Source organism: Podarcis filfolensis, assembly GCF_964270895.1.
Source record: "Podarcis filfolensis genome assembly, chromosome: 11".
NCBI lineage: Eukaryota > Metazoa > Chordata > Lepidosauria > Squamata > Lacertidae > Podarcis > Podarcis filfolensis.
In genome coordinates this window covers 17,072,654-17,201,727 of record NC_139613.1, presented here as the reverse complement: position 1 = coordinate 17,201,727, position 129,074 = coordinate 17,072,654, and the positions used below count along the sequence as shown (strand labels likewise).

General features: G+C 43.6%; 2 protein-coding genes and 1 long non-coding RNA gene across 4 annotated transcripts; 2 read left to right on the top strand and 1 right to left on the bottom strand.

Annotated features, from left to right (window-relative positions):
• Positions 1-21,899: 21,899 nt before the first annotated feature.
• On the top strand, positions 21,900-22,564 carry LOC310744490 (ragulator complex protein LAMTOR5-like). Its single transcript, XM_083575954.1, is given in 2 exon segments — positions 21,900-22,121; positions 22,123-22,564. Coding segments are annotated over 2 exon segments (273 nt in total). The 5' UTR covers positions 21,900-22,028; the 3' UTR covers positions 22,303-22,564.
• A 138-nt stretch (positions 22,565-22,702) lies between these two features.
• Positions 22,703-63,466, bottom strand: SLC1A3 (solute carrier family 1 member 3). Its single transcript, XM_083575715.1, has 10 exons — positions 63,244-63,466; positions 61,318-61,608; positions 45,235-45,372; positions 35,020-35,224; positions 33,292-33,334; positions 32,841-33,136; positions 32,254-32,487; positions 30,909-31,103; positions 28,832-28,966; positions 22,703-28,253 (listed from the first exon to the last, which is right to left on the bottom strand). The coding sequence occupies exons 2-10, from the start codon at positions 61,496-61,498 to the stop codon at positions 28,049-28,051; spliced, it is 1,632 nt and encodes a 543-aa protein (XP_083431841.1). The 5' UTR covers positions 61,499-61,608; positions 63,244-63,466; the 3' UTR covers positions 22,703-28,048.
• Positions 63,467-67,849: 4,383 nt separating this feature from the next.
• Positions 67,850-71,520, top strand: LOC310744519. 2 transcript variants are annotated; one of them, XR_014539596.1, is made up of 3 exons: positions 67,850-68,043; positions 69,156-69,529; positions 71,294-71,520. It is a non-coding gene; the product is annotated as an uncharacterized lncRNA (long non-coding RNA). The 2 variants fall into 2 exon arrangements; XR_014539597.1 differs by lacking the exon at positions 71,294-71,520 and having other exon boundaries at positions 69,156-69,565.
• Positions 71,521-129,074: the final 57,554 nt, after the last annotated feature.

The following is a 129,074-nucleotide window of genomic DNA, read 5'->3' as shown; positions in this document are numbered from 1 at the left end:
AAGTCCCTCACCAGGAAAAGAGTGGCTGCTTCAGATGACAGGTGTGTTCTAGCTATCTAACTTTTAGAACAGGTTAAAGGAGTGCCTAGGTTGATATTATAAAACTGAAGGGGAGAAGTAAATGTCTCTCTATTGTCTTAGGCTACATTCCTAACTCTTTATCTGGGAGTAAGCCCCATGGAATTCAATAGAATTTATATTGCTGTGGTCTAAACCACAGATCCTAGGGCTTGCTGATCAGAAGGTCAGTGGTTCGAATCCCTGCGGTGGGGTGAGCTCTGTTTGTTCGGTCCCAGCTCCTGCCCACCTAGCAGTTCGAAAGCACGTCAAGTGCAAGTAGATAAATAGGTACTGCTCTGGTGGGAAGGAAAACGGCGTTTCCATGTGCTGCTCTGATTCTCTAGAAGTGGCTTAGTCATGCTGGCCACATGACCCGGAAGCTGTCTGCGGACAAATGCTGGCTCCCTCGGCCTATAGAGCGAGATGAGCGCTGCAACCCCAGAGTTGTCCGCGACTGGACCTAGTGGTCAGGGGGGTACCTTTACCTTTACATGGTTAGGATTACACAATGCTTATCTTTGCCTTATGCAGAAGTAGCTTGCACTGGATAGCCCAGCACAGGAACAAAGAAATACCTTGCTTGCTATATCTGAGGTTCCCATGTCTGCACACCCAACAACTATTAGACAATAGGGCAAGAGTTGGTTGAGAAGTTGACAAACCCCCTGTTTCTTAACAGGGGTCACCCTAGCAATATTAGCTAACTATAAATATAATAATGCAGAAGATATAAGGAAAGCTATATGCTGACATCTTTAATTAATGTGTGTGCATTGAGGAAGGGTCATAGCTCCCTAGCAGAATGCATACTTTGCATGAAATTCCCATGCACTCTCTGGCATCTCCAACCAAGGGATAGCACAGGAGACCCAGGAGCAGATGATGGGAAAGACCTTGTGAAACCACCATTTGTCAAAGTAGACAATACTGGACTAGAAAGATAATTGGATCTAGAGTAAGGGAGCTTCCTGAATGTGCTTTTGCTGAGATGCATCTGCTCTGAGATTCTGGTCACTTCCAGATAACCTAGCATTCAGTCTGATTTGTCTGCGGGGAGGTTAGACAATATTGTATCAAGCACGTGTAACCCCACACTTTCCAATGCCTTTTTTCCCTGTCGCTTTTCTTATAGCAAAAAGTATGTTTTGTTTGGGTGGGAGAGTATACACTGTAGCACATGTATATGTATACACATTAACAAATAAAAATGTAAATGTATCCTGCAACATTTCTCTGATGGGGCAAAACATGAGCAGTGTCTCACCAAGGACAAACCCCAGCAAATGGGGACTGACTCTGATAAATAGGGAGGTGGAATATATGAAAATTAGTTGATAAGTCCAATTTTGTTGAGGTAAAAAAGTACCAAAGAAAAATTCCCAAAATTCTAAATGGTGAATAACAAAATCAAACATGTAGCCATCCAAATCCAAAATTAAAATGCAACCAAGGTTGGATGAGGGAAGAATTGCCAAATTTCTTACTGCCTCTGTTCCTGTGCCTTGAACAGCAAAAGGGCACTCAGATTTGGCAGGAAATTTTCTCCCATCACTTATCTCAATGCCAGAGGGGGCATTTCAACTGCTTCATTTCTGTATATTGAGCTGAAAGCGGGGGGGGGGGGGGAGGGAAGGTCTTTAAATAAGTTAACAACTTAGGTACAGGTGGGAGTGGGGAAGGAGTCTACAGGGCAGATCCAAAGTGGGGTGGGGTGGGGGGTAGAAGCTCATTTCTAAATGAGCTTCTACAAAAGTGGAAATGACCCAATCAGGCTGAAAGAAATATATCTGAATCAATTTAAAGAAAAGAACACATTTTTGGGTGCATATAATCAGATCTTACTTTCCTAGGAGCACAGGTATAGAAGCTTTCTTTGCAGAGGCTTCAGATAGCCCCACAACTCTCAGTAAACATATACTGCAAGTACCTGGTTGTCTCCTCAGGATGCAAAACTGGTGATTAGTCATCAGAAGGAATTGTTAAAGCCTTGCAGTTTTGTCACAACCTGGGGCACCTTGATTGCCATCCTTTTAAATTGTTCCTGTTATTCTGCTGCTTTTTAACTCTATATGGAAAAGTCTCTAGCAAGGTGATATCAGGGTCTTTTCAGTCCTAGGTGAAGCTGGACAGTGAGCCCATTAGCTGAATAGGGAAAAGCTGATATTTAAATGATTTTGAAAGAGAAGTTAAACCCAGATTGATTCGGGATGAGGTGGGGAGTGAAATGCTAAGCATCCTTTATCATTGCCCTCTGGTGGTGCATCTTGGTATTTCAAAACTAATTTTAACAGAAGTGGAGAGCATTTGCTTGCAAAGCAGTCAGAAGGCAACATTGGACACCAGTTCAGTCCCGTCCTCCCCACTCAGTTGCCTTCCAGTATGGTATTAACAAGCAGCTTTCTTGATGGAGAAACTAAGCCTTTGTTCCCATCAGAATTCTGCTCAACTGTATTTCTCGGCAATACCGTGCAATCAGTACCCAAAATGTCTGTTTCTGTGTGTGATCTTATCGCCTTTTGACAATTGTATTAAATACCTCATTCTGCCAGTTGCTACAGTATATGGAAAAATAAGTGTCTGAGTGCATTGATAGGTTTGCTGTCATTTGAAATGTAAAAGAAACACTGAGCCTGGACAGTAGGAAGAGAATTCTTTGGTGTGCAAAAATGTGTGGTCAAGTCCCCCTGCGACTAGGATTTACTCCCACTGTGTATGCCTAATGCTGTGCCTAATGCTCTAAGAGGCATTAACGTGTTGATTCCAAGAAAGGCTTTTGTCCTGTTCTAATGGCTGGGACGCGGGTGGCGCTGTGGGTAAAATCTCAGTGCCTAGGACTTGCCGATCGCATGGTTGGTGGTTCGAATCCCCGCGGCAGGGTGAGCTCCCGTCTCTCAGTCCCAGCTTCTGCCCACCTAGCAGTCCTAAGTGCAAGTAGATAAATAGGTACCGCTTTATAGCGGGAAGATAAACAGCATTTCCGTGTGCTGCGCTGGTGCTGGCTCGCCAGAGCAGCTTCGTCACGCTGGCCACGTGACCTGGAAGTATCTCCGGACAGCGCTGGCCCCCGGCCTTTTAAGTGAGATGGGCGCACAACCCTAGAGTCAGACATGACTGGCCCATACGGGCAGGGGTACCTTTACCTTTACCTTAATGGCCTATTTAGGGACACGGGTGGCGCTGTGGGTTAAACCCCAGAGCCTAGGACTTGCCGATCAGAAGGTCAGCGGTTCGAATCCCGCGACGGGGTGAGTTCCCGTTGCTCGGTCCCTGCTCCTGCCAACCTAGCAGGTCGAAAGCACATCAAAGTGCAAGTAGATAAATAGGTACCACTCCGGCAGGAAGGTAAACGGCTTTTCTGTGTGCTGCTCTGGTTTGCCAGAAGCGGCTTAGTCATGCTGGTCACATGACCTGGAAGCTGTACACCGGCTCCCTCAGCCAATAAAGCGAGATGAGTGCCACAACCCCAGAGTCAGCCACAACTGGACCTAATGGTCAGGGGTCCATATACCTTAATGGCCTATTTAAATGTTAGGGTTCTTTGGCTTTTTTAAAGTTATTGTGGTTATCTGAATCTAGTTGGAAGCCCATATTGTATGCAGCATGGGCAGCTGCCGGGCTGGACTACTTGTCCATCTAGCCCAGAATCGTTTACTCCGACTGGTTATGGTTCTCCAGGGTGCTTGGCAGAAGTATTTCCCACCACCTACCTGTTTATTTGATCCATTAGCTGGAGATGCCAGAGACATTTTTTGCATGCAAGGCACATGCTCTGCCACTGAGCTATGATACCTCTCCTAGTTATCTCTGTGATCTCAGCCAAGCATCTTGCACTGCAGCCTGCTGGTGATCACAGTGGACTCTGCCCTCCCCAAAAATCAGAATTCACTGGGATGGTAATATGGCAAGTTGGCAAAAGTCTCTTGCACTTTTTGTGAGTTTTGCACTTTTTGAGTGAATAAATGAATGACTGGAAGACACCCCCCCGGTATATAACAAAGGGGTAATGGTATCTCCCCCTTCGCCCCCAAACCATGTAGTTCACTTGCATGTATAACACTTATTCTGCTGCTGCTGCTTTTTGCTCATTTGTTGTTTTTAAACTTATTTATGCTATGAGAATTACTTTTGTTCAAGCTTTTGTACAGTACTGTGGAGTCATTTGGAGAAGGCTAGTTATTTTGTGCAAACTGCTTAAAGAAATCTCTTTTTTGAGAAGGCAGTCTATAAACTTTGGTAGTTAGATAGCTAGATAAATAATAAATAAGTAATATTAAATAAGCAACCCAGCCATCACTTGATGAAGTAGTTACCCAGTGGTAAAATGCATGTGTGAAGTAGCTCTGAGTTTGAGATGGTTGTTTGTTTATTATACCACCCTATACCTGTAGATCTTAGAGTGGTTCACAACATAAAATCACAATATAAAAAATACATAATAAAAACAAAGACAACCCAATAACCCCCCCTCCCACAACACATTTTAAAGGGCATAAGATGTTAATCAGCCTGGTTAAAGAGGAATGTTTTCGCTTGGTGCCTAATGGTGTATAATGAAGACGCCAACCATATCTCCCTGGGGAGGGCATTCCAGAAGTGGAGAACCACTGTAGAAAAGGTCTGTTCTCATGTTCCCATCCTCCAGACCTCTCATGGGGGAGGCACATGAAAAGGGGCCTTAGAAGATGATCTCAGGGTCTGGGCAGGTTCATAAGGAGATAAGCAGTCCTTGAGGTATTGCAGTCCTGAGACTGAAGTAGGAATTCACCAGTTCATTTATAGGAATTATCAATATTTTAAAAAATGGCTCTTTTCCTGATTACATACTACATGGAGCCAAATGCATCCACATACACCCACCCACACACCTCAACCCCACATTAGAGACAAAATAATGTACTTACTTAATGTAAACTGTGACAGCAGGCCATGCCCTCAATATGACCTCCTTTTACATCTCCCAATTTTAGGCCTCTGTTTTAATGAACATGATGCTGTTTCCAATCGACTGGTGGCTATATTTGTTTAATGAGTCCATTCTAGTGTGCTGCTTAATACTGTACTCCACTGTTTCTTTTGTCAGTAAGACAAAGTTGTGTTGGGATTTGACTAATTTGTCATGCTTGGTTTAAAGTGGATTGGTGACTATGATTTCCACTATCAGGAGAGTGACTAGACAAGAAGGGGAGAAAGTACGGGGCAGAGATGGTGGACTTGGAAGACTGTTGGTTGGTGCATGTGCACACATTTCCTTAACAGTATTTCCTGAAAGTAAATTGAATTTCTGTTAACCATTCAATCAAATTGAATTTTAACACTTTTGTCTCCCAGTATAAAACTTCATCGCTTAAGGCGTCTGAATAAAGTCCAAACAAAATGTGTGCGTTTGCTTTTTATAAAACAACACCAGCATCACACTCCTCAAGGCCTAGGTGCATTTCAGGTCTTTAAAATAAATGTAAAATGACCAAGTCCCTTGCAAGCAATGTTTTCTTCAGGAATTGAAATGGAGGAGGTTGTTGGCTGAAGCACGAAAACCTTTGCCTTTGATAAATATGGAGCCAGGTTTTTTTGCATGCTACTGCAGCAAAAAGAAAAAGAAAAAATGAAGAAAGAAAAAAACCTTACCATCATTAGGTTTTCATTAGATTTAGCTGAAGTTTTGATTAAAGTTAGCTCCATTTTAGAACATCCTTGCAAATTTGCAGACCTTTGTTCAGGAACTTAACTTCTTGAATACACTGCATTCCTTTTCAGTTGCTGCTTGGGCATCTGATAGTTCTAATCCTTGAACTAAGAGGTATTCATTCATTCACATTTCAGAACATATTCTACTCGGTGCTGAGAGCGTACACTGAATTATACACTTTTTATGTTGGGAAGTGGCCATATATTGATTCCCACTATTGTTCTTTAGGGGAAGGACTGTAGCTCATTGGTAGAGCATCTGCAGAAGGTTCCATGATCAGTCCCAGATAGGGCTGGGGATGATCCTTTTTTGGAACCCTGGAAAACCTCTGCCAGTCAGTGCAGGCAATAATGAGCCAGATGGAACCACAGTCTGACTTGAATAATAATAATAATAATAATAATAATAATAATAATAATAATAATAATAATAATTTATTTATACCCTGCCCATCTGGCTGGGTTTCCCCAGCCACTCTGGGCGGCTTCCAACAAAATATTAAAATACCGTAATGAATCAAACATTAAAAGCTTCCCTAAACAGGGCTGCCTTCAGATGTCTTCTAAAAGTCTGGTAGTTGTTGTTATCTTTGGCATTTGGTGGGAGGGCGTTCCACAGGGCGGGCGCCACTACCGAGAAGGCCCTCTGCCCGGTTCCTTGTAACTTGGCTTCTCGCAGTGAGGGAACTGCCAGAAGGGGCTTTGTTTGGGTCAAGATTATTATTTTTAAAGTCAAGATAAAAACAATTATGCATCTAACAAGTTGATATTTGAAGGGGAGGGTAGTCAGAGAATTTGGAGGAGTGTGCAGAAACCCCTGGAAGGGTGTAAGCTATATTCTGCCTGCAGAAGGTGTTCAGCATTAACTACTCACTCTTGTCCCTCCCCTCTTTAACCAAAGACCAACCTTCTTTCATGACAGAGGTAGGGTAGACACTGCAAGTAGATCAGGAAACCTATAACTCTTTAGCTAATGATGGACAGATAATGTCTTCCCATCATCTGTGAGCATTGGCCATAGAAGTTCCCTGTCCCTGAAGTAGAAGAAGGTTGCCAAAAATCTAAGCACTGGGAGGTTTGTGCTAATTTAATATTTAATTGCAATGATCCTCAGTTTGTTTCTCCAGGCTTTTTTCTACAGTATCCAAACTGCTTTTGAGGAGCCTAACCTGTATGTCTCTATGCTTAGCTTTTTATTAATTACTTCTCACACAATCATACCTTTCTCCTGAACAGGCCCTTCTAGGAACTGTTTGTGTATTCTGACTGGGCTGCCTGTCTCCTGGGCAATCTCAATTTAAATGCTAATGTTGTTTGTTATTTAACAGAGGTGTAGTTGCTCTGCTCTGGTGCCTTATGTCATTCAGGGCTTGCTGAAGTCTAATTGGCCCAGGAACCAGGAATGATGGTATTAGCTTGATACCAAGGTGAGAACAAGACCAATCTGGGGATTAGTAAATTTATCCTTCCCCACTTTGCACAGGATTTTTCCTGATGGAAGGTGAGACAGCCAAAGATTTATTTACAGGAAGACGAAAGGGTCAGTTGCCCAGGATGGCAATGTGAGGAGGCGCAGTGTCCCTCAAAAGCCCAACCCCAGCTGTGAAATAAGTAAAAATGAATAAAGATGGAACAGTAGAGGCTTTGCTGACTGAACCTGTTGCAAACATTTGGCATTTCATAGGTATGGATCCTGCCATTCTGGAACCACATTCACAGCATCTTTTCTGCTGTAGAGAGACTGTTGTTGCTAAGGGGAACTGGCACTCTGCTGTCAGGGGAAAAAGTACAGTTTTTCCTGGCCGGGAGATAAATGGTAGGAAAAGCTTCATCTCTCTGTGTGTCTGCCTGCTGTTAAAGGCACACAGAAGGGCCAGTAACAAGGCAGCAAGCTTGTTAATGAGAAGTGAAAGGTCCCTGGGAGTGCCTTTTCTGTGCCATTAACTTGTACCAAACCAGGCTCAGCTGCAACCATTGAAACAGCGGACTGACTCCGTTGGCCACCAAGGGCCTAAGGCCTTGCATCAGAAGCACCAGCAATTTCATCACATTCTGTCAATACGAGTACAGACTTAGGTTGCTGAACTGATGCAAGAGCAGTTACAAAGCTGTTAGCAAGGGAGCTTGGTGCCCCTCTGGGAAAGAATGGATGGAGAGGGGAAGTTTATAAACAAAATATCCTTTAGTGAATATGCCATAGTGAAGTGGAGAAACCAATTTCCAAAGGTAAAATTGCCACAACAGAAAAGACATGAAAACATCCGCGTGGCAAGATAAGAGAGCAGTAAAGTAATATTTTTATTTTTGCATAATAGCCTATGTACTCCATGGGCTAAGTTTGGTAAAATAATATAATGACAGTAAGGAGGAAGGCCCACAGCTGTGTCTTGGGGGGACAGGGACTGGGAAAAGCTGAATTCCTATGAGATGTAACCATGAGCAAGAGTATTAGAAATAGCTACAACAGAATAGTAGACTTAAAAAATAGCTCTTGAACAGAAATGTGTAGGTGATTTCAAGAGTTTGCTTAGTTTCATAGCAGTGGTGTGCGGTCAGTGGACTAGGGCGACTAGGCTTGTCCCCTAAATGTTCCTGGTAAATTAGAGTATTAAAATATTAAAGCTTAGCGCCTCCTTCCTGGGAAGCTTCTGCCTGGCTTAGGGAGGGAGGTGCGGTGCCCACATGTGCCACCCCCCTCCATCGCCCTCACAAGCTGGCACCTCTGGCCCTAACTGTTCCCCTATGAAAAATGTCACCGTATGCCACTGTTTCATAGATACTGTACTTAGAGTTATCTTGCAGTTATTAATATGCTCCAGGCCTACAAAAATGGTGATCTACCTACCAAGCTAAATGAATCCCAGCAGTTGTATATCGTGGCCCACAAGGGTTGCAATAAAACACTATAATTGCTGGTTGCCTGGTTCTGTAGAAATTAGGTGGAATGGCAGCCAAAATGGTTTATTTTTTATTTTTTATGATGTAGATGTTGGGATGCTGCAATAATAATAATAATAATAATTTATTATTTATACCCCACCCATCTGGATGGCCCCAATATTTTAAAATACAATAGTCTATTAAACATTAAAAGCTTCCCTAAACAGGGCTGCCTTCAGATGTCTTTTAAAAGTCTGGTAGTTGTTGTTCTCTTTGACATCTGGTGGGAGGGCATTCCACAGGGAAGGTGCCACTACCGAGAAGGCCCTCTGCCTGGTTCCCTGTAACTTAGCTTCTCGCAGTGAGGGAACCGCCAGAAGGCCCTCGGTGCTGGACCTCAGTGTCCGGGTAGAACAACGGGGGTGGAGACGCTCCTTCAGATATATTGGACCGAGGCCGTTTAGGGCTTTAAAGGTCAGCACCAACACTTTGAATTGTGCTCGGAAACGTACTGGGAGCCAATGTAGGTCTTTCAAAACCGGTGTTATGTGGTCTCTGCGGCCGCTCCCAGTCACCAGTATAGCTGCCGCATTCTGGATTAGTTGTAGCTTCCGGATCACCTTCAAAGGTAGCCCCACGTGGAATATCCTAACAGTAGAGGTGTGTTGTTTTTTCTTAAATCTTTTAATATAAAAATTCACTGATGTACAAAAATGCTAAAACGTGACAAACTGTCGAAAATACTGAGATCAACTCTGCTGTTACACTGCTGTAGAAAAAAAACAAAAGCCAAACCGAGCTTGGTTAAGAAGCAGTGAAATGTGCATACATCTCACCCCACTGTCTACTCAGAGTAAACGACATCTCCAGTTGGCCTCCCTGGGTTGCAGGCTACTCTCAGTGCACTAGCACAAACAAGCCCAGTAGAAAGAGGACAGTGGTCACTGTTGCAATGTATGCCACAAATCCTCTTACTCACCCTACTACGTCTTTCTTCTCCACCCAGTGCTGGCCTTGCTTGTACAAGCCTCTGTCGTCAACAGCGTTATTATCACTCTTTGTCAATAAGTTGATGTCTCTGTTTTGTTTTTCATGAATTTTCAAAACCCAATGCTCTATTGGAATTGCCCTTCCTTCCAGTAGTGTAGCTAGCCAGGGGCAGGGGCAGTCCGTGCTGGGAGGGGGGAGAGAGTGCTGGTATGCCCCAGGCACTGGCAGGGGTTGCTAAGCTGCTGCTCCCTTCTATCCTAAAGACCATGGATAGGCAAACTAAGGCCTGGCGGCCAGATCAGGCCCAATTGCCTTCTAAATCTGGCCTGCAGACGGTCCAGGAATCAGCATGTTTTTACATGAGTAAAATGTGACCTTTTATTTAAAATGCATCTTTGGGTTATTTGTGGGGCCTACCTGGTGTTTTTCCATCCTGGCAAATAGAAGGGGAAGAAATGGAGGCAGTGAGAGGTTTTACTTTCTTGGGCTCCGTGATCACTGCAGATGGTGACAGCAGCCACAAAACTAAAAGACGCCTGCTTCTTGGGAGAAAAGCAATGACAAACCTACGACATCTTAAAAAGCAGAGACGTCACCTTGCCAACAAAGGTCCGTATAGTTAAAGCTATGGTTTTCCCAGTAGTGATGTATGGAAGTGAGAGCTGGACCATAAAGAAGGCTGCTGGCCGAAGAATTGATGCTTTTGAATTATGGTGCTGGAGGAGACTTTTGAGAGTCCCCTGCTGCAAGAAGATCAGAATGTCCCCTGCTGCAAGGAAATCAGCCCCGAGTGCTCACTGGAAGGACAGATCCTGAAGCTGAGACTCCAATAATTTGGCCACCTCATGAGAAGAGAAGACTCCCTGGAAAAGACCCTGATGTTGGGAAAGATGGAGGGCACAAGGAGAAGGGGACGACAGAGGACGAGATGGTTGGACAGTGTTCTCGAAGCTACCAGCATGAGTTTGACCCAACTGCGGGAGGCAGTGGAAGACAGGAGTGCCTGGCGTGCTCTGGTCCATGGGGTCACAAAGAGTCGGACATGACTAAATGACTAAACAACTACAAACATAAAAAAGTAATAAAGAATAAATAAAACACATCAAAAAGTACACAACCAAATTGAAGCAATTTCCACATAAATAATAAGATCTAAAAATAATGATACGGACATCAATATCATTAACTTACAAAAAAAACCTACCCTCAAAAAATGCCAACTAACCACCTTAAACAATACCACAGCCTAAGAGTGTGTTCAGCAGCTTTTGTAGCTGGAGTCAGTCAGGGCCAGGCCAGGGAAAAGGCCTGTAAGGCAGGGAACAGGTCTTCCACGACTCACAGCCAAGAAAGGGTAAAATTATGCATGATGTTGCATGGATTTAATGTACAGCATCAAAAAGACATGATACAAAAAGAAAAAGAAATGATAGAAGAGAAAAATAAGCAAATTCAGGTACTAACTCCTTTATATGGGGAGGTTCAGATGAAAGAATGTTTGTGGTGGTGGTGAGGTTGCACGTGGGGTTGAGTAAATAGCCTGTGCTTCCTTAGTGCAGTGCCTTTTGGGCCTGGGTTGCCTCCCCCTACAGCTCTAGGGATGCTTGAGGAATTTGATTTCTGTAAATTCCAAGGTGAACTGATCTGGTATGTATCTCCTGGGCTAATGTGTACATCAGAATCAAATTATCTTCAGTTCTATTAATTTTGTGATGCAGTTGGTTCAAAAAAAGTCTCTCTGTATATAATAAAAAGTCAGAATGCAGCCCGCACTGGAGGATTTGTAGTGTCTCATCACAATTCTGGATTTGCATGACGGCAGAGTGGGGTAGGAGAGCAAAAGTGAAGGCAAGGTTGCACAACAGCAGTAGCCATGGCATGGGAGTGAGCGACGGAAAGTGGTGGTTTAAAACAATGGCAGAAGTTTGAGTAAAGCTGGGAGTGAGGGAACCGAGAGGAAAATTGTGGTTTTTGTTGTTGTTGTTTAGTCATTTAGTTGTGTCCGACTCTTCGTGACCCCATGGACCAGAGCACGCCAGGCACCTCTGTCTTTCACTGCCTCCTGCAGTTTAGTCAAACTCATGCTGGTAGCTTCGAGAACACTGTCCAACCATCTCGTTCTCTGTCATCCCCTTCTCCTTGTGCCCCCCACCTTTCCCAACATCAGGGTCTTTTCCAGGGAGTCTTCTCTTCTCATGAGGTGGCCAAAGTATTGGAGCCTCAGCTTCAGGATCTGTCCTTCCAGTGAGCACTCAGGGCTGATTTCCTTAAGAATGGAGAGGTTTGATCTTCTTGCAGTCCATGGGACTCTCAAGAGTCTACTCCAGCACCATAATTCAAAAGCATCAATTCTTCGGCGATCAGCCTTCTTTATGGTCCAGCTCTCACTTCCATACATCACTACTATACGGACCTTTGTTGGCAAGGTAATGTGTGGCTTTTAACAGAGACCAAAGGTTGGAATAATGTACTCTAATTATATTTCTTCTTTAAATTTAAATTGCACATACATGCAGGAATGCAATGGAGCACACTTATGAATAAACTTAAGAACATTAGAAAAGCCATAAGAATTTCACCAACACTTCTGAAATTGGCAAGGACCAGAAATAGATTGATCTGTCCATCTGTAGAGGACACCATCTATCCCTCCCAAAGCTCTTTGGTGGAAGCATGGAATAAAAATACAATAATTACTTTGCAACTTCTCTCAGGTGAATGCAGAACTTTTACTCCTTATATGTCACAAATTATTGCACAAACTCCAGAACTCTTTCTGGTTTCTGCTGCTTTTAAGTACAGTGGTACCTCGGTTTACAGACGCTTCAGGTTACATATGCTTCAGGTTACAGACTCCGCTAACCCAGAAATAGTACCTTGGGTTAAGAACTTTGCTTCAGGATGAGAACAGAAATCGCGTGGCGGCAGCTGGAGGCCCCATTAGCTAAAGTGGTACCTCAGGTTAAGAACAGTTTCAGTTTAAGAACGGACCTCCAGAACGAATTAAGTTCTTAACCTGAGGTATAGAGTGTCTGTCTGCCTTGATTTTCAGTTTGCTTTGAGATAAAAGCAGTTTGCCACAGGGTGGCAGTATATATCAACTTGTTGGGAAATGTGGCAGGGATATGGAGGGGGGAGGGAGCGGGTAATTGCAGCTGATGGTTTTGAAGCTGAAGGATATTGTGGGATATGTGGGGGTGGAGCAGGGGGAATGAAACCCTGGCAGAGATTGAATAGTTTCTCCCCACTCCCACCCCCTGACCTCTTTACAGGAGCTACAGTGGTTCAGTGTCATAGCCCTTTTTCTACCCAAGTCCTGGTTTTACATCCTGGATTTCGTCCATAAATTAATGCATAATGGGTGGTCTCTTTCTACTAGGCTCCTTCATTCATGCAAGTCATGAAATAACTATGCAGTTTGGCAGAGACAGGATTAGAAGAGACTAAGAGGCCACGAAGTTGAAGATAAATGAGAACTGGCACAGAAAGGTGAAGGAAACATGCACCTGTTCTGACCAAGCTGGAGAGACTGACTCTTATCATCACTAACTCATTTCAAGGAACTTGGGAAACATTCTAACATCTTGTCTCATTGTTCTTCCGGGCCAAGTTCAGCCCTTTTCAAAAATGTATAAATTATACAAGGCAGCTCAAGTTATTTGTCAAGGAAGAAAGTGCTGTAAAATTAGGACGTTGTTCCAGAACTCATTGTTATGTATCTTCAAATGCAACTTTAGGTTGCTTCCCTTTTAAAAGTCATTTAGAAAATGTCTATTTTGATTCCTTCTGTGCATCAGCAGCCCCAGATTATTCGGGCAGCAACCAGAAATTTCTGTACAAGTGAGCAATGGCTTGATCATACAGTATCATCCTGTATATACAGCAATAAATAAGTAATAATTTTACTTGCAGTTATTTACAATAAATCACTAATGGTTTTAGTGGTGATTTTATATCTACATGTTACATTACTATAGTTAACTTCCTCCAGTAGGGTATAACTTTTTCTCATTTCTGCAAAAAGCTCAAAGTGGTGTACATTGTTCTCCTTTCTCCCGGTTATACTCATATCATCCCCGTGTAGGTTAGGTTGTATTATTTGGCTGTTGTTTGGGTGGTTTGCTTGGCCTTGGCTTAATGCAAAGATAGTCTATTAACCATTTTAAAATTATTTATTTAAAATATTTTTAAAAATACAAAATAGTTAGTTGCCTATTGGACTGTTTTCAGTGATTTGCTAAATAATATGAACAATATTTTCATAGCACAGAATTCCATATGCTAAGATTTCATATGGACGAGTGACTCCTTAACTTTACATTAACGCAAAGCCCCTGCTAAACCAGCACACTCTCAAGTATGCTTTGGGACCCCTTTTCAAGTTTCAGGATACTGTTTTATTGGAATTACACAGAAACACACACAAATCCCAGAAGATATTATAGGTTTTGTCAGATACTGAGTTTTTAGTAACTTACAGGTGAAGTCGCTCACGGTGGCATACATGTTTTGTTCCATTGGTTGCAGCTAGGATCTGTGAATAGGTGCTTTCAGAGATTTGGTGATCATTTTATTTGATGATAATTTGATGATGATTCTATTAGGTTTTTTAAAAAAATATTTCTTGTATTGCTTTAAAAAAATCCCTTGGTTCTGGCTTATATTTACTATATTTTATATACGTAGTGTTTTCAGTACAGTATTTGCAATTGCAAATGTGATTCTTTGTCTGTTTTTGAGCCTGTTTGAACGTTTGCAAAGGCCTTTGGCCACAAGCAATAAAAGTTTGACCTGACCTGAGTAATATGCAAAAATAGGTTGCCGGGAGGCTAAATACGTTGCAGCCATTCTGCAAACAGCACAAGATAATACATAGTTCCAAAACGGCAGGTAATTAAGACACACACCATTGTTTGCGCTCCTAAACTGAGGATGTGCCAGGACTGAAGGCTACCTGGAAGTGATAACTCCCATTCTTCTTGATTAGAGAGAAATGACAGTCTTCTGGAGGGTGTGCTTGCAGTTACTCAGTGGCAGTGGCGTAGCGTGGGGGGTGCAGGGGGGGCCGGCCGCACCGGGCGCAACATCTGGGGGTTAGGGTTAGGGGGCGCAAATCCACGGGTTAGGGGGCACAAATTACTTGCCTTGCCCCGGGTGCTGACAACCCACGCTACGCCACTGCTCAGTGGTGACGGAAAGTAACTCTGTCCAGGCTCAGCTTACACCTTGTGACCTCTGCCTTTCTCCTCCTCCTTACTCTGTTCTGACACTCTAAACATTTCCCCACCCCTCTACACTGAAGGGAAATGCAAAGGGTAAGCAGGGGCTCTATACTGAACAACACAGATCACACAGCAAGTAAGAAAGCAGATGCTAATCAATGTTTGGCAGGTGCATGTTGAATTTCCCTGTTGCGGTGGGATGTTCTATGGCAGAAGAGGAGTAAAATGGAATCTCTCAGCATTTGCAGCTACACTAGAGCACAAGCCTCATTCTTGATTTCCCTCTCTCTCAAGTACAGTCCTTCACACCGGGGAACAGAAGCACTTTGCTGGGCCCATAATTGATTTTTCCACATGAATGAACTCTCTCCTTTATCCTTCCCGCATGCTGTTACACAGACACAAACTCTTGTTCTGAATAGGGTGCTCATTATGTACCCCTGCTCCCACATAAAAGCCCTATTGAAACACAGCAGAATTGCTTGAGCCCTTTATTCCAGGAAGGAGGCACTGTTTAGGAGTTTAACTGTTTAACAGGTACAGTGATTGTATCTAAAAAGCTTCTGCCACTCACCCTCATACTGACAACCACCCACTTTTTAAAGTTGGGCCAAACGCTAACAGCAACCCAGTTTTCAGAACACTATGTAGTTGGTTTGTAGGTAGAATTTGCTACTTCTCAACCTGGCCACTGCAAACAAAATTCAGCATAATAACTTGAGTCCAACAAGGAAGGACTAGACATGTATCAGGCTTTCTGTGTACATAGAAGAGATGTGATGCAAAGGCACAAGGAGCAATGGATGCAATCCAAATGCTCATTATTGGGTGCACTGCACCTTGCTTCTTGACTATTGGTTATATGCAATCGTTATATTGCAAGTCCTGCGGGGGGAAGTTATAGCTCAAGGGGTAGAACAGAATGTCACAGATTCAATCTCCAGCATCTCACCTGCTTGGAATTATGGAGAGTTACTGCCAGCCAGTGCAGACAAGACTAAACTAAATGGAGCAATTGATCCAACTCAGTCTAAGGTAGCTTCTTTTGTTACTATGTCCATATTTTTTTGTTGCTCCTTTGTATCAGCACATTATGTTTCCCTGCGGCTGTGTGTTAAGATCCTCCACACTTCTCTTTGTTGTTGTTGTTTAGTCGTTTCCAACTCTTCGTGACCCCATGGACCAGAGCACGCCAGGCACTCCTGTCTTCCACTGCCTCCTGCAATTTGGTCAAACTCACGTTGGTAGCTCAAACTCATGTTGACCTGTTGTCTTTGCCCATGGAGTTTTCTTAGCAGGGATACTGGAGTGGCTTGCTGGTTCCTGCTCCAGGTGGATCACATTTAGTCAAAACTCTCTACTATGACCTGTCCGTCTTGGGTGACCCTGCACGGCATAGCTCATAGCTTCTCTGAGTTATTCAAGCCCCTTTGCCACGACAGTGATCCATGAAGGAGCCTCACTTCTCTAATATACCACAAATGCCAGGTATGCAACAATATGTATGTATTACAAAAACATTTCTCTACAACCAGGCCTTTGGCTGATTAACATTCTATGGCCTTTTCAGTGTGCTTTTTGGAGGAGGTTGTTGTTGTTGTAGGTGGTTGTTGTTGTGTATTTTGTGTTCTCACTTTATACTTTTATGTTGTGAACTGCCTGTGATCTTCAGATGAAGGACGGTATACAAATTTAATTAACAGCATTAATAACAACACACTTGACTGACAGTACACATAGAATCAGTGACAGATTCAGTGTGCTGTGTTTCATCTTCCAGTTTTCTCCTCTGTTCCTTTAAGTGAACTGCAATGGCACAGCAGGATATGGTTGTTTCAGTGCACTAGTGAGAGCTAGCATTTCTGTTTAGAGAAGAGGTGGGGCCTGTTAATAGCCTTCTTAATTGAGATGGAATAAATGCTTTCTGGAGGGGAAAATGGCTGTTTCATCACCTGTCTTTCATATATATACATAGGAGGAAAGATGCTCCTAAACCAGAGAACAGCCTAGCAGGGTGGGAGTGTCTCATAACATGCTCAGTGGTTATTCATGTTAACTGTTTTTGTGAATTAGCCCACAGCATTAACTATGTCTTCCACACCTCAGGAATCAGCCAAAGCATGACCCAGCCTGCATACTTTACGCCAGACCCCTACAAATTTCCTGTTAATGACAATAGGCATGCTACCACATCCACAGGTAATAGATTGGAGGTATACCTGCACTGCTGGGGCTCTGCTTAGTTGCATGTATGCACTCTGGGAAATGAGGGACACTTTTTTTAAAGTTCATGCTGCATCCAGCAAAAGGGAAGGACTGAAGATTAGTGGAAGAGCATATGCATTGAATGCAAAATCTCCCAGCTTTGGAATCCCTGGCACTTAAGGAGGAAAAAGGAAACAGGTAGAAGGTATTGAGAAAAAGCTCCTTCCTGAGACTCCACAGAGTCACTGCTGGCAAAATCCTAAGCTAAATGGACAGATAGTGTGCCCTGGTAAATGGCACACAATGGATTTTTAAAGTTACTTAAAGCTCAGTAGGCGAGGTAAGCTCATGCTCACGTATTTATTTATTTATTTGCTTTCTTATTAATATCCCACATTTTGACACATAGTTCTTGTAAGCCAAACCCCATCCATTACGTTCTAGCAAATGTATATTTTCAGAAGTGGAACTGTGCCACCCATTTCCTCCATTAAATCCTCTGAAGTCACATGATGATGTTTGACTGTTAACTTAAGCAGGTCTAGGCATCTACCTAACTTAGAGGTGGAGAATCTGTGGCCCTTCTGATGTTATTGGACTACAGTTCCATTCATCCCTGATCACTGGTCATGCTGACTGGGATTGATGTTGGAGTCTAGCAACATCTGATGGGCTACAGCTTTCTTATCCCTGATAGGGGGTACTCCAGATAGCCCACTTTGGAACTATACCATAAGCTGCTTGGAAAGCTCTTCAGGGGAAGATCAGGGTAATAAATAATACAAGAAAATAAATAACTAAATGATGGGGAGCTCTATGTTCAGGTGTGTGTCTGTCACCAGTAAACTTGCTTCCAGTTTAATTCAAACCATCCATATGAATTCTGCTTTCTGACAAGGAAGTGCTCGTCAGTTACATAGCAAATGTAATTTTCATTGCTTTGGGAACCTGTCTTAGTTGAAAAGGGGAATATAAATCCTATCAATCAGTCAATATAACTGAAAATAGTGTTCTTAGAGAAAAATTAAACATATATTGTATGGTAGCTTTATCAACCTGATTCCATGCTGGCTGGTGCTGAGGGGAGTCTGTAATTCAAAACATCTGGAAGGCATCAGGTAGGTAAAGTCTGTGGTATAAGTATAAGGTCACTTATAGACTATCAGTATTATGCAGGAGAGTTTCCAGTACCTTTCCGGACATTTAAAGGTAAAGGGGCCCCTGACCATTAGGTCCAGTCGTGGCCGACTCTGGAGTTGCGGTGCTCATCTCTCTTTATTAGTCGAGGGAGCTGGTGTACAGCTTCCAGGTCATGTGGCCAGCATGACTAAGCTGCTTCTGGCGAACCAAAGCAGCACACAGAAATGCTGTTTACCTTCCCACTGGAGCGGTACCTATTTATCTACTTGCACTTTGATGTGCTTTCGAACTGCTAGGTTGGCAGGAGCAGGGACTGAGCAATGGGAGCTCACCCCGTCACGGGGATTCGAACCGCCCAATTAAATTGGATTAATATGCCCTTTTGCTCACGTGCAACAGGGTGCCCTCCAGGTATTGTTGAACTACTTCTCTGACCACTGACCATGCTAGCTGGGGCTGGTAGGCATTGGAGTCCAACAGCATCTGGAGAGCATCACGTTTGTTACCTTTGCTCTAGTGCAACAAATCCCCTTCTTTAAAATGGACTTTTTGCAGTTAGGAAAGTGATGGGGAAATGCACTGGAAATCTTGGGCTGAATGAATAGTGGGAAGATATATAAACATTGCACAAAGAGCTAAGGATGAATGCTCATTGTTGTACAACTTTTCTGCAAGCAAATGCAAATGAACGTTCACTAAAGACCACACACAGTCTAACCCCTGTGCCAGCTTTGTGTGAGCAAGTCAGGCTGAATGCTCAAAACATAGGTCATCTGGAAGAGAGCAGAGATTGACGGCCACCGAAAGCACTGTTGGCTTTGAACGAAGACTTTCCTCCTTTTTGTTGTTCTTTAGTTGGCCGAACACACATCTGTAGAATTGTAGCTGCTCTTTTAAACAAAGGGTTTTTCTGGGGTACAATTTATTGTGAAGACATTGTTGCTTGTCTGCATCTGCAGTTAGCATTCAGGAATCTGAATTTGATATCTTTTTTTGAACCTTATCCAAAAAACAAAACAAAACAAAGCCATGACAAGGCAGCCAGGGGGTTTCCGCCTGCCACAAGTGATTTATGCATTCGACAATTTAATAGGCAAAACCCTTCCATGTAGTGGGAATGAACCAATTAAAAAAGTGCACATCAGAGCTAACCCAATTTTATACAACACATTTAAACGATAATTTAGGCAAGCCCTTGAATACTGTCTTTTGTCCAAAATACCTTGCTGAGATTTATCTGAAGGAGTAAGAATAGCTTGAACTCTAACACAAGAAAATGGAATTGGATGGAAACATGTTGAGCAACTGATGCTAGCAAGGTTAATCATCATCAAGTTTGCTGTACAAAATTCGGCTGCTGGCAATGCTCCTGTAGCACCATGTCCTCCCCAATACTTCAGTATATTGGAATGGAAAAACAAGATTTTGCACATGTGGTTCTGCCTGAGCTCTGTTAGGTCCTCCTTGCAAGCTTCCCACAGGTGGCCCACCATGAGAGCAAGATGCTGAACCAGAAGACCTGTTGGTCTGATCTAGCAGGCTCTTCTTGTGTTCTGAGCTGTGATTAGTGTCCATGACTTGGGCAAAAAATAGATTACAGAAATGATAAGTTACAACCAATACTATGTGTCAGTTCAGCACTCTTGGGAGGGAGGTAACTTTTCTTGTAGGCTCTCGCATGATGCACACAACTGATGATCCAATTGTGAAGTGAACTGGGGGGCGGGGCAGGGATTCACCCATCACTACATGCATCCCAGTCCTGTGCATGTTTACTAACTTGAGAACAAGTCCCATTGGACTAGTGAGACTTACGTCTGAGTAAGCGTCCCATTGGCATCTGGTTGGCCACTGGGGGAAACAGAATGTTGACCTAGATATGCGTTTGATTCAATTCAGCAGGGCTTCTCTTATGTTAACAAGCACAGAACATGTGCTCTCTTATTATATGGAAACAGACCTGGTTAAAAGGCTGCTCCTAAAATTTACTGTCACTATATGACGGGTTATATAGACGGTGAAGAAAATTTCTTTTACAGAGTTGTCAAAATATGATATACAACAGTACAACAGAATGTTGGTAAGCAATTCAAGGTCTCCACATATATTGGGGAGGGAGAGCTGGCATATCCCACCTTCTCTCTCTTGTTGGTTGTCATCATGAACCATCATTTAATTAGTCCAAGTGAGAGAGTGCACTTTTCTTGTTTCAGGTTACAAACACAAAAACAGATAATTATATATAACTATTAACAAATTATATATAACTATTAACGATGGCTGATGTCTACAGCCCAGTGTCAGCAAAGCTGTCATATGATTCTCCAAGGTTTAGTTCAAGGGTGATGAACCTCTGGTCCACAGGCTGAATGCAACCCTCCCAGCCTCTGTATCCAGCCCTCAAGCTTCTTCTCAAGCCATGTCATCTTCCTGGGCCCCCCGCCCCGCAGGCCACCCCCACCCCCCACCCCATGGTTCTGCTCCACACACTATTCAACTGTTTTTTTGCCTGAATAGAATATGGCATTAATTTATAATAATGCCTCTTTCTTGCCTGGATGGAGGTGTATGTATGTGTGTAGAGACTGCTGGCTTCTGCATGGGTGGAATGTAGCCTAGTATACAAGGTAAAAGTCAAATCAGTTCTGCTCATTTTTGCCTCTGGCGTGCAGTCCAGAAGGTTGACCCCAAAGAGTTGCAGCCCTTGGACTGAAAATGCTTCCCCAATGCCCCCAAACATTTTAATAGCATGGAGAGCAGTATATCTTCAACATCAATAAAATTAAGGTTTTAACATACAGAATCCATGCCTTGTACCAACCAACTTAATGTCTTTTGCATTTAAAATATGGCCCCAGTCCAGCTGTAGTTCCATGCAACGAGCTTTGTATAACAACCAGGGTTCCCAGGTGTGAGATATACATCTCCAGTTGTAGGTGAAATCCAGTGAGTCAACCCATGATCTCAAAATGCGAGTACTTGGAAATTATGCTGAGCTGAAACTTTACACTCACCTCATGTTATCTGCCATTCTCATGTGATGCATTCACAACATATGTCAAGTTTGAGTGGTATCTGGAGTCTCCCACGTTCCATCTCAGGAATCCAGCTCATCAATTCTATGATAGTTTGGTGTGCTATTCTACTTGCATAAGTGTAGTTTTACATTAAGTTTATGTTAGGCGAGGCTTGGTTTGCCAGATCAGTTTGTGTGGTGGCAAGAGCAGCCAGTTCTGCAGAGACAACATTGCTCTCTGTTCCTCTCTGGTTGCCTGCTAAAGCACTCGCATGAAAGGTGAGAATCATTAATGTGGCTAAATAAGAGTGGCCATATTAGTTAAGGACAGACACTATGGAAAGAGACTTCAATTGAAAACTTTTATTTCAATACCACCTGTGTCTGATGGGATATATTTCTGCACTATAGTTAAAAGCCCCACCCTCAACAAAAATGGCCATGTTTTACAGGGCTGTGGGGGCAATGCCATAAACAGGGGATGTTCTCTCAGAGCGGATGTCTGCAAAAAGCGGGCTTTTTATTCCTGCCCCTGTCCTAGGTGCTTGGGAACCATGACATCAATTTTATGATGTCATAATGACACCATCTGATTGACAGTTGGGTTCTCCCAGCCACCTGTCAAAGTTGGCCTGTAGGGGTGGAGCCAGATAAAGATCTGGCCTGTGGAGCCAAAAGGGCCCTTTTTCCTGCTACATGGTATACAAGACTTGTTTAGAGAAAATAAGATATGTGGCAACATTACACCTCATTTTCCATCTTGGCGCCTAACATCCTGATAAGTCTAAGATTAACTTCAATAGAAGAACTGAGAGGTGGTGCTCAGCAAAATGGAGGGGGTGTTGGAGCATCATTTAGAAATGAATAACCCCTCCATTGCAGGAGCCCTGTGCACTGATTCACGGGGCCTAAACCTGAACCACCTGTCGTGGTACCCTCTCAGATGAACATGCAGGTGTGATATCTGTTCTATCCCAGCAAACAGCCAAGTTGACATCTGATCCAACAGATATTCCTGTAGTGTGCCTTGAGTCAGATACTGGCAATATCATGATCCAGAAGCATGATGGCATCACAGTGGCAGTTCACAAAATGGCATCTTAACCTTATACATCCACAATACTCCTTGCTCTTCAACAATGCACCTTTGTAGAATACTCTTCTGCAGATTAATATAGGTTGAATATCCAGTATCACTAGGCAGAATCTAGTTGGGATTGGACTGTAAACATTCTCCCAAGTTGGTATGGAATATTAATTGTTCTGAACTTGTGCCATTTCATATTATCAGATGTGGACTGTTTTCCTGTTACGTGGCTGGGGAGAGCACCTTCTCAGGTGGTCCCAATACTAAATAAATCAATAAATAAACCAGAACACACTGTTTGTTCACTACTTTTTTACTTAAAAAGAAGAAGAAGAAGAACTGGAATTAATTTATGCACAACAATGCGAAGAGTCCCGTTATTCTCTGGAAGGCAAAACACCACACAGTTCAAAAATAAAAATGTAAAACTATTTTTTTTATTGAAAATACATCTACAAAGTAATATTTCTCAAGCCACACTGGGTGCACCCAGCTGCCAACCCAGAGTGGGCAGGGAATAGAGATTGTTCTATGGTACCTGATTTCTGTAAGAAACAAAGTTAGTGTAAAAAATATTTTAAAAGCTGTCATGCTTTGTAACACATTTCCCCCCCTACAGTGATGTTACGGAAGGACAACCTTTAACACGAAATCTTCTTTGCAGTGTATTTCCAAAAAAAATAGTATCCAATCAAAAGCAAAAATGTAATTAAAAAGTTACTCCATATAATCTAATATTAACTTTTGTACACACATACTGAATATAGTATTTCTATAAAAAATATCTCTAGTTACATGTCAGAAGATGCCTGTCTGTAATCTAGTTTTCCTTTCTGTTAGCACAAGTAAGAAATATAATAAAAGGAGCATCCATTACTGCATTCAGTTAGAGATGACCCAAGAGCTTTGCATTGTTTAAAACACCTCCAATTCCTGAATGCACTGGGTTAACTCCTATCCACTTTCTATAAGGAAAGTGCTCAAGGACAAGCTAAGTGAGTAGGATCTGCAACTTGTGGAATAAGGAGCCTGCCTCATCAGTCCAAAGAAAGACCGCCTGTGTCCAGCATTCTGAGAATTTGTCCACTTCACATTTTGTAGTATGTGTGTCTGCAAGTGTTATTCACAGGTCACATTTTTGAACCAAAGATCCCCTCTACATTCCAGAAAACCCTTGGTGGTCAGTGGTTTTGTCAGGGCAGGATTTTGGAGAAGTCCATGGTCCCATTCAGCAGAGTAAGTAGTAGTAGAAGAAGAGTTTGGAGTTGATATCCCACTTTATCACTACCCTAAGGAGTCTCAAAGCGGCTAACAATCTCCTTTCCCTTCCTCCCCCACAACAAACACTCTGTGAGGTGAGTGAGGCTGAGAGACTTCAGAGAAGTGTGACTAGCCCAAGGTCACCCAGCAGCTGCATGTGGAGGAGCGGGGAATCGAACCCAGTTCACCAGATTACGAGTCCACCGCTCTTAACCACTACACCAGGAGGCCTTTCAGATGCAGCTGAGCTGGTTTACCACATTCTGAAGTGAAGCAGTATACATTGAGCAGCATCCAATGCACTTGTTCTGTTAGTGTAACGATTGACACTTGTGCAACAGAACTTTCCCCCTCCTCCAACTGCTGGGAATTGAAGGTGGGCAGAGTGCTGTCCAACTTGCAGGCTTCCCACAGGTATCTGGTTGGCCCCTGTGAGAACAGCATGCAGAACCAGATGGTCCACTGGCTTGATCCAGTGGGTTTGTCTAATGTTCTCCTCCTGTGCATGCCCCTTGCCATCCCCAAATCTGCTCCAGAGGGTTGGGGAAACCTCCAGGACAGATTTAGTGGGTGCATGGTGGGAGGGGGGAGGAAGTTCTATTGCACTAGTGTCAATCCTTGTGCTGATGGAACAATTCACTTCATGCTATACTGGATACAACCTGTTATCTTCTAAAGAACTACATCCCATAAGATCAGTGATTGCCTAACTGCACCACTGGTGTCAGTGGGCCATTCATCAGATGGGCTTCTTTTCAGCTTGGCAAGGCAATTTCGTACAGTGAAAAGAGGATATGAGATGGGTTTGGGCCAAGTGGAAAGAGCTCCTCCTCACTTCTGGAAACAGTGGCACTGTTGCCATAGGGAGGAGCCTCATATTGAATTGCTCTCTGATGGTCCAGCTTTCTGATGCTACCTTCTGCACTCCCATGGAAGTGCATGCAGGAAGCATGCACTATCTGCCAGCCAGTCATCCTGAACATACTTTTGGTTTCTACAGATGCACAGATCCAACATGGGACAGGGAGGAAAGGATGGTTTATGGGTCAAAACTACAAGGAATTTTGTGGTGAGGAAGGACCTCTGCCTTCACAACGCTCTTGTGATACTGATGCCATGATTACACATACATTTGAACTCATCTGTTTTGCACACAAACACATGTGTGCATGGCAGTAGAATGTGTATAACAACGGAGGTCTCCAGCATCCAGCCTCAGCTGCACACCCAGTTTGCATCTAATTCACAAATCTGTATCTATACAGACCACCTTCACGACTGCTTCAAACCCCCCTTCCCCCATACAAATTAAGGAAGACTGTAGTGTTAGGTTAATTCTGGCCACTTTGTGAAGGGAAGCGAGGTAACAAAAAAATCAAAGTTTAACTTCATAGCCTATTGAGATTTAGCTGAGATGGTCTTGCAATTCTCAGGGTTCTTTGCCTTCAAAATCTGTGACCATATGAATGAACTCTCAGGGACAAAAATTACATTGAAATGGTTGTGTGGCAGCTGTAACACAAGAAATATATTGTACCTACCTCACAGAACTACTATTAATTCCCCAACCCCCATAGACTATGCAACCAGTTTGTGTGTGTATATATATCTACAGTACAGCACACCATCCCTGTTTCACATCCATAAACCTTTCCCGTTTGACTGCTATGGCAATGCATGTAAATATATATATATATATAAATCATTCTTTTCTTTTTCATAAATGGGCTTCATCAGGGAGTAAAGATTGGAGCAGGAAAAATAATCAGTGATAATATATGGATCTCACCTCAGTGTGTAAAATCTGCCCTGCCTCTTACTCCCAGAAGAAGACTTATAATATTGCTCTTTAAAAATCCTCTCTTATATTTTCAATATTTATTCAACGTATTTGCTATCCTGCTGTGTTTTTGTTTTTTTTAATATTCTTCCTACTAAAAGTAATTGAGCACCACATTAGCTTCACTATTCTATTACTCCCCCTACATCAGGGGTGTTGCTAGTATGGAGAACTTGGCAGTGGAATGGAAAAAAAAAACCCTTTTCCCTTGTAACCCCAATGTTGGGAAAAAATGCATTTGGCAACATTTTCTTTTGTTTAGCAAGACAACGAAACAGACCAAATTAATTGGAAAATCACCCTGTTTGAAAGCATTCTCCTGTCCCCTGCAGTTCCAATATGACAGTGGAAATGTTACTGAAGCCTGTCAGATGCTCTGTGCGTTCTGCTTTCTACCTCTTAGTCTATAAGTGCTTCTTTCCATCGGAAAATCTCTGACACAAAGTAGATAGGCAAGGGTGAAGACGGGCAAACATTTTAACTGTGCAGAAGTGGCTCGAACTCACAATGCCTGCCCTGAAAACAAATGGTTCGGAATACAACAAAGATGTGTTCAAAAACCACTATCTTTTCACCTTTATGTGGCCAGCTTTAATGAGTCCTGTACAGCAGTTAGAAGTGAGATGATAAGCAGGTTGTATCTGTGTCACACAGATTTAAACTATCCTAATAAGTACCTCTTTTTGAGGGGGCGGGGGCTAGGGATCTTTAATAGAATTATCAGCACCAGCTAAAGTACACACTTGAGTGGGTATAAAACTGATATGCCTTTATAAAGTGTCTCTTAGGATCCCAACTCCCATCGAAAGTTAAAATGCATGTCAAACTCAACTCACTGAGCAGCTAGAGATCTAGGACAGGCCTTCACAATTTATGGCCCACAACAAAGCCAAATGTAGCTCACTATCAGTCCGATGCTTGATAATCCCCCTGTTTCTGTGATCTGTCGTGTGCAGCAACAGCAGGAAGTTTCTTGAACTATGATTACTGGTGGGCTACATTCAGTTGGGTGGATCACAACTTGGGCAGGCCTGATCTAGTTAAATCAATGGAATGTTCAGAGTTAAGTAAGTGGTTGGAAAATTATGTCCGGTGGGAGGCGGACGCCTAGGTTATTTCAAAAATGCCCACACTGATGTGGTATCAACAGTTTAATATCCCGCCCCCTGCAATGAAGGGATGAAGACAGTTTATGTTCCAAAGTGCATGTGTATATTAGATCTCTGATCCTGAAAAGACAGTGCGCATAGGTAACAGTACTTGTGTTAAGTAGTAATGCCATAATCCAAAAGAGGAACGGTAATGTTACACATACACAAATGCATTTTTCTAGGTTCATGATCTAGGAATTAAATGGGACTTGAAGGTGCACAGTACCAGGAAGCCTTTCCTGATCCTAAAATATCCCATTAGGTAGAAATGAAACTATGATACATCCTTTTTTGCTTAGATGGTAACTAAGTTGTGGGACATATTGTCCATGTATTTAAAACAAAAATCAGTATCCCTATTTTTAGTGCTCCAATAGCAATAAAATAGGGAAATAATATATTTAAAAAGAGAAACCAAAATTTGCTACTCACTTTTCTGGAGAATAGCATCAAGTGTAAAAAGTAAATTTACAATGCAATCTTATATGTGTCTACTCAGGAGTAAGGTCCATTAAATTCAGTAGGACTTACTCCCAGGTAAATGTTTATAGGATTACAGCCTTCCTGGTGTGAAGAATGTGTAACAGTCAAACAAACAAACAAACAAACAACCCCCCTTTTCAAGATTTCTTGTCTGCTTTGCTGCTTCACCTTACATAAAGTGAGATCACATTTACAGGACTATGCAACATGTGCACTTGAATATTCTTGGTAATTTGATTACACAATATATCCCATCCCCATAGCACATCACATCATATCATATCATAATGTTGTATGCTTGGTATTTCATCTTATTATTATTATTTTAATGGGATACAATCATATAACACATTCATTACTAAGTAGTAGGGTATAGATTTCAGCAAGGACTTAACTAGACATTGAGTGGCTGGAGCCACTCAATCTTCTTTCCCCTCTTCTTCCACATGCCACCTGAAACCTTTATCCAGGGAAACATACCACGTGGAATGATGTCATTGTGCTGTGCATTGCCCTCCTCCGGCCACACAGGACTGGATGCAGGGCGATGCACACAGTGATGACATCACAATACATGTTGTGCTTACCTAGATGCAAGCACAAGGAGAAGGGGGCGAAGAGACCTTGCATGTAGCCACCATGGGTTTTATCCAGTAACGTCACTGAACTGACAGTGAAGCTTCCATCAGCGAAATGAGGAGGGAAGCACTGTAGCCCCCACTTCCCGAAGCTGCACTGGAGGGTTCCACAACTCTCAGGAGCAGATATAGGGTGTGAGAGGAGCTCTAGGCCTATGAGGAAATGGCAGAAAATAGCTTCCCTTCCTGCTGATGGAAGCCTTAATAACAGCTGAGTGACACCACTGGATATAACGTCACGTCTCTCATCATGTCTAGTTAAGCCCTAAACTTCTTCAGTGCTCTGCTTGTATATATATAGAGAGATGAGGAACAAACGGACAAGTTACAGAAAGGATTGGAGGAAGTGTACGCTTTCTGCGTATCTAGTGCTTTGTATCGTTCCTCTACCTTACATCTTGGTTTCACTGTCTAAGGGCTTTTCATTCTCGTTCTCTTGGGAGATCAGCTGGTAAGGCTTCTTCATTTCATTCTCCTCTATCACAGAGTTACCCATCTCAGCATCCTTGCTCCTCAACTCATGCCGCGATAAGTGTTCTACAATCCCTGCGCCGATAGAGTCTCCCAAAACGTTGGTGGTGGTACGCAGACGATCCCTAAAGAACAATTTGCATTTTAAACAAGCTAGGCAGTCCCAGCCCTCCAAAGCCCCAATAGATTACACAGTACATTATTACACTGATTCACTGAAATTAGGAAAGGAAGATGTAATCTGCAGTGTATTTAACATTGCAATTTTATATTCAAGTAACAAAACAAAACAAAACAAAACATGCAATTGTATATAAAGAAATTTATTTGTAACACTTCCATCTGATCTTTTCCTCTAAGGCGGAGGTTCTTAACCTGTGGCCCATGGAGTGGTGGGAAAGGGCTATCCTTTTCCCCCAGCACAACAACCCTATGAAGTAGGACAGATGAAACAAAGTATGTTTCTGGCACAACGTCATCCAGAAAGCTTCTTGAGTGAGCAGAGATTTGAGAAACACAATACTTTCAGGGCATGGGGAACATCCTAATCGGTGCTGGCTTGCTTTGCAGTTAAAATGATCAACTGAATATTGGTAAAACATTCATGGGGAAATGAACTAAAATGACTTGCAAGTTCAGTTTTCATGAATGCCCACTAGCCTGCTTCATTTTATAATACACTTTACACTGCAGAAATACTCACAAAAACCAATCCACTGCAATGATAAGGGTGATATCGTCTGTAGGCAAACCAACAGATGTCAATACGATCACCATAGTGACGAGGCCAGCCTGAGGAATTCCTGCTGCACCAATGCTGGCTGCTGTAGCCGTAATGCTGTTCAGTAAAAGGAGACACCAAAACAATCAGACAGAGCTTTTAATTTTTAAACACACACATAGGTTGTGTTTTTGTTCTGTCTGTCTGTCTGTCTGTCTATCTATCTATCTATCATCTATCTATCTATCTATCTATCTATCTATCTATCTATCTATCATTTTACAAAAATGTTTTCCCCGCCTTCCTTTATGTCTTATGAGAAAAATTTGCACATACTCAGATCAGCCTTTCCTAACCTGGTGCTGTCTGGATGTTTTGGACTAAAATTCCCATCTAGAAGAAGAGGAGATTGGATTTGATATCCCGCTTTATCACTACCCGAAGGAGTCTCAAAGTGGCTAACATTCTCCTTTTCCTTCCTCCCCAACAACAAACACTCTGTGAGGTGAGTGGGGCTGAGAGACTTCAGAGAAGTGTGACTAGCCCAAGGTCACCCAGCAGCTGCATGTGGAGGAGCGGGGAAGCAAACCCGGTTCACCAGATTACAAGACTACCGCTCTTAACCACTACACCACACTGGCTCTCTAGCCAGCGCAGCCAGCTGGAAGGCAACAAGTTCAAAAAGCCTGAGCCAGATCAGTCATCAGGGACACCTCTCTGCTCCACGATGTGGTGCCATCCAGTTGTTGCACTGAGCAGAAGGCTGGCAAAGTACTTTCTTGCGGCCTTGAACTCAGCTGCTGGGTGGTTAATTCAAGCCTGCTTTGTGCAGGGATTAGTAGCACAAAGTGGTTTACATTGAAACTGCTAATAAAACGGAGGGAAAAAACTCGGCTGATGACTGATTGGGGCACACCTAGCTGCTGCAAAGGAACAACCAGGAGCTGACTTCAAGCTCCCAAATGTTCCTTTGTAGCCACATGCAGAGCTACCCCACACCTGATGGAATACTGCATATGACATCAGATGGGTGTGGTTTGTTAGGAATGGCCAGATTTGTCCCACAGACTGGAGGTTCTCCACCACCCTGCTGTAGCTGATTAAGACTGTGCAGTAATCCTATATATACTTATCTGGCAGCAAGTCTCACTGAACTCACTGGGGCTTACTTCTGAGCAAACATGCATACACTTGTGGTGCAAAGTGCAGATTAAACTGATATGTGTATTATAATGCTTTGAACGGATGTGCTATAATATGTTTTTGAGACGTGTATTTGCTTTTGCCTATAACCTGTATTTGGTTGACCCATAAAATCTGATAACGATGATATTCAAGGAATGATCATTTACTCTTTACCCCTGATTATGAAAATTACTAAAGTTACAGGAATTACTGAAGATTTTCTCAAATGAGTACAGAACAGGCTCAAGGAAGTATGCTGAACTGTGTTGATAAAAAGGGATCTATTTCAATGGGAGAGAATTATAGCCCAATCCTATGCATGCCTACTCAGAAGCAAGTTCAATGGGACTTGCTCCCAGGTAAATGTGCATAAAATTTCAGCCTGAATCATTAAGTTATTCAAGGACCCCCATTTTATTCAACATTATGGCAATCCTTTTCTTTCTTCTTCCTTGCACAGTCTAGCTTGCTAGGGCCAGTGGCGTAGCGTGGGTTGTCAGCACCCGGGGCGAGGCAAGTAATTTGCGCCCCCTAACCCGTGGATTTGCGCCCCCTAACCCTAACCCCCAGATGTTGCGCCCAGTGCGGCCGGCCCCCCTGCACCCCCCACGGTATGCCACTGGCTAGGGCTATATTGTGATACCCATCCCCCTAGAAGTGAGCTACTTCACTATGTTAAGTGATGATTTAAGTCCTATTGCTTTCAGTGGATTTACAGAACCTGGAGCTAACTCATAATGACAATGTTTTCAATCATGGGCATAATGAGGTACAGCTGAAATATACTGTGGCTCCTATCACACGTCTTTCCCACTACCATATGATGCAAAAAGCAGCCAATGCAGACATCTAAGGTTTTGCAACATTTACAAACCTGATTGTGATAATCTGTCCAAAGTTGAGGTCCATGTTATTAACCTGTGCAATGAAAATTGCAGCCAGTGCCTCATACAAAGCTGTACCATCCATGTTAATAGTTGCACCCACAGGAAGCACAAATCTTGTAATGCGTTTATCTACTCCATTATTCTCTTCCAAACACCTAAATGTGATCGGCAAGGTGGCAGAACTAAAGCCAAAAGGGGGGAAATAGAGAAAAATTAACTCATCGGAAAAGGCAGGTAACATTGATATGGATGATGGCTATACACATTATTGTTGACGTTATGGAGCCACCCAGAATAAGGATGGCAGACAGAGATTTCCTGTCTCCTCAAATTACCTAAAAAATATTATTTAAATGAAATTAGTTCACATGTTCAACTGTGTGCCAGTGCCCCAAGCTAGCTAAGAGCATCTCCATACATAGTTGGATGCCTGTGTGTTATTGGTAGAGCCCATACCTCAGTGGTGGATCTCATGAGCTGCCTGCAGATGTGTCCTGGTTCACACCCTGTCATTTCAGTTGAAAGCCTTAGATTTGGAAAGCTAGTGCCAAAGTAGATAGCACTGGATATAAAGTAGCTCCAGATGCTCACTTACTGGATCAGGAACCATGGGCTGTATCCAATGCTAGTCTATCTCAGAGTAGACCCATGAGTGTAAATTGGATGTCCATTGGTATGTGCACCCAAATGTGAAATCTCTGGCCCTCCAGAAGTTGCTGGGCTTCAGCTTCCATTAGCCCAAGCCAGCATAGTCAGTGGTCAGGTTTGATGGGTGCTACAGTCCACCAACACCTGGAAGGCATCAGGTTCTCCACTCCTGGCCTAAACTCAATGCACTGCTGTAAACGTTATGTGAATTGAAATGCAGTTCCCTGTCCATACACTGGTACAGCTTGTCATGTTTAATTCCCTTTGTAAAACATGACTAGAGCTGGGTTGATGCAAAAGTGGAGTTATTAAAATGGTGTGCGGTTCGAATCCCCACGATGGGGTGAGCTCCCGTTGCTCGGTCCCAGCTCCTGCCCACCTAGCAGTTCAAAAGCACATCAAAGTGCAAGTAGATCAATAGGTACCGCTCTGGCGGGAAGGTAAACGGCGTTTCCGTGCGCTGCTCTGGTTCGCCAGAAGCGGCTTAGTCATGCTGGCCACATGACCCGGAAGCTGTACGCCGGCTCCCTCGGCCAATAAAGCGAGATGAGCGCCGCAACCCCAGAGTCGGCCACGACTGGACCTAATGGCCAGGGGTCCCTTTACCTTTTAAATGCATATGCAAACTCAGTAACTCAAAATTCTACTCAAAATCAAACTCGATCTGGCTATGAATATTCCTACCTTGAAGATGTTCCCAGGGCTGTGATGAGAGCTTGCAGCAATCCTCCAATGAAGACCCAAGGGTTCTTTCGAGTGATGAGGAAGTAGAGTAAAGGCAGCACTACAATAGCATGGATGAGCAAGCCAATGATGACAGTAACAGTATACATGGCAAGCTGCCCTCCAATCACACCCATATCTTCCATCTCAACAATTTTTCCAGCAATCAGAAACAGGATACCAAGTGGTGCATACCTACAAACAAATCACACAGTTAATATAATATACGACTATCCAATGAGAAGCCTAGGAGTGTATATTTTGGTGGTGCTATTTGCACGCACTCAGAAATTTCCTGACACATTCCAAGGGGGCTAAGGCTGAAATCCTAAACACATTTACATGAGAGTAAGCTTCACCGAATAGAGAGGAACTTACTTCCAAGCAAACATGCATGAGATTGTTCTGTTATTTAGATGCACTGGAAATTAATGGCAAATAAATGGAGAACGTTAGGCAGGGAAGGGATATTTCCTCTTGTATTCTGTAAAATGCCATGCACACGGATGGTGCTAGATAGATCAACAAACGTAGCATTCAACACCTACCACATGATTAGTGATACGAGGCGCATGATAGCCTCATTAAGGCTATCAAAGAATTCTCTCAATGCTCGTCCTTGCTCCTTCATGTTCCCTATCACCAGTCCAAAGCTGATTGAGAACACAACCAGTCCAAGTGCATTTACTCCATTTACAGCCCCTGGAACAGGGATCATCTCCTTTTTCAACTGAGTTAGGTTTTCCATTGCTTCGGACACATTGTTTATAATGCCAGCAAGGACAGATGTTTCGTTTGAGTCAACTGCTATACTAGGTGTCCGTTCCTCATAGTTTGTTTTGAACTGTGAGAGATGGGGAAAAGGAGAGACGTTATAGCCGTGTCTTTTCTAGGCATTACAAAAACATAATGGCTAAGACTACTCAGTTGCATCTGATCAGAAGATTTACTTGAAGCTCCCGGATGAAGATAGGTGTAATTAAAACCACACATTGTTACCTGTTTAAAGCAGGCTTCCACCAGATTCGGAGGGAACATGTTTCTGTGAAGAAAGAACAACAACTATTTGAGGAATAGTACACACCTTTTATCATTTCAACATGAAGCCCTATTGAAGCTGGTGGGGTTTACATCAAAGGTAATATGTATAGGGTCATCCATGGTCATCTATTTGGCCTGACTCAATAGGATTCTTCTTATGTTCTTATGCTCATAAGAAGCTTCCATACCATACTAGGTCAGATTGTTTGTCCACCTAGTGATGATTACCTATAGTGACTTGCAGTGGTTCTGTGGGCAAAGGTGTTTCCCATCATTTGCTACTTGATCCTCTTAATGGGAGATGTCAGGGACTGAATATGAGACATGTATTCTACCACAGACATATGGTCTCAGCAGTATATTGAACTAGCATCAATTTACTCTCTTTTTCTTTTCTTTTTTCTTTTTTAAAAAGATTGCTGCTTCTTTGCAATTCACCAAATTAATCTCAGCGAATTTTCTCCTCAACCTTTTGAGCAGGAGCATGCTGCAAATCTACCCTGCCTCAAGTTTACCTTGGTTAGACAGTGGAAACAATTAATACATGTCTTCCTTGATTCAGAATATAAACAACACTTTTGCAGTGAGAAAGTAAAGCCGCTGAAGGAAGAGTGTATAGAATGGGGCCCTCCAAAACTTAGAGCCAAAGCATTGTTTGAAATCACAGTTCCAACAGGTTCACAGTCAACCTACAGAAGAAATTCTCAAATTCCTCACATGCTTTTAGAAGGCACAGCTGTGGGGAGAATTGGGGCAGGTCTGCCTAAGGCGTTTTGCTAACACAAAGGATAAGATGGTGTCCCCCAAATTCACATATCACAACCCACAACATTTTTGTACACTGGCCTTAACGATTTCTAGAATGAAATGTCCACAACAGGAAGTTAGAACAAAGTCCTACTGCAATCTTTCCATTTTAAAAATCCTATGTAAAATTTTATTTTAGTCAGTACTATAAAATTACAAACTTAAAAAAAGCCACAGACATCCTGTTATTATGTCAAGGAGTCCTGCGCTAACTACCTTCTTCTTTTACTTTTCCATTCTACATACAGAATCAGAATGGAGCACTGGAACATAGGAAGCTGCTATTTAAACTAGTCAGGCCATAGGTTCACCTAGCATCAACATGCAGCACCTCTCCATGGTTCCAGATGGGACATTCCCAGCCTTGCTTGGAAATGCCAGGGATTGAGCCTGGTACTGTCTGCATGGAAAGCCATTGCTCTACTATTGAGATCAAAGGTGGCTGCCCCCTGAATCTTACTTCAATACTGGTGATGGGACAATTTCTTCCACCATACTGACCACAGCAGGAGAGTTTCGATAGTGCAGAGTAGACCAGCTTAGGGAACTTAGGGGAAATGGTGGGTGAATATCACCTCCTCAGTTAGGTTTCCTGAGGCAGCCATATTACTCTGCCTAATAGTAGGGCTGGCCCCGAATTGGGGAATTATGAATTGCTTCAAATCTCGTTAGTAAACCCCACAGTACATTGTTAAGAAGCTTAAAAAGCCGGATCAATAAGCCTTGGGGGTCTATGTTTACAGGTTATTTCTGAGCCGGGGGTGCCATTTTGAAGGGAAAAGAGAGAGAAAAGAGACTGATAGCTCTGGGTGTTAATAAATTCAGTCATATGCTGTAACTTTCATTACCTTGCTTATACGACAGAAAATGCATTTTTACCTGATCAAGTCCAGAAAGGCATCTGCGGCTGTCACTCGGACAATCTTGCCTTCTCGATGCATTTTTTCCTTCGACCCTTTCCCTGGATGGATGATGACCACCATGATAATTCCAATCAGGACAGCAATGATCGTGGTGCTCATGTAGTAGACGACGGCTCGGAGCCCCATCTTTCCTGATGCTTTGCTGTCCAGGGCAGCAACTCCTAGCAAATAGAAGCATGAGAGTGAAACTTGAGTCTATACATCACAAAAAACTGTGAATACACATACAGTGGTACCTCGGGTTACATAGGCTTCAGGTTACAGACTCCGCTAACCCAGAAATAGTGCTTCAGGTTAAGAACTTTGCTTCAGGATGAGAACAGAAATTGTGCTCCGGCGGCGCGGCAGCAGCAGGAGGCCCCATTAGCTAAAGTGGTGCTTCAGGTTAAGAACTGTTTCAGGTTAAGAACGGACCTCCGGAACGAATTAAGTTCTTAACCCGAGGTACCACTGTACTAGAATAAGCATTCTTGTAATACTAGAACCCTGATGAATGGTGTGGCTTTCAGAAAAAGAAGTATTTCTTCTCAGAGCGTGTTGTTAAATTATGGAATTTACTCCCACAAGTTACAGCCACCAGCTCTGATGGCTTTAAAAGAGGATGAGACAAATGGAAGAATAAAGCTATCCATGACTACTAGTCACGATGGCTATATTATCAACAGTATCAAAGATAGAATGCTTCTGAATATGAAAGCAGATGCTCTCTCAAGGAGCTACAGTCCAAAGAGGGAAGGATCATAGTTCAGTGATAGAGCAACTGCCTCCCCACCCACAGATTCAATCCCCAGCAACTTCAGGTATCATAGAATCATGGATTTGGAAGAGACCACATGGATCATCTAGTCCAACCCCCTGCAATGCAGGAGTGTTTTGCCCAACGCTGGGCTCAAACCCACAAGCCTGAGATTAAGAGTCTTGTGCTCTACCGACTGAGCTATCCCACTTCAGTGCTGACAGTGCTGATGTAGATGGCCCAATGGTCTGGCTTGATATAAAGTGACTTCCTTTGCTCTTGTGTTACATTTCTCCCTTGAAATTTGAGACATGGTGTGCTTTATAACAGCACAACTGCAGGGGAGATAAAAGCTTCTCCTCTCTCTCTTGATACACATGAACTTCCCTTGGATTGGGAGAGATGGTATGTCTGTTTTTGGAATGCATTGCAAATGCTATATAACACAATTATTTTGTGCTCGAACTTCTTATGTTGTAATTTCTTATTTACAAAAGAAGCTGGTTCCCAAAAATTGTACAAACTGTTATAATTCACAAATTGTAATTTAAAAATTGTACAAAGAAATGCATGAATATATATTAAAAACATATAGTAAAAACATCACATTATACACAGGCTGTAGATGCTATTACCCAAAAACATTGAGCTGGTATAATCTTTTACTATTTCCATATACTTTCTAATATATGTATTGATAATTTAATTTCTATAGTGCTCAATATATTAAAAAATATCTCCAAGCAGTGTACAGAAAGCTGAAACAACAGGCAACTTAAACAGATATTACAAAAACACACAGCTACATATGAAAATGTTACATTAATATAAAGTTTGTAATATATAAAAATATCAATTCATTTTCCTTCTGACACCCCTTCCTCTCTGCCTCCAGGTGAGAACCCAGGGTGCAAACAAACTCTCAACTCACCCACCAATGAAAAGAGTTCCTGAAAACAGCTGACATCACCCTAGTCTCTTACTCTGGACTTGCTTTTTATGGACATGCCCAAGGAGGAAGGTACTTTCTTAGGCTGCCCACAGCTGCACTCTCCACACCCAGTTCCAGGTGCAGCAGGTTTGATGAGTTTCCCAGGGGGTCCAAAGGATGGGAAAGTGCTCCCTTCCACTCACAGCTCTTTCTTCACCCTCTGTCCTCTCCTCCTTTGGCATCATACCCCTCCTTCAAGCATCTTAACTTGTGGGAGTGAAACCTTCATCAGTGCTCCAGCAGATACTTGATTACAGGTGCAGAGGAAATTCCACACTTAAATAGAGATGAAAGAGACACAGGACAAGAGTTCTATTTGAACTAATCAGCTCCTTGAGTTATTAGTGGGGTCTTCTGCTCCCTGATTCCTGCTTATTGCTGCAGGCAGGGCACCAGGTGGGAGTTAAGTGAGAAGCAGAGTAATGTTAAGAACTGCCACATTTCAGGAAGTGGGTAAAGCATTGGAGAGGTAATCAGCTCCAGGAGCAGTAAAGGCTTTGCTGATTTTTTGGGAAGTATATGAGATCCTGCGACTCTGACCTGGTCTGCTAAACCAGCCTTGTCCAAGCTGGTGCCCTCCAGATGTTTTGGATGCCACCTCCTTTCAGCTCCCAGTAGAAGGGACAATGGTCATGGATGATGGGAACTGCAGTCCACAACATCTAGAGGACTTCAGTTGGGGAAAGGCTGTGGTACACTATCCCTCCTTGTGGACTTCTGCTCATGATCAGAGCAGGATGTGAAGAACACAGCTAGTACAAGTCTGAAGGAACACCTATCACAGCTAGCTAATCCTAGCATAGACTCTGTCAACCAGGAGGTCTGTTGTCATTCCAGACAAAGGACAACAGTCCTCTGATAGCATTTTAAAAAACAAAACAAAAGCATTTTAAGATACACAGGGAGCCTCTGCAGATATAAAAAGGTCCATGCTTTAGACAACCACATTCCAGCAGTTGGAAGGTGATGAAGAGGATGAGAGATGGGATGCAGCTAGTGTGCTCAACCAAACTGGCCCCCATCACATGTTCACTGTCCCTTATTCATAGCACCTGAATTGCTTTACTGTTTTCAGTGTATGCCATATGTTTTTAATGTAAGTCCCTTGTTTCCCTGGGATGCTCCTAATTACTCTAGATTTTTTTTTAATAGGGTTGTTTGAAACTCTTCAGAAGACTGGTAGATCATTGTATGTTTCCTATTTCCTCAGTAAACATTCCTGAAAGGTGTACAGTGGTACCTCAGGTTACATACGCTTCAGGTTACATACGCTTCAGGTTACAGACTCACCTAACCCAGAAATAGTGCTTCAGGTTAAGTACTTTGCTTCAGGATGAGAACAGAAATCGTGCTCTAGTGGCGTGGCGGCAGTGGGAGGCCCCATTAGCTAAAGTGGTGCTTCAGGTTAAGAACAGTTTCAGGTTAAGTACGGACCTCTGGAATGAATTAAGTACTTAACCCGAGGTACCACTGTATAAGAACATTAAAAGTGCCTTGGTAGAAATTAGTTGGCGGCCCACCAGTGGAGTCTGATGGTCCACCTGTAATATTCTTCACTGAGCTCTCATGATAAACCTATGGATATTGTATCGCTGGCATATTATACCTATAGCGTCCAACAAAATTTAAAAAACCAACACTTTTAGCTGCTGAAAATGCCAGGTTGACATGCTGAAGTGTTCCCTATACTTATGGGATCCAGGTGTAGAGGAAATTATCAAATAGTGAGCAGTCAGTGTAAAATTTGATCTGCAAACTGTACTTCCAAATTATTTGGAGGATTAATGACAAAGCAGCTACTAATTTGCTAATAGAAACCCAATTCTGGAATGCCCTCCCTTAAAAGGCTCACTAGGTGCCTAAGTTGCTATATTTTGGTGCCAGACAAAAACGTTATTTAGCCAGGTATTTTAATTTTAATTGCTGTCATTGTTAACCCTGTTTAATATAAACAACGCAAAACGAACTTGGCATTAGCCATGTACGCTATGTAGTACAAAGAGACCCCCAATGAAGATGATGTAGAGATATTTTCATTTGGACCACGGTTCATGAATCTTTCACCGGGGTCAAGGCCTCTTGCCCTCAGACAGGTTCCCCAATGCCATGTTTTGTGGAGAGACTGTGATTACTTCGAGATAATTTTGTACATGCTCAGATTCACTCTTGTCTTTTTATCATCACTTTCCATAACTCCACCCTTGGCACTGAAGCCAGGTTCTACAGTATAGCTGAAGAGCAATAGGCAGGCTCCAAATAAACTCCAGACATGCTGTGCTTTGAGCTGCAACTGATTTATCCTCTGAAACTTGTCAAGTGCAAAGCAACAAGGAACTTTTTGGATGCCCAGCCCAGCAGTACATTTCCTGTTCCTCACATCTGCCAGGGCAAAGCCCTGCTGCGGGGGCTGTTTAGATACTAATTTAACTCTTTGCATGATTCCGTCTTTTGCTCACTGTATTGGAATGTGCCACACAATATGCTTTTTGAAGGGAAACTAAAGGAGTAATTTATCTTCTTTATGTGTGCTAAGCAGAGCAAGAGGTAAGGACTCGCAGAGATTCACAGCAAGCCATAGAACAGTGATTAGTAACAGCTGACAGCCTCGGACCAAGGCTCTTTCTCTTTGGTAGCCTCATTGTAATACCAGAGCACAAAGAACTTACTGTCCCAGTGCCAAGAATCAGAAGTGCAGGAGCACAGAGAATAGCAGCACAATTTTATTTTTTTTACAGGAACAAAACACAGCTGATACCTGCTTAGTGGAGACCTGAAAAGGCCATCCTTTTATGGACGTGACATCTTGATTAGCATTTCCCCCCATCTCACAAGAAGGTTTAAAGTTGCTCATTCACAAAAAGAAGAAGAAATGAGTGTTGGCAGGGAGGGGGGAAGGGGCGCATGCACACTCACACCAGTCACCCACTATTAAAGGCGATTTGCTTCTGAAAAAAGAACTTCCAGTTGATGATTTTGTTGGCCCTCCTAATGCTAAATAAGCATGATGTAATGCGGTGAATTGCTTTAGTTTAATTAGAGGAGAGTTCATCATAGTAACTTATTAAGCCAGTCAAACGGCATGGTCACTTGGGATGCAGAGCAATTAAAGCAGAAAATTAATACACTAGTAAAAATAATACATCAGAAGCAGATTCTTGATGCATGGAAATAGCAGACACTTGTACATGTTGTTAGACTACAATTCCCATCATTCCTGACCATTGATCATTCTAGCTAGGGCTGATGGGAGTCAATGTTCAACAATATCTGCAGGGGTAGCCATCTTTGGCTTGAAAGATCATTATGTTCATTTGGCTGGGGTTACCCTCTCTCCCACATCAAATTCTCCAGTCAGGAACAACAGGATTTCGGGGCGCTGACTTGGGCCCCAGATCATGGGTGCCCAGCGGTGCTGTTATAACATGAAGTTATGACTTTACGTCACCCCCGGAAGTGATGTTGGAGGCCCTGCGAGGCCTAGGACACCCTTTCAAGGCCCCCCCAAGGCCTCAGATGCGACCCTCAGATAATAAAGTTTCTGGAACCACCAAACCCAAAGCAAGGGGTTTCATTGGAAAGTGGAGCATATTGCAATATGCAGCTGATGGGCTTTCTTATGCTCAGGGGACCATAAATTGCAAGGATTAGTATATTTTATACTAATAATTATTACAAGAACTCTGAAAGATAGATTAGCATTATTATCCTCATGCTTAAGATGAGTGGTTGAGGCTGAAAGATAAAAGCTTGGCTAAGACTACTTAGTAAGTTTGAGACTGGGTGTCAGGTGTGCGTGCAGGAGCCAGGCCCTGTGACCAATAGGACTTTGCAGGACTGGGGCCTTCCTAAGTTTGTTCTGAAGAGGCAAGGCGTGGCCACACAGGTGAGGCCGATTGGTAACTCACAGCACCTGGTGGCAAGAGCTGGGAAAGGATATAAGGTCAGCATTTCCCTTTGGCTCTTTGCCACAGCAACACGCTTCCTGCCTTGCTGAATTTGGCTTCTTGCTTCCTGATCCTTGAACCTTGGCTTCTTGACTCCCTGCTTCTTGATCCTTCGACCATTGACTTCTTGCTTCTTGATCCTCGGACCCTTGACTTCATGACTCCTTGCTTCCTGACCCTCGGACCCCTGACTTTGTGACTTCTTGCTTCCTGACCCTCGGACCCCTGACTTTGTGACTTCTTGCTTCCTGACCCTCGGACCCCTGACTTCGTGACTCCTTGCTTCTTGATCCTCAGACTCTTGGCTTCCTGACTCCTGGCTTCTGGACCCTCGTTCCTGCTCCCACCCCGCCATCTTGCCCCCAGTCCTGACGTCCTCTGCCAGGACTTCGATCACCCATGAACTGGACCGTTACACTGGGACAGGGTATAAATGTGGGACTTCCACATTAACAAGGGCCAAGTCAAACATTCTCTTTAAAGAACTTTTGGCTCAGGATTTGGGACCTCTGAGTGAGGGTTGAGATTTCCCAAGACCACCATCCTTCTTGGTTTACCCACCACCTGGTTTTACTCTCCTGGTGATGGTGACAATGGTGTTCCTTGGAATTCCAGTGGCTGGTTGCTGGCATTGCCATCCCCCAACTTCCAAGAGTGACAGCTGGATGTATTGCCCTCACTCTCACTGACTCAATGGTGACACTATGTGGTGACCTACTGCCCTCAATCTAGGAAGTCCTGGAGGCAAAATGGTGATTGCCCCACACTAGGAAACAGTCTGGTCACCAATAGCAATTACTGCCTATGTCAGCCCCCTCTCTTCTGTGCCACAGAATATCATCAAAATGACCTTTCCGAATGCAAAGCTTCTGAATGGGGTGGCAAAACTGGGGAGGCCATTTCAGCTCAGTCCTGGACCAGCTCTTCCAAATGCTGCTAGTTCTTCCAGGTCTATGGAATTAGATTTTCTCTGACGATAAGATTGATGCTTGGAGATGGACTCAGAACTAAAACCAGCAAGATGACATTCCCCTGAAACATGAGCCATGGAGTTTTTCTCCTATAGCTGCAGGCAGGGGTCATGGTGTCACAGAAAAACCAGATTTCCTGCTCCAGAATCAGGCGCAACTTTCTGACCCCTGGAAATGAGGGTCAGAGTTCATGGCCTTGTTGGAAATGCTGTCAGTTGTGGCAACGGTGCTCTCTGAATGCAGCCACACATCAAGTTCAGCAAGGAACGCCTGCTGTTCCTGGGAGAGGAATTTAGGTCCGGTAGAGTCACGTGGCATAAGGGAAGGGAGTTTTGTGGCCACAGTGACACTCATCACTTACTCTCAGAAAAAGAGTAATCATTGCTGGAGCATCTGAGAGTGCATGGAATGGGAAAGCACGAAGCTGCAGTGAGAAGGCAGAACAATCGCAGGGTGCAGGAGAAGGGAAAGAAATACCCTAGTCTTCATGCCTCAGTGCAGTGACTTGAAATTTCATGGTCTCAGAATTGGTAAAATGGCACACAAACTGCTCCTGAGAACAACCACTGGGAGAGCTCCATCTCAAGCTGCTATTTGGTATGGGAGGAAAAACGTGGAGCACCATATAAAAATGTTTTAATAATTAAATGTCCCTCTGCTTAAGGAAAAAAAGCAGCTTTCCAGGGGCAGGACTTTCAACAGTACAGGACCTCTTCCCTGCATTGTGGTTAAACTTGCTCTCTCCACCAGTGGAATTCAAAAGGCTGAAATGCAATGCATGACATTCATTGTCATGACTAGCTCGACTCTCAGTCCTGAAGTGCTGGTTCTGGAGTTTCTCGCTGAATGGGAACGCGGGGAACAGGTTGCATATCTATAGCTATATCTCAGAAACACCTTGTATCAAGATTAGTATATAACACCACAAAACAGAGATGAGCAAAGTTCTGCCATTTCATGCAAGTAACTTGCATTTTAAAAAAACAAACAAATAATAAATAAAAATTCAAGTTCGGGGGGGGGGGGAATCTAACATATGCCCAAGGTTAGCAACTAGATTTCTCAGAGGTGGGGGTGCTTGAGGAATGCTCTATTTAAAAACAGAGTTGATTTTCACTCCCCTACCCCCAGCCTCTGCAAAATGAGAACAGGACAGTTATCTTTCAGATTTCACACTGCTCTGAATATTGCAACACAGTTCTCAGCTATTTTTGTAAAGCATTTATACAAGTATAAATGTGTACTTTGCGAGAAAATGCATCCAAAGATTCATATTCCAATATGTATTTAAACATGACTTCTGATGCAGATTAAAAAAAAACACAGATTAGTGCAGAAATGGAATAAGTTTATGAAGGAACAGATGCAAAAATGACATGGAGCAAAAATAGACTGATCCATCCATCTTTTCATAGAGAATCAGTTTTGAGAAGGTAGTTTGTGGGGAGAGATGGGCCACAATCCAATGGCCCTCAAAAGACTTACTGCTATGTTGTATTGCCTCAATGAGACTTTGTATCCAGACAAAAGAAGTGGATTCTTTGCACCACGCGAAGCGGCCAAACAACTTGTGTTGAAACATCAGAACGAAGAATCCTTACCTATTCACACTGGACAACTGACCTCATTCCCTTTACAAACTAGCTGCCTTCTGCAGACAACAGCATATGGACATCAATACTGTCTACAAAGATACTTCTAGCCATTGATAAAGCCACTCTGTCCTCGCTGCTCAAGGAAAGTGGAAACCATCCTGTTTTCTTGCCAACCACCCCACTGCCCCTCTTCCCTCGCACCCTTCTTGGTTCAACGATGGGTATTCTCCCTCCCTCTGATATTTGTTGTATTTATAAAAAGGGTGGAGGAAGGAGGGAAGGGTATTTTCTGTTTTAAAAATAATACTGCAGTCACACAAAGCAGATGAGAAGATTCTTATGCAGTATCATAAAATAGTCTTATATTTTGTCACAAGTCAAAATACTCAAAGCACTATCTATGCAGCAAACCTATTTATTAATTTATTTTTAGGAGGGGTGTGTAAATCCTAATTTCCCTGCTTTGTTATTTGTGGTAGCAGAGAGGGTTTGTTGTGGCTAAAATGTCTTCCACATTCTTCCATTCTTCTACTTATGCTCAACCTGTATAAATACAGTGGTACCTCTGGTTACGAACTTAATTCGTTCCGGAGGTCCATTCTTAACCTGAAACCATTCTTAACCTGAGGTACCACTTTAGCTAATGGGGCCTCCCACTGCTGCCTTGCCGCCACCGCACAATTTCTGTTCTCATTCTGAGGTAAAGTTCTTAACCCGAGGTACTACTTCTGGGTTAGTGGAGTCTGTAACTCAAAGTGTTTGTAACCCGAGGTGTTTGTAACCCGAGGTACCACTGTATGTATAAACGAATCCTTGCTATCACAGAAATGCCATCATTCTCCTGCGGCCTTCATTCCAAGATAACTAACCCCAGGGCTCACACTAGAACCCCCGAAACCTCTCACTACTCAGAGACTGGGGTATGTGTAACAATATGAAAAATAGCAGATGAGTAAAACATGAGCATATTTGGTATGACCAAAGACAACTTCAGCTCTGAAAAAATATTTCCTTCTATTGTAAGGGTTGCCATGGCCTTGCAAAGGCCTTCATTGGCAGCCCCAGGGAGGAGGCCCTGACTCTGATATTTACTTTTTTCAGCAAGTAGGTCTGTAGCTCTCCTAGAAAGAAAGTTATGAAGCAAAATGTGCAGGTATGTTTCCGAGCAATTTCTGTGAAATCAGCCAGCCTTGCTGCTGACTGTCAGTAGACAAAGAAGCTTAGACCAGGTCAGACAATTTGCTCACCTATCTCAATATTGTTCCTTTGAATGGTAGCCACTTTCTAAGATCTCAGGCAGAGAGAGATCTTTCTCATCAAGTGCAAATTTGCCCTTTTAAATGATGTCAGAAACTCAACATGGGACCTTCTGCATGTAAAGCATCTATATATAAAGGAATTTTAATTTCAATTTTTTTCCTAATAATTCAGGGTGTATTACTGCAGAGGTCACCAATACTTTTAAGCCAGTGGGCACATTTGGTTTTTTAAGCAACTCAATTCTTTTCCCCTTCCTTGAATCAGCCCACACCTCACCTTTCCAAGGGAGCTGGGTAAAAGTCAGACCCAGTGGAGTTAATGAGCTGAAAGAGGAAGTGGGAAAGAGCATCACTCTTACAACTTCCTCCTTCAGCTCTATGTATTTTTCAAGGGAGAAAACGTAACCACCACTTTGTGATCAAGGGGTGCTCAATGAGAGGGGGTACTCAAAGGCTTTCTTGTGCCAAGGGAAGACCCCAAGGGGGACCACTGCACCCAGAGGTACCATGTTGATGGCCCCTGAATTATTTTACCAAGTATCTGAATCCTGGAGTTTGTGATTTTTCATGCACTCGGCTGTAGGCTTTCCTTTCTCTTTATCAACACAATGGCAAAAGGGAAAGAGAAAGCAGCAGCTGCTGCAAAACAGAAAAAGGGAAAAGATAAGAGTGTACCTGTTACTAAGCTGGATACAATGAGAGGCAAAACCAGCATCTGCAACATTCTCATTAAGAGTTCGCCTGGGAAGGAAAAGTACTTCACTTCTCGGTAGCTGAAGTGGTATGACCGAAGACCAAATCCAAGGATGATACCTGGGGAGAAAGTAAGGGAAAAAAATGAGACTACCATCTTCATCACAAATTGCATGTATTCAGGGTCAACTGAAAGGAGGCTCACGGAAGCTCTGAGCATACACTCAACAAACTTTCAAACTATCGAATACTTTGCTGAAATCAAGATAAATTATATCCACAGCATTCCTACAATCCACTAAGCTAGTTACCCAATAAAAAGGAAGGTAACATTAATCTGTTGGGATACAAATCCATGCTGACTCCTACTAATCACTGCATTATTACCAATATGTTTATAAATTGTCTCCATTATACTCTCCACCAGTATCAAAATATTTTCCGTTAACTCTTCCCTTCTCCCCTTTTTGGAGACTGGGGCAACATTTACCTGTCTCCAGTCCTGTGCTACCTCACCTGTTCTCCAAGATTTCTCAAAGAAGGTGGACAAATATTCTGGGCGTACACCAGCAAATTCCTTCCTTACACTAGACCTGAACACATTTAAGGTAGCTTTGTATTTCCTCACCTACACCTTAGCAATCATGAACCACAATCCTGACCTTCCTCTAGTTATGCTATTTATGCAAGGTTCCTTGGAGCAAGGCATTGGCAATTAATGCTCCGAGTTCACTTGCATGGGGCTTGCCCCTGAAGAGAAAAACCTCACAAACTTTTATTTCATTACAGTAACTTGACTTGCACTGAAGGTCACCACACATGAGTGCCCTGCTTACAGAAGCTTGGAAATAATCTTTTCAGACCTCTCTGTAGTGATTCTCCCTTCTCATCCTAAATAGGTCATGAGGCATGTTCACCTCAAGGAACCCTTGATGTTTTGCTCAGCACTATGGCCAGCACACACAAGGTGGTCCTGTGCACCAGCCTGGATTGTCCCCAAGGACATATATCTGTGCCAAGTGTAATGGGCAACTTGCTCCTGTTTGACCTCAGTGGCAATGGAAGGACAACTTTAAATTACAAACTCTGCAATGTGCAACAGCTGTGTGCTAAGTTCCTAACTATGCTAAATGTGCAACTTTGGGCAGAAGAGCAAAAAGATGCTGCGTGCATTTCCACTCCCACAGATCAGTGTGTGTTTCAGACAGAATCTAGAAATAGCCCAGATATAAAGAAAGCTCTTAGCAAATTCAGGGTCCGTAAGCTTTTTTTTTGCATCTTGCTGATGTGAACACAGTTTGTGCATAAGAAGGGCTTCACCCATCTGAAGACGTTGGATGCTGATGGATGCTTTGTTACCAATTCCCTTTTGCTACAGTCTCTCTCACAGCCCCCTTCATGGATCACTGCCTTGCCGTGGCGAAGGGGCTTGAATAACTCAGAGAAGCTGTGAGCTTTGCCGTGCAGGGCCACACAAGATGGACAGGTCATAGTGGAGAGTTTTGACCAAACGTGATCCACCTGGAGCAGGAACCGGCAAGCCACCCCAGTATCCCTGCCAAGAAAACTCCATGGACAAAGACAACAGGCATATAAAAGTTTTGACCAAACTGCGGGAGGCAGTGGAAGACAGGAGTGCCTGGAGTGCTCTGGTCCATGGGATCACGAAGAGTCGCACATGACTAAACGACTAAACAACAACTCTCACAGCACACCTTTCTGCACAACATAGAGAACACACTTCAGATTTCCTAGCTGAGCTCATCCTGTTTCTTGGGTACATGCTTGTAGAAACTAGCCTACTGCGCATAGGTAAATTTTGAATGCATTGCTCCACCTGTTTCCTCTGTCCTTGGCCCGCCATGGGCATGTGGACCTCAGAAGAGTGCCTGGGAGAGAATACGGCCCTCAGGATGAAAAAAGTCCCTAAATCCAGCTCAGGAACACAGCAGGAGGTAAAGGACTAAAGCACCCTGACTTCTACTCTGGGATCCCAACCCAGACTAGACTCCTTATGCTGGCTATTTCTGCAAAAAGAAATCCTGCACTCAGGGGCAAACAACATGATAATTGTCATGAGCTGTTTGACCCTCAACAGTACAACTGTACTCTACAGAGAAATGGAGGTGCTGAGTATCACTTAAGAGGACCTTAGCACACTGAAGGATCAGACGTAAATTGACTAGACCTGGAGCAAGCCCTTTTCAGTAAGAGTTTCAGGTTTCCAAATAATTTGTGAGCCTTTCAAAGGAACAAAGGCTTGTAAGAAATACCCCAAAGCTGTTCTACAGGCTTTGCCTTGACCTTTCACATCAGTGGGGTAGAAAAAGCAAATATTCAGAGAGAGCACGGGAGAAGCACATATTTTCATATAATTAAAAAAAAAACCCAATCCATGCCCTGATTGTTTTCTGGAGAACAATTTATTCCAGTTTTAATATAATGCAGAATTAGAAATGTACTTAAAAGATTCAGCTGTGTATAACCACCAAAAAGAACAGAATAAAATATAAAGCCTTTTTATTCTATTTTATACTTTTTCATGTTAATGGACAGACATTAGGTTTAAGTGAGTTTTTAAAAGGCAGCTCTGCCATGTTATTAGTTACAGCTTGGTAATACTTCTATTTGTTTGACCACAGGCCATGCAAGATGATGACAAACAATAAGCACATCAGATGAATAATTACAGAATGATAAAACTACAGAACTATGAAACCAGTTTCGAGGCAAGCATTCAATAGATTGCTGCATGTAAACTTGCTTATCCAAAATCAAATCTTTTACCAAACTCTGATCACACCTAAAAGCCTATCCCAGGCATCCCCAATCTTCGGCCCTCCAGATGTTTTGGACTACAATTCCCATCATCCCTGACCACTGGTCCTGTTAGCTAGGGATCATGGGAGTTGTAGGCCAAAACATCTGGAGGGCCGCAGGTTGGGGATGCCTGGCCTATCCTATGAAATGTCTATGGGTCAAACAACTGGGTTCTGTGAAGCTCCTGAACAGCAATGAAACCATGTAGCTACACTGCATCCTCTTTTATTCTATTAAAGTTGTATCACATTTTTCATTTAAAACAAATCCAAGAGCAAATAATAAAAAAGCAGTAGACAAGCAATGAAAATAACCATCTACATACAGCAGTAACAAAATTATCACATCTGTGAAAATAACCCAGCCAATTCTACCTTCAATTAACCCAGTCTATGTCAATTAAAACGTTTATATAGGTGGTGGATAACCATCAAGGTTGTTGTTTTTAACATTTATTTATTTGAATTGACTTGCTAGTCTCTTAGTCCAAAAAAGTCTCTAAGAGACTCACACAAAGGGGAGGAGGCATAATGTACAAAACAATAAATGTCAATAAAACCATTTCAATAACCCACATGGAAACCCAGCAGAGAAATAAAGAAAACTAAAGCACCTAGAACCTTTTCTCCAATAGTCCTTCAACTAACTTGTCCATCATCCATCTTTTGATTACAATGAGAGATGGTGGACATTTTAGCCTGGTAGCCTAAAGGATGTTAATGAAGGCACCAGGCAGACCAAACTGAGGAGAGCATTCCACAAATTGAGGTGCCACAGATGACAAAGCCCTCTCACTTGTTGCCGCACAACAATGTGGCACTATTAGGAGGGCATCCCAGCCAGATTTACAGCAATGGCAGGTGCATAAGGGAGTAGGGACTCCATCAGGTATCCTGGTCTGAAGCAGTGTAGGGCTTTATGTCAACACAAGCACTTGAACTTGGCTTGGTAGTACACTGGTAGCCATTGTACCTATTTCAGAACTGGTGTGACATGTACTCACCAGTCTGCTCCAGTCAGCAGCCCCACACAGAGTGCACTGCAATAATCAATTTGTGAAGTTACCACTGCATGGATCACTGTGGCCAAGTTATCCCTGGCTAGGAATGGCCCTAGATGGCACACCAACTAAAGCTGGCCAAGAGCACTTCAAACCCTATGGAGGCTACCAGCATGTCCATTGGCAATTCTAGATTGAAGAGTATCAACAGACTACGTAGCTGTTCCTTATAGGGGGCTGCAACCCCATTCAGAACCTGCCCAATTCCCAGTCATGGGAACCTTCAATTCACAGGGCCACCATCTTATCAGGATTCAGTCTCAGCTCATTGGCCCTCATACAGTCCATTGCCAGAACCACAAACTGACCAAGAAGTTGTCTTGCCTCTCCTAACTCAGGTGAAAAAACGTAACAGCTGTGCATCATTAGCAAGACTGTGTCCCCGCGACAGGGTGAGCTCCCGTTGCTTGGTCCCTGCTCCTGCCAACCTAACAGTTCGAAAGCACATCAAAGTGCAAGTAGATAAATAGGTACTGCTCCGGCGGGAAAGTAAACAGCGTTTCTGTGCGCTGCTCTGGTTCGCCAGAAGTGGCTTAGTCATGCTGGCCACATGACCTGGAAGCTGTACGCCAGCTCCCTCGGCCAATAAAGCGAGATGAGCGCCGCAACCCCAGAGTCGGTCATGACTGGACCTAATGGTCAGGAGCCCCTTTACCTTTATGACAAAAAACCCTTACCTGTCCACATTCACACAAACATCACCAGCCCACTTATTTGCACCTTACCCTCTGCCACAAATATTGATATCTACCGTTCCACTCCGATAGCCTTTTTCCACACATTCACTATGCAGGCCTTACTAAAACCCTACCCACTTGTGAAAAGTGGGGCAAGGGGGGAGGACATGCTCCTCGGTTCTCCACCCTCCATCTTGTTATCAATGTCAGCCCAACATGGCTTCCGGCTGAATGTCTGCAGTGCGGAGTCTGGTGGACTTCCCTGCACAATTTAGAAGCTTGATCACAAAGGGAATTTCATGACGGAGAAGGGGGGAACAAGACTGAGGTCACACAAAAGACTTGGTCCAGCAGGCACAACGTTTTATTAATGGACTCTTTCTAGAAATACCAAACATGATCCTTACAAGGCATTTGGAGGTACTTGGCTTTCTCCAAATCATACACAGCATTTAAAAAATAATTATTAATGTTAAATATCTATATAGTGTTTCTGTGGTATATCTGATTGATACCTGCCTCACCTGTGAAGGTGATGGCACTGAGAACTGGTCCTCAGGGGTGGACTTTAAAGAACAGGGAGGTTTGGAACGGGCAGTCCTTCAGATAACATGAGCCCAAGATAGGGAAGATCCCCCCCTTTAAACAATGTGATAAATGTTATGTCAACTTTGTCTCTTTATATTTCAAAGTTGCAGGCAATGTCTAGCATTTGAGCCCTATTTTGGTGTAGGTGCCATTTATTTATTTCCCAATACAACACTGTCTGAAACACAACTGTGGCCATAAAAATACACAGAACCCAACCTGAGCCAATGGATTCAAGTTATAAGACATATAGGACTTTATATGTTAACATGAGCTCCTTGAACTGAATCAGGAAACCGGAAACCGGTGAGCATTGTTTTAACAACAGAAAGCTACCCATGCCGATCAATTATGTGGTGGCCATGTTCTGAACACGGGGATGTTTCCAAGGAGAGCCCCAATACATCGTAGCAGCCAAATCTTCACCTAGGGCATGGGTAAGTGTGACAAGAGGGTCTGGAGCTGGAGAAAGCAAAATCATTCCCCTGATAGCACCTGGGCATCTAAAGTAAGGGCCAGAGCTAACAGTCCTCCTAAGCTGCAAAACTGGTCTTTCAGGGGAAGTGCAACCCCATCCAGGAAAAGGCTGAACATCACTTATCAGATCCATTAAAACACCCAACTAGCAGGATTTCCAACATTGGTATTTTGCTTCAATTTCTTACCCCATCATTCAAACCATTACTGATTCCAGGCACCCGCTCAGCACTTCCATCACCTCATCTGACTCAGATGAAAAGGTGATAATGGAGTCCTGCATTTTAGTGATCTATTGGTGACACTTCAGCCCAAACCTCTGAACAGCCTCATATACATTTAGATCAAGGTAGCCAATAGGGTGCCCTCCATATGTTGTTGGACTACAACCCATATCATCTTTGGCCACTGGCCATGCTGCCTGGGAGTTGTAGTTCAACATTACATAGAAGGAACCACATTGTCTGACCCCTCTTTTAGGTGTCTACCACCTATCCAATGAACTAAAACCAGCTTTTCTTTCTGACCCAAGAAAAGGGGAATATAATTTAAAGTCAAAGAAACCAAAACTACAGCTCAGAAGGCTATTTTTAATGTTTTCTTTTTCCTTTCATATTTCAACAACACATCTGAGCCCAAAGACTACATGGCTGCTTGCAGGGTAATAAGCACAAAATTGGGCAACTGCAGAACTTTTAACAGTGTCTTCTTGGTACAGTGAGCTGTGGCAAAAAGCCCTGGCAGAAAAATAATAATCATGTACCAACTTAAATTAGCTGGAGGCAAAGATAAAATATTATATTTTCATATAGTGTAGTTTGATTTTATCTCACATGCAAATCAGGGACACATGCAGCAGCATTTATTACAGCCTCTCTCCAAATGATGGAAAAGAGACTAAGTATACACTGTAATATTATGATGAAGAATACAGAAAAGGTCCAAGTTGCCAGTGGAGGTTACATAAATGTTTACCTACACAGAGATGAAAAATATGTTACATGCATTGCCTTCTGTTAGTAATTGCAAGATGTAACCCTGCTGATTTTGTTTATTGTTGTTTGTTTTTGCAGTCTGGATTTTTATTTTTAAAAAATACATGCCTCTTTGAGTTGTCCTGCATCTGTTTAAATTTGCGGCACTAATTCACATCAGTTAAACCTGTGCAGGACAATCTTAGATTTGTAAGTCTCACCAACTTCAATAGGGCTTACTTCCCGGAAAGCATTGTGTAGGATTGCTTAGTTTGTTAATCTACTGATTAAGATGAGTAAAGCTAGCAGACCTACATAATTTAAAATAGTTATTTTACCACAATAAAATGTATTTAGCAGCTGACTGGTCTAGATTTTTGGAACTCTCATAAGACCCAAAGGATCCAGGTAGGATACATTGGGTGATGGGAAGAAAAAGGAGGAGTGGTTTTTAAAAGCAATGCAAACTTGGGATGGAATTCGTTTTGATATGTCATCCAAAATGATGTCCTCTTGTGCAGGGAAGTGTCAGAGATGTGTTATCTTAGTAGAAATAATGATGCTTCCTATCCAAAATAAACCAGCTGGAAGAACATGGGCAAAAACTAACGAGAAAGATGAATTTATGGCTAGAAGGATAATCTATTTAAAAGAGGTGCACTATGCAGAGAGAATGAAAGGGCAATATAATATAATTCCTCCTCGCGCCATTTATTTATTACACATATAACCCACTTAGGTCCTCTAAGGAAGTCCAATAACAGTAAGATTTAGCTTGGTTTTATTTCAGTTTTGCCCAATTCTTTTCACTCCCTTTGATAAACATACACATCCAATTCAGTGGATAAGTTCAGATGTTGTGGCCAAACCAAGCTTTGTCTACCCAGACTGTTCTTCAGGCTTTTGTGTAACCTCCTCCTTTCTTATGCACCAGTTCCCTCTTTGGTTTGCAATAACTATAGTTTGACAAGACATCCCAATTTTTTAAAATTATGGCTGTTTCAAACTACAGCTTGGTTTTGAGAATGGGATATCAATTTGAACTGACTTTCCAATTCTGATAATAACAATAGTTTGCTCAAAGCCCAGGGAATGATCTGGGAGTGCCCAATAGGCTACTGTTTTTCTGGAGCCCAAAAGGTGTAGACTTGGTTAGGAGATTGCTGGGAGTTCCAATAAGATAGCAGTATTTTAGAAACCCCATAGTTTGCCCTATTAGTCATCATGGCAATTTATAGTTATCATGAAGCAGGAAATGAGCGAGGGAACCACAGCATGCAAACCCAAGACATGGCCCTGAAGACCACCCATGGTGTGGTTGTGAGCCAGGCCGCTATTAGCAAACTATTGTGTTCTTCTTATTCATTATGAAAAATAATCAAAATATACTGTATGAAGTCAAGAATCACACAAAGAAGCATGAGCTTGCAATAAAACAACTCCCTCCTTATTAAGGCAATTGAAGAGCTTTCTATGGAAACTAATAATGTAAGAATTGCAGGTGGTGCTAAATTATCATCTTACTCAGCAGCCAAGATGATGCCTCTCTTACTGTTTGTTCCAGCATTCAGTGGATTCCAGCATTCAATATGTATATTACAAAAACAGGATAGTATACCTCTGGATAGTAGGTAATACAAAGATCGTTAACATCTTGCTAACTTTCCTAGCTAATAGCTATTGCAAGACTGTTCTCTGTCAAAACCCATTCTTGAACAATCTGTCTTATTTAGCAACACAGCACCATCTTGGGATCAGTTCTGTATGTTATTCCATGTGAAGAATAACTAGACAAGGAAAGAAAAATGTAACCATGCCCTGCTAGGAACATCATCCAAAAAACCAAACCAAAATCTGAAAAAATAGCTGGCACAAAAGACAGTAACATCAAATGCTTGCGAGCAAAGGAAAGTCTTGAGCTGGTACTAAAAATATTGTAGTGTTGGTGCCAGATGGGGAGAGCATTTCATAAGTAGGGGCTCTTCCTCTTTGCCTCCATCTAAACCACCAAATAAACTCACTCCAGAATTTTCATAATGTCATAAACTTTCATAATGTCATAAACTTCAGATGTAGTTGCCGCCCCTAAACTAAGAAGCATCCCAAATGTTTCTTTATAAGGAAGCTAGTCCAAGCTCTTGATGGAGAACTTGCATTCCTCCAAATATTGCTGGACTTGAACTCTGTCATGACTAATGACTTGGGGACCCAGCCATGCATAGTGGGGACTGTTGAGGAGAAGGTTCTGGCATCTTCCTTGAGGGAAGAACACCAGCACCTCATTCAGGGCCCCAGAGAACACATCTCTACCACCATACCTTGACTCAGAGGAAAAGCCCCTGCAGAACATCTGTCTCCCTAGTCTCACAGAAGCCATAGACTGCAATATAAGGTGACGACTCTTCAACCAGACAGCCTGCTCTTTCAGGGAGGTAAAGCCTAGCACACGACAGGTCTGGTCAGACATAAGGTTCTGGTTGGCCCCACAAGGGACATCATCATAAGGTTCTGGTTGGCCCCACAAGGGACATCATCTCCAGTAGCTGCATTAGTAGGGCCCCTTGGAGCTGTCCAAGGTTCTGTACACTCTCTTCTTTACCTCAGCATTGCCAGCTTCCCCTGGGACCCTCAAGTGCCCACCAAACTGGACCAATGCCCATGAATCCTGACCATTGACCATGCTGAATGAGGCTGATGGGAGAAGGAGTCCAACAGGTTCTGGGGAGCCTTAATGGATTGAGCCTTTGTAATGTACATCAAGGGGGAAAGGAAGAAGGCACAAGAGACAGAACTCAAAGGATTACAATGTTATACTAAGTTAACTGAATGTACAACTTGATGTTTCTAGTTCAGCTGTAATAGTTTTCAACCTTTCACAAACGATGAAAGGAGTTGCTTAAATTAAGCTTGCAATCAGTCTGTGCTAATTGGTTAAACTGGAGCTAAGGCAAATTGTTGCAGAAAGGTAACCAGTTCTAATGTTCTTTTGAGGCCTTAAGCCCTGAGTGAAACCAGGTGCTAAAATCTGAGCAAAACATGATGCCAAACTTAAGTCTCACACTGAAGTCAGAGCTTTCTCCATACAGAGTAAGCAAAAATAAACTATGTTGGAGGTCAGCTGGTTGGAGACGAGGCAAGCAGTAAATCAAAACAAGAGCTGCTAAAGGCAACATATCTCTTGGATAAGTTGAGACGGAACTGACCTGGCTACCTGGGAGGTATTTATAGGAATCATGGGGCATTAAAATTTAGAGAATCAATGTGGTGCAGATGATAGTGTCACACAAGGCGATCCATGTCCAAATCTATGTTCAGTCATAAAGTTCATGTGGTCACCTTGAGCCCCTTACTGCCTCTTAGCCTCACTTCGCCTCACAGCAGGTTAGTGATTATAAAATGGAGGAGGTATTTCTTATTGATTGTAGATGGAGTTTATTACTACCTGGTCCAAAGAAAGAGAAAAATGGCAAAGTTTTGGCTCGAGCAGAGATGAGAAACCTGTGACCCTCTAGACCATTGCCATGCTGGCTGGGACTCCCTCGGAAGGTGCCGGAATCTCCTTCCTTTTTAAGCAGAGGTTGGGTGGCCATCTGTCATGGATGCTTTGGTTGAGATTCCTGCATTGCAAGGGGTTGGACTAGATCAGCCTTTCTCAACTTATGGGGCCACAGCTCAGGGATGATGGGAGTTGTAGTCCAACAACATCTGAGGACCCACAGGTTGAGAACCGCTGGACCAGATGATCCTCAGAGTCCCTTCCAATTCTATGATTCTATGATTCTGTTGTTCACTGCTAGACCAGACAGGATAGCAGAATCATTACAGGTGGCAGCTACCGCCTCATCACAGCAGAACTGCTATCCCTTAAAGCATCTGCAAAATGAAGTGCCCCTTGCTTTAGGTGCTTCAGGTTCTATGCTACCATTGCTGCTTGGTGCTGGATCTGGCCACAGGAACATGAGACTTTTCCCTATACAGTGGTACCTCAGGTTACATATGCTTCAGGTTACAGACTCTGCTAACCCAGAAATAGTACCTCGGGTTAAGAACTTTGCTTCAGAATGAGAACAGAAATAGCGTGGCAGCGGCACGGCAACAGCCGGAGGCCCCATTAGCTAAAGTGGTGCTTCAGGTTAAGAACACTTTAGGTTAAGAACGGACCTCCAGAACGAATTAAGTATGTAACCAGAGGTACCACTGTACTGATCCTGTTAGTCACCATGAATTAGCAGTGGCTGTAATGAGGATTGCCTGGCTGAATATTTACATAGTTATCATGCTGCTGGCACTCACAATTCAGATTGCTCACCACACACGGTATCTTTGCTTCCATTTTACTGTGCATTAATGAAACCCACTAAAATATTCCTTATATGAGAGAAATATTTTCATCCTGGTGTTAACCATTAGGTCTCCTCCTCCTCCTCGGTTTTTCCTGATGGTGCAAAGTGCCCTTAACTCAAGCTCGGCTCTCTATTTAGAAATAGCGCTCCTCTGTGAAGTATAAATATCCATCCTTTCCCTCACCACTTCTTTCCAGTTTTTACCCCTTCACCCCCAAAAATCATGACCAGTAAGAATGGTTTTCCTTTTCAGAAAGAAATTCTCAATGCTCTGCACCAAGGTTGCAGAACCTGTGACCCTACAGAAGCTGTTGGACTCCAACTTCCATCATCCCTGACCACTGACCACAAATCTGGGGCTGATAGGAACTGAGTCTAACACCACCTGATGGGCCGTGGGTCCCCCATTCTTGCTCAATGCATTCCTGATTAAAATAGACAATATCCATGCAGAAAGAGAGAGAAAACCCAAACTCATAGGATTCCAGAAGATGACAATGTAAGATTGCATTGCAATTGGCCTGGTTGATCCATTTACAAAACATCCATGGTACAAAATCAGATATTTTGCAAGTGAGGCAAACTAAATTAGCCTGCAAATCAACATCTTAAGACTATCATATATTGCTGATTTGACTTTACTACACTATTTTATAGAATGGATGTCTGATCAGGGTCTACATTGCTATGTTTTAGACCTATGCTTCAAGCTTTCTTATTCATGCAGACTTTCCCTGCCATAGTTGCCCGTGCCGTTGAAGATATTTTGCTCTTTTTCTGTATTGTATTTTGCATATACCGTAATTCCAGGTTTTAAAATGCACATTGCTCATGTATTTTAAAACATTAAGCGGTATAGAAATTCCAACAAACAAATAAATTCAACAAGTAAGTCCTTGTATCAGCAACATTCTTTTTCTCATCTTCTTTCTCCCTCTCTTTTTCTTAAAGAGGAGGAAGATTTCCGCAAAATTCAAAAGTTAAATCACTGTATAGGCACTGCTACTGCATGGATCCCGCCCCGCAAAGTTAAATTACTTAAACTCAGTCCTCCAATGAACCATTTGCAAATGTGTTTCTTTGAGATTGTATGCCAAGACCTGCAATTCTACCAAAATCATTCAGGTTTTTTTTTTGGGGGGGACACTAGAAAGGCTCATTTCCAAATTGTAATAGACATTGCAGAATATGTTAGCACACTAGAAAGATTTCACATCAAAACTTTGAATGTTGCAATTCAAGGTTTCTATGCTGTCCAATATGACTGACAAGACAGGAAGCAGCTCATACGAAATCATCCCCAGTGGTTTCTCAAACATGTACAATGTTGATTTCTGTTTTACTGTGACAAATGGAAACACCAAACAAAATAGCTGTTGGTTCTGATGTTCAGCTTGGTTCTGGGGAAAACAACGGCTCATCCCATACCACACGCAGAGCTTACAGAATCTCTCTCTTTTTTGGGGGTGGGGGAGTGCACAGCAGGTAAATCTAAGCTATCCTTAGAGGAACTGGGCATGAAAGGACTTTCTTTAAGCGAATCTACCTGTCCTTTTGGTTCCTCTTTACAATGCAGAAAGTTTTTCCCATTGAAACTATCACCCTTAATTCTGTAGCCACTCTTAATAATTGTAGGCATAGGTTTCCAGACAATTTTTGTGATTGCTTAGAGTTCCACAACAAAATGTGTGTGTGTGTGTTAGATAATATCAATCCATTAGTCTATGATTCTATACGGGGACCCATCTAAGGGCATATATATATGATGATGCTAGACTGATAATCCGTTAAAACCATAGGGTTCTAAGCCTATTCAATGCCCAAAGAGAGATTTCCTGAAAGGCGTGCGAGACAGTCTTTGCATTCTGAAGGAAATGCAATTCTTAAAATCACTCACCAATATTTATTTTGAATGAAAGGTGTATCCACATAGAAACAGTTAGGATTTTGATGGTTACATTTCCAATACCTAAACAGTGACATCCTGTAGACCTTATTTGCAGCATAGCCTTACATAGGTCTATTCAAGCCCCACTGAATTCAGTGAGGCACGCTCCCAGGTAACGTAAGAAGAGACTGCAGGATCAGGCCAATGGCCCATCTAGTCTAGCACCCTGTTCCCATAGTGGCAAACCAGATGCCAGTGGGAAACCAGGGAACGGGACCCAAACACTAGAACGATCTCCACTCCTGTGGTTTCCAGCAACTGGGATACAATGGCATTACTGTCTCCAACCATGGAGGCAGAGAATAACCATCATGGCTGGTAGCCATCAGTAGCTGCCACCTCCACAAATTTTCCGAACCCTTTTAAAGCCATCTAAGTTGGTAGCTACCATGGCCTCCTGAAACTATGCACCACTTGAAGAAATTTTATTTGTGCTGAATCTTCCAATGCTCAGCCTCACTGGATGTCCATGTTCTAGTGAAGGGGTGGCCAACTCCCAAGAGACTGTGATCTACTCACAGAGTTAAAAACTGGCAGTGATCTACGCCCTTTTGGGGGTTCAGGTCAAAGTTGTTTAGCTTTTCTTAGGTGGGGAAACCCTGTTTTTGTGGGGTTCAGGTCAAAGTTGTTTGAGGGGAGCCAGTGATCTACCACAGATGTCCAGTGATCTACCGGTAGATCACGATCTACCTGTTGGACGTGCCTGTTCTAGTGTTATGAATGGGATAAAAACTCCCCCCCTCATTTTCTCCATGTTATGCATCCTTTTTATAAACTTTTTTCATGACACCTCTTACTTGCCTTTTCTTTAAACCAAATCAATACGTCACACACACTGCAGTCTAGGGGAGTCACTCTGTCCCCTTGACCATTTTGGTTGCCCATTTCTGAACCTTTTCCTACTCTACAATATCCTTTTTGCGGTGAGGTGACCAGAATCATACATAGTATTCCTAGTGCAGCCACACCATACATTTGTATAACAACATTACGATATCAGTAGTTTTATTTTAAATTCCTTTTTCTAATTATTCCCAGCGTTGAACTCTTAAGTCATTCACGAACAAGTTAAAAGAACAAGTTCCAATACCCATCCTTGGGGGTACTAATTTTTCTACGTCCCTTCGTTCAGAGAAATGTCAATTCATTCCCACTCCCTGCTTCCTGCTTAACCAATTCCTGATCCACAGGAGGACCTCTCCTCTTTTCCCTTAATTGCTAAGCATACTCAGGGGTCCTTGTTGAAAACTTTTTGGAAGTCCAAGTACATTATATTAACTCTAATCGGTTTGTGAGACAGGTTCAGGGTCAGAGGTTTTCAGCTTTACTTTTTCCTGAAGTACCACATCCTCCCTCGAAGACATAAGCTTCCTCTTGGGAGTCCAATTTGTTTCTTAAGACGAATCATGGCATAAATTAACTAGAAGTTTTTGCTTGGAAGCCCAACTGCATTGGTTCACACCCAACTGGGCCATTAAAATGTAATGACGAAAAGGGTGGGAAGCTTGGGACACAATCTGCACGTAGTGCAAACTTTGGGAAAGTGGTCCTGGATTCTGTGCATCTTCTCACTGAACCAGACACCCCTATTAGCATCCTTGTGAAATTCCCACAGGAATATATCCGTGATGTGCAATCTTAGGAAGAAAGCTGGGTCAGCCTCTTTCGCTGTATTCGGCAGCCTTTCTGTCTTGTTTTTAATAATAGCCAACACCTGATACTCTCCAAAATAAAGAATGCGACTCTCCAGAGTGCAAATGATTTTTGTTTGCAGAAAGCAGAACCCCAGAAATCAAATATTTTCATACACACCACACTTTCTTGAATTCTTTTCTTCCTATAAAAATATTTTCTCACAAAAGGAACCCGACAGCGATGGCTCAGAAAGCTACTTTAGGCGTGCCTAAGGAGTTGGACGGGCCTGGTGGGATCAAAATGGTTTTTCATTTGAATGGTGGATGAGAACGCTGTATCTTTTTAATGTTTCAAAAAGAGATTTGCCATGAGGCAAATGGGGACTACCAGCCCAAAGTCTTCTTGCCACGTAGAACTAGTGACCACACTGTTCTGTGGATTCAGGCCACTATAAATTCTTATCTGAAGTTTTTTTAAAATATATATATATTTGGGTGGATTGTAAACACAGCAAGGAAAATTCCCAAGCCAACTTTTTTCTTTCATCTCACCGGAGATATTCAAAATATATAAAAAGTGCAAACATTGCCCTAATCAGCTTTGTAAACAAAACCCAATCAGGTTACCTTCCATAACCATTATGCAGGTATATATCTTAATAGCTACTGAATTGCATGAGTAACACACAGATTTCTTAAAAAACCCCAAAACCAAACAAACCATAAACTCCTGACCTTGGCTGTGTGGCTGTAATTCTTTAACTGTGAGGGGGGGAAATAGCTTAATATTGAGGCTGTTATGTTCTCATTTTTGGATCTTGACTTCGTTCAAAATTAAGAGACACTGGAAACTTTGCTCTAAGAGCTACCAACTGGAATTTAAGCATGAACACCAGCAAAGGAAGATCAGCCTGACCCAAACAGGGTATAACAAATGCTTATAACTCAACACTTCGTTCTGGCCTCAAGTAACTGATTTCCTCTCCTCTACCTTTCTTTCCCTTTACTCCTCTTCCCTTTTGAGTCCTGCCTTTTTAGATTGTAAGTCTGATGGCTGGCCTCTTTCACTCTCTTTTTATTGAAGTGAGCTGCTTGGGGAGACAATAGTTGTCTGAAAAGGTCTGAGAAGCAGGATAAAAATATAGTAAATAAATACGTAAGAGAAACACACCCTTGGGAAATTGCGCTGAGGCAGTAGCCAATTTTCTTTAATTGTTAAGACGGATTAAGGGCTCATAAAAAGCTGCTTCTAATTAAGGGCTTTTTTTTAGGAATCAGTAAAATAACTCAACCATTTTCCTTCTGATTTAACCCCCTTTGAGCTCTACTGATTTAAAACACGGAGCAGTGCAACTGCAGTCAGAACTGCAAACCTGACCATCAACAGGGAAACTTTCACCAACTCCTGAACAACCCAGAGTGTTTGGATAGAAAACTTTCCAAGCCGGCAAGTTCTTCTCAACGGGGAAGAAAGCGGACAACAGCAACCGCTCTGTCCAAGTGATGTTTTTTCAAGATTTGTTGCCTCAGTCAAAATTACTCACCGACAATGACAGCAATGATGGTGAAGAGCACAAAAAAATTCCTCAGTAAGTAACTTTTGACATCATCCTTTGTGATGCTCTGCACTTTCTTCTTTGCCAGGAGAGTACGTTTCCGGACTCCTTGCTGAATGCGCTCCATCCTGTTGCCTGACCTCGTGTCTTCACCGTTACTTTTAGTCATCTATAGCTCACAACGCCTCTACTTTATAGATTTGCTGCTGTTAAAATCTCTGTGGTGGAGAGGGGAGGGGGGTGAAAACTCCTTTTCCTTAATCAGTGACAACAAAAACCCTAAAAGAGAGAGAAAGAGAGATTGAGAAAGTGGAATTTTCAATAATTGCCTTCAAAACCATGCAGTAGAAACCCAACTTTCAACTCTTTTATGCAAACATTAAAAAAAAAAAATAATAATCAAGGCATTGTAGTCAATATGGAATAATTTACCAGTACATCACAACATAGCAGAATAGAGTCACTTGTATGAAGAGGGGTGCGGACACAATCCAGCTATTTTAGGGCGCAACGGTATGCGTGTTTATTCAGATATGAACTGCACTGTGTTCATTGGAGCTCAGCTAAGCAGCATATTAATGCATCCTCAAAGTTCCAGTGCTTAGATTAAAGAACAGGTTTAGCACCCCCACTAAAAGCAACAGGACTTAAATTTGGCTGCGTTGCGTCAGGATATCTTACGGTTGCTTTAAAAAATCTATTTCAGATCAAATTACTTATTGTTATATATTGGGGGGGGGAATCATATCACACTTTAGCCAAATTTCACAGCTTTTGTGCAAATCATTTTTAGTTCTCTGCTGACAGTATATGAGTAATTTGCATTATCTTGTACATGACCCCAAACAAAAGCATGCAATCCATTCATCTGCTGTATTTAAGAAGGTTGCTCTTAGACACTTTCCCACCCACAGGCACCACCTTCTCTTGAGGTATGCTGTAGTCTGCATATCAACTCAAAACAGGGCAAATTAGAGTTTAAACCCCTATTAGAGGGACACTGCTTGCTTATTACACATTTACACTCACAAATACTAATATTTTGCTGTACTGCAGCCCACACATCAAAAACCTGATTCTAAAGGTGTGCGTGATTGGTTTGTTTTTTTAATCTTTGACTTAAATCCAACTTCACCTTCCACGTTTGATCATAGTATTTAAGACAGCTGTTCGCGTCTCCCACTGCAAAAGTTAAGACGCTGACTCACAAAAGATTAGAAATGATGAGAAGCTGGGCACAGACAACATGATTTTCCAATTGTATCAACTGCTTAACATCTCTAGTAGCTGCTGGTTCCCAGCTACCGCAAACCATAGAAGTTTTAATAAAGTTTCTCACAAGTACCCGCTGAAACATTCATCCTCTCAGCTGCATTGAAATATTAATTTCTGCATTATTTAGAACAAATTAAAGTTTTCCACTGTCAGCTGGTTATGGAAAGATATCATTTTTGGGCGGGGAAATCCTGTGCAGAACTATTTGTAAGGTGTTTATTTTTTTAACCAGAGATGCAACCCTATACACCTTTTTTTGGAAACAGGTCCCACTGAACTTCGGGGAACTTACCTTTCCAAGGCGACACTTCACAGGTTATTACGCTGTTAAAGAAACAGTCGCTCTTCTCCCGCATCTCCCAAATCAGGAGCCCCCCCCAACCTGTCCGTATCGATACCCAGGGTGCAAGGAGTACCCCAAAGGAAGACAGCATCCACTGAGGCAGGAAAGGACCGGGGGGGGTGCCAAGGGGAGAGGAAGGCATATGCAACTGGAGAAGGGATAGCACAGCGAGACTCTTAACCTCGGGGTCGCGGGTTCGAGCCCCACGTCGCGCAAAAGATCCCCGCACTAAAGGGGCTCCGGACTACACGACCCCTTTGCAACCTTACAATTCGGGATCGAGAGCGCGCGCTCACCTTTCCAGACTCCGGAGTCCTCTCCGAGCGAAGCAAGAGGCGAGATTCCCTCCGGATCGAGCGGAGTCCACGCGGGGAGGGTCGGAAGCTGTCCGGGGGAAGGGGAGCGAGATGGTGGGCCGGGGGCGCAGGCTGGGACTCTGCGGGAGGCAACTTAGAAGCGCAGCAAGTTAAGGAAAGGGGAGGAGCCGCGCTGGGCAAATGTGTGTGCGCGCAGGCGGCGGCGGCGGCGCCGAGGGGCGCTGGGAGGCGAGCCTGGCGAATACTGATGAGCCTCCGCGCTCCGCAGTCGGGGTGGCTTCCCTTTGTGCGCCCCCGCCCCACTTTTAGGCCACTTTCACGCTTTGTCAGTTCAGCTTCCTTGGAAATGCAAACTCTGGACCCGGGGGAGAATGGCGAGCGCGCAAGCCTCTCCTCTTTCCTTCGTCGCCTTGCCAAACGAGATTTCTGGGTCTCCAGATAGCGTTATGCAGCATTATATACATGCACGCATCTATCCTTTTAGGGTGATGATGATGATATAATAATAATAATAATAATAATAATAATAATAATAATAATAATAATAATCGCGGTGCAAGTGTGCGCTCTCTTTTCAAGGCTTCCTGTAGGAGGTCAGGAAACGTGTTGGCATTTTTATTTGTGTGTGCGTGTGAAATCAATGCTCTGTGAAAGCAGAGAGCGAGGAACCTGTCTGCGATTTCTCAGCCGTGAGCAGGACCAGGACAAGGGAAAAGTCAACAGAAGCACAGACGGCTCTTCTTCCTTTTGGTCTCCCTGGCCTCTCCCGTGACTCGTCGTTACGCTGCATTCAAGACAGGGCTTGTTCTGTCAACGTTTTCTTTTAAAAGCCTCCCGAAGTAAATTCAAGCCCAGCCGAAACTTTCAGCGCTTTAGGAAGGCGTGAAAGGTAACGAGGGAAAGGACAGCTGCTTCGAAGTTTCTTTTTTGCTTTAATTTACTGCGCACCCAGGATGCAGACTTCCAAAGAACGAGCGCATTTTAAGATGCCGAGCGAGGCGTTGCACAAAGTTTAAGAGGAATGCTGGTGGCTCCTTCAGGCCACTCATAAGACATTTCCATATTTATTTTTACTCTCTGAGTCATGGAAAAAAAATGCATACCTCTATAACTGCAAACTTCTTCCCTGAGGTCACGTCCATACCATACATTTAAAGCACTCATATATCGCTTAAGAAGTCATTGCTTCCCCCAAAGAATCTTGGGAACTGTGGTTTGTTAAGAGTGCTGACCTCAGAGCGCTATATTTCCCAACATCCATCACAAACTACAGTTCCCGGGATTCTCCAGGACTGCAAAAGTGATAGAAGAGTGCTTTATGTAAGAACATGACTAGTTCTGATGGATCTGGTCAATAGCTCATCTGGATAAGTATCCTGTTCTCACAGTGGCCAACCAGATATTTGTGGGAATCCAATAGGCACCAGCACTTGCCCTTTCTGCAGTTTCTGGCAACTGGTATTCAGAAACATACTGTCCCCAATCATGGAGGCAGAGTATAGCCATTGTGGCTAGGAGCCATGGAGGGATAGCCTTACCTGCCCTGAATTTCATTTATTAAATTTGCATGCCACCCTTTCACTCGTAGTTCTCAGTGTGGTTCACAAAATAAAGATCTATAACAATCATAGTGCTTGTTTCTGGAGTATCACAGTTTTAGCCAAAGGCTAACTAGCAAATAGGGACGCGGGTGGCACTGTGGGTTAAACCACAGAGCCTAGGACTTGCCGATCAGAAGGTCGGCAGTTTGAATCCCCGTGACGGGGTGAGCTCCCATTGCTTGGTCCCTGCTCCTGCCAACCTAGCAGTTCGAAAGCATGTCAAAGTGCAAGTAGATAAATAGGTACCGCTCCGGCGGGAAGGTAAACGGCGTTTCCGTGTGCTGCTCTGGTTTGTCAGAAGCGGCTTAGTCATGCTGGCCACATGACCCGGAAGCTGTACGCCAGCTCCCTTGGCCAATAAAGTGAGATGAGCACCGCAACCCCAGAGTCGGCCCACGACTGGACCTAATGGTCAGGGGTCCCTTTACCTTTACCTAACTAGCAAATAGCAGTAGAATGAATCCTAAAATAGCAGTAGACATATAACCAGAGTTTTGTTGTTCGCAATAATGGAAGAATGTATATTGCAGATCAGGAAAGGTAGCACAAAAGTCAAGAGGATGGCAACATAGTTAATGGGCAGAGTCAAGGAAGGTAAAAGAGGGAAGGTGGTTTCTCTCAGTAAATGGAAATCTTTAAATCTGTTTAAGCTATGTTGGCGGCCATTACTACCCCTTGTGAGAGCAAATGTCATAGTTTTACTATTTTATTTATTTATTTCATAACGTTTATATACCACTTGACAGTAAAACAAAAGCAAAACCCCCCAAAGCAGTATGCACTGCATTAAGAATTAATTTATTTTGTCTGTCCTGAATCTTCCATACTTCAGCTTCACTGCATGTCCCTGAGTCTTATAGGAGAACATTATGCATGAAGTAAAGAAAGTGGATATGGAGAAGTAATTGTGTACGCCTCTACCATGTCTAAACTCAAAAAGCCTGAAATGTTGTAAGCTTTCCTTATAGGAAAGGTGATCATTTTGATTGCCCTTTTCCAAACCTTTTCCAATTTGCCCAGTGGCCAAAAGACACCGACAAAACAACCCTAGATATGCCTACTTAGAAGTTCAGTAAGGTTCACTTCCAGGTAAGGGCACAGGATTGCAACCTGAGTGTCTGTCCAGAAAATAATCAAACTGAATCAGAACTGGTGTCCAGAAAATAATCAAACTGAATCAGAACTGGTGTAGGTGTGGGGCCAGCTCTATCGTTAGGCAGAGTGAGGTAGCTCAGGCATCAGCAAAGTGTGTGTACCATGCAGATAGCTCTGCATGGCAAAGGCAAGCCTCATATGTGCTGCTATGTTAGTGTTGAAGTCAGATTAAATGGCTAGCCCAGTTGGCCTCTGTATATAGAATTTTGTGTACTGTATATAGAATGTCTCAGGCTCAGGCAGCAAAATGTATTGGGCTGGCCATGGGTGGGAAAGGAATGGAGTATCTGGCGAACCAAATCAAAACATCAAACACAGTAAAACATCAACATCAAACATTAAAAATCTCCCTATACACCATCACTGACAGTATTGGCTGATAAGATCAATTTTTAAAAATCTGGCATTGGCATTATTTACTGATTTCTTTAACAATGTTTGTTGACAAAGTCATTTGCAAAGGTGCTGGTGCGTTACAGATAAGATGGTAAACTATGGAGGATTTAGGAAGCAATCAGAATGGACTGCAAAATCAGAAAGTGCCACATGAATTTACCAATAGATGGAATGATTTTAGACTAGGAAGCTAGCAAACAGTACTTTTCGCTAGCAGTCATAATTGAAATTGGAAGTGCGCAACCCATTGAAAGTCTGTGGGAACAGGGATGATGAACCAGTAACACTCTAGATGTCGCTGGACTCCAACTCCCTTCATCCCCAGCCAGCATGGGTAATGCTTAGGAATGATGGGAGTTGTAGTCCAACATCTGCAGGGCCCCATCCCTGTGCTATAGAGGCACCATTTGAATACACACCCAGTGGCGTAGCATGGGTTGTCAGCACCCGGGGCAAGGCAAGTAATTTGCGCCCCCTAACCCGTGGAGCCAGGTAGGGGCAGAGAGCTGCGAGTGCGAGCGCGAGCGCGCCCTCCCCCCGATGTTGCGCCCGGTGCGGCCAGCCCCCCCTGCACCCCCCACGCTACGCCACTGTACACACCCACACACCCCAATAACCTCTAATTGTTTACCATACCCAGATGATGTGTCCAACTGATCTCAAGTTTGGTGTGGAATATCTGCATGTTGACTGTGACACAAGGTGGACAAATTTGAGACAGATCTGTTGAGAATTGCAATTTATGCATGCAATGGTGTGAACTAGTTAGAGTGGTGGAGGGGAACTCAGATTCTTCATGAATGCAATTTGTTTTTTTGAGCAGTGACAATGTTGTGTATGTAAAGGACACAAGTCATTTGAACTACTCAGCCAAAAAGGGAAAAAGTTCATTGTATGCAGCGCCTGATGTTAGCATGAATTTGCAAAAATACACATTTATGGTTACAGAATCAGTAATCACAGCAATCAAGACATATACAAATCATTTGCAGCAATAATTCTAATTTAAGAGTGCTCGTAGCTCAAAGTTGCTGTTGTAGTAATGACTGTTATAGCTACTCTTTAGCATTTGGACATTTCTTTGGCAGGAGGGGAGATATTGTCTATTGTGGTGAAAGAAGCGAGCTCTGAGAAAATATGCAGATTTGGTAGCAAGGGAAAATGCAGCTTCAGGTTTTGAAAACAGGATGCCAGAAAGTCTTACATGCTGTGTATGCAAACTGCATGTATACACATAGCCTAGTCACAATGGCTGAGGTCATCACAAGCCACTCCATTATGTGGTTTGCTATAAAATACCACATTGCTTTAGATTATCCTTGGCAAGTATGCATCCAGAATATGTGGTAGGCAGACTTTTAGAAAATATTCTTGTTATGATAAGGGAGGAAAATAAATTCATGGACCTGGTAGACTAGTCTGTAGGACAGCAAGATCTTGGATGACATCATCATCATAATCATTTACTTATTTACTTACGTACTTACTTACTTACATACTTGTACCTCACTCACCTGACTCAGTTGCCCCAGCCACTCTGGGTGGCTTCCAACACAATATAAGCACAAGAAAACATCAGACATTAAAAGCTTCCTGAAACATGACAGCCTTCGGATATCTATGGAAGGTCGTATAATTGTTTATCTCTTTGACATCTGACGGGAGGGCGTTCTGCAGGGCAGGTGCCGCTACCAAGAACGCCCTCTGCCTGGTTCCCTGTAACTTCACTTCTCACAATTGAGGGAACAGCCAGGAAGCCTTCAGAACTGGTGTCTGGGCTGAGTGATGGGGGTGGAGATGCTCCTTCAGGTATATCAGCCATTTAGGGCTTTAAAGGTCAGCACCAACACTTTGAATTGTGCTCAGAAACATACTGGGAGCCAGTGTAGGTCTTTTAGGACCAGTGTTATATGGTCCCAGCCCCTGCTCCCAGTCACCAGTCTGGCAGCTGCATTCTGGATTAATTGTAGTTTCCAAGTCACCTTCAAAGGTAGCCCCATGTAGTGCACATTGCATTTGTCCAAGCAGGAGATAACCAGAACATGTACCACTCTGGTGAGACAGGTAGGTAGGGTCTCAGCCTGCGTACCAGATGGAGCTGGTAGGCAGCTGTCCTGGAAACATAATTGACCTGCACTTGGCTCCCCATCTGTGGAAGCCTCTTCCCAGGGAAACTGGCTAAAAATACACCATCCGAGATGCTTCAGTCAAATGCATGCCTTCTTCCACCATAGCAATGGTGAAATTAAGTACGTAAACTCTGAGGAAGAAGCAGAACATGCCTACATTTTATACTGGAAATGGGGAAAAAGTTCTTAGTCGTGCTAAAAGGAAGCGGTGCCAAATCTTCTTGACATGGCGGCATCCCGTTCTTAGGAGCGAAATGCAAAATAGCCCTTAGTCTGCTTAATGTACTAAAATTGAAAAGAGCCTATGAGAGATGAGACAGGCACCTTAGAAAACAGAATTTAAAAGGCAAAGCAATGCAGGGGAAACAAGAGACAAGCTCATTAAAAGTGTTCTATGAAAGCTTGGCTCCAGAAAACCCTCGTCTCCATCCAGTCCTGTCTGCCACCCAGTGTTAGCTGAAAACTTGTGATGTGTTGGCAAGTGATCTTTGAGTGAATCCCATTGAGCAGTATTCCGGACTCACTCCATTCCATACGCTGGGAAATTCCCCCTCCCCGCCCATTGAAAGCAGCCATTCATATGACTCAGGTTTCTCTTTCCTTTCTTTAGAACCAGAATTCAACATCATTAACAAGGAGATAGGCCTACATATGGAGGAAGAAGCAGTTGCCAGGGGAGAGACAAGCATTTCCTCTGCATCAGGCTGGTTCTTGAATGAGTCAGCAAGCAGAGGATGAACTAGGGTTCCACACCTCCAGCAAGTTCTCATCAATGGGAAATGTCCAGCTTTCATGCACCGTCTCGATTCCTTTGTTCCATGCGACCCCCATGCCTGGGATTGCGTGGGTGGCAACAGCCAGAGCCAAGCATCAGTTAGATGTGTAGAGGAACCCTTCTGTGGGTTTGCTTCTTGAGTTCAGTAGGTTCTGTATGAGAAAGTTTCCCAACCATTGTTTTGCAGAGGAAGCTCTGCTGCACCGCAAGTGAGTCTGAAATGATTGCATTGAGATGCAAATGAACTTTGCTTTGAATTTATTTTTTGTAAACTTTGGACACCCACAGAAATGATGTGTGATGGCCTGGGACTTGGGCTCGGATTCAGGACTGGAGGAGTCTCAGTCTGCACTGGATCCTCTGCCTCAGGCGGCATCTGAACCGAGTCTGGGGCCTGTTTCTGAAGAGCCCCAGTCTGCACAGGTTCCCCTGCAACAAGCACCAGCTGGGCCGAGTCAGGGGCCTGAGCCTGCCCTGGCTCCAGATGCGGGGATTACCTCGTTGCCCTCTGCTGGGAAATCACATGCAGCTGCTCCACTACCAGTTGGGTCAGGAGAGGCTGAGGCGGCCTCTGGGTCTAGTAACCCACCAACATCTCCCGAGCCGCAGAGACTCAGGTCTGAGAGAAGGAGAGACCTGAGTACTCGCAGGAGGAGTGCTCGCCTTCAAGCGAAACAGGGAGGTGAGTCACTGGGGGATCAGGACCAGTCGTTACCCCATCAGAGATAAAAGGCCGCCGGACCCTGACCCAGGTTGCGGGAGCAACATTGCTGCTTGCTGGAACCTGCCTGAGACCCTGTGCCTGACCTAGCCTGGCTTCCTGCCTTGGCCCTGTTGGACTGACTCCTTGCGGAATCCTTGGATTCAGGACCAGACCTGGACCACGTTGCTCGGGTTAACCCCTGGGCCCAGCACATGATGTGCAGATGCTGCGTACATGTGGATGGGTGGGCTACTAGCCTAGTAGTCATATAGAAAAGCCCTCACTGCAGCAGCTCCCAATTAGCTAAGTACTGCAGACCCTCTGTTTTCCAAAAGCCAAGCCATGGATCCCCTACTTTTTGAAAAATTTGATATCTCCATGGTAGTTTTTGTTATTTCAATCGCACCACGGGCCTCCTGGGTGGGTTATATGGACCTCCTGGGGCCCGTGGACCACCAGTTGGGAACCACTGCCTTATTGCACTCTTGCTCCTGTACAAGGATGTTGGAGAAGCAAGGCTGACAGCTCACATGGCCAGGTGTTGTGAACAAGTGGTACCCCACGTGGATGCAGCCATTGCACGGTGAGAGTGTGCATGTATATAAACATCAAATCAATGGCCGGCATTAGGAAACTGGGATAAGAAACACATAGAGCACATTGTCCAGATGTGTATAGTAAAGTTTTTTAAATGGATTAAATAAATGGAAGTAGTGTAGAATAAAGTAAAATGGGCACCAGCGTTAAAAAAATTGCAGCCATCGTACAAACTCCAAAGAGGAAGGTTAAAAATGTCTAAGGTCAGTTCCTTTTGCTTGCTGGGGCAGAGTTCTTGGACACCCTGAGAGTGATAGATGCAAATTTGATCTGAGAGAAGTAGGAGGACATAAAAGACATCTGAATTGCCTATCAGATTTAGGAAGATTTATGCAGATCTCAATGAAAGGAGCAGAGGAGACCATGAGTTACCAACTCAGCCTCTCCAGAGTCACAGGGACACTTGTGTCCGTGGGAAGGGATTTTTAAAGATCTTCCTCCCTCTCACACTGTTGAGGGAAGGACATTTGGGCATACCAAAGGGAAACCATATTTCATTTGGTTTATTCATTCTGCATTCACACTGTGCTGAAAAATTCTCTTTTGCTGAGAAAAGAAAATGGTTACAAGGGTCATCACAAGGTGCTGGTGAAATTCTCATGGGTGGGATGCAAGGGTTTTTGTCATGCTTATCTTTCTAGACGACAATCCCTGCACTCCCAAAATTCTACAGAAATCATCAAGTGCTTTGAGAATGAGGCAGAGAAAATGGAAACCTCTTTCCCAGAGGAAGAAGATTTCTGAGTAATTGAAGGGCAGACTTTGGCACAGTGCTATCCAATAGGGAGCAACCCGCAAGTCCCAGTTCAGACAACACGCAAAACCAAGCCTTGACTGCATGGTACAGCAGGGAGGAGCAAAGTCACTGTGAACGCCTATTTGGGAGCCTGCCTGTGGCTTGGCCATTGTTTCAGACTACCCCAGTGCCCACCAGACTTTGTTCTAGTCTTGTGAACTGCCCTTAAGAGATTGTGATGAAGTGCGGTAGATAAGTCTAATAAACAAATAAATAAAACGAATTGTTTTCTCTGGATTCTTCACATTTTTTGTTGCTGTACCTTTCTGATCCACTCCATGCAAATGATCTCAAGTCACATGTGTAGTGCTATTACAAGATCTTGTAATTTCCCATGGCTTATCGCCGGTCTAAACACCCTCTCCCTTTGGGTTTTCTCTCTCCCTCACCCCTGTGAGATCGTCTTACTCCATATATCCCCACCGGACTGCTTTGATCTATGGAACTGGCACCATATAATACTTGTTCTGCATTTGTAGGAAATTGATCTTTTAGTGTGGCAGCACCCAGACTTTAGATCTCCCTGCCTATTGACATCAGGCAGGTACCATCACTGTATTCATTTCAGCACCCGCTGAAAACATTTCTGGTTGTCGTTTAGTCGTTTAGTCGCGTCCAACTCTTCGTGACCCCATGGACACCAGGCACTCTTGTCTTCCACTGCCTCCCGCAGTTTGGTCAAACTCATGCTGGTAGCTTTGAGAACACTGCCCAACCATCTCGTCCTTTGTCGTCCCCTTCTCCTTTGGCCCTCAATCTTCCCCAACATCAGGGTCTTTTCCAGGGAGTCTTCTCTTCTCATGAGGTGGCCAAAGTATTAGGCAAGCCTACCCAGATATGTAGAATGTTGACATGTGTTTTAATCCGTCCTTTTAAGTCTGCCCTTGATTTTAATTATTTTTTTGTAAGTTTTATAGTAAATATTTGTGTTTAACTCTGTTCACCAATACTTACATGGTTTTATTCTATTTGTAAAATGCTTTGAGGCTTTATTTTTCTCTAACAACCAGGTGGGATTTAAACTTCACGAAATAAACAAATGACTAAATAGCTGGGCCATCGTTTGCTGGTGCATTTCACAGCGCTTGATTTGCCTGGTCAGATCTGTAACTGTCATTTTTCAGAAGGATGTTGTAAACTCTTGAAACAGTAGCAATGCCATGAAGTGCGCAGGACATCCACAGTGGGGAGGGTCTTAGGTCAGGGTAAGTACATTGGCTTCACCTGCAGAAATTCTCATCCTCAGTCCCTAGCATCTTTATGGAGGGCTGGGAGTGTTCCCTGCCTGAAACCCGTAAGAACCACTGCCAGTCAGTGAAAACGCTACTGAGCCAGATAGACTAAGGCAGTGCCCTCTCTTCCTCTCCTAAAAGGTCTTTGAGTTTCCTTTTCTAAACTTTCTTTTACATTTCTGAACTGTTTTCTAAGCCCTTCAAGTCATTTTAGAACTCTTCCATTCGGTCGAGTGCTTGAGATAAGCACCCCAGAGGCTGCAGGGGCATTCACTGCCCACAGTGGGATATTGCTCCATTAAAACAACTCTCCCACAGCCCTGCAATTCTCAGAACTCGTCGCTCCATTCGGGCACCTTTAACACAGCACAATGAAAGGGTTTTCTTTCTTTTCCTTTTCCTCCCGAAATGCCCATGAACTACTTCCTGCCGAGAGCCCCACGCTCAGGATGCACAGCGGTGTTCAAAAACAGCACGGGAAATTCCATTATGATTTTTTTTTTAAAAAAAAGCAGAATAACTCGCTTCTCGTTCGGCAGCAGAGCAGCTGTGTAAATAGAAAAAGTGCTTGCAGGGCACTATATAGTTATTTGGGGGGCTTTCTTTTGAAGCCACGCTGGGGGTCTTGCATGTGAAATCCTCCAGACAGGTTCAATAATAAACACATTTAGCACGTGTGTGTGTGTGTGTGTGTGTGTGTGTGTGCATAAACCGAGCATACATTTAATTTTATTAGACTAGAGCAGATGTCACAATTATTTCACAGAACTATACCTGTGTTTTAGTAGCAGGAAGGCAGACTAGTGCTACATGTAGCTCAGTATTGTCTGCATTGACAGCAGCTCTCAAGGGTTTCAGGCAGGAAATATTCCCAGCCCTACCTAGTGGACCTACTTGGGACCTTTTTGCATGGAAAGCAAATGCATTGCAGCCCTCCCATGCAGTCTCTCATATTCTTGTAATTATACTTGTAACCAAAGGGAGGTTACAGCAGCAAGAAAAGAAAATAAAACATGTCTTTCCCGCATCAGTCTCTACAGCCACAGCAGGCGCTGCAACCTTGTGTCAGGATTTACAGTCTCCCTCTCACACCAAGAGACAGCAAGCTGGCAGTTTTTTTAATGTTCAGATTTATTGGTGTTTACACAATAGCTCAGGGACGTGGGTGGCGCTGTGGGTTAAACCTCAGAGCCTAGGACTTGCCGATCAGAAGGTCGGTGGTTCGAATCCCCGCGACGGGGTGAGCTCCCGTTGCTCGGTCCCTGCTCCTGCCAACCTAGCAGTTCGAAAGCATGTCAAAGTGCAAGTAAAGTGCAAAGTGCTCTGGTTCGCCAGAAGCGGCTTAGTCATGCTGGCCACATGACCCGGAAGCTGTATGCCGGCTCCCTCGGCCAATAAAGCAAGATGAGTGCCGCAACCCCAGAGTCGGTCACGACTGGACCTAATGGTCAGGGGTCCCTTTACCTTTACCTTACACAGTAGCTCAGTCTGAGCACACAGCTCAATCTTCATCACTTGATGTGTCAGTTGAGCCCACTGGAGGGTGGGCTCTTTTCCAACAGGATATACGCCATTGAATGCTCCTCCTTCTGTGGCCTTGACACCAAGCCTGAACTCTGCCCATCCTCCTAGTAGGAGGAGACTCAGGAGCAGATTGTCCAGTTTGCCCCTCCTCCCCTGAGAGCATGTCTGAGAGCTGAGGCCCTTCTGCCTGCTTTACGCTGTCCTGGAAATTTACGACCTGCATTCCAGGACGGCAGGGGCTGGCTTCACACTCTATGCATGTGAAGAAAGCAAGCCTCCGTCTCTTTCTGCCTGCCACCCCCCTTGGTCCTCAGAGCCCTCGCTGTCACTCTGGGAAAGAACGTTCCTGACACCTTGCAACAGTTTGACCTCAGTACCAAAGATGCACTCCTCCATTGTCTCCTGAGATAGATGGATGCCAACAATAACATAAAAATAGTCATTGTGAACCACTTTGAGCATGACTTACACTGGGAAGGTAAAGGTAAATGGTAAAGGGACCCTTGACCGTTAAGTCCAGTCATGAACAGCTCTGGGGTTGCGGCACTCATCTCGCTTTACTGGCTGAGGGAGCTGGCGTTTGTCCACAGACAGCTTCCTGGTCATGTGGCCAGCATGACTAAGCCGCTTCTGGCAAACCAGAGCAGCGCACGGAAACACTGTTTACCTTCCCACTGGAGTGGTACCTATTTATCTACTTGCACTTGACATCCTTTCGAACTGCTAGGTTAGCAGGATACACTGGGAAAGCCGCATGTAAATAGTGATGATCCTAACTCAAGGCATTGCGGGGAATTTATAGGTTGGCTGCACCCAGCGACCTGGTGGGCCAGGAGAGCCTTCTGCAGAGGGTGCTGTCAGGACTGTCAGTAACCTTAGAATGGGTAGGTCATCTGGGGCAGCCTGGCAATATGATGCTCATACTTCTCATGGCGGCATTGCCCTGTTTTTAACACTTGATTGGGAGCCGCCCAGAGTGGCTGGAAAAACTCAGCCAGATGGACGGGGTATAAATATATTATTATTATTATTATTATTATTATTATTATTATTATTATTTCCTCAGTTCCGGTGGAGACCACCAGAGGCAGACTTCCATAGCAGATTGGAAATTTAGGAACATGGTAGCTGGTGTGGATTGATCACACTCAACTATTTAAATATACAGTCAGCACGAAAAGGGGGAAACCAGTAGATTGGAAGGTCAGGAAGAAGACAGGCTGGTCAAAGGTACTATTGTCATGGGGCAGTGGAACGGGGAGGGGGGCAGATGCCAATAACTTTTCTTGCCATGGTTTGCCCTGTACAAAGTTCATCTAGCATTGATAATTGATTCCATGGACTAATGCTTGCTGGTGCAGGATAATCTCCCACTCAGTTCTTTGAGAGATGGGATAATTGCATGTTTAGAAGAGCATCCAAACCCTTGCATTGTGGGATGATCACCCTTCACTAATTTTTACAGAGATGCAATTATGCTGGGCCACCCCATTGAAGCCAATCTTTCCTAGCCCTCGTACAACTGTCCTCTCTCGTCTTCTTTGTCTGTAGGCACGGTAGTGAGTCAAATATCCCTGAAATGAATGTGCAATGACTTTGGATAGTCAATGATGTTTGTTGCCCTGTTCTTGTCTCCTAGCAAAATCACTACTTTGACGTGGAATGTGCCTTCTTTCCAGCATTGGGATGGTTTTGGTGAAACAGACAGATAAGCTAATATATTGAGAAGGAATTTATAGACTCCTACAAGTTGTGTAAAATCTACAGCCAGTCCCATTCAGATTTAATAATTATTGGTTTTAAAAGAAGTAACTTGGTGATTTTGAGCTGGTGAAATATATTGTCCTAGAATGTGAGCTGTGATCCAGCAAGTTCCCTGTTCAGATTCTGCTTTTTAGCCATTAATCTGCAAGGTGACCATTGCAACAGCAGCTACTAGGTCCATTAGAATGAATGGGGAACTGCTCTACCAAACTCAGTCTGCTCTTAATACCACCCCTACCTCCATACTTACGGAGAGGGAAGGAGGAGAAATTCATTTCAGTACACATTTAAACCTCTCAAATTCATACTTTCCAAAACAATATGCTAACTGAAACACAGCTATATTTCCAAATTCACACTTACCCAATTTTTTCAGTGCAGGTGTCCAAACAAAGAATATTTACAAAAATGCACATGTTAGGGGGGAAAGTGCATTAAAATGAATATATTAATGAAAATAACATACAAAATTGTGTTATATTAGGGAAAATTGCTTGCAAAAATGTGTACATTAGTCAAAAGTGCATATTAAAATGTTTGACAGTGCGTATTAAAATGTTTGACAGGAGAATCCACAGGTTTTTTTAAAAAATGAAATAGTCATAAATTGCTGCAAAATGTGCAGAACTGACTGGAAAATATAAGAAATGGAGAGAACAGAAATTGACAGATTCTCCCTCCCTTTTTTGTGATTCTAGTCAACATTGACCTTCTGCTGAGAAGACATTAATTTGGCATAGCCTGCTGCTGACATTTGGCAGTGCAAACTGCACCTACCTGATAGGGATCTAGGAATCCCAAGTTTAGGAATTTGGAGTCAGAGTCACTGGTTCTGAGCAAACCGTTGCAATGTGAACAAGTGTTGTTATACACTTTATGACTGCCATTACGCAGTTGATGACCCACAAAGCAAAACTCGGTAGAACCTGAAAAACTGGCTTTGTGATATCTTATGTTCTCCATTTGCCAGGAAGAGTAGCCAGAGAAAGGAAATGCCCTTGTTGTCATCTCCGCTGGCTGCTTCTTCTCCAGCTTGTGCTGGGCCCTTCCTCCCCTCTCAGAGGCCACCAGAACCAACTGCCCTGCAAGGTCGAAACCTTGTGAGTTAAATTGTTACCATCAGGCTAGTTTTGAAAAGCCACATGGGACCAGGGCCAGTCCTACCATTAGGCAGAGTGAGGCAACTGCCTCAGGCAGCAGATGCTGAGAGGCAGGGAGTGTTAGGGAGGCACTGGAAAACAGAGCTGTGTGCGCCACATGGCCTGCCATATGCCTATTAACATATGCCTCTGCCCTCAGGTATAATGGAGAGTGCTGTCCTGTTGCCAGGGCTGAAGTAAGGCCCAGCTGGAGGTACATTTAGCTTTTGCTTATGCAATAGAGAGGTGCACCATCTTGTCCCAGGCTGGTCCTGCATGGAACAATGTATTGTTTCAAACATTTGTTATACGTTTTCAATGATCATATACAAGCTGTTCTGAGAGCTTGTCACCAAAAGGGTGTGGTAAGAAGGGGGGGGGCTTTGAAATGTTTATAAAATATATTTAAAGCTTAAATAAATTTAAGTCTAAGGGGAGGTTGATGTTTGCTTTTATTTCTATTTCCTGGCTGAAAGTCGTCTGAGTAAGGGACAACTTCCTTCCATATGAACATGTGTATGGTCATTAACGTCACATTTGGAAGTTCTTCTCTGGGTCCCTCTCCCTCTCCCTACCTTTTCAGTTTAGGTGGGCAAAGAAGACAGGCTCTCATTTGACGGCTGACTCAGCTCTTCTGTCTGCTGTCTGCATCCTGCTGTTAAAATACTGGAAACAGAGATGTTCACATATAGATACACCTGTTTGTTTGTTTGTTTGTTTCAAATATGTATAGGTTGTTTTTCTTCAGCAAAGATTGCAAAGCCATATACGAAGAAAAAGGAAAAAAGAATATGGAAAACAATAAAAATTAAATACTGTATGGAAAACATCAAATGCCATAAATGCAGTGGTACCTCAGGTTAAGAACTTAATTCGTTTTGGAGCTCCATTCTTAACCTGAAACTGTTCTTAACCTGAAGCACCACTTTAGCTAATGGGGCCTCCCGCTGCTGTCATGCCGCCGCCACACAATTTCTGTTCTCATCCTGAAGCAAAGTTCTTAATCCAAGGTACTATTTCTGGGTTAGCGGAGTTTGTAACCTGAAGCGTCTGTAACCCGAGGTACCACTGTAATGCAATTTATAAAACATCAAACTCCAGAATTCAGAATTCCATTCACTCAGTATACTTACTCACTTGATACCCATGTTTACAGACAAACTAGAATAGAGTACTATATAAATGCAAATATTTCGCAAGAAATTCCATTTGGGGGAGAATGCTAGTAAATCCATCTCTTAATCATTCCATCCCTCAGTTAATCATGTCATCATACAAATATGCAGAAACCTGGTTTCTATCAGAAGCATCAGAGGGAGGGTGTTCATTCTGTGCGAAATTAGAAAACACCAAGATGAATGCATCATGTTTAGGACTGAAATCGGTTCAAATCTAAGGGGGAGCTAGTAGCTGTTATTCAGTTTGACTTCTGTGAAGAACTATTTAATGGAGATCAACGGTTACAGGTTGGCATGACCAATGGAGAATGCTAGAAAGTTTTGATTCCAGTATGAAGGCTGTTGACAGAGGTTTGATGAAGTTGGATTATGTGATTGAGGAGTAATTTTACTTTGAACACATTGGGGTTTTTGAAAAGTCTGCATCATCTAGATCCTAGACATCCAAAGAAGTTTTTTCTTAATTCCACCTGCAGTAATACCCACCAACAATGAATTTAGTGAGACTGGATCTCAAGAACCTTCCACGAAAACCAAGCCAAGTGTGAAATAATATCTACTTGGTACATTCCATAATAAGTTAAGAAAGAAGTTATGGGGCTTCTTGTTTCTATAGCTTCGTATTATGCAGCTTGCACACTTACCTTCCTGGTATATGTAACATGAGTTTTGCAGGCTGACTAACACTGACTGGACCACATTTCTCTAGGCTTTCGCTTTCCCTTACAACTCTGGGCAACATGCTCAGTCCAGCCATTCAGTTTGCGACTGCCTTGGCAGCAATGATTACTTTGTCTGTCCTACTTTTCTTCGTTATTACAAGCCCTTTCATCTCAGTTATTGATTGGGCTTTGAATACGAGGGGGTAAATAGTGATGCAATAGGCTGCCAACTTTTTGTCCTGCGTGTGATAAATGACAAGCCTTTACCATTCGGAGGGTCCAAGAACATTTCAGCTGATTTCTCTGCTGATCTTCCACAGCTTTGGAGAAGGAGCTAGATAAAAGTGTAAGAAACAAAGAGCCCGGAAAACATGTCAGTCTCACAACAACATTGTTGGGTAGGTTAGGCTGAGAGCATCACAGTTGAAGCTAGGGCTGTATTCACACCATATATTAAAAGCACTATGATACCACTTTAAGTGGTCATGGTTTGTATGGAGTGAAGGCGGCCTAGATCTGGATTAGAGATGGTCGGATCTGTTGGTTTCAGTTCTCTCAAGTTCTTCGTTTTCCATTCTTAAATTCTTCTCTACACATTTCTGCAGCAATTTGATTATTATTTTAAATCCCCTTTAAAATTCATCAGCAATGTAGTATGAGTTTCTCCTAATAAACACATTTTTTGGTATGCAATTTTGCCTAATATACGCATTTTTGCAAAGCAATTTTCTCTAATACCATGCACTTTTAGAAGGTTACTTTCACAAATACATGCATTTCGATGCACACTTTGCCCTTGTGTACACATTCATGTGCACATTACTTGGCTGGGGAACCGCGCTGGAAAATTCAGAGAAATGAGACTTTCAAAGGATGGCTGTTGCAGGGATGTAGCCTGTTGCATTCCCAAAAGCTTCTACAGGTCCACTGCTCCTCAACTCAAAGCATTATTTGCCACAAATGCAGCAAAGTGAGAGCAGGACAGTCATTCTCTCTCACCATCTCAACCACAGTTCCTCACTCTGAGGAAGGACCTGGTGTTATGTACCGATCTGAATTCTAGAACAATAGGATCCAGAATGCAGCAGTTTGATTGGTCCACAGGAGCCACCCAATCCAGCTCCAGGTGGAAGTGAATCAGCGACCTGACTGGCCTGCAGGAGCAGCCAATCAAGCTCTTGGATGAAGTGAATCAGCAACCTGACTGGTCTGCAAGAGCAGCCAATCAGGTTCTGGAGGAGGTGAATCCGCAACCTGATTGGCCTACAGGAGCAGCCCGGAATTAGCCAATCACGCGGGGTCCTTTGTGTAAATAATGTATATATAGCTAGACGTTTTTGGGGAAATTTCATTCATTGCTACAATGAGCTGAATAAAGAGCATGAAATTCACACTTGACTCTGAGTATATTTCAGACCCCTTCCTCAGCGTGTGGCATTGAAGGGTGAGGATGACCCTTTGTAGAACTGAAAATGTGGCGGAGACTGCAGTAGCTTTAAGAAATATGATTTATTCAGATTTTTAAACCTTCAGTCTACATGGAGGGAGTCCAGATTTCACAGCATGGTCATTTCAAGAGGGACTTGTTCCCCACACCAGATATCCTTTTTTGTTGTGTGCATTCATGATGATTTGTGCTCATGGTGGTATTGGGGTGGTTAGATGTGATCTGACTTCCAATACTGTTTCCACCTGAAGAGGTTTGTGGGATGGACGTACTGCTTCCGTTCCAATCTGTGCATATCTCATAATATCCTGCTGTGATGACCTGTGAATTTTCATACCGCAAATGTTCTGGAGGGAGGGTGTTACGATGCTTTCATTGTGCTATAATGCAGGATAGCCCCTCCAGACAACAATAATGTGATAACACTGACCACATTCACCCTGTACATTATTTATTATTATTATTAATATATTATTAATATATTATTTATATTATTATTAATATATTATTAATATATTATTTATACCCCACCCATCTGGCTGGGTTTCCCCAGCCACTCTGGGCGGCTTCCAACAGAATATTAAAATACAATAGTCTATTAAACATTAAAGGCTTCCCTAAACAGGGCTGCCTTCAGATGTCTTCTAAAAGTACTATGATACCATTTTAAACAATCATGGCTTCCACCAAGGATTCCTGGGAGCTGTAGTTCATTAAGGCTGCTGAGAGTACCCAAAGTTCCCAGGGAAAGGGGATTGATTCTGGAAATTGTAACTCTGGCCGAGGAATAGGGGTCTCTCAGCACCCTTAAAAAAATAGGGCTCCAGGATTCTTTGGGTGAAACCATTCCAGTTGAAAGTGGTATCACATACCCTCCAACATTTCTCTAATGAGCTACAACAGCAGCAAGAATACTCATTGCAAAGTATTGGAAGACAGAAGATCTACCCACCGTGGAAGAATGGCAGATGAAGGTTATAGATTATATGGGACTGGCAGAAATGACCGGCAGAATCCGAGACCAGGGAAAAGAGACGGCGGAAGAAGATTGGAAGAAATTTAAGGACTATCTTAGGAAACATTGTAAAATTATTGAAGGTTAGAACGATGTTGATTCAGAAATTAAGTGGTTATAAGCTGTAATGATTATGTGATTAAGAAAAGAAAGGTTAAAAATTATACAGAAATTATGGGAAGGATTTGCTGAATTGAATTAGAGATTGGAATACAGAAAGGGGAGGTATGAGGAGGTCGGGAAAGTAAGTTTTATGAATATAAGGGATTGAAATTATACTTGTTGTATGTGTTTTGTATGTATTTTTACTGTTTCTGTTTTTTGTTTTGTTTTTTTCTATTTTATATAAACTTTTAAAACATTAATAAATATCTTATAAAAAAAATATTCTCTAATGAAAATAGGGATGTCCCATTCCATAGTGATAATTTTATACCCTATTTATACCTCACACATCTTACTGGGTTGCCCCAGCCACTCTGGGCAGCTTCCAACATATATAAAAACATAGTAAAACATTAAACATTTTTTAAAAAAACAACTTCCCTACATAGGATTGCCTTCAGACAGCTCGGGGGTTGGATAATTCCATACACTCCAACATTTCTCCAATGAAAATAGGGACATCCTAAGGAAAAGTGGGACATTCCAGGATCAAATCAGAAACCGGGGCGGCTTCTTTAAATCAGGGACGTCTCTGGAAAATAGGGACACTTGGAGGGTCTGCTGTCATAGTGCCTTCAGTGTATGAATGTGGCCATTTGGGAACCATGACAGAACAACTAATAAAGCGGAATTGCGTGTGAATGGTCTGTTCTTACTCTGTCAGTGACATGTTGCAGAATGCACCCCACCCCACCAGTCCTCGAGGGCCCTTTATGTACATGGGATCTGTTCACAGCTTCAGAGAAATATTTGCAGCTTGGGAGTGGAAACTCCCTTCCACTCTGCCATGTTTAGCTAATGTGTGAAAATAGCTGTGTTGAATGGGCCACCGCTCAGTGTGACCTACCCCCCAGGTTGCTGTGTGTGCTAAAGCAAGTAGTATTGCTTTGTGTGCAGTTAATTCTTGTGTAGCTATTAATTCTGGAAAAATATATTCCTCCCTTTAAAAAGAAAAAATTGAAAAAAAGATGGAGATTCATGGCTTTGGCTTTAAACAGTCAATATTTTTTAATATTTTCATGAGAAGTTTGCTCTTCCATTGAACTTGGTTAGAATCCAGCCATTTCAACAGCTTGAAAAGGGCTCTCAAAAGCAGGCTTTTATGTGTCTTGGATGGGAGAGCATGTTTCTTTTTTAAAAAAATTCTTTCACTTTTCACTAATGACAGGAATTGCCCATAGGGCGATTCTCAAACCAAATGGAAGCTTCAGTCACATAGCTAATTTGTTTACAATTGCTATGGCAACAAGGGGTTGCATGGCAACTATTAATATACTCACACACTCAGAAAATGCACCAACCAAGTGGATTCTTCTTACAACTGTTCAGAGTGAGCTGAAATATTCAGATTTCTAGCACCAGACAGTTGGAGCTGTGGCTCCCCATTTTGTTCCTAATTTTGTAACCTCCTCCTCCTTCTTTTAAAACGCTGTAAACTTTTTCAATTTGCATTCATGAGATAACAAACCGTGATGGCAAACAAATGTAAATATGAGCATTTGCCTTGTGCATAGAGTCACAAGAGTTTTGTGTCTCTTTTGCAGGAAATGTACACTTTTTTGTGCATTCTGCAATTAAAACACATCGTGCAGAGTTAAACTATGGAATCTGCCCTCACAAGGGGCAATGATGGCCACCGACTGGGATGGTTTTAAAACAGGACTAGACAAATTCATAGTTGATAAAAGTATCAATGGTTAAAGGTAAAGGTAAAGGGACCCCTGACCATTAGCTCCAGTCGCAGACAACTCTGAGGTTGCGACGCTCATCTTGCTTTATTGGCCGAGGGAGCCGGTGTACAGCTCATGTGGCCAGCATGACTAAGCCGCTTCTGGCGAAACCAGAGCAGTGCACGGAAATGCCGTTTACCTTCCTACTGGAGCGGTACCTATTTATCTACTTGCACTTAGTGCTTTCGAACTGCTAGGTTGGCAGGAGCAGGGATCGAACAATGGGAGCTCACCTTGTTGCGGGGATTCGAACTGCCGATCTTCTGATCAGCAAGCCCTATGCTCTGTGGTTCAGACCACAGCGCCACCCGCATCCCTCGTATCAATGGTTACTAGGTATGCAAGGTATGTTCTGCCTCCAGCAGGCTCCTCTTATGTTCCTCTAATCTTACAATCTGGTAGAAACCCCTCATATTATATGGGGAAATCATTACGTCCTCTAGGGCTGGGATACATATGTTCCAGAGCACTCTTCTACTAAGGTTCCCCCCCCCCCCGCAAGCTGTTACACCCATTGGTTGTGTTTCTTGTAAGAGACCACTTGCAACGCAGTTATGCACTCACCTCATCATGTTCCCTGTTGAGGGTTTTGTTTTTTGTTTTGCTTTTGTTGCCTTTTCATTCATTTCTGCAGGCTATCAGCTTGGCTGGCTGAGTGAGTACTCTGGTTTCATATAATGCATCTTGATCTGCCTCAAGGGAGATCCATAGTAAGTGAGCAGACCCATCGCACAGCTGTTGACTCGACAAAGTGCTGGCTGATTGCCAGTGAGACTGCAAATTCCTGGAAGCTCTGGAGGATGGTCATATAGCACAAAATACAAGCAGATATTCCTGTGAACAAAAAAACCCCAAGCCTTTAAACACTACCCAGAGTCCAGGGCTGTGACACGTTTTGTTCCGTGATGCAGATCATAACTTTGGGGCAGTGGTGGCTGCTGCCAATTGAGACTGCAGAGAGTAGGTGATAGACAGAGCTAACTTAGGGGACATGCCCACCATACATTTAAATCACCATAGTACACTTTACACAGCCATGGCTCCCCCCCCAAAGGATTCTGGGAGCTGTAGTTCGTTAAGGATGATCAGAGTTAATAGATGGCCACTACAGTCATACCTCTTGTTACGTTTGGTTCAGGTTATGTTCTTTCAGGATACGTCCCGCGGTGACCAGGAAGTAACAGAACGGGTTACTTCCGGGTTTCGCCACTCGCGCATGCGCAGACGCTCAAAATGATGTCACATGCATGCGCAGAAGCGGCAAATCGCGACCCGTGCAGTCGCGGGTTGCATTCTGCTCATGTTGAGAATGGGGCTCCAGAACAGATCCTGTTCACAACCAGAGGTACCACTGTATACTCCTGACAAGGCTACAGTTCCCAGCTGAACTACATCCCTAGCAATGACAGGAGCTGTCGGTTCTTGCTGGGGCCCTGTCACCAGCGGCGGAGCAAGCCAGTCAGGTGCCTGGGGTGGTGCGTGTGCCCTGCACCCAGGGGCAGGGCCAGCCCCTCACGGGGTGGGGCAAGTTGGGGCAGGACGCTCTGTGGGGCCACCGAGGAGTCTGCCTGCCTCCTCCCACTCAGCCACCCTACAGCTGAGGGGAGGCAGCGGATGGACTGTTTGGGGCAGCGCAGAGCCTGTGGGCACCCAAGCCACCGTGTCACTCCCAGGAGAGACGCTTGGCTTGGGAATGCTGCAGGCTCCATGGTGAGTGCCGGCCGCCATTTTGTCACTTCCCTCAGTGGTGACACCCAGGGAGGACCGCCCCGACCACCCCTTTCTTCCACCCCTGCCTGTCACTTGCCCATCTTCTCTGTGCTGGTGCCAGACCTGCTTTTAATATTAGAATTCATACTGTGTTCTCCTTGCTCAATCCTCCCCCTCCACACTGTTGTTCCAACATGCATCACCCGTATCTTTCAGTAACAGATAGATTAACTGAATTTAGACTGATGGCAACGTTTTCAAGCAGGCTGAAGGATGAGGAGAGCTGTCCAAGTGCTGTAGATTCAGTTGAATAAACAGACTGTATGTTTGAAGCCGGTCTGGCAAGTCTCATAAGAAACTGACAAAAGGTATCAGTACTGACATCCTCGACAGGAGAGCTTTGGCAGAAAGATTAAGCCTTTGCACTATTCATGAGTCATTTTATCCCAGCACCTCTGCGAATCTCGGGATCTCCCCTCTACACATTCGCATCTGTTTGCATTTACATACAATGAGCTTTAAACACAGAAAGAAACTGTAGATTTGTGGCTCCTAATGCAACTGATTTCAGCCCTAGATAGCAACAAAAGGACTACTGTGTGTCTGTCGGTGGCCATGCCAGAACTCTTATCATGTGACAGTGTCACATTTCTAAAGTCTGATAACCAAGAAGCTGTGTGGGCAAATGTTTTACAGTACCTGATCACTGGATACTCCTCCAGTGTTTTGCCGTAAGTTTGACAATGCACTAACACATTCCCCAACGCACCCTTGCACAAGTACAACTCAGAACAGCATAACTTTGTGGTAGTGCTGGTTTATTCTGCCCACCCCCTTCCTAAGTGAGCTGCTCAGACGTTTTATTAGGATCACAACACAAGTCCAAAGAAACCTTGTAAAAACACCAGAATACCACAAAATTGACCAAGAAAGTCTTTTAAAAGGGACGGCCTTGCTTTTATTGTGTTGAGGGCTAATGTTATGTCTCATGATTAAGAGCACATACTTATGCATGCCCTATTGTGTTCAAAGTGGGTTACTCCTAGGTAAGTGTTCACAGTGGGTGGCACTGTAGGGGCGTGGGTGGAGCTGTGGGTTAAACCACAGAGCCTAGGACTTGCCGATCAGAAGGTCGGTGGTTTGAATCCCCACGACGGGGTGAGCTCCGGTTGCTCGGTCCTTGCTCCTGCCAACCTAGCAGTTCGATAGCACGTCAAAGTGCAAGTAGATAAATAGGTACCGCTCCGGCGGGAAGGTAAAGGGCATTTCCGTGCGCTGCTCTGGTTCGCCAGAAGCGGCTTAGTCATGCTGGCCACATGACCCAGAAGCTGTATGCCGGCTCCCTTGGCCAATAAAGCGAGATGAGCGCCGCAACGCTAGAGTCGGCCACGACTGGACCTAATGGTCAGGGTCCCTTTACCTTTTTTAAGTGTTCACAGTTGTACAGAGCTAAGTCATAATCACCGTAGACCCACTGAAATCAATGCACTTTAGAATATAATCACATATATTTACTTCAGTGGGTTTACTCAGATTATGACTTAGTTTGACACAACGCTATCTTAAGCAGCAGCATCACTGAAGGGGTAAATGCTGGCCTGCCTTTCAGGGTTCTTGTAAGAACCGGAGCACAAGGAGCTGTGTAAAGAGCTTAGAACAAGAGAAAGTCCTATACGAATGTTGAGCCCGAATAATGACTTCAGTAATAGAGGGTGCAATGCTAAGCATATCTCTTTGGAAATAGCTCCCACTGAAAGTAAATCCCACTGAAATCGGTGGAGGCTTACTTGTTTATTTTCTATTATATATTTTGGAAAGGACCTTGTTTGTCTGTTGCCTATGTATTTGGACACCTCTTAGGATATTGTAACCAAATTTTGCATGATGGTTCCTGAGATCAAGGAGCAGGCTTTTATCTATGCTTGGACACAACCAGACGCCATTATGAATCAAGATGGTGGGCTGAACTATTCAAAACTACATTGTTTTTTCCACTGATTTCAAAAGTTCAGTGATTTTTAAAAAAAGAATTTCCAAGCAATAGTTATATGCTGCTGTCTCTGTATTTGAAGCACCTTCCATTAAAAACCACATAGTGAAGAGAACTAATATCATGACATATATGAATGTAGTTACAAATATGTGCCCTGCAGAGTAAAAAAATAAATGCATGAACATGCAATGATAACAAATCTCACGGGTTACAGAGGGATGATAAAACCTAGGCAATTTTTAAAAACAGATTTATTCAGAACTGGGATATGCATCATAATTATTGGCATAGTAAAGCATACACTTAAAAAAAACTAAATCAAAATTAGCATGCCATAAGAAGAAAAACAAATTATGAAAAAAAGTTTGCAAAGTATGTATCATTACTGTTACACAAAAGTGTTGAATGACACTGGTATGTGTGTGTGTATGTATAACTATAGCACAATAATTTAACAATGAACTTTCAAGAAAAAGTGACTGATATTGGGACTGTAGTTTTGCTAAGAGAGTAGAATCTCATAATTTCCTGTAAACTGTGGTGTCACGGATAAATGGCAACATGAAACCAAGTAAGTAGATTCTTTTAAAATCCCTGTCCTTCAGTAAAATGTGTGTTTGGCTTCCCAATTGCTTTCAGATTTTCTTCTAGCTGTTTAAAGGACAATTAGCAGTAAAATACTCCATTCTTAAGGCCACCAATGGATTAAAGATGAAAAACAATTGAAGTTTGTGTTTAGTATGCAGATCAGATAAGCTCAAACTCAAAAGATGGGCATTAGGATTCTGGGCACCTGGTCTTGCCTGGCTGTGAATAGAAAATGGGGTTGAATGTTGCAGTCCAGTCACTCAATTCTGGTAGTTAATCCTCTTTGTAATGGTCGATTTACATGTTAGAAAAATCTAAAAGACAGGAAGTAAAGAGCCTGGCTTTGAATGTTTGTCTTTAGAGTTTCCCTTTTTTATTATTATTTTTTTAGGGACAAGAATCACAAATTTGTACAAATGAACAGGAATGATACTGATCTGCTGATGTGTGTGTGCTTTAAAAGGGTCACGATCCAGCAAATGTTTGTAAATCACATTGCTTTCAGTGGGAGCATTTGCTTAGATCTCTCCAGCTGAAAACAATGGGACAGAAATATGCCCCTTGGACTGGATTGTGCTCATTCCAATTTAAACATGTTTAATTCATCTGATTTATTCTTAATACATTTTATTTATATTCCACCTTTCCTCAAAGGAGCTCAAAGCAATGTCAGTGGTCTCCCCCACCCCACTTTCCTCACATTAACTCTGTTATGTAGGCTAAGCTGGGAGCCATGATTAGCCCAGGTATATAAATTTAATAATAATAACCATTAGGGCTTTTTTCAGCTGGAAGTCACCGGAACTCAGTTCCAACATCTCTCAGGTGAAGGCCATTGCCATTATAAGAGAACAAAGGAGGTGTTCATGGTGAGTTCCCGCACTTCTTTTTCTAGAAAAATAGCACTAATAATAATAATAATAAAAATAAAAATATCGGTCGAAGTTAACTCCACTCACAAAATCTGAGCTTTTTGTTTGTTGTTCCCTCCTAGCTTGTTGAGACAAGATGTCTGTTGTTTCTATCTCTCATCATTATTATTCCTTTAAATTGTTTCTGCATGAATAAAGCCTTTGAATTCCAGTAAGTGTTAGCGATTACTTCAATCTAATCCACCCAGGATACAAGATCTCCTAACACACACCCCTGCTATAGATGTAGCTGCGTTACAACTCCTATCATCCCTGACCACTGGCCATGCTGTCTGGCACTGATGGAAGTTGGAGGAGTCCAGCAACACCTGAAGGACCACAGGTTCTGTACCGCTGGTTCTTCTACGAATGACAGTAAAAATCAGTACCGGACCAGCTATGTGGTCTTGTTCATACTATAATTTATAATAATAATTTATTACTTATTCCCCGCCCATCTGGCCGAGCCTCCCCAGCCACTATGGGCGGCTTCCAACAGGAGATTAAAAATACATTAAAATACATGATAGTCTCAAGATGGCTGAAGAACATCGCGTATCATCTCAGTTTGCCCAAGTCCCACACGTTACTGAATGAAAAGCAGTCCAGACTTTCCTAATACTTGTCAGGGACTGGACTGAACAGGAGGAATGGGAAACGAGCCCTCGGTCTGATCAGCTCCTCTCAGAAGAGGAGGAGGAGTGGGAAGTTTCTCCTTCCCTGTCTCCAGCAGTTTAAGGAGGAGAGGGAGACAGGGATGTTGTACAGCTGAATGAGGAATTGCCTAGTTACGTGATAGTGGAGGATGAGGAGGGGGAAGTTAGAGAACAGATAGCAGAGGCCTCCCTGAAGTGTATGGGAGACCCTCCTAGTCAAAAGGCTCACATGTCCCTCCGCATTCAAGAACAGAGAAGGGATGTGATTCCTGTAACTTCCCATAGGTTTCCAAGATGTTGTTGAAGACTGAAGAGGAGGGACTCTGAGTAGCCAACATCTCCTATGCATGGAAACCTGGATCTTTTGTCTTGCAGCCAGATGACTGAATAAAAAGCCATAAAATATGAACTGTTCATTCTTCTTGACTCTGAGGCTACCGGGGGAGGAGAGGATACTCCATGCTCAACAATGCCATTTATTAAAGTGGAGCATTCTGAATGATATCAGGAAACTCTGGACTGCTTTTGCTGCACTAACATGTGGGACTTGGAGAGTGGAGTCGCCTTGTTCCGGATTACCACCACTCCTTCCATTTCACCTTTCCCTAGATTCCCCATGTCACTCAACATTCCATGCCCACTGAGCATGCTCAGTCTTCACTGGGCTGTTTTGCTCTACTCACCTTTTAGGGTTCCCCTCTAAATTTGGGTGGTCCTTTTTCAACTCTTGAGTTTTGCATCATCCCAAGCCTCTTGTCTTGATGCGTTGCCATTTTGGCTGCATGAGCAGCAGCACTTACTGTACCTCTGAACAGGAGTAGTAAAGACAACATTTTTAAACCTTATTTTCAACCCAGGTACTGAGGTCCAGCGCCGAGGGCTTTCTGGTGGTTCCCTCACTGTGAGAAGTGAAGTTATAGGGAACCAGGCAGAGGGCCTTCTTGGTAGTGGCACCCGCCCTGTGGAACACCCTCCTATCAGGTGTCAAAGAAATAAACAACTATCTGACGTTTAGAAGACATCCGAAGGCAGCCCTGTTTAGGGAAGTTTTTAATGACTGATGTTTTAATGTATTTTGAATCTTTTGTTGGAAGCCACCCAAAGTGGCTGGGGAAACCCAGTCAGATGGGCAGGGTATAAATAATGAATTATTATTATTATTATTATTATTATTATTATTATTATTATTATTTCTAAATGTAATGCTCTGGTCTTTATATATTTTCTTTGGTCTTCTGTGGTTCCCTATCCACAAGACCTCAGGGTACACAGGAATATAGAAACACAGGAAGCTGCCTTCAATGGAGTTAGATCATTGTTCCATCTAGCTCAACACTGTTTACACTGACTGGCAGTGACTCTCCAGGATTTCAAATAGGGTTCTCTCCCAGCCTTACCTGGAGATGCTGGGGATTGAACCTGGAACCATCTGCACCCAAAGCAGATGCCCAACCAGTGAGCTATGGTCCTTTCTCCAAGGTAACTATCAGGCTTCAGGGAATCCGATCTTTTCCCCTCACAGCAGGCTGCCAGTAAAGATATACAAGAAGCTCTTACCAATGTATTTTATTCAATGTTCACAGAGAGAGACTTAGAAATGTGGCCTCTCTGGGTAATGGCATTGCTTCGAGTAAAGCCCCACCCTCTCTGTCTCTCCTACTATACGCCATCTCTACGTTGGCTGATCTGTGTTTTCTGCCTCTGAGCTTTCTGTTCTCCTACTTTCAATGCTTGCTGTGTTCTGGGAGAGGGGGAGTCTGGCATGCCTTCCAAACACACTGAGTCTGTAGGCTGTCTCTCGCTGTGGCGTTTGCCCTCCTAGGTGTGTGACATCATACTGGGTCATAAGGAAAGGGTTAACTAAGTATAAAATGATTAACCAATAGGAACCCAAAGGGAGGAGTTAGAGTTGTTAAGAAGTCAGTCGAGAGTTAGAGAAGAGAGAGGGAGGATAAGTCTGTGGCTTGGGCTAGTTTGATGTGAGAGAGTGAGAGAATCTGTTAAGAGGAGTCAGTTAAACAGTTGGGATAATCAGTCAGAAGGTATTAGGAAGGTATAGGCCTGTAAAGAAACTAAGGTTAAGAAACTGAAAAGAAAAATTATCTGAAACCATCAACTTATTAATTCTTATAAAATAAACTTGTTTATTTGGTTTAATGTTAACAACTGTCTGGACTCAGTGTGTACCCGAGAGAAACGGGTTGGTGGCAGCGGGGAAGCAAGCACAGTGGTGGTACAGGGATCAATAGACTGTCAAACGTCTGGGGACCCTGTGTGATCGCCACACTCGCCTGGTGCTTTTTCTTCTTCTTCCTGCTCCTCTCCCAGTATTTCTCAGCTTCTCCCCTCTGCAGCCTCTGAGTTATGACCTTCTGCAAACCACTGCTGCAAATCTATATTGTCTCCCTCTTCGCTGGCAGGTTCAGGCTGAGGAGGTGGTATCCACCATTCCTCCCCTCCACTGCCCAGTCCCTGACAGTAACAGACTTTAATAACATCCAGAATTCATATAGTACACATTCAGAACTCAAGGCAATTCTCAGCATAAAACTCTCATAGCACGTCTTATAACGGTATTCCAGCATTATTATTATTATCACCATACTACAGAAGTGGAAGGGACAGACTGAGGCTGAAAGATAGTAGACTGCTCTTGGCCACCGAGTGAAATTGAACTGGTGGCCTTCCAGAGAGCAGCTCATTCTCTGAGCTGCCCCTGCCAATATAAAGGCTGCTATTATAAACAATTGAGCAAAAACAATGACACCCTTCCACGTTCTGCTCAATTTCCTCCTCATGCTTCATATCCCTTTCTCTTTTGGTCCCCTCTCTAGACTTTGGCAAGAGACCTGTGCTCCCATCGCCATAGTAACGGCCGGGACATGTGGTACTCCATGTGTGCAGCATCTTTTAAGAAGGGACAGCGTACCATGGGAACATTACTATTCTGCAAATAGGAATGACGGAGTTGGATCCGGTGATCCTCTCCAGCAAAAAAAAAAGAAAATGGAAAAGCTTAACCAAAGTAACGTGGGAATCTTCCAGCGAGCGCTTCGTTTCAGCAGTGCGACAGAACATTTGCTTGTCTCTGAACACTGGAGAACAGCAATTTGTGTGTTTCATGCACTCTGCCTTTACTACCAGGGGGCAAGGGCTTTACCCCACCCTCCAGCATTAAGATAATCTTTATTGTCATTGTCTCATAGAGAACAACAAAATTGAAAAAATCTACACCAGACATTCAAAAACCAACAAGCCTGCTATCCCAGCTGTCCCAGCCTGGTTAGCCCCCTAAAAATTCTCATACCCCATCATTAAATACAATATACTCCCATAGAAACTACCTTACACTGCGTTTAAAAGCAAAATCGCATTTGGATAGCATTTGGAAAGTCTTTCTAAATCAGCTGCTTGTCAAAAAAAATGCAGGGCACTTCTGGGTTGAGGCATGAAAGATTGGGAAGGTGGCAGCTAGGTACTAATGTCAACAACTTGTGGGTACTTCTGGATGTGAAGTTATCGGACATTTTTATGTAACATACTGACCAGCTTTCTGCTCATTTAAGTTTTGATGTATGCAAAATTATGTTTATGTGTGTGTGTGTGTGTGTGTGTAATCTTCTACCATTGTCATATGTTTTATGTTACATTATTCTACCACTGTGTTTAGATAAGGCTGAGGTGACTGTCAGTGGGCAGCTCCCTAGACTGGATGGATAGGAAGTGTTCTGATCTTGATGAGTTACACTCCCTCTGAAGGAACAGGTATGTAGCTTGGAGGTACTCTGAAATCCGTTGTATGTTGTTTGAGGCACTGGTGGCCTCGGTGGCACAGAGTGCCTTCCATCAGTTGAGCTTTGAAGTTGTTTTGTCATCTCCAGGAGCTGTCCTAGGTCCTGTAGACCAACAGCCTCCAGCCTTTTATTATGCTGTTGTGACCCACCTTAGATCAGGCCGCAACCCGGTAGAGGTTCCCAACCCATCTGTTGACGAATCGTGCTGTAGACCCCATACCTCTTGAACCTATTCACTGCATCCTTATCCCCAAATGGTCCAATGCTGGAAATTCTTGGGAAAGGTGAGTCGCCCCACCCCCAGGCCTTGCTCAAAGTCCTACAAGAACCGAACAGTGAGAAGTTTTCTTATGTAAAGCCACATTCTGTCTTCATGAGAAAGTGCTCCCAGCAATTATCACAACATGGGCATAATGTGCACAAAATACATTTACAAGCAGTGCCAGATTATGCACAAGTTAAATAAGCTACAGTTTAGGGCAGTGGTTCTCAAAGCGTGTGACGTGCCCCACTGGTGTGGCAGGAGAGCATGGGATTCAAGGACAATCAAAGAAACATCTAAACATTTCAGAGTAGTATAGTATAATAGCTACACACACACAACCAGAAACAGTAATCCACACTGCTCTTCAAGAGCATTGGCTATTCTTCTACAGTTCTACATTATGTATTGTTGTGAAATGGGATTTTCAACTGTGACAAACATGAAAGTTCAGAAAAGAGAAAGGCTTCTTTGTGTTGATGACAAGATGAAAATTTGTTTGTCTCAAATTAGACCTAATATAAATGAGATTCTCAGCAAAAGCAAGCCCAGACCTCTTATCGAGTTTTCCTACATACTTAAGGTACAAACATAAGAGACTCGTTTATAACTATATTTTTGAAATGATTCATGTTCTTCTGTAGTGGCATTATCTTATATTTTCTGAATGTCTCATGATAATATTATAAAGTGTTCTATGTTATAAAACAAGCACTGCCAAGAGTTGTTTCTTTCTGTTTTCCAATATAATTCTTCTCAATTAAAATTTTGGTGTGGCGCAAGCAAAGTTTTATTCTGAAAGTGTGGCCTGGAGGAAAAAGTTTGAGAAGCACTAGTTTAGGGATTCAGATTATGAGGGGCCTCTAAATACAATTTTAAAAACCTGAATTACAAGTGTTACATACTTGGTACATGGGAAACTGACACTATCCTTTTCATTGACCTTCCTGTTAAAGTAAGATACTCTTGGGGGGTGGGTGGGCGTTAATTCTGTGGGTCCTCTTAAAACGTGACATGCCTTAGGGGACTCAGCTAGATCAGCGATCTCAGCGATATAGCATTGTGCTACCAGATGGCACTGTGGAGTCCTGTTTTTCTCTACCTGTTTTCCCTGTTTAAAATTACAACGCGTTTAACTGAAACGCTTCTTTGATGTGTCTGGATCTAGCAAGGGTTTCAGCATGTTTTAATCCAGCTTTGGTTACTAGGCTTCAAATTAACATGGCAGAGGTGACTTTGGAAGTGGCTCTGTCCTTAGAAATGGCTATTTATTTAAAGGTAATTGTGATTGTGGCGTTTGCCCTCCTAAGTGTGACATCATACTGGGTTCATAGGGAAAGGGTTAACTAATTGTAAAATGACCAACCAATGGGAACCCAGGGGGCAGAGTTAACTGTGTATAAGGTTTAAGCACAGAGGGGTTTTTTTGGAGAGAGTTAGAAGTAGGGTGGAGAAGACAATCTGGAGTTAGAAGAGATCGATAAGATAAGTCTATGGGTTGGGCTAGTCTGGTGTGAGAGAGTGAGAGAATGTGTTAAGAGGAGTCAGTCAAACAGTTGAGATAATCAGTCAGAAGGTATTAGGAAGGTATAGGCCAGTAAGAAACTAAAATTAAGATACTGACAGTAATATTATCGGAGAAACCATAAACTTGTTAATGTCTGTAAAATAAACTTTTTCTTTTGTTCACTTTTAACAACTGTCTGGACTCAGTGTTTTACCAGAGAGTAACTGGTTGGTGGCAGCGGGGAAGCGAGCACAGTGGTGGCACAGGGATCAATAGACCATTAAACGTCCGGGGACCCTGTGTGATCGCCACAGTTGATATAGTTTCTGAAGAACAGATTCTTTCTTGGAAGATTTGTCTCACCCACTCCTATCCTCCCTGATCTTTGCCATCTTTTCCTAGATGGATGACTTAAACAACATCATTCGAACTTCTCCCCTACTGGCCGGAGTTTTGGCAAGACCTTTTGAACCACGCAAGAGAGAAATGTAAGACTGCAGCATCCCACTTTGCCTGTAAATAAATCTTGCATCTTTTATTTAATCTTGCTGGGTTCCTGAAGGTAGATTAGGGAGTGCCCAATCCCACGGGACAGTTTGCATTGATACCGAGACGTGGGATTGGAGCCCTGAGAGGTCACTGTGAGGACAAAAAACAATGCCAGCATGCCGGGACGGTGATTCTCATGGATTAAACTTCAAATGAGCCATTCCCTTCAATTATTGCTGAGTGGAAAATGGCTGCAGCTTGTTCTTACATCTGAGAACAAGATCTCATTTGGAGGGAAGAGGCCTGATCAGTGGCATATATTGTCTTGAGATTATTTTTTTTGCTGTTGTTACTATTTTCTTTGCTGGCTTAGAGAGAAAAATGGGCATTAAGCAACAACAAGAAGAAGAAAGGAAAGTGTTCGATGTACTTGTCATTTTCTCTGAAATCTAAAGGATAGAATAAAGTACTCAACCTAAATCCCCTGCCAAAATAAGGAAGCAACAAGACACGGAGGCTGTGGGAAGCTCAAAATGTCATTTGGCACCTGGAAGCAGAGTTTTGAAGACATGTTTCAGTGCATCACTCTCATGACAGGATTGATGGCAAGGTATCTGAAGGTGGAAAGAGACTATAGTTGTAAAGTGTGCCCCTGAATTCCAGTTGCTGGAAATCACAAATGAGGAGAATGCATTTGTTAATTAATCCAGAATGCGGCAGCTAGACTGGTGACTGGGAGTGGCCGCCGGGACCACATAACACCGGTTCTGAGAGATCTGCATTGGCTCCCAGTACGTTTCTGAGGACAATTCAAAGTGTTGGTGCTGACCTTTAAAGCCCTAAACGGCCTCGGTCCTGTATACCTGAAGGAGCGTCTCCACCCCCATTGTTCAGCCCGGACACTGAGGGCCTTCTGGCGGTTCCCTCATTGCAAGAAGTGAGGTTACAGGGAACCAGAGAGATGGCCTTCTCAGTAGTGGTGCCCACCCTGTGGAACACCCTCCCATCAGATGTGAATAAGCAGCTATCCTATCTTTAAAAGACATCTGAAGGCAGCCCTGTTCAGGGAGGTTTTTAACATTTAACGCTGTATTGTTTTTAATACTTGATTGGGAGCCACCCAGAGTGCCTGGGGATGGGTGGGGTATAAATAATAAATTATTATTATTATTATTATGCTCAGGTCCTGCTTTTAGGACCACGATGGGCCATCCAGCAGGTCTCTTATTACATTCTCCAAGAGAGTTGAAGGTATCGTAACTGATACCGACATACCAAAGGAGCAGAAAAGACTTTTTATAATAATAATAATAATAATAATAATAATAATAATAATAATAATAATTTTTATTTATACCCCGCCCTCCCCAGCCAGAGTTGGGCTCAGGGCGGCTAACACCAGTAAAATTACAGTAAAAACATAATGGGGGGGGGGAACCAATTTAAAATACAGGTTAAAATGCAATTTAAAATGCAGCCTCATTTTAAAAGTAGCCCATAGATCAAAACCAGAAGGGGAGGGAAACACAAGGGTCAGACTGAGTCCAAACCAAAGGCCAGGAGGAACAGCCCTGTCCTGCAGGCCCTGCGGAAAGATGTCAAGTCCTGTCGGGCCCTAGTCTCTTGTGACAGAGTGTTCCAGCAAGTCGGGGCCAGTACTGAAAAGGCCCTGCCCCTAGTTGAGACCAATCTAACCACCTTGCGACTTGGGACCTCCAAAGTGTTGTCATTTGTGGACCTTATGTATGCAACAACAGCTGCATAGATGCTACTGGCCCAGAGATGGAAAGAAGATGAAGTCCCTACCAGAGAGGAATGGCAAACCAAGCTGATGTCAAAATGGCAAAGCTGACTGGAAAGCTCAGAAACCAAGAAGACAAAGACTTCAAGAAAGACTGGGGGGGGGATATGATTTATTTACGAGACCATTGTAAGCAGATGAAACACGAGCAGGATTTTAACAACACTTGTAATGTAACAAACACTATGGACAACATATTTATGGATCATGAAATAATATGCAGTTGAAAACACTGACACTAGGATCCATGGAGGGGATGGTGGGAAGTCTGACGATTCAGAGGAATCTCTAAATATGATTATGTATTTGGTATTGTTACAACTTTACTTTTGTAAAATCAAATACTTTTTTTTTAAAAAAGAAGGTATCATAACTGAAGCACTGCTACCAATGATGCATGCATTCATATCGACAATCCCACTTTTGTCTCTTCTCTGTCAAATAGGTTTTGCAGGTTTCTGAAGCAGCAGAAAACCCTGCCAAACCTGTTTGTCCATCTGATATTAGCAGGGTGAGTTATGTTGGTTTCTATTTCCCTCACTGAGCAGCAAATGCATGTCACAAGACAATGTTCACATTCCACAGTTCAAGTTACTGTTGGATTCCCACGGGAATGGGAGACTGGATGTGACGTACACTGGTTTCCTGTTTCTTTGTTCTGTCGTTTTCTTTGTAAAGAGAGAGTTGCTCTCTGCTCTCACAGAGGCAAGATGTACATTTGTGTGTTCTCGGTATAGATGAGAAATAAAAATTAGCATGTAGCACGATACCTGCTTATCCTTTCGTCTGCGAACTACACTCTGCTATACCAGCTCCAGATGGGCCGGAGCTGGACAAACTAACAAGTTATACAGTGGTACCTCGGGTTACATATGCTTCAGGTTACATACGCTTCAGGTTACAGACTCCGCTAACCCAGAAATAGTGCTTCAGGTTAAGAACTTTGCTTCAGGATGAGAACAGAAATCGGGCTCCGGTGGCACGGCAGCAGCAGGAGGCCCCATTAGCTAAAGTGGTGCTTCAGGTTAAGAACAGTTTCAGGTTAAGTACGGACCTCTGGAACGAATTAAGTACTTAACCTGAGATACCACTGTATACACAACATGCAACAATGCTGTCAGGAGCGGCTGGATGTGTGGGCTGCTCTCCAAACTGTGTGAACCACCAAACTGCAGGTAGCAGCTTCTTCATTGAGTACTTCCAGGCTGTGGGTGGACCCTGCCGGTCCCCAGAATGGCCACTGGATCCTACTGGGGATCCTCCTTACCATTCCATTTGAGCCTTACTGGAGCAATATGGTCTACCTGAGTTCTGGTGTGCTCCCATATTCTTGGTTATTCTACAATCCTGCCTCCTGGCTTTCTCCTCGGTCCTAATTTCTGCCTTTTCCTTCAGCCCTGACTTTTAGCTTCCTCTTTGACCCAGCGTTCTGGTTTGTCCTTGGGTTCCAACTTAGTTCTTCAGGCCTGGTGTCTGGCCTTTGGTTCCTGCTCCACCTCAGACTGCAGCCCAACAACAACAACAACAACAATTTATTACTTATATCCCACCCATCTGGCCAGGCCTCCCCAGCCACTCTGGGCAGCTTCCAACCGGGTATTAAAAACACAATAAAATATCAAACATTAAAAACTTCCCTAAACAGGGCAGCCTTCAGATGTCTTCTAAAAGTCAGATAGTTGTTTATTTCCTTGACATCTGGTGGGAGGGCGTTCCACAGGGTGGGCGCCATTACCGAGAAGGCCCTCTGCCTGGTTCTCAAATGCTTCTTTCGTACCATTTCCAGCTCTCTGAAATAACTATGGTCAGCTCTGTCCTTAAGAGAAGAGACCAACAAATGAACAATGAAATGAAGGAACTCTAGACATATGTCAAGAAATTGCTGGGGCACAGTGCCGCCACCCCCCATCTCAGGAGTAGGAATTCGAACCCTGTTGCTGAAGGGTTACTGTTCTATTTTCTATACCACCCCTTCCATTTACATTTCCTAATGCTGTTGGATAATTACCGAAATCACACAGAGTACTTAAATGATTAATTGAAAGGATTAAATGGGGATTACATGTGTTTAAGTTATTAATATATGTAAAGTGCCTGAAGATTTATTTTTTTTTAAAAAAGACACATGAAAGTGCTTAGCAAATTGCATCTTATTCTTAGTTACTGGATAAGCAAATAATATGTAACAGTCTCCGAGCTTTTTTCTGCAAGCATGGGGGATAACATCTCTCCTCCCTCTTTTTTTTATGTGACACCTGAGATTCTCTTATTGCAAGTTCTGTACCAGATTCTGCACAAATGCAGCAAACACTCAGGGCAAAGCCTGCATCAGAAATTCAGTTTTACTATCTCAACTCTTCCCCATCTCTTTCCATAATAACAATAAAAAACAACGGTTTGATAATTCTTAATGACACCAGTGGTGTAGTGAAGGGAGAATTCAGGGGAGTGAAGCTTTCAGACGTGTTTCTTTTTTTTGGGGGGGGGGTGCTCAGTGATTATGTCATCTGCTGCAGCACCACGGTAATTAATGTATCCTCCCTCCTCTGACAAGGGAATGAGATGATAATGAACTTTCAAATTTGTCTGTGACAGAACAGCAAAGAAGAAACCAGAGAAAGAGGAGAATAATTAAGTAGAGGTTGGATAAGTCTTTTCTTTGATAGGGTTCCTACTTCATGCTAGCAATTTAAATACTAACACTTCTTGAAATATTATTTGCATTTCTAATTTAAAGCTCAAAGTTGCACTTCAGCTGGCTGTCAGATGTGCGTGCAGGAGCCAGGCCCTGTGACCAATAGGACTCTGCAGGACTGGGGCCTTCCTAATTTGTTCTGAAGAGGCAAGGCGTGGCCACACAGGTGAGGTCGATTGGTCACTCACAGCACCTGGTGGCAAGAGCTAGGAAGGGATATAAGGTCAGCATTTCATTTCAGCTCTTTGCCACAGCAACACACTCCCTGCCTTGCTGCGTTTGGGTTCTTGATTCCTGATCCTTGAACCTCGGCTTCTTGACTCCTTGCTTCTTGACCCTTGGCTTCTTGACTCCTGGCTCTCTGACCCTCGGACTCTTGGCTTCCTGACTCCCGGCTTCTGGACCCCCCGTTACTGCTCCTACCCTGCCATCTTGCCCCCAGTCCCGACGTCCTCAGCTGGGACTTCTACCACCCGTAAACCAGACCGTGACACTGGCTGAAGCTCTTTCCAGAAAGCACAGCATATTTTACAAATTGTACAAGGGTTACCATATTTCAAAAAGTGAAAACCTTAAGATATAATAATCAAGAGAGCAGGCTAAACCTTTCAAAACCGCACTGATTCGGGACCAAATTTTGCATGATGCTGCCTGAGATCAAGGAGCAGTTTTCCAGCTATGTTTGGATACAGCTGGGCACCATTTTGAATCAAGATAGCAGACTGAACTTTTTAATTTAAAAAATCAGCTCAGATTTTTTGCTGCTGTTCCTTAGACTTCCGGAGCAATGCCAGATATGAGGTTGCTAGTATATAATGGATCGAATAAGCAGTCATTTTGGACCCTCTCTGGGAACATAGCTATGGGAATTGCCATGATGAACTTAGAAAAGTTGACTAAGGCATTACTGAAAGGTGCCATTAGTATGTGCTACATTTATTTTGATGGCCAGTATTTTTCCTCCTCTAGCCTTGCTAATGAAACATCTCAGATATGAACACATTGAGTGCATGGGAGCAGGATCTTGTCTGCTGCCCCTGCTCGCCACATGCAATCTTTTGCAAGTATCACATGACCAGAAAACATATTTCCTGTCCATGTGCAGAATTTAAGGAATATAAGCTGCATGAAATTTAAGGAGTATAAGCTGCAGTGGAAGACAGGAGTGCCTGGCGTGCTCTAGTCCATGGGGTCACGAAGAGTCGGACACGACTAAATGACTAAACAACAACAACAAGCTGCATGCATATAAACGGCTGGGTGGAGGAAGCCTATTGCCCAGGGGTCTTCTGCAGGGGTACCAGCAGTTTTTTTCTTGAAGCATCTCTTTAAATCTCTGCTATTCAGTCTAATGGAGAAATGGTAGCTGAAACCAGATATAGTTGAAGGCCGTGATTTCTGCTGTTTAACCCAATTTAATGGTGGGGATAGAGGATGTTTTGCTTGGGTTATATAAGCCTTCCCTTACCTGGTGCTCACCAGATGTTTTGGATAACAACTCCTATCATCCCTGAGAAATGGTCTTGGGGTTGGTGGAAAGTATAGCCCAAAGTTATCTGATGCAGTCCAAAGTTAATCATGATAGGTTGGAGTTATTTCACATTATGCATCAAAAAACGAAGATCATGGCCACTGGTCCCATCACCTCCTGGCAAATAGAAGGGGAAGAAATGGAGGCAGTGAGAGATTTTACTTTCTTGGGCTCCATGATCACTGCAGATGGTGACAGCAGCCATGAATTTAAAAGACGCCTGCTTCTTGGGAGAAAAGCAATGACAAACTTAGACAGTATCTTAAAAAGCAGAGACATCATCTTGCCAACAAAGGTCCTTATAGTAAAAGCTATGGTTTTCCCAGTAGTGATGTACGGAAGTGAGAGCTGGAACATAAAGAAGGCTGATCGCCGAAGAATTGATGCTTTTGAATTCTGGTGCTGGAGGAGACTCTTGAGAGTCCCATGGACTGCAAGAAGATCAAACCTATCCATTCTTAAGGAAATCAGCCCTGAGTGCTCACTGGAAGGACAGATCCTGAAGCTGAGGCTCCAATACTTTGGCTACCTCATGAGAAGAGAAGACTCCCTGGAAAAGACCCTGATGTTGGGAAAGACTGAGGGCACAAGGAGAAGGGGACGACAGAGGACGAGATGGTTGGATAGTGTTCTCAAAGCTACCAGCATGAGATTGACCAAACTATGGGAGGCAGTGGAAGACAGGAGTGCCTGGCGTGCTCTGGTCCATGGGGTCACGAAGAGTCGGACGCGACTAAATGACTAAACAACAACAACATCATCAATCATGTATTGCAAATTGTTGCTTTCTGCTCTGTCCTTTGGCTAACACAGTTGTTAAATACGTCCCGACTCTGGAATAAAACTTTTAACAATTAGGACCAAAATCAACATTTTTTAAAAAAATCTTTCTGCAGATTTCAGTGGCATTCTGGGAAATAAGCACCTCTGGAGCAAAAACTGTGTGCCTTGCAGAATGACTAATTTACTGAGACACTGTGGGACTCTGGGCAGCAAACTCTGCTGAGGGGTAATGAGACAGTCTTTGTCTCTTATGACTAATGATGAAGGCCATTCACAACAAACGACCCCACTTCAGTTCCGTTCCTGTCACTCACTCACACACACTCACAGCTCCCCATTTCCTGCTGTTAAAGAATGCAAGGACTCTACAGATAACCATTTGCTGTGCACCAAACAGAGGCACTGGCACTGAAGAGAAAATCTATCAATTTCAGTGTCTCTTTAAGTTCTATTTTTTCCAGTCTTAAATCCAGTTCTTCACATTTCTGCAACAGTATGTGATTTTTATAATTTTTATTTTTAAGAAAACGCTCATGACACTTCTTCGGCATTTTAGTGCAGATTTCTCTTAGTAACCACCTTTTCGTATGCAGTTTTGATTAATATACACATTTTGCAAGCCATCTTCTGATAATATAATGCATTTCTGTATGCCATTTACACTAAAATGTGCATTTTTATGCCCACTTTTAACTAAGGTGTACACGCTGAAGGACTGCATCAGAAAATCCGGAGAAGTGGAAATTTTGAAGGAGAGCTGTGTTTCTGTCTGTATTTCTGTTCAAGAAGTGTGAATTAGGGCAAATGATTAAGACAGATAGTAGAAGACACTTAATGGATCCATTCAATTCTAAACTATTTACAAACTTACCTAATCTTTTATTGTATTATTCCAGGGTCTCAGGCAGAGATCTTACTTCTCCTGTTCTGTGGAGGAGTTCTGACAGTCTTCAAAGGCAGCCCCACATACAACACATGGCAGTATCATGGCAAAATCTGCCATGCCAACTCAATCTCAGCAACTCATTGCTCAGAGAAGCCACTGAGCTCCATACCCACCTATGGGCCAACCAAGCACTTCCTGCATTCCAAATCTGGACTGCCTCTCCAGCTGTCAGAACTGAACTTGCCAGCATACAGGTCTAAGTGCCTGGCATTCTACCCATTCTCTAGCTGGATCTCGAAACAGCTACCTAAACCTGCCATTTATATGCCAATAGCTCTTTTGCATTAGCTGCACCTGCATGGCATGACAGTCTGGCAGAAAGCACACTGGCCAAGATCACAGAGAAGTGAACCCAAGAAAGGGAATAAGGCGAGGGGGTTGTTATCAGTTTTGTGGGGGCAAATGGGATTCCTTCGAAGACCATGCAAAAGCCTTCCCCCCCATACTTGGCTAACCAAAGCTAGCTTTTCACTCTGTGTTTGTGTGTGTTAACAGAGCAAATATTCATTCAACCTAATTCTCCATGGCTTATTATCAAGCATGTACAATATAGATAAATATGAAATAGGTCAGGTCTGGGCTTGCCAAATTTTTGTTCTGCCACTAAGGGAGCAATACTAAGTATGAGATGCCAGCATAAGTTTTTTATTGTTAGAGCATTTATTAATTTTCCAATAAAAATATCCAATTAACATATCAAATCATAATCCAATAAAAATAAAAAACTAAAATAAAAAAAGATCAAATTGTCTTCCGAATTGTAATTTTGATTTTACGGCTTCCCACAGTCTGAACCTCGAAGCATATCCAAATCTCAGTCCTGCCTCTCATCGATATTTCTATATTTCCATATCTCGATTTTATCTCTCCAAGGGATGCCAGCATAAGTTAAGTTAAGTTGGCTTAAGTTAAACTGGCATAAAGTAGATCCGAACTCCGTAAGTGGGGCTACTGCTGGCTTAGTCAGACTGAGCCTGGCAGAGGGAAAACAAGTTTTCAAAATTGGGTTTGACTTATACCACCCATTTTGCTGGAACACCCATTTATTCAGGTCTTATTCCATATAAATCCCACCTGTGTTGGCTCAGGCATGGCTGAGCTGAGTTGAACAACTTACAACAGGTATCTCTGGGTGAGAAATATGGCTTCAGGTTACAAGAAAGGAGATTCTGACAAAACATCAGGAAGAACTTTCTGACAGTAAGAGCTGTTTGACAGTGAAATGGACTCCTTTGAGAGATTGTGGGCTCTCCTTCGGGGGTTTTAAGCAGAAGCTGGATGGCCATCTGTCATGGATTCTTTAGCTGAGATTTCTGTATTGCGGGGGACTGGACTAGATGACCCTTGGGGTCCCTTCCAACTTTACAATTGCATGATTCTGTAAGTCAGGGTTGGGGATTTGCATCAGCACAGCCTTGCTGAGCCGTGAACCTGCTGGCTGAGATGGAGAGCAGCTATATCCTAACTCACTCATCCTAGGGTTAGAATCACTTCTTAAATCTATAAAAGTCCTCCTCCTTTTCTGCATGAGGACTCCCACTGTGCATGTTGCATAAAGAATACAATTTTGGTAGCGTCCAAAGGGGTGTTTTCATTTGTCGCGAAGCTGCCACGGATGTATTAAGATTTGCTGTCCCTGGTTTTGCAAGAATCTGTGCACATTATGACCAACTTCGTTTCCTTTATTAGCTGAGGTCAGGAGCTGCCTACTCAAAGAGACAGCCAGAATTAAAAATATAGCAAGTGATAAATTTTATGGCTTGCTTTTCAACCTGGAGGGTGGTTTTTTGTTTTTGGTTTTTTTTAAGGTCGTGGGTATTGGCAAAAGCCAGGGCTTGGTTAACAGCACATAGGCGCCACCTTCAGGTAAGACAAACTTGAACAAATATAATTCTAAGATTTGTTTATGTGTATGCAGTGGGCAGAGTGTTGAATATGGGAATAAGAGACCTGGATTTAGGTACACACTAGTCTTTCATACCTGGGAAAGACCTGTGTGATATCCCCCACCCACATGTCTGTGGGCCTCTAAATGTTACATCAGTGCTGGATTTGGGAGTAGAACCACTAGATTTATGGACCATGTTCCAAGGTATAATTTTATTCTGGGCTCAAGCTTGTACAAACGAATTCAAATGTTCAGCAGCCATTTCCCCCCCAACATATGTGCAAATACAAAGCATTAACCCAAATGTTGTGAGGGGATAAAATACGAACCAACTTTTTTAAAAGATTGTAAATCTTGGAAAAGGAAAAACAAAAACAAAACTATTGTTAGAGGGATATAGAATACTACAAGCAACAGCTAATGTGAATACCTAATGTGAATACTATGAACAGCTAATGTGAATCAACCTGTCCATGAGAGAAAATGCTTTTAAGATATTATATCAAACAGGAATTATCTCCCAGTTAGAATTGTGCGTAGGGAAATGTATCCCAGTGTTTCTGATTTACATTCAAGATGTGGTGGAAGAACAGGTACCGTTGCCCACATTTGGTGGGAATGTACTTTGGTTATAAAACAGTGGCTGGCTCTTTCACATATTAGGCATATTAGGTTATTAAATCCAACACAATCCACAACCAGCACTTTGGGACTAGTTAAAAGAAGAGTAAGAGATTGCATGGTGATGGTTATGCACATGCTAGCATAGTCTACTTATTTTTAGCCAAAACATGGGAAAGGGCTCTTTTTAACCTATGGAGAAGGAAAATGTAAAATGGCATGCTGATGAATAAGGCCACCAGCTATAAATATTTATGTGAAAAAGGAATGATTGAAAATCTGGACTTTACCCAATTTCAGAACTGACACAAACTTAAAGATTTAGCACCAAGGATATTTTAACAATGCGATGAAATCAAGTAGCTAGTATGGAAACTGTGTTGCGTCCAATACTGCACAAGCAGAAGGCAAGCTGGTGAGATGGACCTTTCCCTTCCTCTGCTTTTCTGTCCCCTGTGCCTTTTGAACAGACTTTCCAGAGAATTTGGGAGAACCTAGCAACTCCATAGGCCGTGCCTTACAGGGCTCCAGTGGGTAAGGAAATGGGCATTTCCTTGCAGTCTTGCGTTCCACTGGCAGGCTTGACTTCCATGTGGATACACTGGATCAGGATTGAATTTAAAATCACTTTAATTCGATGATCTTAGTTAACATCTTTTGACACTGGTTTCATTCTCTTGAGTTTGGGTGTGTGTGTTTAAACCCTAACGTTTTTGGCAATTTTGCAAGGTGAGCTTAGTGAAAAACTGCTCCCATTGTGCTCCTCTAAAAGACACCTGAGTGTGTGCCCTGGCACATCCCCCGGAATATGCTGCAAGGTGCAGCAGCTTTGCGGCAGGCAAATTGCTGTGGGAAAAGTTTTGTAAAAAGTAGAAAGTTGGATAAGAACCACCGTTGAGGGTGTCCGTCTCAAATCATTAAAACTGTAGTGATTGCATGAGAAAACACTGAAGTTCTGTTCTGAGAGCTTGATTTATTGGCTTTATGATAATTTCAGAAGATACAGTGAGTATTTGCAGGATGTTTCAAGAAACTGCAAAATGTGAGATCCATGGCTGGGAAGACCCAGCTTCAGTTCCCCACACAGGAAGGAGGGACACAGAGAAGGGCCTTGGATGAAGGGAACAAGGTCTGGATTGGTTTGTATGGGGAGAGGCAGTCCTTAAGGTATTGAAGTCCTGAGCCATGTGAGGCTTTATAATTCAGCACCAGCACTTTGAACTGGGCCCAGAAATGAACTGGCAGCTAGTGAAGTCGAACCAGGATCTGTGCTATATGCTCAACTCATCCTTAATCCCTTATGCCAGTGTGGTGTAGTGGTTAAGAGTGGTAGACTCGTAATCTGGTGAACCGGGTTCGCTTCCCCGCTCCTCCACATGCAGCTGCTGGGTGACCTTGGGCTAGTCACACTTCTTTGAAGTCTCTCAGCCCCACTCACCTCACAGAGTGTTTGTTGTGGGGGAGGAAGGGAAAGGAGAATGTTAGCCGCTTTGAGACTCCTTCGGGTAGTGATAAGGTGGGATATCAAATCCAAACTCTTCTTCTTCTCTTCTTATGTTTGGCTGCATAAAACCTCCCATAACCATGCACTGAAAGCACATTGAAAGCACATCAGTTCCCCCAAATGAATCCTTAGAACTGTACTTTACTAAGGGTGCTGGGAACTATAGCTCTGTGAGGGGTGAATTACAACCCCCAGGATTCCTTAGTGGTGATAATCTGCTTTCAATGTACTTTCAATGTTTGTATGTATGTGTACACAACCAAAAAGACAAGCTCAGCTCCTTGAAGGAAAGGTAGAATATAGCATATAAAATTTTATCCATGTTTTGCTTTCGTTGTAAAGAACAGTTAGCTCTGCTGAGCTGGAATCCTACGTCTCGCCGGCATATCGTCAGAGAAATATCCCAGGCATTTTTCTGTGGGGCTGTGAAATAATAAGCAGTTATAATGACTTATGAAATGCTGCGTCCTATGGGGAAATGTCTTTGAACTGTGAACAAGCAGAGCACACTTGGCAGCACAAAAGAGGTTTTAAATATTTCAGCAAACAGGCGCGCACCAGGGAGCAGCTCCTCAAAGGCACCAGCCGCTAAAGAGGCAGGCAGTAGCAGGAGGACAGCCCTCTTCCAGGTTGCACAGACAGCAAACATGATTTTTACGGCAAAGCTTTTCATTCGCTTAACAGGTTTGGTTTTTTTTGTCGCTCGCAAAGAGCAGATGACTTAAATTACTGGGGCACCGCTTAGGCGGCTCGTGTTTTTTCAGGTGGTAGGAAGAAACCAAAGGTTCCAGGCTGAGCTGAAGAAAGCGAAAGATCTTCCTTTCCTCTCTCATGCTGATACTGATTGAAGTTTAAAGCAAGTAGCAGGGACAGTTACATTCAGAGAAGATGAGCTCAACTGTTGTATCAACTGCGATGGTCACTGTATGTTGCATCATTTATTTTTCTATTTATTTTTATACCTATATCTCATTTTTGCTTGGACAGCTAACATTCATTTCCCCAATGGGCTCCTATGCAGAGAGACTAATCTATCCTTGCAGCAATTATGCTTGCCACATTGACTGCTCTGGGCTGTTTTCTGGATGGGTTACACACGCTATTTTTTCTTTTTCTTTCACATTGCATTGCATCGCAGTTTATATAGCTTCCCACCTCTTTCCCCCTTGTTTATACACACTTTTATCCCTGCCCCTACCGTACTCCAGTGTCTTTCTTCTCTCAGTGATAGGACACAGCATCTTCCCGAATTGCTACAGGAGGATATGATGTGAGTGTGCTACACTCAGTGCTCTCTGGTACAGGAGGTTCACACTATTCCTGAGATGGGCATTAGTCTAGCTTGCACAACTCAATGTCAAGATCTGCAGAGTCCTGGCAACCTGTATGCCAGTTTAAGTAAATACCTGTGCATGCATCAAAGTACAGTGGTACCTCGGGTTACAGACGCTTCAGGTTACAGACTTCACTACCCCAGAAATAGTACCTCGGGTTAAGAACTTTGCTGCAAGAGCCAGTGTGGTGTAGTGGGTTAAGAGCGGTAGACTTGTAATCGGGTGAACCGGGTTTGCTTCCCCGCTCCTCCACATGCAGCTTCTCTGAAGTCTCTCAGCCTCACTCACCTCACAGAGTGTTTGTTGTGGGGGAGGAAGGGAAAGGAGAATGTTAGCCACTTTGAGACTTCTTTGGGTAGTGATAAGGTGGGATATCAAATCCAAACTCTTCTTCTTCTGCTGCTTCAGGATGAGAAGAGAAATCACGCGGCAGTGGCGTGGCGGCAGCGGGAGGCCCCGTTAGCTAAAGTGGTACCTCAGGTTAAGAACAGTTTCAGGTTAAGAACGGACCTCTAGAATGAATTAAGTTCTTAACCCGAGGTACCACTGCGCATGTATGTAAAGCAAACAGTGAGCAGTAGAAGAGGAAAGTGATTAACTACATCGGATCACATGACCTCCAAATCACATTGGAATTAGTCTAAGTTGCAATATAGTGCCCCAGAGGTTCATCAGGTACTCAAGGTGGATGATTGCCTGGTACAGGGATTTCTTGTACAGGGATTCCTCCATGGCTGAAATATACTCGGAGTCGAGTGTGGATTTCATGCTCTTTATTCAGCTCATAGTAGCAATGAATGAAACTTCTCCCAAAACGTGTAGCTATATATACATTATTTATACAATTGGCCCCGCGTGATTGGCTAATTCCGGGCTGCTCCTGCAGGCCAATCAGGTCGCTAATTCACTTCCACCTGGAGCTGGATTGGGTGGCTTCTGTGGACCAATCAGACTGCTGCATTCTGGATCCTATTATTCTAGGATCCAGCTCAGTACATAACAGTGGCCTAACTTAGAATTTCCCATGTAGCCCCCTCTGTCCTAATTTTCATCTGTCAGGTCAAGTTGCTTTTATTCTTGAAGACGTTTGGTCTGTTGGATGAGGTAGTTTTAAGAAGCTGATTGATCCCCTGTGTTTGGGGTTTCCACCACCCCGCAGCAGCTCCTCTCTCTGAAGATTTCATGGTGCTATTCATCATTATTTTGTTGAGGTTTTGCAGGTGTTTTCATTTCCTCTAAAGAAGCCATAAGCTGCTTACTGCTTTTTTAATCTCTAAGCAGTATGCAACACAAAATACACTAAGAAATGCCAGTAAAACAGTAGTATTAAAGCCCATAAAAACAGAAACGGGATGAAATTCAAATAAATCAAAATAGAGTACGATCTTAGCGAAAAGGTCAAAAAGTGAAAAGGTTTAAATTTGTTTCCGGATGTCCTGAGCGTTGCAACTGTGACAGAAAAGTGAGACATAATGCTTTCAATAACATTATCATAATAGACATCCCTTTTCAGTGCTTTTGAGACATTCCTCCCTGGACCTAGTTTTGAATGTTTTATGCCATCAGTTTGCTTGGGTACATTTCCCTATATATCACAGAATATCGGGGTGCCATGCCAGACATGCTGTTGGATAGGGATTTATTGATCTATCTTTTAAAAAAAAAATCATGAAATGACTTGTAAAATAAATTCTCTGTGCACTGCACAAAGCGGAAAGTAGAATCATAGAGCTGGAAGGGACCCCCAAAGGACATCTAGTCCAGCCCTCTGCAATGCCCACAGCCATCCCTGGGTGGACTAGAACCACCAGCCTTCTGGTTAATAACCAGACACACTATCCCATTGTGCCACAGCCATGGGGTAAGGACACTGCAATAAAATCAAGAGCAAAAAATTCCACAAGAAGCACAAAACTACTAGCCTGCATAGCAGTAAGTATATACATCTGTCTGTCTGTCTGTCTGTCTGTCTGTCTGTCTGTCTGTCATTGCATTTCATTATACACCTGAGATGTATAAATTTAGCACCTACCTTATTTTTGCAAATTAAGTTGTTTTGAACTGTTTTAATATTAGGCTTTATTTGTTATAATCCACCCTGGAACCTCAGGGTAAAAGGTGGGCAATCAATCATCATCATCATAATAATACAGGCAGACTCCGCAAAGCATCTGCCATTCATTTTGCTTTTCATAATGGAAGTTGCATCATCCCAAGTTAGCAAGGCGGGCAGCCTTGTCTAGCTGGTAGCATACAATCTTGTCTCAAATCACACAACTGCCAGCAGGTGTCAGTCTTTCCTTTCTGAGTTTTTGAAAAGCTTACCAACTTACTTCCCCAAAGTCTTAGCTGCCTGCATAGAACCTGCATAAAACCAATCAAACAAAATGATTCACACGGTGCCTTCATGACATAACTTCTTATTTCAGACCTTCGGCTAGCAATCTATGGCCTTTTAAACTGGGGGGGGGGGTATTGTTTTGTTATTATGTGTGCAGTGTTTTTTTCTGGGGGGGGGTGGTACGTAGGGGTACACATATCCCTAAACATTTTGTAAATCTTTGTACTTTTGTCCATTTACTGTATTTATTTTTCCTGATTTGAACTATAAAATGGTGATTTTCTTGGGTCAAAATGAGCGTACCACTAAACATTTTTTTTAGAAAGAAAGCACTGATGCTATCAGTGCTGGATTTACGTACACGCTAAACAAGCTATAGCTTAGGGCTCCACTCTCTTGAGGACCCCCCAAAAAATTAAAGGAAAAAAACCCCTGGATGTACATTTCCAAAATATAAGTTAAAAAACATATAAAATAAAACCTACACACAGTAACAGTGCTTTCTGTTGTGGATGGACCTATTAGGTCCATAAATTACCAAATAGCATATATTCAACACAAAAAACAGTGACAATTTGTTGTTGACAAAGGACAGCTGGACATATAAAGGGCCCCATTACCTTCAGTAGCTTAGGGCTTCATCAAACCTAAATTTGGCCCTGGATGTTATGCATTCCCCCACCTATACTTTATATGGCCCTGTGATCCTCAGATTAAGGGTGGTATATAAATTTAATTAAAAACCTTATTTTTTTGGTGCATCCTAATCCTTTTTCCTTTACTGGGAAACTCCAGGGAGACTTAATTCAGCAGATCCTACCATTTTAGAAACTGGTAGTTGAGAGCAGAGTAAAGGTAAAGGTAACGGGACCCCTGACCATTAGGTCCAGTCGTGACCGACTCTGGGGTTGCGACGCTCATCTCGCTTTATTGGCCGAGGGAGCCGGTGTGGCCAGCATGACTAAGCCGCTTCTGGCAAACCAGAGCAGCGCACGGAAATGCCGTTTATGTCCCCGCCAGAGCGGTACCTATTTATCTACTTGCACTTTGACGTGCTTTCGAACCGCTAGGTGGGCAGGAGCAAGGACCGAGCAACGGGAGCTCACCCCGTCGCGGGGATTCGAACCACCGACCTTCCGATCAGCAAGCCCTAGGCTCAGTGGTTTAGACCACAGCACCACCTGCATCCTTGAGAACAGAGTACTTTTGTCTAAATGCGAGTTCTTCTGCTTTTTTGTATGTGTGGTGGGGAGAGGTTTCCTTTAGTTCCTCCAGTCTGTGTCACTAAGGGCCAGATATGCAACATATGTCTGAGGCCAATGGGTGGCTACTGAAGGCATGTCTTTTCTGGGTCTCTTTTTCATTACAGCATCTGGGCTATGGAACACCTTCCTGGGGGAGATTCATGGGCCCCCATCACCGCCTGCCATCTGGCAATTAGTGTCGACCATCTGCCTCTCCTGGAAGGCTTTTTGACATAAGCCGAACCTGACTATTGTTTGCTGACCTGAATGTGAGCTGATGTCACAGTGGCTGTAGCTGTTATTGCTAGTCACATTTTCATTTGCCCGTTTGTTTTATAAAGTATTTTATTGGGTTTTAAATCTGCATCAGCCACCTTTGCCTGGGGCATGTGTGCTTTAAGTGGAAAGCCTGAATACAATTTTTTAAAAATAACAACAACAATATCCTTCATTCTATGATTTTTATTAATTATTAAATTTATATCCTACCTTTCCTCCAAGGAACTCAAAGAGGTACAGTGGTACCTCGGGTTACATACACTTCAGGTTACAGACTCCGCTAACCCAGAAATAGTACCTCAGGTTAAGAACTTTGCTTCAGGATGAGAACAGAAATCGTGCTCTGTTGGCACAGCGGCAGCAGGAGGCCCCATTAGCTAAAGTGGTGCTTCAGGTTAAGAACAGTTTCAGGTTAAGAACTGACCTCCGGAACGAATTAAGTACTTAACCCGAGGTACCGCTGTATTTGTGGTTTCTCCCCCACTCCCCATTTTATCCTCAGAACAACTCTTTGAGGTAGCTTAGGCGAAGTTAAGAGACCAGGCAACTGATTGGCCCAAGGTCACCCAATGAGCTTCATGGCACAGTGGGGATTTGAACCCTGCTCTCCCAGGTCCTAGTCCAACTCTAACCACTGCACTACACTGTCTCTGTTGCTGATCTCCTCCCCAAAACTTCTGAGCACCACTCACCATCTGAAACAGTTGTCTGTTGTACCAGGGCCAGGCCGAACAGGTATTAGTTATCCATAAAAGGTAAAGGTAAAGGGACCCCTGACCATAAGGTCCAGTCGTGACCGACTCTGGGGTTGCAGCGCTCATCTCGCTTTACTGACCGAGGGAGCCGGCGTACAGCTTCCGGGTCATGTGGCCAGCATGACTAAGCTGCTTCTGGCGAACCAGAGCAGTGCATGGAAACGCTGTTTACCTTCCTGCCGGAGTGGTACTTATTTATCTACTTGCACTTTGACGTGCTTTCGAACTGCTAGGTTGGCAGGAGCAGGGACCGAGCAGCGGGAGCTCACCCCGTCGTGGGGATTCGAACCACCGACCTTCTGATTGGCAGGTCCTAAGCTCTGTGGTTTATCCCACAGCGCCACCCGCGTCCCATAGAAAGAGGCAAAATGAAGGGCAGGGGAGAGTTTCTGAACTGGAAAATTCCGTTTTCCTGGCATCCCATTGGGATTTCTCTTATGTTTTTGCATTTCCTTGATCCTCGTGGACTTATAATTACTACTGCTTAGACTCTAAATCCCAATTAGAGCAAGAATGCCTGTGTGCTGGCAAATGCCCCAGCTTTCCAATTGTCTCTGTGGAGATTCTAGGGATGCCTTCATTCATATCAAACAGGTTTGCAGGCTTTGGTGCATTCTGATGGCATCCTTGCTTGGGTCTGAAAGGCTCCTTTCAAAGATTTACTGAATGCTCCACAATGAATTTCCACAAGCGTATCCCTAGTTCCTTAACGGGTAGCGGCATCGCTTTATCTATTTGAAACAAAACTCGTAATCTACTCCCAAGGTCTCACCCCAACCATACCTTTCAAGCACTATTGTAACACTTTGTACCATTGTGTGGTTTGTTAAAGGTGCTCAGCAGGCCAGCACCTTTAAGGAACTACAGGATTCCAAATGACTCTGAGAGTGGTATAATAGTGTCACATGCAAGATGGAGGAAGCTGGTTTTCTTCTGCTCCTGAAGGCATGGACCTGAACCACTGGCTTCAAGTTACAAGAAGGGAGATTCCGACTAAATATCAGGAAGAAGATTCTGGTGGTAAGAGCTGTTCGACAGTGGAACAGGCTCTCTCAGGAGGTTGTGGGTTCTCCTTCCTTGGAGGTTTTTAAGCAGAGGTTGGATGGCCATCTGTCATGGATGTTTGAGTTGAGATTCCTGCATTGCAGGGGGTTGGACTAGATGACCCTCAGGGTCCCTTCGACCTCTACAACTCTTTGTTATTGTTGTTGTTGTTGTTGTTCAGTCGTTTCGTCGTGTCTGACTCTTCGTGACCCCATGGACCAGAGCACGCCAGGCACTCCTGTCTTCCACTGCCTCCCGCAGTTTGGTCAAACTCATGCTGGTAGCTTCGAGAACACTATCCAACCATCTCGTCCTCTGTCATCCCCTTCTCCTTGTGCCCTCAATCTTTCCCAACATCAGGGTCTTTTCCAGGGAGTCTTCTCTTCTCATGAGGTGGCCAAAGTATTGGAGCCTCAGCTTCAGGATCTGTCCTTCCAGTGAGCACTCAGGGCTGATTTCCTTTAGAATGGATAGGTTTGATCTTCTTGCAGTCCATGGGAGTCCCTCCAGAGTCTCCTCCAGCACCATAATTCAAAAGCATCAATTCTTCGGTGATTAGCATTCTTTATGGTGTAAAGGTAAAAGTAAAGGGACCCCTGACCATTAGGTCCAGTCATGACCGACTCTGGGGTTGTGGTGCTCATCTCGCTTTATTGGCCAAGGGATCTTATGCAATAAGCCACGATTCCCTCTCCACTTCCCCTTCAAATGTGGGTCCACCATGTGCCCTTACTTCTTCACTAGTTTGCCTGCCCCACAATGTTTCGGGGCGCTGTTTTTTTAAATTGCTGCAATACATTTAAACAATCTGCAGCACCAATTGTTATTATTATTTCAGAAACACAAATGGCTTGTTTTTAAACTGGAAAATCACTCTGGGGAGATTGCTTTGTGATATCACAAGTTCTTAACCAATCAGCACTCCTGAAAAAAAGCTCCTCCTACTTTGAGGTGGCAGAACTTGTTCACCCTGTGCTTGATCCTCAGAGAAAGATTGTATGCGAGACAACAACATTGCTTTCCGTAGTGGTGTAATACCTGTTTGTTTTTAGCGCAGGTCTAGAATTTCCCTTATGTAATGTACCAGCCCAGCTACCCACTGTGGTTGTTCGAAGATTGCAGTTGTTGATTTATAGGCAGCATATTTACTCTACTTAGATGTGCTATTATAATATCTATAAACGACACAGTGGTATACATGCTCACAAGAATATCTGCACTGCCTGCCAGTGCCAATTCCCTCCCTGCCTCACTTCGGTTATGCCAAAGTGACGGCATGAAACATTGCCCTTGCTCTTATTTGGCTTGGTGACATCATTACATTGCCAAGCCAATTAGCTATGGGAGGAATTCAATGTCACATTAAGGCGATCATCCTGCCGGGGCAAGCAGATGGTACGATCCTCCCTCGCTTCCTTCAGTGTGCTGTTTAAAGGATTCTCCTGTCCCTCCCCAGAGCCTAAATCGAGCGGAAGGGGCACAGAGGGGAGGAATGCCCCATTGCGCAAGCGCTTCCACTGACCTGGCTTCCTGGCTGATTTCTGCCCTATATGTAGCATTATCACAAGCCAAATCAGAGCAAACTTCTTGCCCTCAACTCTGCCCACATCATCAGAGGAGTGCAGTATTCGGCACCCCCTGAAAAAAACCTCACTTTGCTGCACACCTTTGTGCCATGGTGTGAGAAGGATAAGAAGCTTCGCCTGCATTTGATCTCGCTGTGACAGCAGCAGAACATTGCCACACACACACACACACGTCATAAACTCCATATCAGCCTGATCTTTTATTTCCCTTCTCATCCTTCCCCCTCCCCTTTTATGAAGATCGCCCACTCTGAAAACCCCACAGCTAATTCTCCCCTGGCCTCCTTACTGGCCCAAGTAGGACCAATTCAGCCAGCTAGCCCTGGGGATTATCTAATTGATTTTTGAATTTAATTGTTATTCATGTTTTTATACTGTATTTTAGGCTGCTTTTGTAACTAAGTGTTTTAAAGTGTTTTAAATTTGTTGTTAGCTGCCCTGAGCCCGGTTTTTGAACCGGGGAGGGCAGGGTATAAATAAAAATTAATTATTATTATTTATTATCATAGTCTGACATGTGATTTTGAGTCCCCCTGGGCCTGCACCCCTGACGGGTGCTGGTTTCACCCGCCCCCCCCCCCATGTACGCCTCTGCACATCATGAAGCAAAGGGAAAACAGAAATCCTGCTACACAGCAAAAGGGAGTGCCGATATCTGCAATGTACTCTGGGCTTATTATGCAGAGAGGCGTAACTTCGCCAGGGGGTGACTGTGTGTGTGCTGAATCTTCCAGCATGGGGGTCACTGCCTTGGGGTGTACAATGATTTGTTTTCTCTGCTGATTCTGGAATGGGGTAGTTCCAGACCCATTTAGGAAAGCATTCTACCTGAAACAGAACCTGTGGCTTTTTTTTTTAGAACACAAAAAGCACATCGATTCACCTCCATCCCCACTTGCGTACCTCACGGTACTAGTGAGATGCAGTCCATCTGGTTAGGTAATAAACAGAACACCCAAATTATCCATCTACAAAGGATATTTCCTATTTTGCAGAGGGGAAGACAGCAGCCTGAGAACATAGCAAGCTGAGTGAAAGGGGTGGTCTTTGGCATCCTTTACCCAGGCAGACACAGCCCCCCCTTCCACCATCTGTAATTCTGCAAATATGTACTTTGTGACCCCATAAAACTCCAGGAAAGCACAAAAACAAAAACTAGTCAAAAAGCTGAGAAAGATAATGTGACCCAGCATTCCAGGGTGTTTATGTAGAGACCACACACATGCATAGGCACCCTATCTGATGGGTATTGCTTGTTCCACTTACCAAGAAAGCACACAGTGGAAATTTCCACTGCAAGTCACAGCCCATCCCCAGCATTTAACCCTAAACTTCCTGAGCTGTTGCAACTCGAGTGATGGTTGAAAAGCACAACCTTTGCTTTAGTAAAGATAATGATTTGCAACCCATTTTTAATCTAACCTTCGCAGCTGGCCAATAATAAAATCATTTTTGAATTTTTTATTTTTTTTTAAATAAATTGAGATGTACCCTTTAGCTGCGATGATCTGAACCACCTTATCTACTTTCCGCAACTCAGCTCTCCTCCCCACTGCCACGGTCAAAATTGCTTTATACAAATATAGCTCTTAACTGCAAATAAAGAAGTTCGTTGGGATACATCTGACAAAATATCACAGTGTTGATTTTGTTGTGAACATGTATACCACTCTATTATTCACTGATATGATGATCACTGTACTACAGCACTATGTATGGCACAGGATAAGAAGATAAAGAACATAAGAAGAGCCAGTGTGGTTTAGTGGTTAAGAGCAGTGGACTCGTAATCTGGGGAACCGGGTTCGCTTCGCCGCTCCTCCACATGCAGCTGCTGGGTGACCTTGGGCTAGTCACACTTCTTTGAAGTCTCTCAGCCCCACTTACCTCATAGAGTGTTTGTTGTGGGGGAGGAAGGGAAAGGAGAATGTTAGCTGCTTTGAGACTCCTTCGGGTAGTGATAAAGCGGGATATCAAATCCAAACTCCTCCTTCTCTTCTTCTTCTTCTTCTTCTTCTTCTTCTTCTTCTTCTTCTTCTTCTTCTTCTGGATCCAGCCAATGGTACATCTAGTTTGGCATCCTGTTCTCACGTGATATGACCACAAAAGACTCTCCTACCCTGTGGTTTCCAGAAACTGCTACACAGAAACATCACTGCCTCCAACTGTGAAGGCACAGCATAGCCACCAGGCCTACTAGCCACCGATCGCCCTCTCCTCCAGGAATTTGTTCAATCAGGTGCAGGCTCTCATCTTTCCATTTTCAGCGGTGCCCCCTGCCGGTCACCTTCCGTTCTGCTCAATTCACTACATCAGGTGGAGTACAGGGTCAGGTTTAAGGTGCTGGTTTTGACCTTTAAAGCTCTATGTGGCCTAGGACCCACATACCTAAGGGACCGCCTCTCCTGGTATGCCCTGTGGAGGACCTTAAGGTCCACAAATGACAACATTTTGGAGGTCCCAGGTCGCAAGGTGGTTAGATTGGTCTCAACTAGGGCCAGGGCCTTTTCAGTACTGGCCCCGACTTGGTGGAACGCTCTGTCACAAGAGACAAGGGCCCTGCGGGACTTGACATCTTTCCACAGAGCCTGCAAGACAGAACTGTTCCACCTGGCCTTTGGTTTGGACTCAGTCTGACCCTTGTGTTTCCCTCCCCTTATGGTTTTGATCTATGGGCTACTTTTAAAATGAGGCTGCATTTTAAATTGCATTTTAACCTGTATTTTAAATTGTCCCCCCCCATTATGTTTTTATTGTAATTTTACTGGTGTTAGCTGCCCTGAGCCCAGCTCTGGCTGGGGAGGGCGGGGTATAAATAAAATTCATTATTATTATTATTATTATTATTATTATTATTATTATTACTATTATTATTACATCACTGTTGTGACGCCCTGCAGCACCCCTACGCTCGGCATCCAGTGGCTGGCAGAAGCAGTCACATTTCCCTAAACCTTCGTCCAATCCTCTTTTCAAGCCATCCAAGTTGGCAGCTGTCATTGCCTCCTGTGCACATGAGTTCCATAGTTTAGCAATGTGCTGCATGAAGAAAGGTCTATCGGTGGCTATTTCCTATTGCAGCATTCATGTTCAGAAGCCATATGCCATTGCCCCTCCCAGCAAGTTGTTGGGAGCTAATAGCAGAGAGGGAAGAGCTATTGCCTTCATGCACCGCTTTTGGTCTTCTAAGGGGCACCAGATTGTCTTAGGGGATGGGGGACAGCTCAGTGGTGCAGCATGCAGAAAGTCCCAGACTCAGTTCTGAGCATCTCCAGATAGGACTGGGAATGCCCCCATTCTGAAACCATGGAGAACCACTGCCAGGAAGTTTGGATGAGCTAGATCAGCCTTTCTCTACCTTGGGTCCCCAGATGTTTTTGGCCTACAACTCCCATCATCCCTGACCACTGGTCCTGTGAGCTAGGGATCATGGGAGTTATAGGCCAAAAACATCTGGGCTAGATGGACCCAGAGAGCCAGATAACAGGTTCTGATGTTCTACTGTGGGATGCGGGATGCTTGGTCTGATCCAGCAGAGATCTTCTAAGTGGAGGCTGATCCATTTGGGCAAATGGGCTGCTCCCCCCACCAACCTCAGTCCTTCCCCAGCCTGCCTCCACCTGCCTGCTTTCTTACTTACTTACAACCAGGCCAGGGGGTGACCCTGCCTGCCAGCTTCCTCCTCCTTCGTCTCAGTGCTGCCCTTGTAGAACTCAGCAGGGAGGAAGGGCACAAAACTAGAACTAGTTTGGATTGCCACTCCTTGGCTCTGGCGCCACCTACTGTTGGCCTCCTTGCTTCCCACCCTACTAGTCCCAATGAGGATTGGTCTCATGTTCTCATCTAAACTGTTGGGTTCCATAAGAAGCCGTGGTTGTTGTTTATTCAAGTGTTCGAATTATGCCCCAATCAAATCCAAGAGCCAAGAAATTTGTGGTGCTCCTGTTCACTTCTCCCTTATCATTCAACTAAAATGAATGGCCCTGCATGCCCTGCTCTGGTGGATTAAGCTAGGAGAATGGGCAGGAAAAAACAGCTTTCCACATCTCTTTCCTTACCTGGATGTAAATGGGCGCACATGTATAGTTCTTCTCCTGCTGCTGCAGCTGCTGGTATCGCATGTGCAGATGACTTTCAAGAAGCCAGTGGTAGTGCTGACCAGCTGTCTAGTGATGGGTGGGGCTGGATTTAATCTCCTCCCACTCTCCCATCCCCACCAATTGCCAGTTTCTAGGAGGTTGGCTGTCCACCTGTTGGCTGTTGCATGCATGCATGCATGTGTACATAATTGGATAAGGCCAGGGAATGGTATTCCTTCTCCCAATGCAGAAGTCATTCTCAGCATTCCTTTCGTAATCTGGGGAAGGAAGGAAACACTGGCTTGACAAATCAGATGCATCTTTCCCCCCCATTCAGTCACACCTTCTCCTTCTCCTCCTTTATCTCATCACATTTCCCTTTTCAGTGCAAACTGTGGTTAGTGTTGTGGGGAACTCTGTAAGCTTCGGTTCACCAAATTCCTGATTTTTCCAATATTAAATTCAGATCTCCACATTTCTGCAACAATTTGAAATTTACAAAACCCTCAGGAAAACTCATTAGTATTTTAATGTTGTCTAATAAACATATAGTCAGCAATGCTGACTCGTATACACATTTTTGCAAAGCAAATAAATTTTGTATGTTATTTTCATTCACATGTGCATTTTAATGCACACTACACAAGTATATGCATTTGTGTACACATCAACTGAGTGGAAAACTGTTGGGATACTGCCAGGGAGATAAGGTCCATCTGAGGCCCCAAGCTCAGTGCCGGACGATCCATCGACCTCCCGTAGTCACGCAGTATCAGCAATTTAGCGACACTAAGCCTCTGGCTTAGTGCACACTCTAAACAGCAGAATTCACACAGCAAGAAGTTGCACAGCATGAGAGCAGAACATGCATATTTACAGTTTATTTGGTGTTGGTCAGAACAAAGAAGGCATGACCGTCTGCTCCGACTGCTCAGGCAAGACAGACAAAAACGAAAGGAACATATAGCATAAACATCCTGTGAGACAGGAACTTACGCAGGCTGTGACACAAACATCCTGCTCCCTTTTAAGGTGGAACGGAAATATCCTAACATCCTCCCCCTTTCCGTGTAACCTGTAGTACCTGTGGTTCAACCCAATTGCAACCTTTGTACGTAAACCTTAAGTTGTTCTCTGTTAACAACCCTAGACAACAGATCAGCAGGAATTTCATTTCCTGGCATGTAGGACACTTGAATGAGTCCTTTCTGAATACACTCTCTTGCACGATGTAGCTTAATCTGCAAGTACTTGGTCCTTTGCTTGCAACTCTCCGAGTTCAGCAAAGCCAAACAAGATCTATTGTCTTGATACACTTGTATAGGACATTTCACAGAAACCCCAATGTCCTTAAACAGTTGCATCAACCATTCACAATCCATGAGTGAAAATGACAGAGCATTGAGTTCTGCTTCACAGGAACTTAGGCTAACTGTCGTCTGCTTTTTGCACAACCAGTCAAACAGGCAGTGGTTGTACATGTAGCATACTCCAGAAGTGCTTGTACCATCCGTGGTGTCACTTCCAAAACTTGCATCTGCAAAGATTTCAAGACCTCCAGTCTTCTGACTGGTGAACCTCAGCCTGTAGTGCATAGTCCCTTTCAAATACCGGGCTATGCGCTTCAGAGCTTTCCAATCCTGAACAGTAGGATTGTTAGCATGTCTGCTAAGCAGGTTAGTGCTTACAGCAATGTCAGGTCTTGAACATCTAGCAATGAAATTCAACTTGCCTAGAATGCATCTGTACAGCGTTGTGTCAGAAAACGCTTCAGCAGTACTGTCTACCTGGTAACCTGTCACCATCGGTGTGTCTGCTGGGTTTGCATCAACCAAATTCAACCTGGTTAATACATCAGCAATTTTCTGTGTTTGGTGTACCAGAAAATTACCTGCTTGGTCCCTCTCCACCTGCAGAGAAAGATAGTTGGATACCTCACCAAGATCCTTCATGTCAAAGTGCTCCTTCAGCTGAGCTAGGGTGCTTTGGTAGAAAGCCTGATTCTTCCAAAACATCAGAAGATCATCAACAAAACATAAACAATACAGTTTGTTTTGCCCCTCCTCCTTGACAAACACACACGGATCAGCTTTGCCCTGGTGAAAACCTAGAGAAAGCAACGTTTCAGTGAGTTTTGTGTTCCAACACCTGGCACTCTGCTTGAGACCATATAAGGATTTCCGCAGTTTACAGACCATTCCCTTCTGTATCTGCATCCCGTCAGGTGGAAGCATGTATAGCTCCTCCCCCAAAATCCCGTACAAAAAAACTGTATTTATGTCATGATGGGAAACATGCAGTTTCTCCTCCGCAGCGATCTTGAGCATCAGCCGAATGCTCTCATATTTGACCGTGGGTGAGTAGGTCTTGTGGTAATCCTGCCCTGGTACCTGTGAAAAACCTCTGGCAACCAATCTGGCTTTGTGTCTGACAACCTTGCCATTCTGGTCTTTCTTGGCCTTGAAGACCCATTTGCTGCCAACCAGTCTCATCCCTGGGACTACCGGTACCAGCTCCCAAGTTTGGTTCCTGTTCAAGGAATCAACTTCAGCCTTCATGGCATTAAGCCAAGGCTCAGCATCTTTAGAGGTTAACTCCTGGACCTCTTTGAAGCTTGAAGGTTCCCACACCTTCTCTGAGCTACTAAGAACAGCAGTTGCCGTCTTAGCAAACTCATCAGCAAATCTCTTTGGAGGTCTGCCTTTGGTCGCCCTTTCAGACCTGCGAACTAGACGCAAGTCTTCTGGACTCATCTCCTCCTTCTTAGGAGAAAAGTGACCAATGGTGAACAGTGGTTCTTCCAGTTCATTGTCAGACGCATCAGATGGTCTGACTGAGGCCTTTGCGCTCTTGTAGTCTGCTGTGTCATCACTGTCACTGACAGCAGCAGCAGCGCCGCCCACTGAACTGGAATCCGAACTCTGATCATCATCATCATCATCATCATCAGTTTCCTCAGCTTTCTCAGCATGATCTGCTTTCTTCACATCACCTTCATCCTCCTCTGGGTAACTCTGGAAAATTCCCACATTTTCCCCCCACTTAGGATTGTACTCAACACTCCTTGTGAACTTTATGGATTTAGAGTTAGTCATCCATACTCTGTATGCACCTTTATCGTACCCCATGAACAAACCATGTGCCCCACGCTTCCCAAGCTTGTTGCTTTGTGGGGTGTGTACCCACATGTCAGAACCAAAGATTCTCAAGTGCTTGGTGTTAGGTTTCTTACCAAACATTTTCTCATAGGGAGTGCAGCCAATTGGTGATGACAGTCTGCGATTAAAAGTGTAAACAAAATTCGAGAGAGCTTCCCCCCAAAACTTCTCAGGGAGGTTGGCATCATGCAACAAGGTTTTTATGCCTTGCAGCAACGTTTGATTTGCTCTCTCCGCAAGCCCATTCATCCATGGCGATCTAGGCGTTGACAAGTCATGCTGGATTCCCTTCTCAGTCAGGAAAGCTTCAAACTGCTGAGAAGTGAACTCCCCGCCCCGATCAGTAAACAGACAGCCAATACGTTTACCATGAGCATTCTCCAACCAAGCACAGAATGCCTTGAACCTAGGAAATGCTTGCGATTTCTGCTCGAGCACAAACACATGAATGTACCTGGAAAAAGAATCAATTAGAACCATGAAGTACCTTGCTCCTCCCAAAGAGGGCGCTAGAGGACCTACCAGGTCTGCGTGAACTAGCTGGTAGGGTTTGGAAGCCTGCCTGCTAGACTCCTTGCCTTTTGGAGCAACCTTCACCTTGTTCTCTGCACAAGATACACACTTCATGTGAAATTTACAAGGTTTGATGTCCAAACCTTCAACCAACTCAGGCATCTTGGCTAGCGCTTGCCAAGAGAGGTGACAAAATCTTCGATGTGCATCATGAATGCATCCTGCATGAAGAACCTTGTTAGTTTGTGCAACACAACAAGTATCAGCATTAGATATAACAGCATTGTCCTCATAAGTTAGACAGAACAAACCATCCATCAACTTTGCATGCAAAAAGTCCTCTTTGCCTTTTCTGATGACACAGACATTCCTCTTGAAGGAAATCTCAAAACCACGCCGATTTAGCTGTGGGACACTAAGCAAATTGTCCACAGCTCCTGGAACAAAAAGAACATTACTAATTGTAGTATGCAGACTTTCAAGTTTCACAGTCCCAACTCCTGTAGCTTGCAAAGTCCTTCCATCAGCCAGCTGGACCTCTCCATCTTGAGGTGTGAAGGACACAAACAGATGGCGGTCTTTGGTGAGATGGCGCGTGGCCGCAGAGTCAACAATAAACCTGGCCTTCCCCTTCGAAGCAGATTTGCTGGCAAACAAAACCTTGTTTTCCACCAGCGTGGGCATTTGCAGCTTGCTTTTAGCCTTTGGTGAAGCTGTGCCAGCAAACAAAACCTTGTTTTCCACTGGCGTGGGCCTTTCACCCCCCTTCTGCTTCGGGCCATCTGCAGGCATCCGTCTCTGTTTACTTCTGGCCTTCCGGCCTCTGCAAAGTTGACCTTGGCTCCCATGGGAAACAGAGCTCTCAGCTGCCGACTCCTTGGCTCCCCCTGGAGGCTGGAATGCTGCCTGGGATGACATCACAGTCAGCTCCCCCTGCAGCTTGCAACCGGTGCCCTCGGCATTCCTGCATTCACTCGCATTCTGGGAAACAGCCAGGACCTCCGATGCAGTCAAACTCTGGGCTGGGATGACTGGCAGATGGGCTATCTTCAAAGCATTCCACATCTGACGTGCAGTGGTGTTGCCAGCTAGCGTAGCAATTTCCTCCAGAGAGACGGACAAGACTATTACGTCTATGGCTCTCGAATTCTGAGCCTCCCATCTCCCTGTCAGAGGAACTGGAGGGGCTTCACTGACAGTTTGCCAGACTCCAAACTGACGCAGCAAACTCTCACACCATTTTGCCCAGGTCTCATAATTGTCCCGATTTAATTTTGGGCACTCAGCAGCTTCAGACGCTTGGAAAAACTCCATTCCAGCTCTTAACGTCAGCCGTGAGTCTTCTTCACTTCAGAGACTCCTTATCTTGGCACCCATAAATCACGAAGCCTGCTTGGCTCGGCTCCCAGGCCAATTAGGCCAGCCGGACATCAAAGAGGCTGCCGCGGCAAACAGAAAAGCCTCTGCTTTCGCTTTTCCCACACATACCTCAGCAGTCTGTTGCAGTCTTACTCTCCTGCAAGTGCCGTGAATCTGGGCCCATAACCTGTTGTTGGGATACTGCCAGGGAGATAAGGTCCATCTGAGGCCCCAAGCTCAGTGCCGGACGATCCATCGACCTCCCGTAGTCACGCAGTATCAGCAATTTAGCGACACTAAGCCTCTGGCTTAGTGCACACTCTAAACAGCAGAATTCACACAGCAAGAAGTTGCACAGCATGAGAGCAGAACATGCATATTTACAGTTTATTTGGTGTTGGTCAGAACAAAGAAGGCATGACCGTCTGCTCCGACTGCTCAGGCAAGACAGACAAAAACGAAAGGAACATATAGCATAAACATCCTGTGAGACAGGAACTTACGCAGGCTGTGACACAAACATCCTGCTGCCTTTTAAGGTGGAACGGAAATATCCTAACAAAAACTGCATTACAAAATTCGCAGGGGTGCAAATTTCAAAGTATGGCTGTGTTTTGGCTCACGTATTGTTTCGAAAGGTGTGAATTTGCTAGGTTTGCCTTTAACTGAATTAGATTCCTGTACCATTCCTAGTTGGGACTGCACTGAATTGAATGCTGCCATTTGAAAGCATTTAGGAACATGGGAAGTTGTCTTATATTATTGAGTCAGTCCATTAGCCTATCTAGCTTAGTATTGCCTACACGGATCGGCAGCAGCTCGGAAGGGTTTCAGACAGGTCTCTCCCAGTTCTGCTAGGAGGAGCCAGAGTTTGAACTTGGAATCATTTGCATGCAAAGCAGATACCCTACCACTGAGTAAGGCCATTGAACACAGTGTGTCTTACTTCCAAGTAAACATGCACAGGATTGTACTGTTAATTTCTCAGGCCAAATACCATGTGCATTGCAATCCATAGATTTGCCATTATTACCAAATAATATAATACCATTGGGAGGTTTTTGCTCCCAGAAATATTACTAGCACTTGATGCTTTCTGCAATATAGATTTTATATCCACAGGGTTTCTTTTTTAATAATAATAATAATAATAATAATAATAATAATAATAATAATAATTTATTATTTATACCCTGCCCATCTGGCTGAGTTTCCCCAGCCACTCTGGGTGGCTTCCAATCAAGTGTTAAAAACAGTACAGCGTTAAATATTAAAAACTTCCCTGAACAGGGCTGCCTTCAGATGTCTTTTAAAGATAGGATAGCTGCTTATTTCCTTCACATCTGCAGGGAGGGTGTTCCATAGGGTGGGCGCCACTACCGAGAAGGCCCTCTGCCTGGTTCCCTTTAACCTCACTTCTCACAATGAGGGAACTGCCAGAAGGCTCTCAGCGCTGGATCTCAGTGTCCGGGCTGAACAATGGGGGTGGAGACGATCCTTCAGGTATACAGGACCAAGGCCATTTAGGGCTTTAAAGGTCAGCACCGACACTTTGAATTGTGCTCGGAAACGTACTGGGAGCCAATGCAGATCTCTCAGAACCGGTGTTATGCAGTTGGACACAAATTGTGATAGGGACAGTATGTACACAATTATATAAGGGCAGAATGTTCTAAGTTTCCATACTTAGAACAAAGTGCCTAAAGAATATTAAAAAACCTTTTCAGCCAGAACCTCCTGTGCTGCACCTTCATCTTCAGGCTAGTAAGGTTTCATCACATCCTTGTAAATAACCTTAAATTGCTCAATGTTTGTGCGCACCTGTCAGTTACTGAACTAAGGCAGATAAATAAAGGAATCTTTATCATGCAGTAGAGAACTACGAACGTATATGAGAAACCGCCACCAATTCAGGGTCCAAGCAAGAAAGAAGCAAAGCACCCTTTGTGTCGGTTTGGCTTTTCTTTTAAGTGCGGGGTTTCTGATGGAGAAGTTCTGCAGTCGAAAAATCTGCTTTAAAAACCACAAAACTCCGATATCCCAGGCTTCATATTTGCAGACGCAATTTGCACAAGCTGGACACTTGATCCCCTTTGCAAAGTGGAAAGTTACAGGTATGCCCAGCACTTATCAGCCTTCCTAGTGAGATCAGGGAAACAGCATGTCGTGTACTGGCTATTCTTATAAACTTGAGCAAACAAAGCAATCACTTGTAAAATGTTTAGAGCTGGGTCAAACTTTTCAGCCAGTGAGCACTGTCCTGGCCCCTCTGCCCTGCATTTTCTTTTTTTCTTTTTCTTTCTTTATTTCTGGCATTAACTGAGAATTGGAAAAAACAAAAAACATAAACAGAATCAGGAATTCAGCCAAAGGCAGCACATTTCGGATGAAAATCACGAAAGTGAAGTTTTGAACCTTTTCCAGACAAAACGTTTTAACACGATGGTCGGGGGGGGGGGAGGGAATCAAGTTGCTTAAGCTTGTTAGGGAAAAAAAAGCTAAACTCAGAATGGGGTGGGTGGGATTGCATTGTTTAATAAGTATCAGTCTCTGCTGTGCAGCTTTGAAAAGATTGAAGGAGGGGTGACTGACCACCCCTAAAACCAATTGTTTGTTCCTTTCTTTTGAGGATACAGTGGTACCTCAGGTTAAGTACTTAATTCGTTCCAGAGATCTGTACTTAACCTGAAACTGTTCTTAACCTGAAGCACCACTTTAGCTAATGGGGCCTCCTGCTGCTGCCGCGCCGCCGGAGCACGATTTCTGTTCTCATCCTGAAGCAAAGTTCTTAACCTGAAGCACTATTTCTGGGTTAGCGGAGTCTGTAACCTGAAGCGTATGTAACCTGAAGCGTATGTAACCCGAGGTACCACTGTATTACTAAGATGGTAAACAATCCACACAAGAAGAATTTAGTCTGCTTCAAAATTCTTATCCATATACAGAAGTATCAATCAATATAGTTAGCAGGAGCAGTTGCAGAGGACAAGCTGACAAATACAAAACCCTGCCGGGCTCAGGCAGGCAGGGCAGAGGGTGGTGGACAAGCCTTCCACTAGATTTCTGACAGACCTCCCCTTCACCACATTTCCCCCCACATTGGCTTAGGTTTGGACACAAACTAGTCTGTGAAACCATGGTTTGCTGCAGATTTGCAAACCATGGTTGTAGTTAAGCACAGTTAACAATGCATTCATTTATTTTTCACATTTCTATCTTGCCTTTCTGCAGAACAACCAAGGTTGACATCTGCATTGCGCAAACCATGGTTAAGGCAATTTCCTCCAGCCCTTCTGCTTCAAAGGTGACACGCAAGCCTGCGTGGTTTCTCCCCGCTGGAGATGTTTTCTGGAAGTGGGCCTGGCTTGGCAAGCTAAACCGTACCTCTTCCCGCTGCAATGTTGAAATCTTAACCAAAGTCAGCCTGAAGACTTTCTGTTAGGGATTGTAGGAAAAGACCTGCCAAGGAAACTGAAAAAACATCTTCATGTACGTGACAACGGCGGCAAGAGTCTTAATAGCACAAGGATGGAAGAATGGGGAAACCCCGACCAAAGAACTGTGGCAAGAGAAACTGATGGACTATGTGGAATTGGCGAAATTGACACACAAACTACTTGATAAGGACAACTGTGACTTTAAAGAAGAATGGGAACCTTTTACAAAGTACTTAAAGAAACAACAAAATGAACTGGACTCCTTGGCAGGTTTTGAATAAACATTCACAAACTCTTTATTGGTAATGTATAGATAGATAAGTTAAGGATCTTTACAATTTTATAATATGCAGAGAATAACATGTGTTGAAAAACCAGAGAGAGGAGCTGAGGGAAGTCTGGGGGGTAGGGGGGTTCTTCTTTGGGGGGGAGGGGAAAATGGGGGGGAATGAGGAGGATGTATTTGTGATAAACTGTTATGTTGAAATTCCTAATAAAAAATATTCAAAAAAGAGAGAAGAAATCTTAACCGAAGTTAGGGAAGAAAACCATCGCCGTTAGTACCAACTGTACTGGCTGGTTCAGCGGCATGAGTAGGACTGCATTACTGACCTGGCTTCCCAGTGGTGAGCACTGGTTACCAAAGAGGAATGGGGGACTTTGCGCAAGGCAGTAGGGAGCTTAGCATGGTGTTGTTGCAGCACATGGATTGGCTCTGCTGCATCCACACCATGTCAAGCTCCCTGCTGTCTTGCTCCTCTACCTCTCCATAACTGTCCGTGGCACAGAGCGCTGAGAAGCCAGCTCAGCTACGGAGTCCCACCCACGCTGGCTGCTACTGGTTAAGTGTTATGGATGCAGTAGACCCAGATCTTTTGAGCAGAAACCATCTACAAATGACTCATTCAGTCTTTATGGAGTGCTGAGGGCCTTCTGGCGGTTCCCTCACTACGAGAAGCAAAGCTACAGGGAACCTTCTCGGTAGTGGCGCCCG

Bases quoted from the DNA above. Each gene is read 5' to 3' on its own strand.
- SLC1A3 (XM_083575715.1), bottom strand. From the start codon at position 61,498: ATGACTAAAAGTAACGGTGAAGACACGAGGTCAGGCAACAGGATGGAG. The intron at 33,137-33,291 runs GTAACAATGTGT...CATCTCTCACAG, and splicing joins TGGAAGCCTGCTTTAAACAG to TTCAAAACAAACTATGAGGA. The intron at 28,967-30,908 runs GTTTGTAAATGT...TTTACTGAACAG, and splicing joins GGACAGATTATCACAATCAG to CATTACGGCTACAGCAGCCA.